This window comes from Cyprinus carpio, chromosome B8 (genome assembly GCF_018340385.1).
Source record: "Cyprinus carpio isolate SPL01 chromosome B8, ASM1834038v1, whole genome shotgun sequence".
In the NCBI taxonomy this organism is placed as follows: domain Eukaryota; kingdom Metazoa; phylum Chordata; class Actinopteri; order Cypriniformes; family Cyprinidae; genus Cyprinus; species Cyprinus carpio.
Window position 1 is genome coordinate 21936328 of NC_056604.1, and position 140000 is coordinate 22076327.

General features: G+C 35.1%; 11 protein-coding genes and 1 long non-coding RNA gene across 21 annotated transcripts in view; 4 read left to right on the plus strand and 8 right to left on the minus strand.

The window, feature by feature from the left end:
- The window catches only part of LOC109053914 (disintegrin and metalloproteinase domain-containing protein 9), a 1168157-nt gene extending 1149350 nt beyond the window's left edge, over positions 1-18807 (minus strand). The window contains exons 1-5 of one of the 2 annotated variants that reach the window (XM_042730097.1): positions 18415-18807; positions 14384-14481; positions 11154-11212; positions 6943-7021; positions 13-89 (exon numbers count right to left, since the gene is read on the minus strand). In XM_042730097.1, coding sequence (XP_042586031.1) covers positions 13-89; positions 6943-7021; positions 11154-11212; positions 14384-14481; positions 18415-18496 — 395 coding nt within the window. In that variant the 5' untranslated portion in view covers positions 18497-18807. The remainder of the gene's footprint in view (positions 1-12; positions 90-6942; positions 7022-11153; positions 11213-14383; positions 14482-18414) is intronic. The other variant, XM_042730095.1, reaches the window with a different exon arrangement.
- Positions 7130-8548, minus strand: LOC122138264. Its single transcript, XR_006155459.1, has 2 exons — positions 8167-8548; positions 7130-8011 (listed from the first exon to the last, which is right to left on the minus strand). It is a non-coding gene; the product is annotated as an uncharacterized LOC122138264 (long non-coding RNA).
- A 282-nt stretch (positions 18808-19089) lies between the features above and the next one.
- LOC109053917 (8-oxo-dGDP phosphatase NUDT18-like) lies at positions 19090-22827 on the plus strand. 2 transcript variants are annotated; one of them, XM_019071213.2, is made up of 4 exons: positions 19090-19336; positions 19832-20014; positions 20541-20754; positions 21673-22827. In XM_019071213.2, the coding sequence occupies exons 2-4, from the start codon at positions 19853-19855 to the stop codon at positions 22302-22304; spliced, it is 1008 nt and encodes a 335-aa protein (XP_018926758.1). In that variant the 5' UTR covers positions 19090-19336; positions 19832-19852; the 3' UTR covers positions 22305-22827. The 2 variants fall into 2 exon arrangements, with proteins under 2 accessions (XP_018926758.1, XP_042586049.1); XM_042730115.1 differs by having other exon boundaries at positions 19090-19301.
- Positions 22828-25041: 2214 nt separating this feature from the next.
- LOC122138262 (8-oxo-dGDP phosphatase NUDT18-like) lies at positions 25042-27541 on the plus strand. 2 transcript variants are annotated; one of them, XM_042730116.1, is made up of 3 exons: positions 25042-25185; positions 26200-26413; positions 26512-27137. In XM_042730116.1, exons 1-3 carry the CDS (start codon positions 25042-25044, stop codon positions 27135-27137), a joined length of 984 nt encoding a protein of 327 aa, XP_042586050.1. The 2 variants fall into 2 exon arrangements, with proteins under 2 accessions (XP_042586050.1, XP_042586051.1); XM_042730117.1 differs by having other exon boundaries at positions 25060-25185; positions 26264-26413; positions 26512-27541.
- Positions 27542-27687: 146 nt separating this feature from the next.
- Positions 27688-36158, minus strand: LOC109053916 (FHF complex subunit HOOK interacting protein 2B-like). The gene is made up of 17 exons (XM_019071211.2): positions 35938-36158; positions 35054-35132; positions 34721-34887; positions 34537-34641; positions 33654-33773; positions 33321-33539; positions 31925-32121; positions 31695-31812; positions 31013-31089; positions 30737-30929; positions 30486-30655; positions 30265-30405; positions 29837-29927; positions 29522-29662; positions 29143-29283; positions 28916-29016; positions 27688-28608 (listed from the first exon to the last, which is right to left on the minus strand). The coding sequence occupies exons 1-17, from the start codon at positions 35986-35988 to the stop codon at positions 28506-28508; spliced, it is 2214 nt and encodes a 737-aa protein (XP_018926756.2). The 5' UTR covers positions 35989-36158; the 3' UTR covers positions 27688-28505.
- Positions 36159-47616: 11458 nt separating this feature from the next.
- Positions 47617-78682, minus strand: si:dkey-220o5.5 (actin filament-associated protein 1-like 2). Of its 2 annotated transcripts, none has more exons than XM_042730127.1 (12): positions 78418-78682; positions 67554-67691; positions 66063-66193; positions 55900-55996; positions 55496-55713; positions 54121-54297; positions 53639-53731; positions 53252-53345; positions 50128-50342; positions 49256-49358; positions 48966-49089; positions 47617-47634 (listed from the first exon to the last, which is right to left on the minus strand). In XM_042730127.1, the coding sequence occupies exons 1-10, from the start codon at positions 78431-78433 to the stop codon at positions 49257-49259; spliced, it is 1281 nt and encodes a 426-aa protein (XP_042586061.1). In that variant the 5' UTR covers positions 78434-78682; the 3' UTR covers positions 47617-47634; positions 48966-49089; position 49256. The 2 variants fall into 2 exon arrangements, with proteins under 2 accessions (XP_042586061.1, XP_042586060.1); XM_042730126.1 differs by having other exon boundaries at positions 66063-66196; positions 78418-78681.
- Positions 78683-83860: 5178 nt separating this feature from the next.
- Positions 83861-107282, minus strand: LOC109103774 (dematin-like). 5 transcript variants are annotated; one of them, XM_019117128.2, is made up of 17 exons: positions 107084-107282; positions 93846-93905; positions 91547-91594; positions 91365-91442; positions 91030-91158; positions 90202-90246; positions 89242-89386; positions 89102-89146; positions 88861-89010; positions 88490-88617; positions 87422-87527; positions 86862-86911; positions 86721-86769; positions 85407-85414; positions 85044-85109; positions 84821-84901; positions 83861-84739 (listed from the first exon to the last, which is right to left on the minus strand). In XM_019117128.2, the coding sequence occupies exons 3-17, from the start codon at positions 91559-91561 to the stop codon at positions 84626-84628; spliced, it is 1209 nt and encodes a 402-aa protein (XP_018972673.1). In that variant the 5' UTR covers positions 91562-91594; positions 93846-93905; positions 107084-107282; the 3' UTR covers positions 83861-84625. The 5 variants fall into 5 exon arrangements, with proteins under 5 accessions (XP_018972673.1, XP_018972681.1, XP_018972667.1 ...); XM_019117136.2 differs by having other exon boundaries at positions 88861-88998; positions 91365-91445; XM_019117122.2 differs by having other exon boundaries at positions 91365-91445.
- Positions 107283-107427: 145 nt separating this feature from the next.
- On the minus strand, positions 107428-111521 carry rsph14 (radial spoke head 14 homolog). The gene is made up of 7 exons (XM_019101191.2): positions 111441-111521; positions 111030-111244; positions 110476-110578; positions 109716-109834; positions 109410-109635; positions 109168-109304; positions 107428-107930 (listed from the first exon to the last, which is right to left on the minus strand). Exons 2-7 carry the CDS (start codon positions 111226-111228, stop codon positions 107692-107694), a joined length of 1023 nt encoding a protein of 340 aa, XP_018956736.1. The 5' UTR covers positions 111229-111244; positions 111441-111521; the 3' UTR covers positions 107428-107691.
- Positions 111522-112271: 750 nt separating this feature from the next.
- On the minus strand, positions 112272-112836 carry LOC122138179 (dual specificity protein phosphatase 26-like; the record flags this gene model as incomplete). Its single annotated transcript, XM_042729123.1, has 2 exons — positions 112272-112552; positions 112614-112836. Coding segments are annotated over 2 exons (402 nt in total), but the record flags the coding sequence as incomplete, so codon positions are not given.
- Positions 112837-116593: 3757 nt separating this feature from the next.
- Positions 116594-127271, minus strand: bag4 (BCL2 associated athanogene 4). The gene is given in 6 exon segments (XM_042730133.1): positions 116594-117444; positions 120612-120866; positions 122063-122254; positions 122346-122453; positions 124301-124307; positions 126823-127271. Coding segments are annotated over 6 exon segments (1200 nt in total). The 5' UTR covers positions 126972-127271; the 3' UTR covers positions 116594-116955.
- Positions 127272-127855: 584 nt separating this feature from the next.
- On the plus strand, positions 127856-130213 carry lsm1 (LSM1, U6 small nuclear RNA associated). Its single transcript, XM_019117289.2, has 4 exons — positions 127856-128104; positions 128412-128480; positions 129373-129488; positions 129626-130213. The coding sequence occupies exons 1-4, from the start codon at positions 128059-128061 to the stop codon at positions 129794-129796; spliced, it is 402 nt and encodes a 133-aa protein (XP_018972834.1). The 5' UTR covers positions 127856-128058; the 3' UTR covers positions 129797-130213.
- A 947-nt stretch (positions 130214-131160) lies between these two features.
- The window catches only part of grk5l (G protein-coupled receptor kinase 5 like), a 55237-nt gene continuing 46397 nt past the window's right edge, over positions 131161-140000 (plus strand). For both annotated transcript variants that reach the window (XM_042730132.1, XM_042730131.1), the window contains exon 1: positions 131161-131890. In XM_042730132.1, the coding sequence (XP_042586066.1) occupies positions 131839-131890 (52 nt within the window). In that variant the 5' untranslated portion in view covers positions 131161-131838. The remainder of the gene's footprint in view (positions 131891-140000) is intronic.

Sequence of the window (140000 nt, forward strand, 5' to 3'; positions counted from 1 at the left end):
CTGTGATCTCACCTTAACCCAGAGCACAGGCTGAGTGCTGCAGAAGAGCCCTCCACATCCTCTATGTAACCACTGTAATGACAATGACCCTGAGAGAGAGAAAGAGACTTGAAAAGAAGCCACAGTAAATTCCACCAAGACAAAAGAAGTCATTTCAAAGCCTTGACTAACAACCATCAAAATTCTCATCATTAAAACCTGAAAGATGTCTGCTTATCAGGGACCAGAGCTCTGGCAGCTTTACTGTAGAGAAGTGGTTCTCAAACAGGGGTTCATGGCCCACAAGGAACCTCAGATTGATTTAAAACAAAACATAATATGCATTAAAAATAAAACAACCAAGCTCTAAAATATTTTATCAGGCAGAAATGCAAGTAAAACTATTTTAGAAAACCTTATCCTTAATCCTTATCCATTAAATCACTAACACCTGGAAAAGTATTTGGATTTTGTTGTGGACAAGGCTGAGAACCACTGCTGTAGTGCATATGTGAAAGAGCAACATTCACTGTCCCACCTGCAACCAATCAGATTATATAAGCATGTGAACTGTACGTTAGACATTGTCCTGCGCCGAGGGGCTCTGTTAATACTGTGTCAAGCTGATTTACAGGGGCTTTAAACACTTAAATTTAGTCAGTTTTAGCTCTCACAGCCACTTTGTCATCATTTTCTGAAAGCATAAATTAGCATGCATACATATGCATACAATGTGTGACAGTTGTTTTTGTGTGTGTGTGTGTGGCCACACATCAGACACTGAGCTGCTCTAATGAATCACTATTTCAGAAAAAACAAGAGCAGAAAGGCTTGATGAAACCATCTGCTGACAAAAACGTAGTATCACAGTTCTCTGGAGCAGTTTAACCTCTGGATAAACCCTTAGAAGGCAAACTAGTAATCACTAGTAATATTGCACTTACTCAAGATTAGTAAACAAACTCCTAATCCTAAATATTACTGTATGTCTGCATGAAACTCATTCATCACTGTTTGTACTAAGCTCATGAATGATACCTCAAATCATGAGCAGCATACCAGTGTAGCTTTTGCTACAAACTATAGTTTGTTAGTCGATTCGGAAATTTTGCGAGAGAAAGGTACCACTCACATTTTCTTCAGCAAAATCTAGTTTTGGTAATGATAATGCTTAACCTTCTGGAGTTACTGGAATCTCATAGCATCTGTAGTCATGCAATGTAACTGGGATGGGATGTCAATGGCTTTCATTCAGTGGGATTGTGGATATTTACATCATTAAGTCTCATTGCTTTGTTTCCAAGCCTAATGCCATGTGAGTGATTTGAGTTAAACAGCAGAGGCATCTGTTCTCTTGTACAGTATATGTGTTGATTTGAGAAAAAAGGCCACCTTATATAGCTCAATAATTCTCAGGAACGTATCATTTGATCTAGGATGGAGGCTTTTAAGCAGCATGTTTTATTGGCTGATGATGTGTGTCTGATGTAATGGGAATCAGAAAACACATCCTGTAGAAATCCCACCGGACATCATACATGAGCGAGGGTCAGCTGACCCGCTGATTCCCAGCCACTGCTTTCTGAACGGATGTATCTTCTCTTTAACTCTATATCTCCTTGTGAAAAAGAACTACACTTGAAATGTTTCACATCTTAAAAGTATATATATATATATTTTTAAACTGTACTTGCAGATAATATAATATAAATGAAATAAAAGGCCACTCACATGTTCTTAAGAGTAGACTTTCATGACTGTTTCTTAACACACTTAAGTAGACTTGTAATAATGTCAAATTAAATTTCTACTTTAAGTACATTTGTCAAATCATTGTTTTAATAATCTTAAAGTCGTGCTTTAAAGAAGTTACTTGCTTTTAATGTGCTGACTAACATACTAAAGCACATGTAAAGTCATTGATTATAATTTTAGCTTTAGTGTGTTATGTGACATTAAAGTTAATATATTCTAAAAAAGTACTAAACTGCAGCTTCATCATTAAATTTAAATACATGACATAAGTTTCAAAAGAAATTACATTTAAGTATATTTTAGTTTATTATAAATATTTGTTGTTTCAGCAGTACACTTTAACCATATTTCAAAGACAATGTAATTATGAAATTACACATAAAGATATGTATTTAACTGGGTCAAAAATCACTCTAAATTCCAGCTGCATTTATTATAAATTTGAACTATAATACATTTTCCTTTAATTGCAATTACATTACATTTAGTTAAGTATATTCTTAATAGTTAAGTTTATTATATTAAAGGATATTATTTCCATAATACACACTCTTTTTGAAAGTATGCTTAAGTGTATTTCTTTATCACAGGAGTCTCCGGTCTGAGGCAGCAGCACAATTCTTCAAAATAAGCTTACAAATCCACTCTCACGCTCTTTCCTCATAAACTGAATTTTGGCAGTGGGTCTCTCCAGACTATTGCATAAAAATGCCTAGCTGTTAGAATAGAAAACAGATGAAACTGACCACTGCACTTGAGCTGGATGTTTACAATTAAACATGATTTCAAGATACGAGAGAACAAATCACAATCACATTTAAACCTTCCTACTTCATTTAAAGTGATGCGTTTAATTTTTTTAATCTTATGCTTTGTTTAATATGCAGAGACATCTATAAATAAATCATTCTATGGTTAATTTCTCAGAAATGTTTAAACATTGTGTCTCTGTGGTGTAATCAAACCATGGACCCATTTGTTTGAACACTGAGTCATTATTTCTGTAATTCAGTTTGGTGGCACAGAAATTACACACTTCACTTAAAGCACTTTTTTATATTGACCAAAAAAAAGAGATAGCATAAACTATTTAGTTTGAAGCACCTGACTTCCACATGGGGAGGAAAGCTGTAAAGTGCATGACAAGGCAATAATCACTGTGCAGCTGTTTCCTGTTCCGTAACAAAGAACTGTGTCATCAGACTTTCACATCACTACAGTCTCAGATCAGCACCACACCCAAAAACTTTTACGCAAATCCCAAGTGGCTAAAATAAGATAAATCAGTTTTATATGGAATTACAACTGGGCATGTTCATTGAATACAAATACAAATGAAACTGAAATGAAGACAAAGAAGTAGATGAAATGAAGTCTGACTGAATGTAGACTTTCCCTAAAACTTGATTAAAACACTTGTATATTAACCAAATGTTAACTGCATTGATATCCACAGACATGACAGTAGCTGCGTTTCCATCCAAAGTTGCAAATTTAACTTATGCAAAAATGGAATTTGCAAATAAGCACTTTTTCCATCCAACAAGTCGAAGTGAACAAAATTGTCACTTCCTGTTAAACTGGCACTAAATGTCACAAAAAAGTAGGAGAAGCCACATGACTTTACTTGATGCGCATGAAGGAATTTATTCGGCAGATGTGTTTCCATCTCCCATTATTTGCATTAACACTTTTTCGCACTAATCAAAAACCACCTCAAGTGGGCGTAAAAACTTTTTTGCAAATTAAGTTTTTTTCCCCCAAAAAAATTTGACATTTCCATCACTCGTTTTTGATACGATACTTCAAAATGCGCATAAAAACAATGGTCATGGAAACATAGCTAGTGAACTGTACTGAATACAATAACAATGGATTTTTTTGTTTTTACAAAAATGTGTACATTTCACTATTATGCTTCAAAATTAAAAGCAATATCAAGTCTTCAAAAGAGATACAATTTTGTCAATTATTAACTGTTATTGTTTTAATAAACAAGTTATATAAGGAACAGCATTATTCAAAAGGGCTATCAGCAGAATTAAAGGTGAAACGTGCCATTTCAAATACATATAGATATAATATAGTGTTGTACATCAGTATAGCAAGTTGATATTGAAATTGTAAACATGAAATGACACTTAATTTGGTACCTGCCATGTGTGATTTATGTTTGTGCTCTAAAGAGAGCCAAATGATTCTATTTACAATGCGTTTTTGCAGCAGTGAGTAATGTTGCCATTCACAGACACACTGAAAAAACAACTGGCATAGAAACAATTAAAATAATCAGATTTTTTTTTTTTTTTCAAAAAAAAAGAGCAACACACTTAATTAAATGTGAAATTTTGAAAGACTGAAATACTATTTTCTTATAAAATTAAAATTTTGTTTTCTTTAGAATTTCAAAAAATCTTTGCAATGCCAAATGCAATGGCCAATCATTGGTGTTTAAGGTCTATCAAAGCCAAAATTCACTCCACAGCATTCAAAACAGTTTTTGTACAGCGCAAACCTCATGCTTGCAAATCTATTGATAATAAGCAACAATGTAAATAAGAGATTCATCGTGCAGTGCACAGTGAACTGAAGTGATTTGCAGCTTTAGTGATTATAAAGGCACTGCTCTTTTTGTTTACAACTCATTCATTTTTGAATAAACACAGGTTTCTCACGTGACAACAGCATTAACTTGTGGAAGAGAATCGACAAAATTAATGAGTCATCTCTGCATATTAAACTAAGATAGCTGAAAGTATTTTAACTTTCAAAAATTGTAGTAGGCCTATAATAATTTATTTAAAAAATGCATTCACCTATGTGGCATCATAAATGAGAAATAAGACACAAGCTCACCAAACACTATTTGGCTTTTTGTTCTGTTCAGACGTGCTGTCTTAGTGCATGAGTGCACACTAGTGTTTTGTCTCTTACACAGAGAGGGTACAATAGCTGAAATAAAAAGCAGAGCTATTTTTAGGCCAGTGCGATGACAATAATTTGCTGAACAATTTCCCATCATGCATACGGCAACCACACAGCCCAGCGTTTTCTCCCTGATAAAACCTACCCTGTCACCAGAAAGCCATCCATTTGCTATTGTGCACACTGCATCAGTTCACAAAAGATAATAATTTGCTTGCATTGACAATCTATTTTTACAGATCCTAGAATATTCCATTTAAATTATGCCCTGATCTAAGACAATTTAATCTAAAACAATGTTAATAAGTCTTTTATTTTGTAATAGAGCTCTCAAAGTAATAACAGCAAGTCATAACTGATAAAAATACAGATAAACCCTTTCAATCTGAGATTTACAAGATAGATACTTTTGACATAAAGAGAAAAAAAGAGACATACACAGTGGCTCTGAACTATATTTGACCAGTTAAGCAACAGTTTGCATGAACTTGCATTTTCTCTGCATTCAATATTAAAATCAAAATAATTTCGCATTTATTTTATATGAACTAGTGGACTTTTCAATTTATTTTTAAATTTATCGTTATTGGTCAGTATTGGATATTTTATTGTGCATGCTCATTTCTATATATTCATATATTTCTATAGATATTATTCATATTAATATTCATTTATATCTATATAAATTATCTATATAAATTAATTTAATATTATATAGATATGTATATATATATATATATATATATATATATATATATAGTAATCATTAATTTAATATATAATAATTTTGTAATGCCCAAATTCACTTTTAGCATTTATTTATACATTTTTTTAATTGGCCATTCATTGGTTATATGCCACAATTAGAAAATAATTATTAGTTTATCAGCCAGAATTAAAAAAAATAAGTACATTTCTTATCTCAACATTCAATCAAAGAAACTCGTTAAAATAAATACTGTTCATTTTACATTATAAAACAATGTATTTACAGTTGAAAATGACAAAAAGTGTTTTGATACCTTATGGTTGTGAATCATCAGTGGCTCGTGTTCATAGCTAATGTGATAAACTAGTTTATAATTCATAATGTAATAAACTGAACTAAAGAAAATTTAGTTTTGAGAAAATATCTTACATCTTTTACTTTTCAGATGTCACATGGTTTATTATCCTGATATCTATTGTGATGATATTCAGGTAATTTTATGTGTTGTTTAAAAGTAAATTTACTTTTAGGGGGCCACTGTACAGTATATGACGTGTTTCTGTCTGTGTTTAATACCCTGTGCAAAAAAAAGCATTTACATCAAGTCTAGTAAGAATGGTACCACAAGTTGCTGTGCATACATAAAGCAGAACAGACTGCAGGATGGGCCGCTGCCATCTCACACACTCTTACTCAATCCATATAGTACATGAACTGAGAGAACGAGGCAGTGCATGAGACATCTCAACGGCATGTAGCAATCAGCAACTGACTTCATTCAGGTCAGGGCCGATGACTCAGATTACAACTCTCAGCAGACATTCATCTCTATATGCCAAGAACTTCACTAGAAACATACTTCTAACTAACTTTTCACTGTTTTCACACACTTCTTTCTACATTCTTTTTCTATCAAGTTTTGTGCCTCTATCACTCCATTCTTACACTCGTGTAAAATTGGATTCCAGTTAGTGTGAGTAATGCAGCTCTTCCCAGAAACTGCTCCACTGCTCTTGGCACCAGACGCTGTGTGAGTATTTGTGTGAGTATTGGTCGGGGCCCTGAGGAAATCGCATCAACAACTACAACAGCAGACAACGCTACATGATGATACACGGCAGCTGTTCTCACTTCACCCGTGCCGTTCTGTGCATAGAAACACCGCTAACAAGGTGGAAATAATGTATATCATTCAAGCCAAAAGCAGTTTTTAAAGCAGCAGCTGGTTAACGTAAAAAATAAGTGGTTTGTGTGTTCTCTGTCTAAACGACAGTATTTGTGTACCTGCAGTCACATCCTGTGTGTCTGAGCTCTGAAGTAAGCCAAATATAAATTAACCAATCCTCAAGCTCTCAGAACAGGCTGAAGGCGATGCTGGGTCGACATTTAATCAAAAAATAATTGCAAAAACATCTGACAGACAAGTGACATGGCTTGTTAAAGATTAGAAAAGATGTGCTAAAACTGCCGGATTTACACTCTTTCCCTTGTTTTATAGAAACCAGTTGCTGGTGTGACTTTTCTGTCAACTGGGAAAAACGTGAGCAGTTTTTGTAAGCGTTTTGTGGACTTACCATCATGTTTGGTCTCTCGGTGACCAGCGAGCCATCTTTGGCATAAGAGTACACAGTGAAATCCTCTGGAAGAAGCAATCTGAGGGGAAAAAACACAACTATGTAAAGATTCGTTGTTGTAGGTATTTAACCCTTTAACTGTCACCCCCACTTTTGAACACGTTTAAAACTCTTACATACCTCAAACTTTGATCAAATAAATGCAGTCTGGAGAGACTCTTACAGACCTCAAACTTTTAAACAGTAGTTTATACACAAGCTTGTATTTCTTGCATATAAGAAATTCCTTATGCTTTATAATGTCTTTCGAAGATCAGACAAATATTTAGTAGGTTCATGTAAAACACCATGTGTCAGGAAAAATCAGGTTTGAGCATGAGCGAATGCGGAAAACTTGACAACACCATGACCCTGTGACGTTTAGTCACAAGCAGCAGCAGGAAAGAGAGCTGAGAGGAAGTGCTGAGTGAAGTAGTGTGTGGAGCTCTGATAAAGAGAAAGATTATCATAAAACTTTCTGCAAAATATTTCAGTACAAAAACCTGCATCACATTCACTAACCTCCTACAATGTGTGTGAATGTTTAAATTAAGTGATATTCTTTTCAGCCCAAACATATCTCGTGTTTTTGGTAAATTAGACAGGTTATCATTTGTGCTTCTGCGTTATATGCCTGGTGGATTGTACATTATGCTTTCAGCGCCCACAGAATGCAGGCTGCAAACAAATGTTAATAAAAAGGGATGTGTTCAGGTGCCTTGATTGCAATGGCAGAGCGATGCTGTTTTGCATAATTCCTTCAGTGAATCATGCACTAAATGCAGACGGCATATCTGTGTAGAAATCGGTAGAAATCGAAGGCAGGGTGGGTGGGGTGTTGTTTTTGCTGTAATGCAGATGTGGGGAATTGCAGCCACAGACAGAAAATCTTACTTATGTTTACATAATTTGAAACCATGTTTCCCTTCTGGAAGAATAATTTCATGTCTGATCTAAATTGATGTGCTAGTTTCTTGCAAATTAAAGTGAAAAAGTGAAAGTGGAAAAAGTGAAAGTGACGTGACCAATACTCAGCATTTGTGCTCTGCATTTAACCCATCCAAAGTGCACACACACAGCAGTGAACACACACACACCGTGAACACACACCCGGAGCAGTGGGCAGCCATTTATGCTGCGGCGCCCGGGGAGCAGTTGGGGGTTCGGTGCCTTGCTCAAGGGCACCTCAGTCGTGGTATTGCCGACCCAAGACTCAAACCCACAACCTTAGGGTAAGGAGTCAAACTCTCTAACCAGTAGGCCACGACTTCCCCGACTTCCACACAACTTCAACAGAATTACTTAAAAAGTAACTGTGAAATTATCGTAATTATTCAGTGATATTTTTGTTTTATTTATATACTAGTAGTAATTATTTAGTTTCATTCAATTCCATTTTATTCCAGTTTGGTGATTTTGTTATGTGCTCTTGGCATTAAGTTTTAACTAGTTTTTGTTGTTTTTTATATTTCTATTTGTCTTTCATTTATTTTTCTTTTAGTTTTAGTTTTAACTTTTTTCAGTGCCGTTTTGTAAGTTTTTCATCTCATATTTATATTTTCATTTATTTTGGCTTTATATAAATGAACAAAAAATATTTTTAAAAGTTTTAGTCTTAGTTAACAATAACAACGCTGGAAATGTTAAGGCAAAGTCAGCATGAAATACATAATAAATGTACCTCGTCTTCATACCTGGTCTTCCGCGCCACAAGGATGCGCTGTTTCTACATGTATTTTTTTTTAAAGAAAACAGCGCATCTTGTGGCGCGGATGATACAGAAGAGCATACACAGCATGCGGTGATATGGAGAGACACAGAGGAGACAGTTGACAAAGGAATTGTTGAATAAAGTCATTATTTTTGTTTTCTTCGCTTACAAAAAGTGTTCCCCGTCGCTTCATATAACCCAGATTACACGTCTGATGGCAGATGGAGTATTCTGACGACGACTTTCATACCTTTTATGGACCTTGACACTGTTATTTATTTGGCAGTCTATGGAACAGTCACAGGGGTTTTCATCCAAAATATCTTAAATTGGGTTCCGAAGACAAACAAACTTTTACAGGTTTGGAACGACATGGGGGTAAGTGATTAATGACAAAATTTTCATTTTGGGTTGGAGTATCCCTTTAATAGCAATGTTTTTGTTCAAATGTCAAAGTTAATAATATCATATACTAAATTTCCAAGAATATAAACAAAATCCCATCGCACATTATTTCCACATTTCAGAAATTAAATGTGTTGCAAATATAGTTTTTTTTTAAAAATTTCTTCAGAAATGATGATTTCAAAGTTCCTTTTTTTGTTTCCTCATTTTTTCCTACGAATACTGACAGAGAAGATGCAATCATACAGATATCACAAAGGTCAGGGGTTCGAGTTTACTGCTTGTTCTCAGATCATGATCTGAGGAGGCCACACACTGTGTAAAACTTAATCTCTGGTGATGAGCTGACCTTTACTTCACATCTCCTCTGCAACAGACGGTGAGCATAGCTGGAAATCGTCAACTTCTCTGAAAGAATTAACACTCCTGCCACAACACATTTAGCACTGACTGTCAAACTCAGTGTGCTTTGTGGTCATACACTGTGTGTTATTTATATCCTACATCAAAAAGTGAAGCAATTCATCTTTGTTAATGATGCAAAACATTTCTTTTTCACTCTGAAGGCACATTTCCAAAACATCTCCCAGCTTCAAAAAAGCAACAAACTGTAGCGCTAAAGAAAAATAATGTTTTTGCTGCTTGAGTATCTAAAGAGTGAAGAGCACAGAATATTCTGGATATGCATTAGGGGAGTATTGGCGGGTTTCATCCGGCATTTATCTCAGTGCATTATGTGAGATAACATTCTCAAACAGGAGAAGTGAAATGTCCACCCCTCAGCTTTGTTCAGCTGCATGACGAATCTGATATTATCAAGGAACTTCATCTGTTTGGCAATGAGGTAGTGGTCATTTAACAATGTCTGCCTACGTGTTGCAATATTTCGAAATAAAGACCAGACGTTTTTTGCATTCTGAGAGCTTTTGCAGCTTTGGTGTAAGGCACACTGTGCAATACAACAGTGAACAAGTACAAAGTCTAAAACCTTTAGTTTCTTTTAGGAAAGGATGACATCAGGAAAAATAAGCTTCATTAATGCCAAGCATTAACTTGAATAAGGCTCAAATGCTAAAAGGTGAAAAGACAAACGGAATTAAAACACTGCAGCATTCTGTACTGGCTTCTAGTTCACAACAAACACAGAAATATTACAACTAAACAATCTATTTTGTTTTTAATTAAGGAAGGTGTTGGTAATTAATTAAGGTATAGATATTAGAAATTAGGATTTAGTTGTGTTATTTGCCAAGTATAATATTTTTTAGGATTATTTGTTAAATAGAAATTTAAATGTATTTGCTGTCACTTCAATTAGCAATTCAGTGCATCCTTGCTAAATAGAAGTATTAATTTCTTTCAAAGTCAAGTCCATGCTTAGTCAAGTTCAAAGTTTTAAACTCATTTTTTTTTTACATAACAATATAATAATAATAACAAAAACATGTTTTATTGTTGTAGTCTAATGATGATTTATTTATTATTGTGACAAAACTGATAAAACAGCAATAAAGAATCAGTCTTAAGGCTTACTGGACAAAACAATGATCAGTACTGTATCTGTCATGTAAATAAATTCTACTGATGTAAATCTAGTTATCGAGCCATGCTTCAGAGAGCCTTGATTCCTGCTAAATGCATTGTTAATTACAAATCAAGTGGGAAAAACTGAACTTAGGCTTATGTTACCCAGTGCTTCCCAACCCTGCTTCTGGAGGCACACCAACAAGTGCAACTTTCAAACTCTTTTTAATGAAACACACCAGGCCACCAGTAGAGACTCCAAGAGCTCGAGTGGATGAGTCAGATCTGTAGTGTTTGGTGTGCATCCAGGATCACTGATGGGAAGCACTGAGTTAGCTCAATGTAGAACTTTGGCTTCATCATTTCTGTTGTGAAAAGCACAATTCTGGCCACGAGATTAAACATTGTAAACACAGTCTACATTTGTTCTCGGTTTACCCCATCTGTACAGATCAAACATAAACAGTTTTTGGCCAAGTGTATGAACTGACTTTAGGGGAGAAAGTGAGAGAAGAAGAAGGAAAATACTCACTCATTTCTCTCCAGGATGACGACATGTTCTTTTCCTTGAGCTTGGATTATGTATGACACCTTAAAAAAACGAAAAATGAGAAACCATCAAATCACTCTTTTACAGGTTAAGAAAACAAGCAGCACAAAGAGGATATAAAAGAAGTCAAAAATCTTTTTTTCTTCTTTTTTTATGAACAAATCTAATAAGTGAAGGGCATTTTTGTAAGCATAGTACTGACCTAATTTACTAATAAACCTCCAACCCCGCTTCCCTTGCTAAAGTATACGTGGTCTCTTTCCCATCAAAGCTGACTCATTTCAAACTTAGTACGTTTCTGATGAAAGCAAACAATAAGGTAAGTTTCCTTTAGTCTGTATTTCTAAGAAAACCCCGTGTTAAATTCTAGGTAAAAATACACATGTGGGAAAGGAATCAGATCAGAGAGAGACGACAACAGACATGCTGGACTGAACTAGGACCTCACTGCCTTTTACTGTACAGTTAAGACAACATTTCTTCAAATGCAGCAACATTTTTATAATGTTGGTCCAATGCCAAATTTGAGAAGTGTAAGTTACATAACAGTAAACGCACACATAAGATCATTACAAACTAAGGGTTTGGCATGCCTGATCTGAATGTGACTTATATACTAGCTTCAAAACAAAATAAACACACAAGACCACACGTACAAAACCTAGTGATTTGAAGGAAAATTTGGCAAAGAATTAAAATAATGATAAATAAGTATTTGGGGACTGAACTGAGATCCTTAAAGAGCCTTTTAATGTTATTTAATGATTTTTGTTCTAAATATGCCTGACAAGAATTTTTTGCCTATGAAAAATGGACACAAATAAGCTTAGTCAAGTTGATTTAACTTTAAAAATTCTATAAAATGAGAAAAGTCAAATCGTAACTCAAGAATATTGAGTAATACAGAAAAAATGGAATGTTCATGTTTAGTGTATTTAATTAATCTGGGTTCAAATAATATCAGGGTAAACAGATTGCTTTCAGGATGTGGTGGCTATAGTGTGTGGGTGTGCCAGATTTTTCTTTGAACTCAATTTTGCACCTGCCCAAAAACACGCACATGTTCTCTGACATTTACCACAGCGTTCAACTCTTGGTCTTTGTCTCTCCTTAAACTAAATAAGATTATGAAATGGGATATTGTGAGAAAACAGGATTCTCCATACTCTTTTAAAAATTCAAGAGTTACAAGAGTCACTTCATGGAAAAACCAAAACTAAAACTAAAAACTGATAAATAATAATAAATACAACTAAATAACAACTAAAAATGGCAAAAGCATATAGCAAAATTGCTAAAAAGAAAATAACTGAAAATATAAAAATAACCGGCAATTAAAATACATAGAAATCAAAGTTAAAAAGCATTATGGAATGAATAAAAACTTAAATTTGTCTGTTTGCATGAAGCTATCATATTACTTCAAAAATATTCAGAAAATGACTTATTTTGTGCTTTTCTTTAACTCCTTTTTGGTTATTTCTGGAAAAGTGGTTGGACATTCTGCCTAAGATGTCCTTTTGAGTTTCACCGAATAATAATAAAAATGAAAACAATGACTTAAATACCTTAACTTAAGGGGAATTCAAGATAAAGTAACAAAAGTGGCCTTTTTAAATGTTCTGTTACAAACAAATGTCTTTCATGAAAAATGTCATCAAACGGACAGTGTTGATTAATTTTTTTAATCAACGAAAATTCTGTGTGACTGTTGCTTCTTTATAAACGGGTTTATTGAGGGTTTCAAGGCTATGCCAGCAAAACTGGGTTTTCTCAAACACTCTGTCATCTAGCAAACTCTGAGCAGCCCACTGTTTCTCAATGACAGAGAGGTGAGAGGAGCGTTGTGTGTTTGTTTGTGCCATGCGTCTCTCAGTGAGCTCCTGGCAGAAGAAGGCTTTTAATAACTGCGCCCATGCTGATGGGCATGTGTGCCGGCCAGATGGTTCCTGTGGCATTATCTTTGAATCACCGCTGGTGTAGATATAAGCAGATACACAATCATTGATAGCTCACAATTAATGGAAAAGAGGACAATGAGAGGGATATGCTAAAGATCCTATCCACAGAGCTAATGGCAAGTGAGTGGAGCTCATGAAAAGATACCATTAAAAATGTATTTGACAATTTTTTTATGTAATTCTGCAGTTCTGAACACAGTTCTCTTTAGTTCTCTTTTACTGGAGTATTACATGTAAAAGAGTTGTAATACAGCTGCACCTTCCTTACAGCATACTGTATTTGCACAACTTATTTACAGTTATCTTAAAGAAAAAATATAACTGGGTAAATGAAAAATAAGTGTGTTTAAGATGAAGAAAAGGTCAGTTCTTTTAGAAATCTAATTTGAAATGCATGCGCCAAGTTCTTAGAAATGTTTTATTTGAAAAAATGTTGGTTTTAAAAAACCACATTCACCATATTCTTTTATATGCTTTCAAGAAGAGTGAATTGTCTCAAACAAATGTAACTTGAACATACTTTCCTTACACTTTAAATCTTGATAATTATTATTTTAATATATTTAAGGTAAAATATTTTTTTTTTATTATTAATAATAATTAATAAAACAATTAATATAATTAATATAATATAATGGTTCTGGTGAGTCAACCCACAAAAAAATGTACATATTGAACTAACCTCGTCATAAAATTATCTGATATTTTAAGAGACTTATTAATCTTGGCATCTTGACCTTTTTTGTCAATTTGGTTGTACCACATGACATTGATTTGAAAGACAAATTTTTGAAATATTTATTTCACAGTTTTTCTCTAAAAATAATATTGCAAGATAATGCTAAAGATAAAGGTGTTCTTTCCAAGAATTTCATCCTTTTAATAAGGATTTTATTTTTTATTTTTTTTATTTTTACATTGTGTTATCAGGAAAGTTGTACCACTTTGACATTCTTGGCTTTATGCAGCCAAAAATCAGTAAGTAAATAAATTTTTAACTCAGAGATCATAAACATATTAATTTTTTTTAATCTATTTTTCAATAATTTGCTAGAACTAAATAATAAAATGAAAGTCATATCAATGAGCCAATAACCAAATACTTTCTCTTCTTTTAAAAGCCCACACTTCTGCTCAGAAAGGTCTAGTTACTTGATTTAACTTGTTTTTACTTTTAATGCAATTGATTTTCCAAACGCTGAACGCGTGTGATTAAAAAGAAAATGTGTGTATGAGAGGGAGTTTGTTTACCTTATCTGCACTGTCCTGGTTTCTCCTCTGTCTGCTGATGCGTCTCGGTACCGTTACCTCATACGAGGAGAGCTGGGACGTCTGCTGGCTTACTGAGCCTATGAACAGAGACCGTCCCGTCAGAATACACACACAATGAATTATACAAGCTATGCAGGAAAACAGTGAGACTTCAATATGTTGCACTGGATCCACAGGCAATGCCATTCATTTCTCCATCTGTTCCCCTCTATTATTCCTCGCACTGCAACAAAACATGTTTATGTATCTCTGCTATTGTGATCATCACGGGTAATTAGATTGAGTGCAATTGACTGGTTGGCAATCAAGTGCCAAGTGTTTCCTGTAGGTGGAAATAGTGCTGAGCTGCCACGGGTATCATGACATGGAGAGAGAGAGAAAGACCTCAGGAAGGAGAGGCATCCCACCCGTTCCTGAGTCATCACACAGTAAGCTGGATGAGACTTCCTGTGCTGTTTTCCCGAAAAGAATGAAGGGCAGACCAGACAGAACAATTCATAGAGCTTACTTGCTTGGTCTCTTTACTGAACATTCACACAAAACTCTCAGATTTATCTTGATGTCCTTCAAACTTTCACATCATTCTCAGATCAAAACACACCCTCAGAGAGAGCCTCTCCGTTTCTATACCTTAAATACTAAAATAAGTGTATATAAGTAAGCAGTCATTTAGGAGACACTTTAAACTTGACTTACAGTACACGTATTACACAGAGCTTAATGTAGCCAGTGTGGACAGAACTGTCACATGCTCCAACTTCATTTATCATGTATGTGTGCCATGAAAACTTACAAATAATGTTCTGAATTTTAGAGAATATTATATTTATATCTGCCATGAATTTACATTTATTATAGGTGTATAATTGCCAGTTATTAGCTACAGCAAATTAACACACACATGCACACACACAAATTTAAATAAACTAAAAAAAGGTATAAATGAACTGGTTTTATTCTAAAATATTATTTAACATCACTGAATCAACCTAAATATATTATTACATACTAAAAATGTTTTTATGGGTTAAATCAGGTAGAAATAGCTCTTTATGGTAATGACTGCAGGCTATGATTTTTTTTAAATAGGTTTTTTTTTTTGGAAAAATTTAACACAACGAAAATATACATATTTTTCAACACAGATGTTGCTATGAATAATCATTTTAATATTTATTTATTTATTTATTGGTTGGTTGGTAGGTAGCACTTATTCACTATTAACTAAGAGTTTTCCTTCAAATAAACTGCTAATTTGCTGCTTATTCATAATTAATAAGTTAGTTGCTAAGTTTAGGTATTGGGTAATTTTTAAGGGATCTAGAATATGGTCATGCAGAATGAGGCATTAATATAATAAGCCAATATGCTAGTAATATGCATGCTAATAAGTAACTAGTTAATAGTAAAAACTGGTCCTTAAAATAAAGCGTTACCATTTTTTTTCTTTTACTACATTTTCCTGCTGTACTAGATACATGACACTCAAGACTTGTTTTGGTAACCCTTTACTAAATTTTTTCATTTGTTCTTAACTACATTAGTTAACATAAACTATGAGCAATAATTTAATTAATTTTTTTAAACTTACTTCTACATTACTTATTTCTATATTATTTATTTATCTTAGTTAATGTAGATTTCTACATTTACTAATACATTAATTAGTTGTTTCTGTAACGTGTTAATGCATGGTGAACTGGCATTATTAACCAACATTAACAAAGGTTAATAAATTCTGTAAAAATATATTGCTCATGTTATCTAATGCATTCACGAATGTTAACAAATTGTAGAGTGTTACCCTTATTTTTACATTAAGAGACACATTTTTTTGACAGTTTAAAAAGTTTGACAGTTTAGAGAGTTCACTTAACCAAGACGATCTCCTTGTCCTAATTCAAATTATGGGAGACTTAAATGCAGTCAAATAATCAGTGAGATAAGTTAAGTTAAGAGTGGCAGAAATGACTTGTATGCATTTCATACCGATCTTTAAATGAGAGCCTGTAAGACTCAAGGGCGAGGAGACGCCCATGAATTCGGAATTAGCCCAAATACGCTATTATTGAACAGCATAAGCTTCTTAAACATTCACACAGCCAGGCGAGGCAGAGGTGAAGGTATATATACCAGACATGATATTGTTTCCTATCAAAATAAAATCTCTCTATAGGACAGACAAGCACACAGCACTGCTCTGAAAACAATAACTGAGTTGTCCTTCAAACAGGTAATAGTGTATCACAGTGTGAAACTACAATGTTGTAATATGTGCATGATTTTGGGTTTACACTACATATAAAACAAATGTAAACGTAAACCAATAAAGAGCATAAGGTCTATGGCAAGCTTTTTTAACATTTATTCTTTAAAAATGAATTGCACTTATTTTTATGCTACTAGTGCAAAATTTTTAATCACAAATAATCCAACAGTGACTAGCACGTTTTTCAACATTTAACGAAAGTATACAACTGATACTAATATTTATTACAAAAGTAAAGAGTATCCATTAAATTAGTTACAAGAATTTATTCATCACATATGAGTAATTTGTTCATATACTGTTTTATTGTTACTAGTAACTAACTGCAAATTTTTGCCATCAACTTCTGTGGATCTGCATTTGTTGCTAACACTGCATTTAGTCTTGCCAAGTGTGCCAGTAACTATTCATTAAACACCAGTAATCAGTTGTTAATAAGCTGTTAAAAAATTAGTGGTTTTTATTCCAGTTTTACCAGTATTTCAGATACAATGATAACATCAAAGTAATTAGTAAGAGATGACTGTGGCAATAAGTTTCAACAGTTTCTAGTAATTTTTTTCTCACTAGTTACAGTTACTTTTTACCTGTCATATATATAGGGCCAGATCAGTTTTTTGTTCCCCAAATTCTGCTTTTTTTCTGCTTTTTTTTCTGGAATCTGTTATTTTGCTGTTTACAACAAATTATTAAAAGCTTAACTTCAATTGTTTACAATAACAAGGTCCTGGGAAATGTATTATTAAATGTTTTTTTGTACTATTTTATTTTCTTTCTTTTTTTTAGATTTTTCATTCAATACAAATTTATAAAATCATATTTCTGTCACAATTTCTTAAATGTTAAATTTTGACAGGTTGTCGTGAAGCTCTTTGAGTTTGTGTGTGTGCATGATATGACAAAAACTTTTTATCAAATGAAATGCTGAAATGCTTGTGAAGCGAACCTCAGCGCAGCTCTGAAAATAAAGTTAAAATTTCAATAGCAGTCTTTTTGCACTTTAATATTCATAAACACTGGTCCATATGCAATTGATGATGAGTACAGCCCTAGTTATTCATTCAGAATTTGCCAAATTCAGTGATATTCTGCACTTTACAGTAAATTCCATTTTTATGACTGGATTCTGTCCATGTTTTCTGCATCATATCACCAAAATCATATTCATCTACATGCAATAGCTACTCAGAATTATTACTTTACAGTTAAACAACAACAACAGCAAAAAAGATTGTGCTAGTAAAATAAAAAAAATAAATGTTCCTAGCAAAAACTGGAACACACAACAAGTATAGTTCCTAGTGGGAAACTGAAACTTATACTAGTAGCCAAATAAACAGTTGACAGTAAATCTAAAACAGCTTCCAGTAACATCTGAAACAATACCAGTTGGAAGTGAACCGCTGACTACAGATTCTACAAATAATAGAATTCAATAGCAGCTTGTTACCAGGTTTCCAGCAAAGATATTTTGTTATGAATGCATATTAAATACTAAGTATCTAATGAACAGTTGGTAATGAAACAAACAAAAAAAAGACTACTTGCTACTACTACTTATAACGTGCTAGTAACATAATAACTACTATTTCGTTTTAAGGAAGATGTTAATACCGCTTGCCATACTGGTGCCTATATCCTAGTGTTATTTTAAGCGAACAAGCATGGCTTATATCAAAGAGCCAGCCCTGTGAAGTGCTGTGGACATCAGGGTGCCTCGCAATGGTGTCTGTTCTCTCACCTCCACTGCAGTCGATGAGCGCGTGCAGCATCAGCCACATAAAGGCGCCTTTAGCGAGGCGACAGCTAACTGTCTTCACCATGTTTGTAGAGTATCCCTAACAAACTGCCGTCCCAAAGTAACGTCAAATGTTGTCCTCTCTTCCTTATCCAGGCGTTGTCCTCCGGGCAATGGCAATAAGCCCTCTCTCCACATAACGTTCCCGTGGAGAAAAAAAAATTAAAATATTCCGCACATTTTCAGCTACCTAGTTATTCTGCTACACTTTATCCTTGTGTAATAAGTTTGTTATGGAGTTATCCGGATGTGTCTGTATGGCAGAAAATGGTGCTGTGTCAGTTCTCTGTCGGAAATCTTTGGATTAGGCGGCTGGCTCGGACTCGCGTCGCCAGTGAGCCCCGTCTGTAGAGGACGAAACCGAGCATGCGCCGACAAACAGTTTGCCTTTTAACCCTTTCCTTTGGTCTGCTGTGACAATACAAACCACCAGAACACCAATTTACAGGTGCTTTTTAATTACTGTCGGCCGCTAGCAAAAGCAGGTACAAACGGAAGAAAAAACAAAAATCGCCTTTTAACGTAGTACACTAGAACCTTTTTATTGCTTTTCAGTTAGGGATAGTCTAAAAACTACACATACATTTAACTCTTGTACGAATCAAACATAACTGCGACGTTTCCCCCTTTTGAAACAACTGTTGTTTACTTACAGTTAAGTCAAAGTAATCTATTAATTGTCACCAAGGAAGCAAAGAAATAATGAGTGTGAACTATAAACGAAACTACAAGTAATGTAGTTTGTCTCGGCCCCTCAAATGAGTGTCACGTGTTATCGCGAGAGTTCCAACATCTGATGCTTTGTATCACATCTATGCTTTGCTTTCAGTGTATGTATCTTTTCTTTTATGACGGGAGGTGTTAGGTCAGTATAAATATAGTTGTTTTTAAATAATAATAATAATAATAATAATAAAATATTGGACATGTATGAATTAGATTTTAATAGCAGTGCGTAATTATCTTGGGTGACTTTACGTGTTTCACGGTTTGTTTATGCTGCTTCGCTGACTTTTACGTGTAAACACCAGTTATTTTCATTTCTTCATGGATAATTATGATAGCATAGACAAGCCAGTTTGTTATAATGGACGTGTTTTGTAAGCTTATAATGTTCTGCTTATAAATCACAAACAAATACACTGATGTTCTGCAAATCAGTGTATTTGTTTGTGATTTCTTTCCTTAGATTAATAAATAAATAAAAAAAGAGCATTGTTTTGTGGAACTTTAAAAGGTTCTCCAGTGGCGCCAGGCTTTAGTTCTGAAGTGTGATGGTGTCTAAACATGCTGTCTCTGTAGGCAGTCACTGCATCTAATACAGCCAGTATTTGATAATCATATTCATTATGTTGTATAGTGGAATCAAGGCAGCTCCAGCATGGACTCAACGGTGGAAATACTGGAGGACAACCTAGAGAAGATTTTGAAGGGTGAGGGACTGGAGGTGAGAGAGTTTGATTCAGTTCCTGAACAAGTGAAGCCCGTCACACTGAGGAAAAGTGTGTGTTACATTGTCGGCGCAGTTATCTTCAACTCAAAGGTAAAGATGGTGATATTCTTTCCATGTCTTTTAGAGTCCGTCCAGTGTCAGTTTATTACAGACAGCCCTCAGCTAAATGTATCTTAATTAGTTCCACTAATGAGCTGTAGAATTTGACTGGGAGCATGACAGTCTCTCTTTTACAATTAAAGCGGTTTTATCTTACGCTTCACAAAAGCCAGTTTAAATTACAATAACTCTCCAAACATTCAGGACATTTTATTCGACAGACACCCTCTTGGTCATCTTTGACATGATCCAGATATTGAAAGATCTGTCTTTTTTTAGGATTTCCAGGATAGATTTGAAAATATGAACATTTGTGTATACAAAAAAAAAAAAAGGAAAAATCCTACCAGCTGACACGTCTTACCCCTTATATGTATGTGTTCAATACACAACAGATGTTAAAATACATACCTCAACAACATATTCAGAAATATTTCTGAATTTTTTACTACCTGTGGTTATTGCCAACTTGTGTAGACACAAAAGTTGTGCATGTGTGTTGGTTTGCGTCATGCAGGATGAGGTGTTAATGGTTCAGGAGGCAAAGAGAGAGTGTTATGGCAGATGGTATCTCCCTGCGGGACGCATGGAGGAGCGGGAAAGCATTCTAGAGGCGCTGCAGAGGGAGGTCAAGGAGGAGGCTGGAATAGACTGCCAGCCAATCACACTGCTGATGGTTCAAGAACAAGGACCAAAGTGGGTTCGCTTCGTCTTCCTTGCTGAGGAAACAGGTTTGAATCAGAAACTTATTTTAGGGCAAAGCAATATTTAAAAAAAAAAAAGTATTATAATATGGCATAGTGCGACTACATTTCGCAGCCTGTGATTTAATTATAGGCTAGTGCTTTCAGAGTGAAGTGTGACACTGATACAGTGTTTTAGTGTCTCAGAAAGACTCTGTCCTTTAACTGTGAATGAAGCCCCTCTGAGGTGCTATTTACAGGCAACCCATCAAACCACAAGCTCAATGGTATACCATTTGAAAATGAAGAAAAATAAGACTTATTATTAGTATTGTAATCTTACAGTAAAATAAAATTATTTTTAGTACTTGTTTTTATTTTACAGTACAGTAGCATTATTACAATATTTATTTTGTTTAATTTATTTAACAATATTCACAATAAAATCATAATTATTCATATTTTATAGTCATATTAAATTGTGGGAAAATGGCCTATGAAAACTTGAGTGGAAAGATTTTTTTGTTTTTTATAAAACTCTGATTATGAAAAAAAAAAAATTGTTTACATTCAATACAAAACCAACCAAAAAAAAAAAAAAAAATGTCCAAAAAAAATCATCACTAAAATTATTTTCAAAACAAAAGTTTTAGTTTTTTTTTTTTTTTTTTTTTTTTTTGCAGATACACTCCCTAATAAAATCATTTTAATCATTCCAGAATTATTAATTGTTTCCAAATAGAGCTATTTAATCTTTTTTTTTCAATATCATGCAACCCCGATTTGATCTCTACTTTTAAGTTTCTAATAAGCCAACACAATTTTTTATTAACATTTTTTTTACTTCTGTTATTTATTTTTTTTTTTCCTAAAAGGTCAAATGTTCAGTAGTTATCTAGTTAAGTAATTTATAAAGCAAGTACTTTTCAACAAGGAAAAAAATCTTTTATGTCATTGTGCCACCAGGAGGCTCTCTGAAGACAACGGCAGAAGCAGATTCTGAATCTCTTCAAGCTCAGTGGTGGGACCGCGAGTCCCCACTTCCTCTTCGCGCACCTGACATACTGCCCCTCATTGATGCTGGGATAAAATATCGCAGAAATCCCTGGTTCCCTATGTTACAACCTGTTGACTTCCCTTGTCAGGTTATCTGCCAAAGACTTTTCCTCACATTCATCTCCAGCTACGGTAACACAGACAGCAGCGATGAGCACCGCCTGTGGCTGCTGCTGAGGAGCAACGATGCCACTTCTCAGCCCAGTCTTCCTCTAGCAGTGTCAGTTAATGCATTCGACACAATCCCACGAGCTGCACACAGACTGGTCAAGGAGTGTGTGCCTTCTTCATCCATGCAAGTTCACACATGTGGCATTTTGGGAGTGCAGCACAATGGGAGAATTCCAGGAAAAACAGACGGGATCTGCTTTAACACGCTTGTGTTGTTGGAAAATTCAGAGGACGGGCCTGAAATCAGCAGCCCACCATCATTGGAGGGTGATGCTTACAGATGGCATGAGGTGACCAATCAGAGCCTGAGGGCAAAGATAATACAGAGGATTAAAGAAGAGTCTGTTCTGCCTGTTCATAGTCTATACTGATGCTCTGCCACACTAGTAGAGGATCAGGACCAGAACTGAACCTGTATCTTCCACATGAGCACCAAGGCTCAACGTGTCTAAAGCATGTTCAGTGGCCATACACACTTTCAGCTGTGTGCTTCACTCGTCTTTCCCTCTTTGGTGTCTGCAGTTCAAGTTCTAAATAACCCTTTGTGAAAAGGAAGTGCACTTAATTATTGATTGCACAATTGTAGTGTACTTCAAAACTTATAAAAATTAGAAAAAAAGGTATTACTTATATTACATTATTATAAAAAATAAATACTTTATTTCAGAAACAATATAATTGTGAAGTTACATATAAATAGTTTATTTGTTTATTTAAACTATAATACAGTTAAATTAAAATGTAGATAACATGCAATAAAGTCCAAAACATTGTTTAGTTCACACTTAAGTATATTATTATAAAGTATATTATTTCTGTAATAGGTACTCTTTTTAAAAGTATGCTGAAGGGTTTTTTGTTAAGTTTTTTTCACAAGGGGATCTTTTCTGTATCATCCGCACCACAAGGATGCTCTCTTTTCTTTCATATCAAAGCTAAATACACGTAGAAACAGCGCATCCTTGTTGCACGGATGATACAGAAGAGCATATGGTGATATGGAGAGACACAGAGGAGACCGTTGACAAAGGAATTGTTGAATAAAGTTGTTATTTTTGTTTTCTTCGCTTACAAAAAGTGTTCCCGTTGCTTCATATAACCCAGATCACACGTCTGATGGCAGATGGAGTATTCTGACGACGACTTTCATACCTTTTATGGACCTTGACACTGTTATTTATTTGGCAGTCTATGGGACAGTCACAGGCCTCCCTGTTTTCATCCGAAATATCTTAAATTGTGTTCCGAAGAGGAACAAAGCTTTTGCGGGTTTGGAACGACATGGGGGTGAGGGATTAATGACAAAATTTCCATTTTGAGGTGGAGTAACCCTTTAAGGGTACATATTACTACTCTAAGGTACTAATATGTACCTGTTAGGGGTACTGCTCTGGGGACAAGCTGTTGTACCCCAAAAGGTACAATATTTGAACAAACACATAGCACTGTCAAAGCACTTCACCTCAGTCATTTATATGAATACTTTAATAGAAATGGATGCTGTTAGGAAAAAGTGAAGAGTTTGTTTGCAAAAACAGATAACTCTGTTTTATTAATTTTCATAAATCATGTTTTTTTATTGCATTATGTTTTTGTTGTGTTAGCATTATTTTTTAGTTATTGTTATTTAATCAAAACAACCCAATTGCAGTTTGATTGATATTAATTGAAATGCAGGATAAAAAAAAAGAAAAAAAAAAAAACATGATTTTTGAACATTTTTAAAAAAGGAGTCTGTTTTTGTAAATGAAGTTTTGATACATGGGTGTATGTTTGATGATGATAAATTATTATATTTAATATGAGATATGAGTCAAGCAAACCTTTATATATTAAGTCCATCTTTGTTGGGTATTGCAGCATCAAAGTATCTTTGTTTATTTTTATATTTGCATATTACATAATTAACTCGTACTGTAAATATATTACAGTTTTAAGGAGCAATATGGATGTATCGTTACCTCTGAGAAAAGAGCTCTACCTCCACGTCAGCCAGTTTGGTTACTGTTTTATCAAATCAATTATATAAGCAGTTCTAAGTTACATTATCAATTTCGAAAAACAATCATTTCTCATAATGTGCATGAGGAAAGGATCTTACATGGTTTGTTTGCCTGCTGCTTGGAAAGTGTTTGAGCTACTTGAATCACTTTCATGCATTTTAGTTTTTTATTTAAAGTGTATATATATATATATCTTAAAACAGTTTTCCAAAACATCTAAGTGTCTAAACCACTATTTCAGGAAAAATAACTATTCAAATCTTTGCTTTATACTATATATGACCTATATCCTGCTGTATGTTTTGTAATAAATAGCCTATTATTGCAGTAACGTTCATGGGAGTTTTAATTCTTTTAGTTAAATCAGTTTGTTAAAAGAGAACATTTTGAGTGAAAGAATTTTCACAGCCTGCAACTGTGTTTTCCAAGATTATCCAAATAGATTTGGCAAGAAATCCTAGCGGCTTTCGTTTGATGAAAGTCATTATTGTCGTTCATGTGTTGGAAAACACGGAAACAGGAATCAGGTGAAGTCGAAAGAGAAAGTCATCTCATCCTCATTATGGTGATGTCGGAGTTGTCGATGCGCGCGAGAACCTGAAACTACATATATACATATATCTATAATTCTAGTAAACGCGGATGAAAACAATCGATTTCTGCTTATATCAATCATCAGGCAAGTCTTTTATAAACTTTGTTATGTTTTTCTACAGAACGAAATTATATAAAAATAAAAGTCGCGTTTGTTTACATTCTGAATGAACTCGTTTGCTTCTCACGGTTGACATGCCACCGCACTTGGTTTATTCATCGAAATGAAATAATTCTATTAAATGCGGATGAAAACAATCGATTTTTGCTTATCAAACCCTCTAAACATAATTTTCTCGGTTTTGACTTTTATTCAAACATTATATGTGCGAGAAGAATCATATGAACAGGTCTGACAAGTTTTTTGACGTTTGTACAGACGCTATCCAATAAAAAAAAAAGAAACACCAATATCATGGATTTCATTAATGTACAGTAGTTAACGATACACATTATTAACAGACATTATTTCTACATACGTTTAAAGAGGCTGTGTTAGGGTGGTTTCATCATGTCCCTGGAGGAGAAGGTGGAGACGCTTTTGAAGGGAGAGGGACTGGAAGTGACCGAGCTTCACTTCGCTCCTGAAGAGAAGAAGCCAGTCACGCGCAAAAACGCATGCTTTGCTGTCTGCGCGGTCATCTTCAACTCGAAGGTAAGGTCAAAATCGATACATAGTGCATACTTGGCTTGGAAAACGTCTTATGAAATCATCATACCAAAAAAAAAATTCGGTTTTCCTAGCTAACAGGGAACGTTCTGGCACGGTTTTAAACGTTCTTCCAGTAACATCAATAGAACGTTGATTCAAAGTTATCTGGTTTTTAGATGTTTAAAGTTTGCAAAATGATAAAATAGAATCCTCTTGCATAACAAAGAACAACAATATAAGATATGAAAAACAGTTTTCATAACGAGAACGTTAGTAAAACCTTTTTTATAACATATTTCTGTAAGTTGGTTTAGAGCTGATTATAATTTAGGCTCTGTCATTAGATTAAATAAAGTATGCGCAAGCTTATTTAATAATGTGACAAATACAAAGTGAATTAAAAAAAATAGCCTAAGTAAAGATAACTGTCCTTCCTAATTAACTGTCTTGCTGTAAATTAGCCAAATGCTACATTTTTAAAACCTTTATTTGCAATTATCACATACATTATAGTAATTAATAAACCTGGTTATTCCAAAAGGTTTAGGTACAGAATAATATTCCAGAATAAAGTTCATATTTGTGGCTAGGAGCTCATAAGAGTTACAAATTAAGTCAAAATACACGTACAATGTTTTTACATCCATGCAAACTAGATGTTTTCTCAATAATGTAAAATGCCTGTCTTTAAAGCAACACCATGTAACTAAGCCACGTCTTACACTTTAATAAACTTATAATAATCATTTATATTGTAGAGCTGTCAGTCAGGCCAGATTTTACAGAAAATTACGTGTTACATCAGAGAAAAGTAGCTCTGGCTTTGTAATGTGAAGTTTAATGTTAGTGTCACAACAAACTAGAAAAATGGATCATTGATCATTAAAAACAACAAAAATTATGATGTTATTTGTCTATCCACTCTGATTGATATTGCAGGTTTATTTTTTAACCACTTTAACCATTTATGTATTTTATTAGTTAGCTTAAAGTTGTGCATGTGTCTTTGTTTGACAGAACGAGGTGTTGATGATTCAGGAGGCAAAGGCAGTGTGTCTTGCTTCATGGTATCTCCCTGCAGGTCGTATGGAAGATGGTGAAAGTATTGAAGAAGCCCTAAAGAGAGAGGTGCAAGAGGAGGCGGGAATAGACTGTCAGCCAATCACATTGCTGCAGATTCAAGAAAAAGGGCCAAGCTGGATCCGCTTTGCTTTTCTAGCAGAGAAAACAGGTAAGATATGTAAACATTTTATAACTTGCTTGTTAATGTAATTATATAATTGTCACACAGTTGCTCAGTGGTTCTCTCACTGTTCTTCTATCCACCAGGGGGCTCTCTGAAGACGCCAGAAGAAGCAAACGCCGACTCGCTACAAGCTCAGTGGTACGATCGCGAATCTCTGCCTAAGAATATCCGTAAACGTGACATTTTCACCCTCATTGATGCTGGGATAAGATATCGCCAAAGTCCCTGGTTCTGTGAGTTACAGCCTGTCGACTTTCCCTGTGACATCGTCTGCCAAAGGCTTCTTCTCGCATTCACCTCCAGCGACGCTAACCCTGAAAACGCTGATGAAGAACACATGTGGCTGTTGCTGAGTAAAGACTCCCAACTTCCTGTTGCGGCCTCCGTTGAAGCACAAACCCTCGCATTCACAGCAAAAAAGCTGGTTAAGTATTGCATGCCGTCCATTTATGAGCAGCTAAGTGTGAACACCTGTGGGATTCTGGGAGTGCAGCACAACGGGAGAGCCCCCGGCCAAACTGATGGAGTCTGTTTAAACACTCTTGTGCTGCTGGAGTATAATGAGGAAGAGGAGGAAATCAGTCTCAGCAGTCCACCCAAACTAGAGGATGCTGGTTTCAGATGGCATGAAGTGACCAATCAGAGCCTGAGGACTGAGATACTGCAGAAGATTCAGGAAGGCTCTGTCCTGCCTGTTCAGAGCATATGAATGGGAACAGAATAGCTTCTCCTGGATTCTTTACTGAAGACGTTTAACACTCATGGTGCTCTGAAGTGTATTTTTGCTCTAGCTATGGTTTTATTCCAGCAACTTTACCTCAACTATATCACTTTCAGGATTAATGCTGCTGGCTTACACCAAGTACGATAATTATAACAGTAATGATATAGTTTTAAAAATTAGATTAATTTTAAATCTAAAAGAATAAATGCTATAACAATGGCATAATGGCATATGGAATCACATAACTTTTTTCCAGCTGATTAATGATAATTTTCCAAATTAATATCCAGTCTCACTCAAAAAGTTCTCACATTATTAATTACATAAAAATAAGAAAAATGTTGCATAATCAGTATCACGTTGAGCCTCATATTGATGGTTTTGTCTTAGTAAACAGTACATGGAAAAACACTCATAATAATATATATTTTTTTTCACAAACAAAAAAAAAACTACCTGCAGCAAAACTTTTCATGAAGCTATATTTAGTTTCTGTATCACGACTGCATTTAAAAGAGTTGAAACCACAGAGAAATTTGATGCAATGAGATCTGCATGTATATTTTAATTTTTTGCTAAGACAACAGAATTAAGCATGTATTGCGTACAGTTGCCAGACTTCTATAGAAAATAAAGATTTGTTGTGAGTACCGGTCAATGGCAAATCACAACCACACAGACCGAACAAATCTGTGTACCTCTCTGGCCCTGTGATTCAGCCATATAACATACAGAATTATAAAACAACACTGATTATTCACAGGCTTTAGAAAGTAGATTAAAGATAAATAACATTACTGTACACACCATTATGATATACTTAACTCCAGTTTGTATTTCAAAAAGAAAAGCTGAAGAAGAGATGTGGAATTGCCTAAAATTGATAGTGTACGAATTCTGATCTGAAATCAGGTTTTCAATAGCATATCTGAAGGCAAAAAAAACATTAACAGAGGGAACTGACTGATTGGGCCTAAAACTTCTATAAAATATAGAATATAGTAAAAAACTTAAATAGTGTGCAAGAGACAATTTTTTTTCTATTGCTTCCACTTTAAGTGAAATGTAATCATACAGAAAGATGTGCAGCTGTGGAGAAAAAGCGACTTCGTACATCACACAGTCATTATGAATTCCTGTAGCACCAGTTTGGATTTTTAAAATATTTTATCTTGGGCAAAACTACCATTAGACACGTTGACTCCTCCCTGACAACATTAATCAAAAGTGACTTGTATATCTATAAATATTGCCACTTAACTCAGTTCTGTGCAAATCCACTTTCTCCCAGTGATGGAGTCCTCCAGCAGGATGCTGATCCGTTGTATTGTCTCTGGTTTCAGCATCATGAGTTCACTGCTCTTCTATGGGGAGTTTGACAAATGCTATAGCAGCCAGTTCCTTGCAGAACTCCTCCAGAACTATCACACCCTTCAACAGGGTCACATGATCCACCCTGACAGAGAGAACAGACCCAAGTATAAAAAAAATGTCAAAACCTGACATTTCCACATTAAATATTGTCATCACAATGTTGTTGTATTTAAGGCTGGAATAAACCACACAATTTTAACCCAGATTTTTGCCCTAATTGGCAAATGGACAAGTCAATGCTAGTTGCCAAAAGTCAGAGCCAGTCTGCAGATTTGAGTTGACAGATTTATATATAGAATATCAAACCTGTTTAAAAATTTGAGCTGATTTTAGAACACATTGTTTACATTTTTCACAAGTGTCTCCTAGCATCAAGAGGCATGTCTTACATTGTCTCCTCTTCCAGTCCCATCAGCTGTCTCCTGATCATCATCAGTTTGTCTGTCACATTCTGGATGTGTTGGATCCTCTGCATTAAATCCCCGATCACCTGATAAATGAGGCAGACAGGGCTGCTGTTCACAAAGTCTGCAGCCAAACATCGGCCAACCAACTTTCATTCCCAACAACATGAGTATTTCTCTCACATACTGGCAGCTTTATACACGGTTCTCACCCTGACTAGAGTGGAGAAGAGCGATCGCGCTCCAGGGCTCAGGCTGATGTACGGGTCCAGCAGGTACTCGTGCAGGTGAGCGTGAGGAAACACGGCTAACTTGGACAGGACTGATGTCACCTGTAGATTCAGCTCATACGGCTGGCAGAGGGAAACAAATTGAGAAATACAGTAAAAAAAAGTTTCTTATTTATTGACTATACATTTAATTCCCAGGTCCTATGAAGTATTAAGATAAGCTATCAAACTTTCTGAATGCATTTCAGCCATCTATCCTGACAAAAATCATAATTTTGCACGTTTTACTATTCTGCATGCAATACTGCAAGCAAAATTAAGACAAGATAAAATGAAAATCTGTTTTGTTCTACTACTCTACCTGTTCTAGTATGCGTGCAATCCGGTCAAACAGGATTTGCAGGAAGTGCCCTTCATAGAAGTCTGTAGCTGGGTTGGTTTCAGTGGTTTTGGCAGAATCTGGCCAGTTCCAGTCCCGTGAAAGAGCGATACATTCTTTTAACTAGTGAGAGAAAGAGAGGACAGTCTCGGTGTCAGAATATTTGAGTTTTTGCTCACAGCTGACAGTTGCTGTGCATTTGGCTTGACTGATTGCATGAGGTAAAACTACATCGGAGTATGTAACATAAAAACACTGGCTTTTATTTAGTTTTTTGTTTTCAGTGTGTCAACCCACCAGTTTGTGTGCATCCTGAACATACGTGTCATATCCTGCTCCCTGCACCAGATGGGATGTTTTTGCTTCTTGGGGCACTAGACACAAGAAGCTAATAAAATTAAAAACAAATTAGAATCAACGTATAGACTAGTAATAGACCAACATCACACATATAATCAAGATCAAATAACTATATGATATTTGACCACTCTGAAAATGTTTTGCAATATTACAAATTTCTTTTAATCAATACAATGCATACAAAAGTATTAATTAATAAAAATGCACAGGTTTTGGTTAAAGATCTGCTAAAAATTTAGTGTAACAATACGGAAAAATTATACGGGCACAAACACTTTTTCACAGTACTGTAAGTGCAGTACAGTAATGATGCAACTATGAACTTCAAAAAATTTAGTTTTTGTATTACAAACCAAAAAAGATACCTATTGACGATGTCAGCAACTTGTGTGTGTGCACTGGGATTATGTCTCTCTCTGACACTGGGCAGAGTCAGAAGAGGCTCCTGGCCTCCGAGCTCACTGTCTTCATACATGTCTGTGAAGAAGGGATCCTCTTCCAGCTCCCTGATGGAGAAACACAATGAGAGATCAACGATAAGCCACCATGAGAAGAAAGAGAATCTGTGTTCAGTCTCTCTGCTCACTCAGACTCTTCCAGGACATCACTCTCGACTCCATGTCTCTCGTCCGTGACCCCTGACCCGGGCAGCCTGTAGCTGCGCTTCTCAAGGTTACGCAGCACCAGATTGGTTAAGATGCTCTTGCTGGGCTTCTGTAGAAGCTCCTCAAAGAGACGTAACGTTGTGATACTGATCTGATAAAAGGCAAAAGAAACATTGTAACAAACAGTGATGCTCTCAACAGTGAAAATGTATTAATCATTTAGCCCAGTTACCTCGTCTGAGATGTGATTGCAGTGTTCAATAAGGCGGTAACGTAGAATGTGTGTATGCGTGTCCTGTGGCTGTTCACAATGTGTGTCGCTGCCCAGCAGAAACTGAACCAGTTCCTCCAGGAGTGCAGGAGAACGTATGTGACGTACAGAACAGGACAGCAGAGCGGTGTGTACCAGGATACCAACCTCTGACCTGGACGACCAGAGTTTAAAAATGAGCATTACTCTTCCTTTCATGCTGCAAGCTCACAATTCTGTTTAATGATTTCTACTCACATCTGAAGCAGATGAGGCTGAATGACTCCTTCAAGCCACTGAAGGTGAATTGCTCTGGCTATTTTAACACCAAGAACCTACAGGAAAAAAAAACATGTAGGCATAATTATGTGCAATATGTTTATAATCCTTATGACACAATTTTTATACCATAAATCTTAATTATTAAAAAGTACTTAAAAAAAACAAATACAACTTAAAAAACCATCTTCAAACATCACATAAACAAAACTAAGCAAAAACAAAATAACAAAACAAAAAAAAAATTTATTTTTAAGCTATTTTTTTTTAATATAGAAGTCAAAAACAAATAAAAAAATTTAAAACAAAAAATACAACTTCTTCAAAAGCAGAAAAAAAAACAACAAAAAATTAAAAAAAGCACAAAAAAAAAATAAATAAATAAATAAATAAGAGAAGATAATGAGCTACAATGTGGACCAGATTTTATGGGGAGAGTTAAATTTGTCTATTTGGAAGTATCGTCAAGGTTTTTAATAGCTTGTAATTCTCAATTAATGTTATTTTGAGGTTGTTTAAAGCTAGTGTACTTACTATTAGTTATTTTTGGAAACTGGAAAAAGTGTCTTACACTCAGCAAAGTCAACTTTATTCAGGACATTTTTCAAACTAAAACAAATGCGCACAGGTGATCAACACAGAAATAATGATTTTGTCAAACCCTTGGTGCTTCCTTGGTGAGCTGACTGCAGTAGTCCAAAAAGCAGAAGAACCTGTGGACGGTCTCACTGCCAGGAAACGACTGGCTCTCCTCTGGACTGTCCTGTGTGAACTGATCCCTGCAAAACCAACAACACATCTTCAGGATGAATATTTGCAATAGGCAGATAAGAAACATGTCCTCAAATAAAGTGAGTGTAAACACTTCATCGCTTTACAGCAAACACACACCTCCACTGTGCGCCGGAGTAGCTGTGAATGTCTGCAGGGTCGAGTGATGAGGGTATGAGGCAGTAAAGTTCAGTCAGTCTCTGAGCGAGTAGATGACACAGTGGTGTTCCCTCAGCCAGCAGATGTCCAGTGTCTTCTTGTGGCAAACTGACCAGCAGCAGCAAACTCTCCATGGATCTGAGCACAACACGACTTTTCTAAGAGCGAGAGGGACAGAGAGTCTCATTAAAACTATGATTATGAACTCATAATACAGTTGGGTACAGTTGTCTAAAGATGTGTTAAGCTAATAAATGTCACAAAAGTACATTTTATGCAAAAACCATCTACAACAAGTTGAATATTTGCCATTTTATACTTGATTATGAGAGTGAAATTCATTGGCTTTAATGCACAACACATCACTGAAGTATAGATTGTATTTTTACAAATACATAGAAAGATTCGTAATGGTTATTGTATTCGGTGACTCTAAATTGAAATATACATAAAATTAAATGCTCCAGATTCAAAGAGCAGGCAACTTCACCAGATAAATAAACAAAAAATAAAATGCTAAATATACAAACAAAAACAAAATAACTGTTAGAGGAGACTCAATTCTAAAAAAATAAAAAACAAAAAAATTGCAAAAAGTAAAACTTCTAGATCTTCACCAGATAAAATTAATATTTACTAATTAAGTAATTCAATTTAACAAACAAAATGTATATTAATTAATAAAAATAAATCAAATACTTTTTGATAAAGCAAGGGGCCAACTTTTAAGCCTTCACCAGACAAAGTTAATGTATATTAATAAATAAAAATAAATTAAATACTTTATACTTTACTTTTATTCTTTATTATTTTTTGATAAACCAAGGGACCAAGAGCTTGAGGGTCTAAAAAAGAATTGAAAGAAAAATATTTTACCAAATGTTTTTAGGCCTGTCAAAGTTAACATGTTAACCTAATACATTAACTAAGTAAGTTGAATGAAATCATTTTAATTTATAACTTAATTATCATTAAATAATTATTTTATTTTAATCCCAGAGCTTGTTTATGTTTTAATAAAAATTAAACACCAAATGTGCATATAGTTTTTTGAAAACTATTACTAAAATAACTCTCCTTTATTGTGGTGTACATACATTCAGGATTTTTTTTTTTTTTTATCTACTACATATATACAAGTCTTGAACAATATAAGCTGCAAATTTTTCCCCCATATGAATAACAGTATTCATTCATATACAATGCCTAAATCACAATAAATCGGCTCATTTGGGATGCATTGTGTAAATTTAAATTAACTTTAAAACTTCAACGGTCAGACTTGATGTGAATACGTCTTAACAGCTCTGTTTAGTTGCACCTCCAACCCATCCTACATCTCTTCACAATGACTCACCTGACTTTTCCCCAGGTGCATGAGTACAGGGATAATGCCTGTGGCTGTCTGAGGTGAGCTGGAGGGATGAGCGCCGCTCCGGGCCGAGCAGGAGGAGGCAGTGCTGGAAGAGGGAGACGCTGGAGAGGGAGCCCTCTCAGGACTGGAGGCTCCACTGCAGCCCTCCTCCACAGCCTCGTCTGAGGCAGAGCTGCACCTCTTCTGAGAGTCTTTGGTAATCTTTGTGATGGAGATGTGGGTGTGTTTGTTATTCACTTATCACAGCTTCACATTCTAAATGAGTTTAAATGACAGTCAGTGCAGTAGTGAAAGAAGAAATGATGAAGAAAGTACCTCAAGGATATAGTTGAGGACATAAGGATCTTTTTTGACACGAGTGCAAACAGCAAATAGAAACTGAGACTCTTCTGTTTCAGTCATTGAATCAGGGAGTCCACAAAGATGGATTAATTTCTATAATAGAAAGTGACAAAAACATTTTATTTTGAAGGTACAATTCATAGGAATGCAACCTAAATTTTTCATGCAAACGGATGGAAAATGGATGCTTCATGACATAAAAATTATGATCCTACTGCTTATGCTATCCAAATGTTAAAAATCTACATTGCAATAAAAATAAAAATACATCTGTTATTACTTATACAACTGTTCAAAGGTTTGTTTTTCAGCAAGATTGTTTTTATGAAAAACATCGGAATGCTATAAATTGGTCAAAAGTGACAGGTAAACATATTTAAATATATATTTCAGATAAACACTGTTTATTTGAACTTTATATTAATCAGAAAGACTCAAAAAATATATCACAATTTCTACAAAAATATTAACTGTGACTGTTAAGAAATGTTTCTTGAAAACAAATCAGCACATTAGAATGATTTCTGAAGGATCATGTGACACTGAAGACTGGAGTAATGATGCTGAAAATTCAGCTTTGATCACACGAATAAATGACATTTTAAAATATATTACAACAGAAAAGAGTTGTTTCACAGTATTCCTGTTTTATTGTATTGTAAAAATCTAAAACAATATTATCAACCCCAAACGTTTGAATGGATTTGTACTTTACTTACATCAGTGATTATATCAGTTTAAAACACTTATTATTCAAAACCCATATATAACTTGTTTTTGTCTTTTCAAAGCAACAAGAAATTTTCATGCAGCCCTTTTTCATTCGATAACAGTCATCCTGCTGATAATGTCATACCTGTACGGGCCGATAGACGTTGATTAAATGCAGCACAGGTTTCTGAATCTGGCTCAGGACTTTAGAGAAGAACAGCATCACTTGTTGACTCATGCCAGGAGGATACTGTACAAAGAAACAATATTTCAGTTCAGTTACAACTTTAAATATTTTCAATCTCTGTCTTGAGGCCGTGTTCTCGTACCTGTGCTTTTCCCAGCGTGCAAAGCGTCTCTAGTATTTTGTGCTGGAGCAGGTACTCCATGCAGGGGCCCGTCTCCTCTCCTTGCTGCGTCTCCTCATACACCAGGATGTCCAGCATCTGTCTGAGCCGCCATGGGATGTCTGTCTGCTTCACCGGACGAGACTCATCTTTGTGCATTAAATAAACATTAATTGAAACTTTTTTGTTTACCCCCCTTCCTCGTTTTTTCCCTAATGCATGGCATAATTCAAAGTTTAACACAGTTTGTGTGTTATAAACACTCAAATGCATAATAAATTACTGCTTAGCTTGAAGTTACACATATAGTTTCACCTGTAGTTTCGATGTAATAGTTGGTTATTGCTTTCCAGTGATCCACGAATGAGTCCAGCAGGTTTATCGACGGCTCCCTCTGAAAGAATCAGAACAGAATCGACTGTATTTTACTGAAATTACACGTTATTGATTCTACACGATCATTAAACACGGAATTCCTGTAAATGCTAAATCCTTCACTGTAAAACATAAAAGTGGTTTTGAGTACTAAGCATAAAAAAGAGGTTCAAAACATAGATAAGCAGTTAGATGACTTTTCATTTTATATACACACTACTTTTCAAAAGATTGAGAAAAATACTTTTTTTTTTGCCACCTGGTTTGCATTTTGTTATAAAGGCAAGATATTTTAGGTGTGATGTGAATGTATGTTTATGAATGTGAGTGAGTGTGTGTGTGTGTGTGTGTGTGTGTGTGTGTGTGTGTGTATTTTTCTCTCTTCCTGTCAGAAACTTGTCCAGACCTGCGCATTATTGATGTGAACATACTCTCAAATGATAAACCCAACAGTGTGTGATCAATAAAACTCTCACATACATCGTTTACTATTTGGAAATACCACATCTATGAACTTAATAAACAATAAAAGATAGTAAATCACCCCAGGTCTAGTGTTTATTGTATTGTGTTCAACTACTGTAGCACAAAAGCTAAACCTAAGACCATGTATAAAGTACTGAACGTCGTGACAACACACTGACAATCTATGTAACTGCATATTTCGTTTATATGGAGCACTTAAATAAGCCTATAACACTTTTATAAAGTTTTACAGAATTGTGCAACAGGTAACGTACGTTAAATGTCTCGAGAGTTGCTCTACATTAGCTAGGCTAAGCTAACAAGCTAGTTTAAAGATATTAAAGTCAGTGTTTACTTACTGTTTCCAAGGCCTGCTGCAGAAAAGACGTCACTTTATTAAACATGTCCATGGCTGGATCCCAGCAGAGCTTATCAAATTCTATATGAAGTTTGAGACATCTTTATATCGTTATACAGCGCTAGTGTAGAGTGTAAACATTGTTTCTGTGTCTGCTTAGCTCGCGCGATACGATCTGCCTGCAGCAGAACTCGTGAAGCAAACACTGGCACGACAGCGCACACTACAGAGAAGACTGGGAAATATCACGGAAATTAAACATTTAGCTTTCTCTTTATGTTGCATTTATCTCAGAATTATTAAGTGCACCGCGGAAAATGTTCTAAAATAGGCTATTAATTTGATAAACACCATAACACTAATAACATTTGAAAAGGTTCCTTAATTTAGATTTTAATGAAATTTCCTGTGGACCATCACCCTGGTTACTCTTGTAGAAAATTAGTGTACTTAATTGTGTTGAGTGTATATTTGTAGTGTAGTTTGAATTTTAAAAATTTATTAGTAAAGACTACTAGCAGATAATATAATCTTGAAAGAAAAGACCACTTAAGTGCACTTAGAATACACCTTCATTATGAACACTTTTAAAAAGCGCACATAATGTCAAATGTAGAGTTTTACTGTAATACAGTACATTAAACATGATTATAATCGTTTGTCGTGCTTTAATGAAGCACATGTGTTGACTAACATGTTAAAGCATGTGGAAAGTACTTGATTATAATTTTAACTGTAGTTTGTTATTACATACAGTACAGGTCAAAAGTTTGGAAACATTACTATTTTTGATGTTTTTGAAAGAAGTTTCTACTGCTCATCAAGCCTGCATTTATTTGATCAAAAATACAAAAAAAAAAAAAAAATTTAATATTGTGATATATTATTACAATTTAAAATAATTGTTTTTAAATTTATTATACTTTAAATTATCATTTATTTCTGTGATGCAAAGCTGAATTTTTAGGATCATTATCACATGATCCTTTAGAAATCAGTTCTGCTGCTTTAATATTTTTTCAGAACATGTGATACTTTAGGATACTTTGATGAATAAAAAGTAAAAAAAAAAAAAAAAAAAAAAAAAAAGCTGTGTTTTTAAAATATAAATATTTTGTAATAACAATATACACTACTGGTCAGTAATCTTTTTTTTTTTAAATAAAATCAATAATTATTTATTAATTAAAATCAATACTTTTATTCAGCAAGGATGTGTTAAATTGATAAAAAGTGATAGTAAAGAAAATATATTATTAGAAAATATATTATTATAATTTTTATTTTTATTTTGAATAAATGCAGTTCTTTTTAACCTTTTATTCATCAAATATATTAGACAGCAGAACTGTTTCCAACACTCATAATAAATCAGAATATTAGAATGATTTCTAAATGATCATGTGATAGACTGGATGTTACATGTGACACTGAAGGCTGGAGTAATGATGCTGAAAATTCAGCTTTGCATCACAGGAATAAATTATTTTTTTTAAAGTATATTCAAATAGAAAACTATTATTTTAAGTTGTAATAATATTTCAAAATATTACTGTTTTTTCTGTATTTTTGATCAAATAAATGCAGGCTTGATGAGCAGAAGAGACTTCTTTCAAAAACATTAAAAATAGTAATGTTTCCAAACTTTTGACCTGTACTGTACATATATTAATAAATTAAACATTGCATCCAGTTCACACTTTTAAAGTATATTCTTTTGATCTCAGAAAATGTAAATGTGGTTTTTCACTACAGACATCATCAGAATGATCTACAGAAAACAAGCAGAAAAGAAGAACAAGATTCACAGACACAGAAATGATGCTTTATCCAGCATTACTTTATTTATTGTAGAAATATGTTCATCGGTGGTGTTTTGGTTCTCCACAGTTATCTTTTGTACAGCAATATTAGGCCATCCTTGTCTTAACCAAGCTACCAAACTATACAGAAAAAAACCTTCCCTGAAGTGGGATCAATACCAGCAAAATCTCTTCAGCTGTAAAGCTGTAAAAAACATGGATAAAAAACATGGTTAAGGCACATTATTAGAAAAGCTCGACACATTATATACTGTATGTGCATTGGAATAAAAGGTACAAATGTTGATAAATTACCACAGGTTTGTGAGTCTTGTGAAAATAAAAATAAGAAAGAGGTAATTACTCTTCAATAATCAGTTAGCAATACGCATATCCTGTCTGATCTTCACACTGACGATTCCTGATTTTGACCATGACAATGCCTTCCTGACAAACTGCAAACACAGTTTAGATCGGGTTCAAAACAGTGCAAAGTGATTAACGTAAGGATAAATACTGTGCTATAATGATCAACATAAAACGCTGCTTTATTTAAATGTGCCGAGTTATTCAATACCTGAAATGTTGGTGTCAAAGTTATCTTAAATTTCTGAAGAAATGTACATCAGCATCATCTCAAAAGACATTTACTCCAATTGTAAAATGTTTTGTGGTTGCTCCCTAACAATGTTGCAACTCGATGAAAGTTTGCATACTGAGAGAATATGCTGATAAAGAGTTTGCTTGGTCAGTTATTTTCTTAAAAGTAGGGATGGGCGATATGGGCTTAAAAATGTATCACGATAATTTCTGATATTTACTGCGATAACGATATCAATGACGATAATTTAGGGAATCCTGTTTTTTTTTAGAGAAAAGTATTATCTTTCCTAGTATAGTAGAAGTAACCCAAAATAGGGTGTTGTGAGCAGTACACACGACTATTTATTTCATACTAGAAGCCGGAGGACACCCTCGCGCAGAAACTCCACATATGCATAGTAGAAGTAATGCTCCAGGAAATCACTGATATGGACAGAGGTATCCAGTGATCGCTGTAGCTGAATAAAACGCAGATAGAGAAATCTTTACCGAGGAAACCTGAAGACAATAAACATGCAATTGCAAAAAATATATGGTCTGTGTTCTTCAAGCAATCTTGGGTATTTTCATAAGAATAAAGTATATTTATAATGCAATGGTAATCGACATAGCCTTTATCACTGTATATAATGCTATAAAATAGTATGTATAATAGTATTCTGCCTTATTCTGTGATACGAAACCACATCTGATCTCAAAAATAAGTTATTTGAAACCTGTTATGAAGTTAATATCAGGGCTCCAAACAAAAAAAAAAAATCGAGTAAGGAGCCATTTGCTCCTATAAGAAAAAAAATTAGGAGCCAAATAATTTTTTTAGGTTCCAAAGAATAAAACGTGTTTTTATTTATTTTACGATTATTATTATTTATTTATTTACATTTCAATCATACTGTCATGTGTTTATGTCTCATCTTTTCTTGACTTTATCAGCATTTTAATCCATCTTGTAGATGACCTGGAAACTAAAGTGGGAACTAAATGTCTTTTCCAGCTTGAGATCTACAGTCACAAAGAATTGTTCATTACACAGAATCTGTATCAGTATCATGGAGCATAAGCATCACTTGGTCACTGAGTGTAGCTTGGGCTCCTCCTACATGAGACATTTCAGTAAGTTGTACTGTAGGATCTCTTATAAAATAGCCTACCTTTTGATGTTAATTCATGTTCATTATGTACTATATTAGTAAAGAGAAAGATTAAATGGGTTCACTTGCCCTTGAACTGAGGCGCTAAAGCGACCGCGCCTGCCGCATTAAGAAGCGCCAAAACTGTATTGTTTGAATTTCGTTATGAATTCTGAATAATTTTAAAGCTGGTACTTTTTATTAAAAAGTTACAAAGCACAGAGCTTTTTGCGATTACTGGACGGCAGTTGCACTTCAAATAATGAGGTTCACGCATTAAAAGAACACAGACCAGATCTTGTTTAGAAGAAGCCATATTAGTAACTATTATAAACGAGAATTGTTAACGATATTGCCAATATTCACACAGCTGACAGCTTTACCTGTTCTAGTTTGTTCAAGTTGTGCTGTATTTTCTGCACTTTCCCTTCTTGCGTCTCCGTCATTTCTCTCTCGCTGCACAGCGGAGCTGCGTTTATCAGACTGTGTGCGTCAGCTCTGATGTGCGGCAGAGATGAGGACTGTCTGAAACTCTCTTTTTCCACTAAAACTTTGATGCGCATCGTCTCAGTTTAATACTTGAACATAACAAAAGATTTGATCGCAAAACAATTAGGAAAAAAGGCATTATATTCAACGTTCTCATATTCACGTCTTATAACATGTAAATATATACCCAGATAGCAATAACCCTCGGGCTGATTCTGGCTGAAATGCGTCTCTGTCGGTTCAGTCTCGGCATCGGTGAGAAGATAATGGGCCAGAGCCGCGCCGACTCTACAAAACACTTCTGGCTGAAAGACGGCTTTTTCCCTATGGGCCGATCTCGGCTGAAAGCTGTTGTACACGCGGCAGGTCCACACTCGGTGTAGTTGTGTGTATTAACATTCGGCCCAAGTTCGTTTTATCACAGACGGGGTGCTGCTAGAATGAAGCAAATCATCCGCCCGAGAAAACTTTTTTAGCGGTTAAATCCTGAGGCGCTTTCGGCGGGTAATCGCCAGTGGCGACCTCAGCAGAAACATCACTCGCACATTAATATTTATGGTCGCAGTTTGGAGCCCTGTAATATGGAGAAAAAGCACGTCAATAAATAATATCTTTGTTGGACAACAGGTTAGTAAACGACTCATAAACATGTAAAACTGTATTGCACACGTGCTATTGTAGTACATTTATTCAAGGCTCTGACCGATTTTTGTCGCACTGTACAGCGTTATCCAAACCTGTTCCAGATTGTAGGAGGAGCTGCTCAATTTCACGTCCGCATTCCTTCACATCACTCCACACAGTCGCACATAGAAATGTGTCATCAACTAGACTTTATCGTTATTATCGTGGGAAGACTAATTTTTATCGTGGGGAGAATTTTTACCGGTATATCGCAAACGATAAGATATCGCCCATCCCTACTTAAAAGTACCACGTACCCCAAAAAAAGAACACAAACTTTACAAATCCAAACCACTGCATGATCCACATGCTTGGAAAGATTATTATTTTCAGTGCAATATTATATTGACAATATGAGGGGGATGTGAGAGAGTCTTCTCTTGATGTCAACCTGAAGCTTTGGTTTCCCACTCCTACAAACACAAACAGAAAGTGGTTAAGGGTCAATGCAGGTTTAGTTAACTATTATATAGTATGATCATTTTTATAAATATTTTATACATTTATAAATATACAATTGTTTTTACACTCTTGCACTCTTGATTTTAGTTCTTCAACTTGCCAATATTTTTTGCCAATTCGTTAAAAAGCACATTTTTTAATAATGTCAAATGAAAAGTTTTACTTTAATACAGTACATTTTAAATGATTATGTTTTAATAATCTTTAGTCATGCTTTAATGAAGTACATGTGTTGACTAAGATATTAAAGCATATGGAAAGTACTTGATTATAATTTTAACTGTAGTTTATTACAGTTCATATATTTTACATTTGCTACACTTCTTCATTACAAATGTGTAATTATAAATATATTTAAATATATGACACATATGTTTCAATAGAAATGACATTAAAGTATATTTTGGTTTACCATAAACTTAAATATTTTTACAGGGTTTCTGCAAGTTTCATGAGGGTAAATTTAAAGATATTAAATTAAATTACAGATTAATGAAAATTAAAGGAATAAAGGGTACAAAATGTATCATGTTCTCTAAATGTAAATGTCTAAAGAAAACACAATATATGTCAATTTAAAAGTATGTTGATTTAAGAATTTTAAAAAAATTTATTGGTAAACAAGTTAAAAATACTGACAGTGATATTCATTTAGTTGCATTGCATGCAACATTTAATAACTTTATGAATTTAATACTTTCTGCAATTTAAGACCTTTTAGTGGGTGAATTAAGGCTTATTAAGGCCTTTTTAAGACCTGCAATTTTATTATTTTACTTCACCTTTATTTCAGTTGACAAAAATGTTTTAATAATTTATTTAACAATAATGACAGTTACTGAGGAGAATGAAGTGTTGGTCTTGATCATATCATTTGTGATTGTTAATTAATCATTAGTTTAGTTTCTTCTGTGCAACATGGAAAAAGATATTTTGCAGAGAGATTTAATCATTTGTCCATTTAGTCCACAAGTCAAAATAAGCAAAAAAAGTCACACAAGTCAGAGTTTGAAGTTGTACTTGTAGCTTCATTAGGAATTCATCTACCGAGTCATCTAGAAATCCAATGCAATCATAAACTTGTGAGGTAGTCTGTGCATTGTGCTCATGCTGAAGGAATCTTACCTTCTTCCTCTGGAAGACCCTGCCGTGATCCATAAACAGGGCAGACGGGGCTTTCTTCAGGGTGCTTTTTGCTGAGGCAGTTCTTCTCAAGAGTGGGGTCAGAAAGCCACCCTTTTTAGAGACAAAGACAGAGGTGAGTGTTCAAGAGTGTGTGTGTGTTATGCACATTTCCTTTTATGGGATGAAATGGTGAAATATCCTGAATGACTCAAACAAGAGTCACTTCTAAAAACATTTCCAAAGTCATCAGACTGCTCCAGTGAGTCCACTCATCTTTGCTTGATGAAGTAGGATGTAATGGTGGGTTAAAACAGCTCTTATCTGAGTGCTATTCTCTGCTCCTCTGGGAGGAAGTGACTCCAACCCACTGTAATTACTGAACTCACAACGGCATCAACAACTGACAAACAAAGCACCAAACAGTAGCCAAAAATCTTTCAGTTTAGAACAAAAATCTGAAATATGACACCAAACAACACTTGATAGTAATCCAAAATGAGATCCCATCTTTGTCTCATGTAATTGATCTTGCAAATCAATATTAGCTTGTTGCAGTTACACAATCCAAACAACAGGTGGCAGTGTAATAAAAGTTCAGAGGTTCAGTCTTAACTGACACCCAGCTGCCACTTTAAACTGCTCCTATCAGCCCTTTCAAAAAATGCTGTTATTATCATGTTTTTTTTTTTTCATTTCTTTTTTTTTCTTTTTTTTTTTTGACCATGTGCCAAGGAAAGATACCGTGGTTTTTGGACATTACCTTGGTACTGTGGAAGAGGCATGATACAGTGATGGTAATGCCATCATATCAGGGTTATTAGTTAAACTTAAATTATTTCAGCTAGTTGCTAAGGCAAAACATTTTTGTTTAACTACTAAAACTAAAATAAAAAAGTAATAAAAACTACATAGATACACTCTGTTTGGTTATTTTTTTTGTACCCAACTGTTGAGTTGAGCCTGTCTCCGACCAAACAACCCAGCTGCTGAGTTCTAGTCAGAGCATGGGCTTTTTGTGTCCTCTACAGGAGAGAGCTGTTCTCGGGTACACTTCTTCAGTGAAATAATGGTTTGTATACGTTTTAATTCATTTAGAAAGTATTTACTGTGCTGTAAATTACATTATTTTACACAACGCAACATAAGTACGATACAGTATGTCAGTCAGCTGCGTCAGCAGCGGTCGCTTCACGTGATTGACCAGTGGTTTGAGACTTACGTCTCAGATAGGTCCTTCAAGGTATTTTGGAGAAGTGAGGTGTCAAAGTTGGACTTGGACACCTCTTCTCTCCATAATACTGGGGTGCCTCAGGGCTCTGTTTTTGGACCACTTCCCTTCTCTGTCTACATGTCATCATTAGGTTCTGTCATTCAGAAACATGGCTTTTCATACCACTGCTATGCTGATGACACTCAACTCTACCTCTCATTCCATCCTGATGATCCGACGGTAGCTGCTCGCATCTCAGCTTGTCTAACAGACATTTCTTGCTGGATGAAGGACCATCACCAGCTCAGTCTTGCCAAAACAGAACTGCTTGTTGTTCCATCAAACCCATCGTTTCATCACAAATTCACCATCCAGTTAGGCACATCAACCATAACTCAAACTTCAAAAACAGCCAGAAACCTTTTAGGTATGATTCATAAGCTGAATATCGCAGACCACATTTTTAAAACTACCCAGTCCTGCAGATTTGCTTTATTCAACATCAAGAAAATCAGGCCCTTTCTTTCGAAACAAGCTTTACAACTCCTTGTTCAAGCTCTTGTTCTGTCCAGGCTGGACTATTAATCCAGAATGCAGCAGCAAGATTAAGTTTTAATGAGCCAAAAAGAATGCACGTCACACCTCTGTTTATCAATTTGCACTGGCTACCAGTAGCTGTTCGCATAAAATTCAAGGCATTAATGTTTGCCTACAAAACCATTACTGGCTCTGCACCCCTTTACCTAAATTCATTACTTCAGACTTATGTGCCCTCAAGAAGCCTGCGTTCTGCAAGTGAACGTCACTTTACTGGGCCATCCCAAAGAAGCACAAAATCACTTTCACAGACTTTAACATTAAATATTCCCTCCTGATGGAATGACCTGCCCAACTCAATCTGAGAGTCCTTAGCCATCTGAAAGAGTCGGCCCAAAAAAAAACCCTTCTCTTCCATCTTTATTTGACCCTCTTACTCTAGCACTCTCTATTCTAATTCTATTCTTAAAAAAAAACTTGTCCCTTTTAAACTTGCACTCTATTCATTTACTGCTTGTTTTCTTAAAAAAACAATAATACTAGCTTTTCAAAATCACCTAGCATGTATTCTGTCCAATACATTTACCCAGTGCTGGGTTGCCAAGTAACCCAAGCTGGGTTGTTTTTAACCCAGCTTTTTGTAGAGTGTATATTTAAAAACTAAGAAAAATTGACAAAAGCACACACAATTACTATAACTAAACTTAAAATGGAAAATATACCAGTTAAAAACTAAATCAAAACATAAAAACTAAAAGTATTTACTAAATTTTCCATGAATTTACTCAGTATTCCAAGAAGATTCCAAGGTACTACAATGGTATATGTCCAAACAAAAAAACATGGGAGTACAGTGGTTCTGTTTGGTACTTTTTTGTAAGTGTGGAACCACCATGGTATTTTTGAAGTGCCTTGGAGTACCAAATACCATGATGCATGAATATGGTAATAATAATTCAGTACCTTGATACAATATCAGAATACCATGGTATTAGAACCATTGTACCATGGCACTGGCACAGTGCTTTCTTGTAGGGGAAGTATGAGTCGGAGGTTGTTACCTGTGCTCGTTCAGTGCAGAAAGCGAGGGAGCGTCTGAAGGAGTTCCGTTTAGCTGGCTTTGTCCCCACGCTCACGAGGTTGACCTCTGACCCTGCTCGCAACTGCACACGTCTCTTTCCCGTCAGATCCAGCTTCTGCACACCCCTCTCAATCTCAAACACTTTTGTACCTAAAAACATAAACACACTCACATGATATACACTACCATTCACCTAAGATGAATGTTTTTGAAAGAAGTCTCTTATATTTTCACCAATGCTGCATTTATTTAATCTAAAATAGAGTAAAAACAGTAATATTGTGAAGATTTTTTTCATATTTGAATTTTTTTTTTTTTTGTATAGAAACCAACCACTAATATAATAAACAATATGAACAGTGTCAGTAAAGAGCTTGTGAGTGGCATATTTTTATTGTGTGTAGTTTCTAATTAAGCTGTAATTTTGTGTTATTCCACCACAGAATGCTTTGATTCACTATACATCATTTGAGATGTGGTGGAAATGACTTCAAGACTTTCAGAAAAATAAACAGAATTCCCCTCTGATGCATGTGTGTCCACTGTTGCACATTGTTAATAGGCAAATTCAACTAATTTGAGCGTGATAAGAGTGTATTTTCTAAAAGATAGTGTATTATTTTTCAGAGTTTTGTGGATGTTTATTCATTTCCTACTTTTCGCCCTCTTTTAATCTCTTCCTCGAGTAGAGCATGTTCTGGAAAGTTGGGTTTAAAAAGAAAACATGATATTCTCATGGTTTTGACTGAAGAATCTTAGAGGATATATGTGTGTGAGTGTTTGTGCGTGTGTACACCACAATGCTACATCCCTGCACTGCGACCAAAACCACACGGGAGAAAAAAGCGCCAGCCGCCGCTGATCCCTACCAAAATGGGAGCACTGGAGAGTCTGAGACAGTCCAGAAACACAAAGAGTCCAAACCTCACCTCACATGCCCTGTAGTACACAAGACTATAAAACTCACTGACGCTTTCTAAACACCGCTCATACACTAGCATTCAAAGGTTTAGGGTCAGTAAACTTAGTGTTTTTTACAGAAATTATCACAGCGTGGATACATTAAATCAACAGTATAGACATTTATAAAGTTTATAAACTTTCTATACATCACAATATCCTGAAAAATGTATCAGTTTCATCAAAAATATAACCAGCACAACAGTATTCAATATCGATAGTAATAATAAATGTTTCTTGAGAAGCAAATCATCATATTAGAATGATTTCTGAAGGATCGGGTGACACTGAAGACGTGTGATGATGCTGAAAATTCAGCATTGCATCACAGGAATAAATCACATTTCAATATATATGAAAATAGAGAACAGATACATCAGATTGCAATAATATTTCACAATATTACTGTATTTTGACCAAATAAATATAGCCTTGATGAGCATAAGATACTTCTTTCATTAAAATATCTTACCGACCCCAAACTTTTAAATAGTAGAGTATGTCGACTGCATTGGATTTCCCTCCTAAACTCATTTCCGCAGTTCAAATGCATTTCTTTAAATGCTCCACTGACAGTACCTGGCAACTTTGAGGTAAATGTTTCCATGATACATACAATCAAATATCTCCACTGACCATCATCACACACGCTTGGCACAGATGGTATTTCCTGCTAAATTGTATTTGACAAACCTGACGAGAAAAACAGCATCATAAATAGGTCCGTAATCATAATCAAATACATCAAAGTCAATAGAAACACCACATCGTGTCGATTTGTGTAAGAAACTATGATGTAATGTTTAGATGCTCTAATATTATAACGTATTATTTAGGTCACGCTGACCTTATTTAGCAAATAAAACATGCGAAAAGGCACGTCGGCACAAAATGATGCTCTGGGATGTTATGCAAATCCATAAACCAAGAGCATGGAAAGTTTACTTTGAGCTCCGGCACTAGCCACTATATAATTATTTAGCACTGTTCAAATTAAAAGCAGATGCCTCTGAATTGTCAAGTATTTGCCGTGGATGAGGGAGCGATGGTTAGGAAAGCTGTATGTATGTCTTAATCATATGTTTTGTGCTCAAGAGGGAAATAGGCTTATGTTCGGTCACAGGACCAGCCTGTCCTATGGGCCATCTAGGTGGTCGCCCAAGGCCTGTGAGACGGTCTATAAATGTAGATTACAACTTCCAGCAACCATTTGCATCTCTTATTTTATTGACCAAGTGCATTACTGTATTCCCAAAGATTTTATGAGAGAATAAGCTGGAAAGACTGATGATGCTAATCAGCTTAAAGCATTGAGGTTAGACGGATAAAAAAATGCCCATGAAAGTAAAAGTGACTTTTACAACCAAACTGGTGACAGAGTGAGTGGGATCAGGCAATGAGGGCAGAAAATGGAATAAAATGAGAGAGAACTATAAATGTACAGTATATTTTGATCTTAATGCGTTTCCTTTCTTTAAAAAGTACAACTCAGGATTAGCGACTGGGGTAAAGTGACTGACTCACTGTGGTTGCTGAAGATTTCATTACTGCTGTAGTTGGCGGAATCCTTGGATGACACTGATTCTCCGTTTCCACCAGTGTAGGGTTTCTCAAACTGAAAAATGGATGGAACAGATGTATAAGATATAAGTAATGCTAGTTTGTTAGAGTAGCAGTGAATGATGAGTGTCCATGAATTCAAAACAAATAACTAAAAACAGTACTATCATTGTACTATATCCCTACTGTGAACAATTCATCCGTGAGTGTAATTAAAAAATGTTTGCCTTTGTAATCTTTCACCAAAATGTGATAACTTTCTCTGAAACCTTTTTTATTTTTGGCTGATGTCACTAAGCTCTTTTATTTTTTAAACCCTCCACCCACCTTCAGTCTCAGATATTGTCATGTTATGGCTGATAACCACCAAAAGGCAGGTTTTAAAATTCTATACTGTTTTGTTGAAATAAATAGTAATAAAAAAGTAAAAACTAATATTAATTGCATTATTACTTTTGAGATTTGCTAAGATTACATTTAACAGTGTTATATTTTGTTAGTTTTTTAATATTTACTGAATTAGATGATAGTAAATGTAATCTAAATGTAAAAATATGGAGAATTGTGCATCATAATTAAATATAGAGTATCAGCTAATACAAATCTAATATTGACTGATGCTGCTAATTGAAAAAGTGTAATATTTACTATGTAACTGATATGCTGTTTCAAAAGTTTAAGATCAGTATGATTTTTTATTTATACATATACACTATATATATATATATATATATATATACTAAAATAGTAATTTTTACAATTTAAAATAACTGTTGACTGTTACTGTTTTCTATTTGAATAAATTTTAAAATGTAATTCATTCCTGTGATTTAAATCAGAATTTTCAGCATCATAACTTCAGTCTTCAGTGTCACATGATATTTCAGGAATCATTATAATATGCTGAATTGCTGCTCAAGAAACATTTCTGATTATCATGCTGAAAACAGTTGTGCTGTTTAATATTTTTGTGGAAAATGAATAGATATTAATGAATAGAAAGATTAATAATATAAAAACTTCCAAAAAACAAGATTTATTTTAAAAAGCAATTTTTGTTCATTTTAATATCTTTACTGTCACTTCTAATCAAAATGTTCAAAATAATGCATCCTTCCTGAATAAAAGTATTATTATTATTATTATTATTATTTTTTATTTTTTTTTTTTAATCTTTCTGACCCTCTAATGAACAACCAAATTTACTGTGCTGATTTAAAGAAAAATGCCCCAAAGCATTGCAATATGGCCTAAGTAAGTAAATAATTACTAGAGATATATCATCCCTAAATTGCAAACAGAGCAGCTTGCTTAAATCATAGAATAATATTGTTTTCAATCTGGTTACATGGGTGAAATGCACTTTATGCCCCCGCTGGGCCGTACCATATGCTCCAGTATGGATGTGTTTGAATAGATGGGCTGCGGATGGACTGATGGACCACACAGCTGCTGAAAGGGGTCGTCCATGTACATGTTTGAGGTGGGAAACCTGCGGCTTTTCAGACCACTGAGGAACAGAGGAAACAGAAGAATGGAAAGAGGATGCGAAAGAATGTGAGTATTTCTGTGAGTGAGTGTGTGTGTAGTTCACTGATTCATGGTCGGTTCATATGGAATGCTGTCAGCAGACAGACAGCATGTGAATGTGAGGGTGTGTGTGTGTGTGTGTGTACCTCAGTGACTCGTGGCTGGTGTGTTGATATGGAGAACCAGCTGCAGCTGAACTCCCATCCTGCAGGAGCTGAACCCACTGCTCTTTATCATCTGCACACTTGCCTGCACATCCACACACAAAAAATAACATCTACAGTCACTGAAATTATAGTGACAACAGGTCAACATGATAATAAATCAAGATAAACTACATTTACTTCACTTTTTTCTATAAGGGCAAAGATATTTATTAGCGCTGCTGCAGTACTACAGTACAGCAATTGTTTCAGATGATGATACTGTGTCATTTTCAGATATAATGCACAAATGGACATACTGTAGTACCACCAGGGTTAAAACTAAAACTGAGGTAAAAATGAATAAAACTACAGAAACTACGCACAACAATTACTAAATCTCTAAATAAATTAAAATGAAAACATATGAAAATAAACAAAAAAAATAATAAAAAAATCTCCAATAGTATCTCAATGGTATTTAAATAACACTGGAACTAAAATTAAAATAAAAACTGAAAATATAAAATAAAAGCCCATTCAAAATATTAATAAATATAATAATAATAATATATAAATAAACATATTAATAAAAATTAACAATCGTATAAAATAATACTTTTTAGTATATAATAAATAGCATTAATATTAAAATTACACTGTTCCTACTGTACACTGCAAAAATAGTAACGTGATTAATTCTTATCATCTAAACATCCCTGAGCCAACCTATATACATTAATTTACAGACAAAACTATTTTATAGCTTAAATCGGGCAGAAATAACTCTTTAAGGTAATAATTGCAGGGTAACTTGTTTTAAAACAGTGTAGCTTCTCTAAATCTCATCTAAGGTAAGCAGATCATTACCGTACCTCTAGCACAGCCACCTGGTCCCCGTGCTGTGTGATGATAATGCGGTACGCGTGTGCTGTATCCGGGCCGGGTCGCACCTCGCTCCCTCTGAGCTGAACCGTGTACTGAGGGGTCTCTTCTGACGCCTCGTCCCGATACATCTTCAGGACCCCGTCCTCCACCCGACACCACAGACTCTGCCACTGACAGTTCATCAGCACGTTCAGGAAGCCCGCTGAGGACAGAGAGACAATAGTCTCATGTATATTTTTGTGTAGCTTATTACATTTCATATTGCAACCTTGTTTAGATGGTGTGTTTAAAGTTGCATTTTCATTTTTATTTTGTTCAAATACTTTCTACTATTTCAGCAAAAATCAGAGACAACTATAAGTAACTAAGAAGAATACTAAGAAGTTTGTTAGTGTGTTATTAGTATACTTCTTTTACACTTATGTATACTTGGCTTACACATTGCACTTAACCCACACAGAAACACTTTTATATTTTATTGATAATTCTTTCACAGTGTTAGCGTATTGTATATTCATACTGGCTTCTCTTAAAAGCTATTACAAGTATCAATCAATTTTAAATCTCATCACAAAACATCACGTCAAACAGCAAATGTAGCAAATAATGTAAAATCATAGGTATAAATCCACTGGTAGTGTAAACTGCAAGTCTAGTTGAAATACAGTTAATGGTATATTTAATGTATAAAAATGAATACCTAAATAGTAACTTAAAAATTAAGTTACTTGTAAGTTACTTAAAGTGCATAAATAATAAAATTAATACATAAAGTATACTTAAAAAAATATACTTGAACTTTAGTTTACATAATAAAATGAAATTGAAGTATGCATATTTTTTGTAAGGGTTTGTATATTGTGCATAGTGTATATGCAGCTTGTCTCTGTGGCACTAACACTTGTTTGAGCATCCTGACTAGCAAAACACATTGGCTTAACTATGACGTGTTTAGGGTGGTGCTATCTGCTCATCGACCAATTGCAAACAATGTTTTCAAACCTTTTAAACTATCTACCCAAACCATTTTAAACTGTCTACTTTCATAATTCAGTTAAGTGAAGATAGTGCTGCAGAAATTCCACATTTCATCTTAAAGCAACGTTCGGTGAGTCAGTAATCAAAGTACGCTTGTGCAAACATAAATAAACAAATAAACTTGTTTGAAGGATTCCCTTTCAAGTTGTTTGTGGAAACACATAAAGTAGACATCTACACATGTCTCTAATCAGCGAGCGCACGTTTTCAATAACAAAACATTAAAACATTACTCAGCCAGTGGTAAGATGTAGCCACTTCTAAGTCTCAACTAAACTTTTGATCTCCTCCAAAATCTCATTCAATTACTTCTTTCATAAAATAAATGGTTTTCCTGTTTTATAAACAAATACATGCTCTTCTTCCATAAATGGTGAGCCGCTATCAAAAAGTTCACCCATGTATTTACAAACCAAACTTCTGAGGTCATTGCTGTGGTTGTCACCCCGGTGTCAAAGGTGACAATCAAATCTCACAGGAATCCGTCCACAGACAATGGCACAGTGTGGAAAACACCCAGCCTGTGTCCTGTGCGGCACGCAGTGAATTTAGCCCCTGATGAATAACACCAAAACACTAGCGAGTGAACAATGCCACAGTTGTGCTAATAGCAGCTCTAGCAAAGACGCAATGTATGCACATATGGGGTATAAAGCATACACTGTTAGTACAAGTCTTTAATTAGAAACAGCATTAAGGTTACGGAATAACAAAAAAGAACTGTGGGAAATACAGACATTAAACAGTCAAGGAAATCAAAACTGACCCTATTCACATTCTTAAAATTTGTTTCTGGTTTTATGGTGAATGATTCATCCCTGCAATTTATTCAAAACTAAAAGAAAATATTGCCTTCATAATTTATTATCAAAATGCAATCAATTTCATATCTTTGGTTAGCTGGTGTGCTTAATGGAAATGGTAGTTTTTGTTTACATAATATATGTGTGTGTACTGTTTATATTTATTATGTACATTCACATGCATGTATATATTTATCAGAAAAATGTTATGCTTATGTAATATAAAAATAATATAAATATACACATTAATACAAATATTTTCAAAATATATACTGTATGTGTGTATGTTTATATATACATAATAAATATACACAGTACACACAAATATGTAAAAAAAACACCCTTTTATTTGGGATGCAATTAATCACGATTAATTGTTTGACAGCACTATTTCATTTATATCAAGATGGTCCACACGCATTATTATGAAGGTGAGAAACTGCGACGTGCAATATGGCAGAATAGGTCCCACCTTCTACATAAAAGAGCCAATCAGCAAGAGTTAAAATCACTGCATCACTGCAGCTGCCATCAGAAGCTCTGACTGCTACAGACAGGGTTGCCAAGTCTGCGTTTTTACCTCAGAATTGGGCTACTTTTACACTGTTGATGCGGTTTGCTTTTGAAGTCAGCTGGTTATCGCCACAGAATGCAATTTTGATGGAGAGGACCCCCAACGGAGGGAAAAAACACAGAAAAAACATGACTGGACTAGTTTTAATTAGCAGTTGGACTGGTTTTGTTTAAGTATTATTGCATAATATTTACTAAAATAATTAGAAACATTTTTAAATTTATAAAAATTTACTTGATAAAAAAAAATCTGTAAAAATAAACAAAGTTATACTTTAGATGGCAACTTAAAATGCAAAAAAGTAATCCTATTATGCCATTTTTTTTAAATAAATAAAGAATTTAAACATAAAAAGGGAAGTTAAAACAGTAACCAGCAGGGAACTTGAAATGTGCTCTGCTGCTGCATTTTTACAGTTTGGGGAGGTTTGTATACGTTTAAAGACTTATTTAAATGATATAAATGCTTTTCACCATCCAATCTGTTCCTGATGGATAAAAGTCATACCATGTGTTTACTTTAACTTTCATTTTTTAGCTTTCATTGAAAGGACAGTGGAAAGAAGACAGGATATAATATGGAAAAAAGCAGGGACTGGGATCTAGAAACGACATCTGCAAGACTCAAACCCACATTTACGGCATGAGCACTACAACTCAATGCCTAACCGCTACAAACTCCAGGGTGTCTGCTCACCTAGGTCTTTATCTTTGATTTCCACACTGCTAACTGCAGACGGAAGACTTGAGATTTTCTCTTCATCCGAGTCCGTATGGAGGACAGTACTTGACTACAGGGAGAAAGAGAGACGTTCTTACTAAACGACATTAGCAAGCACAGAATGTTCTCCTGCACAGGTAAGTCGGTCCTTTTTCTACAAATTGGCTTAAGACAGAACACAAAAGATTCATGAAAGAGACTCTGTGGAGTGGAATAGACGTGAGGGAAAGGTCTAGATGATTAAGCACCAAGCCAGTTCAGAGAAATGAAGTTATGCTGTTACTCTCTTGCTGTGTCCATCACATTGATAATGTTGTTAACATAGATAGCAGAATCTGGCATGGTGTCAGTAGCGTGATTTACCCTGCAAGAGTCCAGCCTCTCGCTCCTCAGGATGGATGAGGAGCTTTGGGATTCAGGCTCGTAATAAGAGGAGCCGCTCACTTCTTCTATAATCTACAAATGAGACATACAAAAAAAAAAAAAAAAAAAACATGTCAGGTTAGTTATGTGTTAAAGTCTGCATGATATGAAAATTCACCCATCTATTTTCGAAATGCATATTATGCGTGCTATGCATGTTATTGCAAACAATAACACATCTGTGCATATGTTTAAATTTTTTTTATACGTTTGAGCTCACATTCAGCCTCCGTTTTTGAATACAATGCCCACATCTCAACATCCAATCAACAATCAATGCACAGAACCAAGTCCTGTCCTACATTTAGTATTTTTCGTGAATTCATTACACTAATGTACATCACAATAAGTAAAAAAGTCACTACTTGTATTTCATTGCAACCTGAAGTTAAATGTAATTCTGTGTTTAGACTTGTCCAGACCTTCCTCCACTCTTCGGCCTGCGTGCTGCTCTGGAAGCCCAAGATAACCGTTTCGGCACCGGCCACCACCTTCAGCTCGTGCTGCATCTTCTTACTGTGCCTGGATTTGTAGACCACGTAACAACCCGTGAGGTTTAGCTCCAGCAGAGGGTGCAGGTCTTTAGCGCACTTAAAACACTACCAGGGAAGAGTGAGGCATATATTATACACAGTTACTTAAAAGAGTATTTATTAGGGAAACAATATACTTTAAAAGAATACATAAATGTGAAGTGAATGTAATGTTTTCAGACACTTAACTGCGAATTAAATGAAAATGTATTATAGTTCAATATTCATGTTTAATTTTCATTAGTACTTTTTTGCCGACTTAAGACTTGTACATGCAATTTCATAATTATGTCTATTGTCTGCTGAAATATGGTTAAAGTGTACTTCTGAATGTACCGATAAGCATTTATGGTAATATACTTCAGTGTCATTTCTACTGAAATTTGTACGTCATGTATTTAAATATATTTGAGATTACACATTTGTAAGGATGAAGTTGCATATATGTTAACTTTAATAACTCTACAGTTAAAATTATAATCAAGTATTTTACCTGTGCTTTATTAGTCAACATCAAAACAAGTGTACTTTAAAGCATGACAAAGATTATTAAAACAATGATTTAAAATGTGCTTCAAAGTTTAACATTTAATTTTACATCATTACAAAGTGTACTTTTAAAACTGTACTTGTGTGTGTTAAGAAACACACATGAAAGTGTATAAGTACACTTAAGTGGCCTTTTCATTCATTAAAATTATATTATCTGCAAGAACAGTTTTTTAAAAACATACTTTTAATTTTTAAATACACATTCAGCACAATTGACTACACCTGTGGACTGTAACAAGCACAGAAAATAAAATCCAAGAAGGTGAATTTAGTCTTCAATTTTGATTAGAATTGTCGAATGTCTTTCATCTAAATATTGTAAATATACTACAGTTAGTGGAAGCTAGAGTTTACGGTTCATAAAATTGTAAATATGGATATTTTTCTTACACAAACACATTAATTCACTTTAAAAGGCCTTTATTAACCCTCCGGAGCCATGTGGAGGACTTTTTATGATGGATGGATGCACTTTTTTGGGCTTCAAAATCTCTGATGAACTATTCCTTTAAATCCTTCAAATATTTAATTTGTCTCATGCATACTTGTACAGACAGATGAAGACTGTAGCTCATAAAAATATAAGAAAAAAAAAATTGTAGCTTGATTTTAACTGGACATATAAACATATTATCTAAGAGCACATGAATGTGTAGACAAAAAGTAAGGCAGTTTGGAATAGAGCCATATGAAACCAAATTGAGGCTCTTACCAATAATGAGTTGTGCTTAATAATGAAGAGCTGGCGGGTCCACTGACCCAACCACTTCTTCTTCCAGAGGTATCCACAGATGCGTGACTCTGGCACGGGTCTTAAACACGGTTGAGAGGAGCTCCACTGGATGTAGTGAGCTCTGTCTTTTACAAACTCCTCATCATCCTCCTCTTCACCATACGACTCGTAGTGACTGCTGTCTGAGTCCACTTTATCTGAGGCAAAGATCGGTATTTTAGCATTACATGTGGATGTCAGTTGTTTCATTAAACTGCTGAATTGTCTCACGTCCCATAAAAGAAAGTGAGTTACGCAGGTTTAGAATGACATGAGGTAAGTAAATGACAGAATTTTTTTTTTTTGGGTAAGGTATCCCTTTAAAAATGAGCTGTTACACTGACCTGTAGACTGACTGGCCGGGACAAATGGTTCTGCCTCCTCATAACAGTCCTCGTCCTCTAAACACGGGGGATTTGGGGGAACAGCAGGATTCATAGACTGAAAACACACACACAAAGAGCAGCACATTAGATGTATTTTATGTGAGGACTCTTTTGCTCATCAAGGCTGTAAGATACTGTAAGATATTATTTAATTTAATATAATTGTTGTCTATTTGAATATATTTTAAAATGTAATTTATTCCTGTGATGTAAAGCTGAATTTTCAGCATCAATACTCCAGTCTTCACTGTCACATGATCCTTCAGAAATCATTCAAAACAGTTATGTTGCATCATATTTTGGTGTAAACCATGATACTTTTTCAGGCTCCTTTGATGAATAGAAAGTTCTGTAGAAAGAACAGCATTTCTTTGAAATAGAAATCTTTCGTAATATTATACATGTCTTTACTGTGATTTTCTGATCAATTTAATGCTTCTTTGATTAATAAAAGTAAAAAAATTATATCTATCTATATATATATATATACAAATATTATTAATCTTCATGTCAAATAATATATATAAGAGCCTTAAAAAAGTTTACTTAAACATGCCTTTTTTACTTAAGACCAAAAAGTTGATTAGTTGTCGAGGGACCATCTGGGTAACTGATTTTGAACATACATTAAGCACAACCCTGCAATAAAGTGCCATATGCTGCCCATACAAAGCTCTAACTCATTAAGCCACAGTGAAGACCACACAACCAAAATCTGGACCCTGATCAATCGTGACACTTTCACATGAGCTGCTCATGGCAACCAAACAACAAGAAATGACGACAGCACAGCTGGCCAGAGCGATCACCTGAATGTGCACATGAGAGGCATCATATCTGAGGAAAACAAAACCGAGATGATATCTTTCTCATATGGAGCTCAAAACCCAGAGTGTAAGTGCAACTCTGCAGTTACAGGAAGAGAGAGAGAGTGTGTTTTTAGTTTAGGGTCAGTCAGTCCACAGTGTTTATGAGAGTCTGGTGCATACTGTTCTAGAGGATCACAGCTGAAGGACAATGGTTGTGGTCGGCACTGGGGTCAGTAATTTGTAGTTGGACATTGAGGGCAAATCAGTGGCACTGAAACATAACCTTCTGGGAGTTGAAAACAAAAAGGCAAAAGCAGAATTTTTTTAGGGCTCAACTCCTGTACCTTTCAAGCTGACGTAATTCTCATGTGTCTTAACTTTACATTATCCTATCTTCTCAAGATTCAAAATAAGGGTTTTCCTTGGGAAATGCATTGGCATCAGTTTTAAGAACTTGAATGTAATGAATGCAATTTCAATATACCATTTAATATACAATTAAAGGACAATAATGAAATAGTCATCCTTTGAAGTCAAATCCTGTTTTGTTAACATTTTAGGGAAAGTGTTTAAGATCAAACACTTGATTTAGTTACAGTTAAGTTACTTGTTGCCACTTACTGGAACATAACCTGCAAGAAAATTCACTGAATGAATTTTTTTAGTGAACCGATTCAGAACATTTGAGTCACTGAGATCGTCACCATAATAAACCATGAACTGCAAGAAAAATCACTGTTTTCAAACAGGTTTCCCAAACCAAATAAACTCAGTGTGAATTTAAATTTAATTAGCCACACCTCACACCAGTTTTGTTATTAACTTAAGCTAAAATGATTGAAATAGTTTTCACTGTCTGAAATAAAGCGCAAATAAAATATAAAAAATAAATCTAAAATTTAAACAACTTGAATGGAAATGAGAAATAACACCTTGTGGTTTAAGTTGAAGTACTAAAATTACAAACACTAAAACTAAAACAAAATTAGTGAAAAATATATATAAAAAATTATAATAAAATAACAAAGCACATAAAAAATTACTACAACTTAAAATAAAATAACAGAAAATTTTAAAACAAAAGCTAATTCAAAATATTAAAGATGTGGTTGATTGTGAAACAATGATTTTTGTTTTCTTCGTTTACAAAAAAGTGTTCCTGTCGCTTCATATAACCCAGATTGCACGTCTGATGGCAGATGGAGTATTCTGACGATGACTTTCATACCTTTTACGGACCTTGACACTGTTATTTATTTGGCAGTCTATGGGACAGTCACAGGCCTCCCTGTTTTCATCCAAAATATCTTAAATTATGTTCAGAAGACAAACAAAGCTTTTACGGGTTTTGAACGACATGGGGGTGAGTGATTAATGACAACATTTTCATTCTGGGTTGAAGTATCCCTTTAATAAAGATAAAGCTGTATATTAAAAGCTAACAGAAGTAGTAGCATTTACAAATTTAAAAGTATGAGACAACAAACAAAGAAACATACTATTCTGAAATGTCCTGTGATCCTCTTCACTAAAATACTCTGGGTCTCAATCGGGCTCAAACTGATAAGCAATACTGACAATGCCATTGTTTACAATACAACCAGAGTGCATTCTGAGGTGAGGGGCGTGACATTTAGACACGCACTAGAGGCGGTTTAGCCAATCACAACACACTGAGCTAGCTAACCAATCTGAGCCCATTGCCTATTTCTGTGGGAGGAGCTTCATAAAAACAGGAAATCATCAGGGCATTTATCAGGGGGGAAGGAAGTCGACCGGAAGTTGAAGTCGGCCGCGTGCCGCCATCTTGTAGCAGAACTTCACTTGCGTTAGCATCCCATTGACTCCCATTCATTTTGGCGTCACTTTGACAGCGAATAACTTTACATCTGAGGCGTTTAAAGACTCCATGTGTCCATTATTTATTTCTAAAGATACACAACAATGTATAAAGGGCTCCATTACCTTCTATGTTACATTATGGCCCTGTAGAAACAGTTTTTTGTAAAAATAGGCTAACGATTGCGTCATAACCACTCGACTCTCTGTCGCACAGTAGAGAAATTACCGTACAGACAGGAGGAGAAGCTCGCAGGCAATCGGGGAGACTTCAAGAGATATGGCGTACTGGCGTTACATTTTAAAATACTATACAAAATAATTAATCAGAATACTTACTCCTGCTCACTCAGGCCAAAGAACTCCCCCCCGCTCAAGCTCGCCGTCTCTGCAAGATTAACATGGCAGTTTGCACGCACAGCTACTAGAATGTTTACATCTGTCAGACAGGTTGCTGACGTCATCAAGCTTAGTTTGAGTCTGCGCGTCAGAAACGGAAGTGCTAAAAATCGCTAAAAACGGGCTTCACTTGTCTCAATTGAGTTCCAATGGGGTCGCTGTGTCCATTTCTTTTACTGTCTATGGCATTTATAGGAGAAGGGACAGAGCAGTGTAGAATAAAGGTAAATTATGAGAAAAATATATATATATATATTTTTTTTTAACTAAGCATTAACACGTTAGACTGCACCCCATAAACACAATCAAGTCTAGAAAAAAGTAAAAATTAACAAAAAATAACCAAAATTAACCAACAAATGGTGTACTTCTATCTGAGATACAGTAAAAAGTTTTACTATAAAATGTATACACTTCACCATTAAAATCAATAATAGACTGAAACGGACTGACATGAAGTGTGTTAATGATCCCTTTAACACACTTCATGTCATATATGAAGTGGGAAGTCGTGGCCTAATATTGTGAAATGCATGTACAGTATACACCTTCAATACTTCAAGGCACCGAACCCCCAACTGCTCCCCGGGCGCCGCAGCATAAAATGGCTACTGCTCCGGGTCAATAATTCGGATGGGTTAAATGCATCCAATCTTCAGTTCAACTTAAGAATTTCAGAATCACTTTCACTTTATATCCTATCTTCAGTTCAGTGTCTGTATGTTGGAAGGTGGGTGTTTGACTGAAGAATTTCAGAATGTTAATTACATCTTTTCTGAGTGTTTCTTCTCTTTTATCTGTTTCCCTCTCTGGCTGTTGGGGGAGGCGTGGTTGTGTTTGAGAGCACAGTCTGTACAGCTCTGGGGATCAGATACATATCTGTGAATGAAAGATGAAAGGAGTTTTTGTGTGCTCACGAGTACGTGAGGGAACAAGGGATAGAGACCGAGAAAGGCATATAGATGCAGGAATGGAACACATTTGTAAGGGATGCCAAAAGCTAAAAGGATCAAAAATGATAAGAACCAAGAATGTATGAAGCTAGAAATGAAAAACTCAGAAATGAGTCAATGTGAATTGCAGTCTGGAGACCATATTGACTTCAAAGAGGGAGCAAACCACCATTCCTTGGAAATGCATCATTGCAGATTATGTGCCAGTGTTTGGAGAAGCAAAAATCATGACAAAATAGAAAGTAAAAAGGTTTGTGGTACTGTTATGATGGTTGGCAGAGACAGGAGGGGTCTTGAATGCTCACTAAGCCTGTAAAACATTCACTGCACATTCCACAACTCTGTCTCACATGAACCATTATAAAACTGAATGAAGAGAGCTTATGCCGTCATCACACAGGCAAACACACATACTTAAACATGCAGGTCATTTTAATCGTGCCAAACTGAGCTTGTTACATTACCTCATGAAGCACAGGAGGAACTAATCTAAGCCTGTAAACCCCCACCTCTTACTGACCCCCCCCCACACACACAAACCCACCCGACATAAGGACTACTGAAAGAATGCTTTACACAGGACCCATATCTCAGAGCTACAGGTGTGCACAGCGAACTACGACCATTAGGGATGCACAAAATATCGGTAAAATATTGGTTAACTCTCTGGGGTCTGAGGAGGCTTTGGACCCTGGACATGCCCTCATTTTTGTGCTTTTTCCAGTTGCTAATAGACAAATCAATGGCTAAAGTGATTACACTGTATTCAGCACAAACTGAGCATATATATATATATATATATATATATATATATATATATATATATATATATATATATATATATATATATATATATATATATATATATATATATATATATATATATATATATATATATATATATGTATATATATATATATGTATATATATATATATATATATATATATGTATGTATGTATGTATGTATGTATAAAACTTTAAGTTTAATAACACTATAATAATTTAATAACACCGTTAAAAGTAATCTTTATCAAATCTCCAAATGTACATTTTAAAACTTTTATACTGTACATTATAATATTGAGATACCTAAACATTTAAATTGACTGATTTTAGATATTAGTGTTTTATTTTGTTTTATTCAGGACAAAAAAGTGATGAAAATATTGAAAATAATGATATAAATCCCTTATATATGTTTTTATATAATATACACCACCGTCCACAAGTTTAGGGTCGATAATATTTTTAAATGTTTTTGGGAGAAGTGGCTTATGCTCATCAAGGCTGAATTTATCAGTGAAAACAGTAATATTGTAAAATATTATCATTTAAAATAACAGTTTTATAATTAGTCTTCAGTGTCACATGATCGTTCAGAAATATTTTTGTGAATTTGTGAAAACTGTGATAAATTTCTTTCAGGATTCTTTGATGAACAGAAAGTTCAAAAGAACAGAATCTCTCTGAAATGGAACTATTTACAATTATTTGTAACTTTATAAATGTCTTTACTGTCACTTTTGATCAATGCATCCTTGCTGAATAAAAGTATCAATTTCTTTATACTCCTTCAAATTCCTCTGACCCAAAATTTTTGAACAGTAGTGTATATTACTTATAGATACTATAAATGTTATATATCTAGGAAGATCGCAGAAACATGTTTTTTAAGAATAAATAAATAAAAAGTAGATCGTTCGTCTGGATGGCATGAAACCCCAGGATTCCCGCCCACACCTCCCAGGAGATCCTCCTCGCACCATCCGACTTCTCTCTGTGTGGTAGTTCTATCAGTTTATCTCTCTATCACTCCATCACTGTCCTCTCTCACGTAGACAGCAATAATTATCCTCCCAAAGTCCTCTTCCTCCCCTCCGCTTCCCTTCCAGCCAATCACAAAGCAGCGCTGGGTCGCCGAACTGGGCCTCTCGCTTAAACATGGCATTTCCTGTTAAAGATAGGGCCCCTCCCCCTCACTTCCTCCCCCTCAGTCTTTTTCAAACAAGTTTTTGATTTCACTCAGGGTCCTGGAATTAGGTGAACTTCCTGTTGCACTTAATTGCTGTGATCCAGAAATGTCCATGCTGGGTTGTTAGAAGAAAATAGAGCAGAGGAAATACAGTGACATCATTAGAGGAACATTTCATCTAAAAATGTCATTATTTACTGATGTGCTGTTATTTGTCAGTGAAATGAAAACTAGAAACTATGAAGACATTATGCAGCACATATGTAGATTCCATATCACAGTCATCATGGTTGCCAAGAAATAAAATAAATAAATAGTAAAACATAACAAATATAGTCTACATAACGAATTATTTATTATTATTTCTGCCCAAATTTTACTTTCATTTTTTTTTATTTATGCCAAATGTATTTTAAATTTTCATTTTTCTGGATTTTGTTTTAATGGTCTAATTACATTTTAATAATCAAGTGATGAAATGTGTTTTATAAAAAAAATTAAACAGAAAAAAAATGAGATGTGTAAATGTAAAATTATTTCAGCTCATTTTCATTTAGTTTAACTTGAAGTGCTAAAATAACTAAAAACTAAAACTATACAGACAGAAAACTTGACAAAATTACAAAAATACAACAAAATCACTTAAACTAAAGTGAAAATTAAAATTAAAGTGCAACAAAAAATTAAAGTGAAAATAGAAAATCTAATTCAAATCTAAAGTACAAACAAAAACTAAAATTACACATTACACATTACACAAACAAACAATGTCAACAAACTCCCAAATATTCTTGCTGTTCTAACCACAATTTAACAAAGATAACTCTAAAGTCACATTTAGCATTATTTGGCACATTTTCACAGGCGAAAATCTAGTCATTTCAACAGGAATCTATACTCGATTGGGAATTTTGCGTGAGAGCGAAATATTTCCCAACGCAGATTTCGCAACAGGTTCGAATTTGCGCACTTTCACAGATTTCTCTTTCAGGTACTGCTCTGTCTTATTACGAGTTTCTTCCTCCAGCGATGCTCTTCCCTTTCAGTTCTTCCTGTCCCTGTTGTTTATATGTGGTTGCCCACTTGGGTTACGAGGCAGGATTTGACCTCTGACCCCGTGCCCTGCTCAACCCTTGGGTGAGATGAGGGGGCAAGACCGCAGTGAGGCTGCGCTGAAGCTGGGAGATACTCATCAGGTGGCCACAACACAAGCTCTGCTCCAACCCAGCGCTCTGGGCCTCATAACCGCTAGTGTGCAGCCGGCCCATCTGCCCTGTTATTATGGCCATAGAGCTAGTGTCTCTTAAAATACACATCACAGCGTAAGTACACACTGTAGTATACATTACAACACCATCAAACACTAGTGTACTCACGGCGCATGATGTTTTTAGGGTATTCATTACATTATACATCTATATCCCTTACAAATGTCAAATATATAGAGGCACATCACAGTCAGTAGTTGGGACTGTCCCGGGCCCTGTCACTGCAGGGGCCCACTAAGGTACTCAAATATACAGGGTAATTATTGGGCCCGGGGAAAGCATTACAATTTAGTTCCAGGCACCATTAATTTTAACAGCCCCTAAAAATACTTCACAGCAGATGCATTAGAGATCTTTAGAGTGTATATATTTATGTCATGTATGGTTATGTATATGCATAATACATTTTTTGGACATATATGTCATGTACATGTATATACAACCAAAAATGAATATGTCGATACATATTGATATAAAAGACAGATATGTATTTATTGTTCTTTTTAGATTTAGGCCAATATGTGTAATATATTACATTTCTATATGGGGAGGCCAAACGTTCAGATCACATGACCAGCCAAAATCCAAGACAACTGTCATATTGGCCAAAGCAACAAACAAAAAAGAACACAATGCACCCTACAGAGTGCAAGTAAAAGTTGTTAGAAGATATCAGATGTGACACAAATACTAATTAACTTTTTTTTTTTTTTTTTTTACTATGTATTTCACTGCAATTCCTGATAAAGCTAAGGTTGGCACACAATTCGGTTCACTCATAATTTGGATTGTGTCCTTGAAGCAAATGCTGCTGTCGTTTTTCACCATGTTTTTTCACCATGAATCACTCAAGGGGGAACCACTGGAATGTTATTTTTGATATCTTGTTGTCGTCACACGACCCATTCATACACTGAGACCTTGACACCATGTTGTTTGCACTGTTACTGGGCTGAATTTCATTATAATGCATTTCTGGAATTCTCCGCTGTGATTCAAACACCCACATGCACATAAAACAGCCTTTAATGCCGGAGAATGGCAGCAGGTGGCTGGCATATGCCACAACGTTGTTTTGCGAAGCTACATATGCACAGAAAAGTATCTGTTAACTATAGCTACCTCAGGCTGATAAAAGACACAAGCATATGACTTAAGCTACTAATACCACTTCCCCAGTTAAACAATAACTCTTTCATTCATCAAGGCCTCTGGTCAGATCTGGCCTGCCTGTAAGCAAGAGTTCAGAGTTACAATGAAACTACATTAACATAGATTTTGCTTTATAAATGAATATATCCAGCCCTGGATGCTGATTGGTCCGTAAGTGTTATATTAAATGGTATAGAAGCAGGTTAAACTCCTTAGCATTAAATGCTAGAATGAGACAATCTAGTAAGCCCTCATGGCTAAATGTTTCCACCCCTGTGGTCACGGCATGAAAATGTTATTAAAATAGTTTTAGGAAAAATACTTTATATAAAAATTTTTATATAAACTGACTTTCTATTTGTGCAATACAGTGAATGTGGTCTGATTTACATTAAGGACAGTTAAGTATGTGATTAATGTACAACACAAAAAACATAATGCTTTCGTTTCTTTCTTTTTTTCACTGAATAATGAAATCAGATGAGCTCAGTTTCAATTAATTTTATTCACTATACTAACTGGAGAATGTGAAAAAAGTGCTTGGTGAATCCTTCAAAATAAGCTGAAAGAAAAACACGTAGCAAACAGCTGCGTTCCAAGGATCCTTCAATTTGTGACCAAAACTTCACATAAAATCCAATTAAGAATTAAACAGCATTATTATTTTGAACAAAAACTAATAAAAGTAGTATAATAATAGTAAAATTGTTTACATTAATTGAAATAAAGTGGAAACACTTGAACTACTAGAATTACTAAAACTAAAATAAAAAAATATTTAAAAGCTAAATAGAAAATATAACTAAACTAAACTAATAAAGATGACAACAGCTCAAAATTACCAAAACTTAAACCAAAAATGAAAAAGTTGAAGTACTAGAATTACTAAGACTGAAATAAAAAATAAACGAAAGCTGAACAGAAATATTTAATAGAAATATATAATAGCAAATAAAAAATGACAAAAGCACAAAATTACTAAAACTTAAACTAAAAATTAAATGAAGTACTAGACTTACTAATATTACTAAGAAAAAAAAAATGAAAGCTGAAGAGAAACATATAATATAAATATATAATACAAAATAAAAAAATAATAAAATGACAAACACTTAAACAAAAAATTAAAACTGAAAATTTTAAAATAAAATTAAAGCTAATTCAAATGTTAATAAATACTGTAACAGTATATAAATAATATTAAAATAACACTGAAAGTAAAAAAAATGAACATAAAATAACATGAAATGTCATAGTATATAATATTAAAATGACACTGAAATGAAAAAGTTAAATATAAATCAGCATTCCAAGCCCACTACACGAATGTAACATGATGCATTTTTGAGTAAAACTAAATATTCAGTGAGTTAAATATGCTGGGCTATGTGACGTGATCGGAGGGGCAGGTGACGTGATGTGACAGTTATTACACTCTGATGGAGGATTAAAAAGACAAACATTTTTTCTTTAGAAAACTGACTATGAACAGATGAATGTTGCATGATAAGACTAGGAATGTGTATTATGTAAACAGGGTCCATACCAACTCAAATAATATTCACTTGTATGTAAATGGGCTTTCATACAAAACAAAAATCTCTCTTCTTTGACAAGCCAAATACTTAAAAGCTGTAATATTCTATTTAAAGCTGATAACATGTCAATAAAGCCTTCATTGAGTGTTATTACATCATGTAGTCGTGATGGCAGGAGGGCCGGACTCACCCCGGGCTGCAGGCGGTCAGAAGAGGCGACTGAAAGAGCTTCCTCCGTCGAATGAGCCTCAGCAGTGGTGCTTTCCCTGAGATCACTGGGGCCTCCAGAGGGACAGTTCATAATCATGTACTCCGCATCCTCTACTAAATAGAAAACACTCACAATCATCATTTATTTAAACAGAAACTAACCCAAACCCCAAAGTGAAGCAATAAACTGTGGTATGAAGAGGTTAGCCATTCATAACAGGGGCATTTACATATAAAAGTCTTTTCAGTAATGTAGACGTTAAAGATGATGTTTTTTATATGTAAGGGTTATATGAGAAGAGCGGTCTTTGAACACATCTGTCTCTCTCAAGCTCTCCGTGACCCTGCACTGATTCTCTGTGTGCTATAAACACTCTCAGTTCAGCTCAGTCTCTACAGCCGCAGGTGGATCTCCGACAGTTATGAAAAAGCATATAAAACATGACAGCTGTGTCAGAGTTGTGCTGCAGCGCTTGTGCACAGAAGGGATGTTTAACAAAAGTGCACTCTTTGTATGGTGGAGTTTAAATACAAAAAAAGATCAACAAGTACACTGTAAAATACCACCTAAAAATGAAACAAGCTGCCTAAAAAGGAGCTAAAAAACAAGTGCAGTAGCAATGCATCATTTTAATTAATAAATATCTTAACATTACTTTTTTTTGCATTTATCTTATATACAGTACATATATATTTGTATATACTGAACTTTGAATACTTTTTCCACACTTGGTCACACTTCATTTTAAGGTCCAGTTCTCACTATTAACAAACCATTAACTATGACTTTTGCCTTAATAAACTTCTAATTTGCTGCTTATTAATAGTTAACAAGGTAGTTGTTAAGTTTAGGTATTGGGTTGTATAATATAGTCATCCAGAATATGTGCTTTAAGTACTAATAAACAGCCAATATGTGAGTTAATAGAGTTAATAGTGAGAACTGGTCTCTATACTAAAGTGATACCAAACACTTTTACTCAGTGAAGACTAAATTGATTTAAACTGAGATTAAATTGAATAAACAGGAAATTAAAGACATTTATGTGGTGGATTCTTATTTCAAATAAATGCTGTTCTTTTGAACATTCTATTCATCAAAGAATCCCGAAAAAATGAATCACAGTTTCCACAAAAATAATAAGCAGCACAACTGTTTTCAGCATTGATAATAAATGTTTCTTGAGCAGCAAATCAGCATATTAGAATGATTTCTGAAGGATCATGTGACACTGAAGTCTGGAGTAATGATGCTGAAAATACAGCTTTGCATCACAGGAATAAATTATATTTCAGTATATATGAAAATAGAAAACAAGTTATTTTACATTGTAATAATATTTTATAATACTATGGTTTTACTGGATCTTTGATCTAATAAATGGTGAGCAAACTTCAAAAAATCTCACCAACAGTAGTGCATATTTGCATATACAATTTACAAATTTAGTTTATATAATAAAGCGGTCACCTGGTGCTTCCTTGTTGTCCTGTAGTTTATATAGCAGCTCTGAGATGGATTTCTTCTGGACCTGAGCGATATAACTGAGATTCTCACTGTCCAGAACCAGCAAGAAGGCCTGCAGGTCCGAAACCAGCCGAGCCAGCACTGCAAAATCACAGAAAACAGACATATGTCTAAAATCATTTTCACATTTATACTCCTTGATTTGTCTTCCTTTTCTTTACACATCCCATATTTTCTCTCAAGCTCTTCACTCAGACTGTTTATAATTACTTAATGTTTATTTAGAATGTGATTATTTGAAATTGTAAGTAATATTTTTATAAATATATGACGGGTTTTCATTTTTTAAAGTCTCTGCCTGCAACTTTAGAAATTCAACAAGCAAAAACAGATGATGAGGGCATGATGAAAAGTTTCCAAAACCAATTTCAATTTATTTAAAAAAAAAAAAAAAAGCAGAAAGTTGAAATCTATATATATTATATCCAGAATGAACTTGAACATGAATGCAGTCAGAAACTATGAATGCAGCCCGACTAACCTGTAATAGCTACCGCTAAGTGTTTCCAGGAGCGATCTGTGTTCGATTTATTAAACCACAAAAGTAAATAGCTGTCCTTATTGAATTAGGTGAGTTTTTCAATCATTTCTTCAGGACACTGATATTATGACAGAAGCAGAGGACTCCTAAACTGCTGATTTATTTACTCTCTCAGCTGAATAAGTGCTGCTCCATGCAGCTCTGCATTATTTATATTAAGTGACTTTATAACAAGGTAAGAGTGCATTCCTGCAGCCCAAGCCATTCATCACATTAGACTCGTTTCCACACAAACATCAACACATGTGCCTCTGACACACACGCTGAGGCTGTACCTTTACTGCGTGCTTCAAGAGTCATTTTAATATTGAATCAACACATTTCTACCATTGTAGCAAATGCCTGCAGATTTTCAATCCTGCTGTGGAGGATAAGTGGCCTCTACCTGTTTTATAATGGTTTAAAGTGAGGCCTGCTCTCTGTCTTGCCCTTTATTATGTTGGCTATAGACAAACAGGCCACTGTTCAAGCCCTTACCACAGTAAACATAGAGAGACTCCACACACTGTGTATATTACACACACACACACATCAGTGGGCCTTTGTGCTGCAGTCAATCCTCTCTCACTCTTTCTCACACATCATTTGACACTCTCACTTCCAGCCGGTTTCTCAAAGTCCTTGCTGTTTGCTCAGACAAGCATCACTATTATTATTGCTCATACGCAAGTTTAGTGATGTGAACAAATACACAACTTACTCTGCGCTATAGAGACCTGAGCCATATCTAGAGACCAGACAATCAAACACTAAAAAAGTTGGTATGGAAATCATTTTCACTCAGAATTTGCCAGTAAACTTGACAAATAATTACAAAGAAATGGCAAGTCACACATTGAATTAAAAGTTACATTTTGGAGTAGGACAGTATGAAATAATATTTTCTTGTACAACACTCTCAAATCTTCTTTATAACCACTCAAAACAGTAACAACCTTTTGCACAGGTAAGCGCCAATCATGTTTTCTACAAAAAAAGTACTTCTAGTAGGTAGTAAAACCTACTTTTTGAGTCTTGCATACGCCATCATTTTCTTTTATATTCCATGTGAAAAAGAAGTGTGCTTTCACACAACTGCACTTAAAGAGAGATGCTTTCATGACTATAACACTCTTAAGTACACTTTTAAAAAGTACACTTTGTAATAATTTCAAATTAAAAGTGCTGTCACTTTAAATTGGATTTTTCAAATTGTGTTGTCAAACACATATAAAGTGCTTGATCATAATTATGATTAGATATGATTATAAATATATTTAAATCTATAACTTAAATATAAGTTTCAATAGAACCAAATGCTTGTTGGTACATTTAGCAGTTACATAATTCAAAGTAATTAAAAGTAATTATGAAATGACATACAGAAAAGATGCATAAAGTAAAAGTACATAAAGTAGACAAATAGTAAAGAAGCTCTAATTAAGTTAGTCCAAAAAGCAAGTTCAACTTATTGCATATATTAAAACAAGTACTCTTGTAAAATATGCTAAAGTGTACTTTTTTTTTTTTTACAAGGGTATCTTGAGATTAATCAATTTTTTAAATCATAATGTCAGACATTACTAGTCTGTCATAATATGTCAGATCTCTCTTTGATGACCTCTACACAGGCCAGCTGTTGTTATAGATCTGAATGGACCTTTGAGAGATCTCTGTAGGGAAGCACATAAAGATCTGCATGACACGTCTGAAACACACGGGTACTGTTATTTCACTACTCATTTAAAAATGGGTTTGAGTCCTGATCTGTCAGCGCTGAGGCCATCTACTGCACACGCTACCATACTAAATGTTTAAACAGCAAACTTATTTACCCTTTAACACTTCTTTCTTGTAGGAAAAAGTCTGAACACAAAATGTTGATAATTCACAAATTGTAAAAAATCATATTAGCGATTCCTTCTATGAGATAATCGGATTTGTAGCAAAGCTCATTAAGATAGCTTGCTAGCAGTGTGATACCCCTGCTGAAAAAAACAAACAATAGAAACCATCACAGAAATTCACTAAAAATACCATTACAAACATTACAAACCATCAACTTATAACCATTAAAACCACTAAAAAATGGTGTGTTTTGGGACATATTCCAATAGGATTAAGTGATTTTAACAAGCCAAAAAAAGAAGGCAAACAATTACCAGTAGAGACCAACAGGCACCATTGCAGTTTCCATTAAAACCAGTACAATTCCCATTATAACCAAACAAATATAGAACTTCTGTGATGGTTTCTATTGTTTTGTTTTTTCAGCAGGGACTATAGTAGGCTAATTGGCTAATAATTTGCTAGTCAAACTAATCAGATGATGTTATGCTAATGTAGCAAGTTAATCGGCTAACAGTAAAGCAAGTCAGTCAAAATTTTTAAAGGGCCAGAGAGAGAAGAAAACTGTAAACGTGGCTCCTTATCCGAGGCCGAGCTTTTATCATCTGCCAGAGAAAGGATCACAGGATCCAAGTGGAGCTGTTTCAAAGGATGTGTCTCTCTGACTCTTCTTTACAATCAAATCTCACTGAAACCTGCAGTCAATAGAAAATCAGCAGCTTCGACAACTAAAAGATAAGTTTAGAAATAAATAATAATTAGTGAATGACATACACTTTTATTTATAGAAATATAAATAAACCTGTAACATATTCACTAATATTTATGTGGATTATCTCATATTTTCACACACATGAGAACTTCTCATAAAGAATTTACCTTTGAGGCCCATTGTTACCCTTCAGAACAAGGTTAGTTATTTAAAACACCAATGCACTGCAATACTATAAACTTCTGAGCTTGAACAGAAACTCAAGTTCTGGTCTGTGCAAACCACTGCTCTCGGTTCACACTGTCTGTTTTCCCAAATAGGGTACCAGAGCTGAGCATCTCAGTTGTGTCTATTCTGAACTCAGTCCCATGTCTGCAGGGTGCAGTGGTGGTTTAGGGCTCCAGCTGTGGCTTCATCTCCTGGGAGTAAACATCTGAATTCCCATGGGTTCATACGGGGTCATGGGTGAGTACTAGTAGACATCTAACAATGCCTCAGCTGCGCTGCTCAAACAAACATTTCAAGAACTGTAAAAAGAGCCATGAGAATACAGTAAATCCCACCACGACTCATGTAATTTTCTCACATCAGGAAAAACAGAGGTATGTATAATATATCTTATAGATACAGTATCTATATCCATTGCCTCCAGAATCACTGATATATTACTATATGCAGACCCACATTGAAAACTTTGTACATAATGGTCATTTCCATTCTGTGAACGGGTCAAAGACTTTACAAAATAAAGAAAAAATATTTTTGACTTGACATGAAATGTCATGAGATAACCATCATGTAAGAAATTACGTTTTCCACATTCATCTTAATTTTTATTTATTTAAAAAAAATGCAAGGTAAGGTGTTTTACAAATATCTTTAATTATTAATTCAGAAATGTAAAAGTTTTTGTTTGTATATATATATATATATATATATATATATATATATATATATATATATATATATATATATATATATATATATAAATTTTAAAATAAATCTTTAAATGAGGCTTTTTTCCCCTCATTATATTCCATCATAAATAAATAAGTAAATAAATAAATAAATAAATAAATTTAATGTAGAAATTAAAGAAAGCTCATCACTGAAGTGGTGTATATAATTTTATGTGTATTCAATTTTTATTTATTTTATTTTATTTATTTATTTACAGTGCATTCAGTTTTTTCTTTTTAATAAATTTACACACATTTCTAAAATTCTGTTTTCACCTTGTCATTATGAGGTACAGACATAAAATTGAAAAAGAGAAGGGGGTCTGAATATTTTCAGAATGCACTGTAACTTTTTCACATTATTTATTTATTTGAATAAATGAATACATCCAGAAAAATGTTAAATCTGGCAGCTCTACTAGTGAATTTACAATACAGCTGAATGTATATTATCCAGTAACTTTGGGTTTTGCAAACAAAAAAGAACATAAACAACAAAGAAATTCAAATAAAAGATGTGTGTGAAGCTTCAGCTCAAAGTTAAACATTATACATAATAGCAAAAGGCTGTTCTTCTCCAGGAAACTGGGCTGTAAAGGAGATGACAAATATCACTTACGTACAGTAGCACTTATTCCAGAAAGCTTCCTGTAAAAAGGAGAATTCTTTTTTCATTTATCGAACACACTGACCTTCAGATGTGACAGAGCTGGCGATGGAGTGCTAACAGTAAAGTCATTAAGCAAACAGAGCTCCAGCCAGATGTCAATGGCTGACTGTGACGGAGGCTCTCTGCCCTTCAGATTGTCATTCTCAAGGTCTCAGTCTTCACACTACCCTCTATTCTTCTCCAAACGCCACCATGTCTCACTGCTACACTGTATTGGCAACTTAAGATCATTTTCTTGAGCAGATGTTCAAAGCAAGCTTTCATCATGCTTTTACGTATTTGAGGATCTATAAAAGAAACTTTCACGTGTTACTGTGATATTTTCACATTTTGGTTAAATAACATTTGATTCCTTTGACATTCCACTGTTTCTCGTAGACTTAAGCCAATAACATCTGTCTGCTAAGAAGTCGCCCCACCCGTTCTCGCTTGGTGCAGGAACTGTAAAATGTGTGGAGGAGAAATATTGAGCATTGTCATAACAACGTCTCAAAGGTCAAAGAATCCAGCTTCTGGTTTCTGGCAAAATCAAACACACACAAACCCTCATCCTTTATCGCTTTGAGGTTCTCCTGAATCTTCCCTTCTGATGTCTACACTCTTAAAAATAAAGGTACTTTATTGGCATCAATAAAGAACTTTTAACATCCATGGAACCTTTCCATTGCACAAAAAGTTTTTTACAGTGGAAAAAGGGTTTTCAGATATTTTAAAATGGTTCTTTTCAGAACTGCTCACTAAAAGGTTCTTTGAGGAACCAAAAATAGTTATTCTATGGCATCAGAGCAAAACCCCCTTTTAAGAACCTTTATTTTTAAAAGTGTACACTTATTTTACCCTAATTAACACGTGACTGTACTTTTCTATTACTGTGCACAACCTGAAGAGGAAACCCTTGGCTCGATGGTGTGTCTCACCGTACATTCAATTCTTCTAATACAGCCTTGGTATCTCAAACACTAATACTGGATAATAAACTGTACTAATTATGTGCAATATATTTCCAACTGATTAGTTACCAATCATTGTCTAGAACAAAACTTTCATCTTTCAGTAATGATATTAAAGGAATATTCCATGCAATACTACTTTATCTGTGCTGTACATTGCCACAATCATTTATAATTTATAAATAATTTTAAATCCTTCAGAAATCATTCTAATATGATCTGATGCTCAAAACTAATGTCTTATCATGATCAATGTTGAAAACAGTTGTGCTGCTTAATATTTTGGTGGAAACTGAAGAAAGCAAGAAAGAAATGGCTTATACTGCCACTTAGACTTCCATTGTGAATGCAAAATTGTCAACTGATTTTCCCAGCAGGTTTTCACAAACCTTAGGACAAGGATACATTATTTTTTATGGTGATCTGCTGTCTGAGCACACTAAAAAGTCAAAGTCATACTTTACATTATAGAAAGTGCGACTGAACATTTTGTACCCATAAAAACCATCCATGAACTCTTTTGATGAGGTAAATTACTATACACTTTGTACAAGTTGTAGTCTGTAATTTCATTATCTCTATATTTAACCTTTCCTTTCCATGACCGAACCCTAAAGAAAAACAGTTTCGTCCTTTGAGTGCATTTGCTTGTAAATCACTTTACATTCACTCTACAGCATACATTAATTTTGGACTGCATCTTTACATTACCAGAAAGGTTTTGCAAGCATAGTAATAATTTGTTTTTTTTCATTAATCGATATAAGCTCTTCATCTTATTTTTTCTCATACAACAGTAGCTCCACACACAAACATGAAAACAACACAAGCACTCAATGCACATATTACATATTCCATGATCTGTGAGGGGGTGAGACCACCCTCTGCATTTGATTCATTAGCAAAACGAATGCCCCAAGGCGCATGGGCGTCGTCAACATTTCGGAAATGCCTCGAACACCCACTCTGTATGTTTGTGTTGGTGAGGACACAGAGAGACATTTTGCATTACTGTTCAAAAAGCTTCAGAAGGGTATATAACCTCTGGTCAACTGATCTGACCCCTTGTTGACAGCTGACTCTTTTGTCTGACACAATAGAAACTCTGTCTGAAAAGAAAAATGAATGAAATCTCAAGCAGAGGTACATGGTAACACACTAGTTCTCAGCACGCTCAACACAGATACACTAAACTGCCAAAAACAAGGGAAATGCTATTTTATGCTTTCTCCAATATTACACAAATATTGATTAAACTTAATTGAACTTTTTGCGCTCTAAACAAAATTGCATGCATCTTGAGGAAGAACATTCTAGCAAGATATGTTATGAAAGTTTCTCAGTCTGGTTTTCTTCCAATTCTTAGTTGAAGGACAACAGAGAGTCTTTAGAAATGCTCTTTCTGAGCCTTGGTGCTCAAGTGGGAAACACAGGTTCAAATCTGACTTGCAACCTATATACATATATATACATACATACAATTCAAAATGTGTCTGTAATTTTTTTTTTATTTTATTTTTTTAAAGAGGTTTTAAAAGGTTTGTTTTTATCATTAAAGCTGCATTAATTTCATGAAAATGCAGTAAAAACAGTAATTTACATTTTAAAATGTAATTTATTCATGTGATGCAAAGCAGAATTTTCAGCATCATTACTCCAGTCTTCAGTCTCACATGATCTCTCGGAAATCATCATAATTTGCTGATTTGCTGATCAACAAACATTTATTATTATTATTATCAATGTTGGGAAAAAAGTTGTGCTGCCTAATATTTTTGTGGAAACCATTATACATTTTTTCAGAATTCTCTGATTCTGAAAGTTCAAAATAACTGCATTTATTTGAAATGGAAATCTTTTGCAACATTCTAAATGTTCTAAAAATCGCTAAATAAAATTCTACAATTTTCCTTGTAACAGTAGTGTATACTGAATACTGACATGAAACTGAACTTGAATAAAAATGATCATTCTAGAAGAAGAACTGTGGGTCATAAATATTTACACAGATCGGAGCAAGGTGACAAAAAACGTCATTTGTGACCTTCAGCAGTTGTTCGTTTCACCAATTCCATCCTAATCACTTCTGAACATGATGCATTATACCAGAAATACAAAATCTGCACTTGAATCAACCAAAGTAAAGAAGGGTGCTGCAGAGTCAACCTGAATAACCCAGAGACGCTGACAGTTTGATTTAAGAAACGCTGTTTTCTCATCATCACCATATCCTGTGCCCGCAACTTGACGGCCACCAAAGCCTTTCAAGTGACACTGTGTTTAGAAGATGAGTAAACACAGAAACACACACATACACTTGCATCTAAATATGTTTAAACAGCAGTTGATGCCACTATGGGGTGTAACCACATGATAACCAAACAGACTCACAATCTGATCTCAAATCTGTGTCAGTCCCATTACAGGACAGTGTGTGAGTGACAGACAACTCCACGACTCCAAGCTGTGGGAAATACAAAAACAAAACCCAACCAAACCTAATCTTTATCATGAAAACACAAAAACTTCACTGCATGGTCTAGGCACAGATCCTTAACAAACAAACATGAGACAATGTGTGAATGAGATATGACAAATGAATCCGTTCTGGAGTGGATGTTATGCAAATTATATAATGGAGGAAAAAGAAAGGGAGAGAATGTGTGTGTGTGTGTGTGTGTGTGTGTGTGTGTGTGTGTGTGTGTGTGTGTGTGTGTGTGTGTGTGTGTGTGTGTGTGAGAGAGAAAGTGTGTGTGTGTGTATGTGTGTGTGTGTGTGTGTGTGTGTGTGTGTGTGTGTGTGTGTGTGTGTGGGAGGTCACATTCTTGTTTTGACCGATAGTGACAGAACAGGGAAGAGGAAAAATGTTTGTTGAAACAAAAATGGATGACCAGGCTGAATGATGTAGTTAAAAATTATATCTAAACATATTTTACAATTGTTGACAGTATTCAAGATATTCATTATATATTTATGCATTTATTCTGAAACATCATACAAAAGAATTGCTTTTTTTTCCAAAAAATCAGAGCATATTTTCCACACTGTTTTCACCAGATAAAAATAAAGTGTGTAATTGTTTTTTATGTACCAAAAAAAAAACACACACACTATTTTTAAACAACAATATTTACATACAGTACATACAGTACTGTTCAAAATTTTGAGGTCAATTTTCTTTCTTTCTTTCTTTCTTTTTTTTTTTTGCTTTGTCAGCTTAGTCATCAAATAAATACATTAAATTTTTAAATGACAGTAGAAAATTGTTATTTTAAATTGTAATATTTCATGATATAACCCTTTAACTTTAATTTTGATCAAATAAATACAGCCTTGGTGAGCACAAGAGACATTTTCCAAAAACAAAACAAAAACCTTATCAAACCCAAAATTTGAATAGCAGTGTGTGCGTGTGTATATATATATATATATATAAACAACAGCTGTGACACTTACATAAAATTGAAAAATTGATAACTGCAAGGATTCATTTCATCTTGCAGGCCCTGGATTACAGTAACTGCCGGATCACATGACCTCCGCTCTCTTCACTCCCGTTGGTAGTTCAGTTCATTTGCATAAAGGTAAACTTTTCTCAACTATGTTGAGTCACCAGACTGGCCACATGCAACTGTCAATAGTTTTTATAATGATTACTTAAAAAAACACAGATTGAACTTAAAATTATTTTAAATGATTCTTATCAAATCAATAACTGTTCTACTTGCACTCTCATAAAATTATTGAATTTTTAGCAAATGTTGGATAACTCCCAACTCTAGCTTAAATACAAAAACGTGATTATGGAAAAAGTGCATAGTAGCCGAACAGTAATATTATCCATGATGTCAGTTTTGTTTCCCAACATGGTTTGGAAGGCAGTAAAGCAGCTCATTTGCTCCTGTCAGACTTCACACTACACCGCCGCTGGAGAAATTAGCACTGCTCTATGACCTTTACCTAAACAAACCGAGAAACTCGCGCCTCTCATGAGATTTGGGTCGTGGCGGCGCGGCTGATGGGGAAAACTGGAGGACTATTACTGACATTCCAGAACAATGATCAAATCTACACGGCTACAACAACAATAACGGCAATCATGAGACATCAGCACTGTTATGAACGAGTTGCTAAGATGTGTGGATGGATGATAAATGGATGATCTGTTACAATGCTGGTGTAGTTTAGTGGAAGGTTGTAGGTTTGAATCCCAGCGGGATTAATTAAAGACGTTTGTGACCCTGGAGCACAAAACCAGTCTTAAGTCACTGGGGTATATTTGTAGCATTAGCCAACAATACATTGTATGGGTCAAAATTATACATTTTTCTTTTATGCTAAAAATCAATAGGAATATTAAGTACAGATCATGCTCCATTTAGACATTTTGTAAATTTCCTACTGTATATATCCAAACCTATTGTTTGATTAGTAATATGCATTGCAAAGGACTTAATTTGGACAACTTTAAAGGTGGTTTTCTCAATATTTAGATTTTTTTGCACCCTCAGATTCCTGATTTTCAACTAGTTGTATCTCGGCCAAATATTGTCCTTTCCTAACAAACCATACATCAATGGAAAGATTATTTTTTTCAGCTGATGATGTATAAATCTCCATTTCAAAATATTAACCCTTTTGACTGGTTTTGTGGTCCAAGATCACATTTAGTCACTGTAAGTCACTTTGAATAAAACACTAAACTGCATTAATAAAAGTTAATGAAACTCGAGACTTATGACTTCTGCTGAAGACTTATGACTAAATGAGACAAAACTTACATAAAAGGTCTCATACTGAAACTATTCAATATGATTACTTGTCCAGTCAGAGTACTAACTAGAGGCTTTATCCAAGTGACTCACAGGGACAGTCAGAAACTTAGAGTTAGAGAGGATAGAGTTTGTTGCTCAATGGCTCGAAATGACAGTTTGTAAATCAGCCTTTCTGAGAATCAAACCAAGCACCTCAAGAGTTTTAACCACTTCGTCACAACACTCCAGCTGAGTAAACAACAACAAAACAGTTGTTTCTCATGGAAAATGTCTGTGTAGATGATATGAAGTAGATCTAATGTGGCTCATATGAGGTTTTAACTGAGCACTGCACTCACACACACTACAGACCGATGTGAAAACACTGAAATACCTTTCTGCTTGTCCATCGCTGGAAATGCTCAAAGCGTCCAAGTGAGCTGTTCTCGTCCGCTTCCAGAGGTCATCGCTGAGTCTGTTCCTGGATGTGTTCACGAATTTAAAGTGGCTTTATGTGAAATACGAAGTGAATTAAGTGAGGGTTGCGGGTCAGACAAACGAAGATAACAGCGAAACTGTCCAAACAAGCGCCTACTTTGTCAACATCCACACCACATCTGAGTATCACTGGACTCTCCGCCTCCAGCTGCGCTTCTGAAAGCCGCCTCTGTACAGCAGCTCCACAGCGCCACCACGCGCCCACAATAACTATTACAAACAAAACACTCGCCACCAGTGATTTATCTGGGCGGTTTATTTACCCGAGTGAGGTGTGCATTTCATTTCAAGGAAAATTACACACTCACACACACACACACACACACTCACACACACACACACAAAAACAATTCTTTATATGATTGATACCATGACACAATATTTTACCTTAAGTGCTGTCGAATGATTAATCGCGATTAATCGCATCCAAAATAAGTGTTTGTTTACATAATAAATGTATGTGTACTGTCTAGATTTATTATGTTTATATAAATATACATACATGCATGTATATATTTAAGAAAAAATATGTTGTTTATATATTAAATATATACTGTCAAATGATTAATCGCAATTAATCGCATCCAAATAAGTGTTTGTTTACATAATAAATGTATGTGTACTGTCTATATTTATTATGTTTATATAAATATACACACATGCATGTATACATTTAATAAAAATATGTTGTTTATATATTAAATATATACTGTCAAATGATTAATCGCAATTAATCGCATCCAAATAAGTGTTTGTTTACATAATAAATGTATGTGTACTGTCTATATTTATTATGTTGATATAAATATACATACATGCATGTATATATTTAAGAAAAAATATGTTGTTTATATATTAAATATATACTGTCAAATTATTAATCGCGATTAATCGCATCCAAAATAAGTGTTTGTTTACATAATAAATGTATGTGTACTGTCTATATTTATTATGTTGATATAAATATACATACATGCATGTATATATTTAAGAAAAAATATGTTGTTTATATATTAAATATATACTGTCAAATGATTAATCGCGATTAATCGCATCCAAAATACGTGTTTGTTTAGATAATAAATGTATGTGTGTTGTCTATATTTATTATGTTTATATAAATATACATGCATGCATGTATATATTTAAGAAAAAAATATGTTGTTTATATATTAAATATATTTATACATAATATAAATTATATTAATATAAATATAAACATGTAAATATTCTTTAAATATATACTGAATGTGTTTGTATTTATATATACATAATAAATGTGCACAGTACACACACATATATTATGTAAACAAAAACTTTTATTTTGGATGTGGTTAATCGCGATTCATCGTTTGACTGCAATAATTACCATAAGACACAGACCTTGGGGACACAGTGATGGACAAATATAAGTTGGAGGAACATTTACATTTCAGCAGTGTTGGTGGTAATGCATTACAAGTAACCAGTGTTGGGCTAGATACTCAAAAAATGTAATAGCATTACTACTCCTTTCAAAAGTAATAGGCCTATTATTACTTTACTTATTACTTTCATAGCAACAATAATTAGTTACACTACTAGTTACATTACTTTTCTTTTATGCCCCACATAAATTGCATATCTTCCCAATAAAATTCTTCCAAAATGTTACTAACAATATATTTCTGCCTTCTCATTTGACCAAAATCTACACTGAATCGCAGTCAGACGTTATTACAAACCACTCAGTGGTAATTATAATAGAAAAGTTTAAACATAAGTATTGTATGAATCTCATTAATTGTCATGTGAAGCATGATTATATGATTATATATGATTATATTCCATGATGTATTTTATCAAAAGAAATCATATAAGTTCATAAGAAAATTTTTCATTCTCTAAAAAGATTTTATACAATTTATATCAGGATCAGAGGGATGGGAAAACCATGTAATGCCGGAATAAAGTAATTTCCATAATGCCACAACTTGGAAGTGTTCAGATCATCTTTTCTCCTGAGAAAATCAATGTAATGCCAATATTTCCATTCGCTGAATGTAAGCTTTTTCATATTCCATATGCCTGCTGCACTGGTGACTTCATGTGCCTGTGTGAGCTGTGAAAATTAATAAAAAAAATATAAAAATTATTCAATTTAAGTAAATAAAACCAGTAGCATCAAAGTAATCAAAATTAAATAAATAACAACCTTATATATTAATACTAATTGTAATATTATTACTGAAATCTTATTAGTAATTACTGCAAAAAGTAATATTTTTACTGTAACTATATACTAGGATCTATGCCCAACACTGCAAGTAACGCAAATTATGCAATTAGATTACTTTTAAACTTACAATAAAATTTGAGATACTTTTACATTATCATTAATTTTTAATAATTGCAAGTTACTTTCTTTTTCCATTTATTTACTGATGCCTCTCCTGTCCCTCTGTCATGAGAAATTGAGAGTAAATGCAGAGGCATTTCCTTCAGCCTTCACTTTTGGGATGAAAGGATATTTACAGTTGCCAAAAGGTGACAAAAAACACAATGCATTACTTTCCATAAAAAGGAACTAAGTAATCCAATTAGTTATTTTTGGGTTAAATCACTTTCACTCGCAAATAATGCAAAAGTTTCTGCTTTTGTATCTCCATGTTACTTTAGGGGCTAATAAATAATTAAATACTTTACATACATTAAACACTTACATTATATTCATTTTTAACTGAATATAAATAGACGCAGGGCCCATTCAGTAGTTTCTTCAGTTTATACAGCCAAACAAATCTACAGCTATATTGAGATGACTGTCAGAAGTGACCCAACATAACTAAATTCATCTTGTGAAAGATGAATGAAAGATGTGAAAGGCTTAATCACACTTTCAATCAGTAAAAAGCAGACACAAAATGCTGTTAAAATCATAAATTTTATTGAACTGAATATTCATTCAAATCCTCAAAATCTGTTAAATTAGAGAACACTACCAAATCAAACATAACAAAACAACAATACCACTGCTATTAATAATAAAATCATAACAATAAACTCACTTTAATAAATCCATTTTATTTTTCCCCATTCATCACACTTTCACATTAAAAAAAGAAGAAAAGCACTATTCATGAAGTAGTGAAAAATTAATTATGTTCATATTTGGGACATTTTTCACATGAAAATTGTCAGATGCATGTACATGTGGGTTAAAAGAGCATATTTTCTTATTGTGAAAACATTCATTCTTTTAGGTGTGTAAGAGTGAATTGAGTGCTTTAGGATGAAGCAGTGAGTGCCTCACTGCAAAATATTCCTATAGCAAAATGTATTTCATAAAGAAGGTCTGACTTCTGAAGCCACAAATATTTTCAGACCAGAAAAACACTTTAAGCTGCCACTGAAAAAAAAAAGACATGATTGATAAGCAGCCTAATTTTATGAATATTGTGTATTTTACTGATCATTTGATCATTGTGATAGTTTGTGCCACTTCGGTCACACAAGAAAAGATTTCAAATGGCAGAAGTATAAATCAGGTGTCAGATTGCGTTCACATAAAATATGTTCTGTTGAAAGAACAGCCATTAAAACAACAAATAATACTATGGGTTTGTTAATATGCATATAGCCACATATTTCCTTTTGAACAGTGCTTCTACAAAAATGAATGTGGAATGTCTATATTTGTACTTCTACTGTACATTCTCAAGTTGATTTATGTGTTGCTTTTTAGTGATTGTTTTGCTCTTATAACATTTTTGTTTTGTTTTATTAGGTACAAACTCTAAGCATGCACTCTATCCAAGCACTTCATTTGGTCAATGGAGCAATAAAAGCATAGAAATTAATATTTAATTTTGACGAGGGCAAGAAGAATATATGAACTGCTGGGTTGTGTGCCATTCGGAACAGAACTGAGTATGCCTTTCAAATTCCAAATTTTTGAATTTTAAAACATAGAATTAAAATGAAATAAAATAAAACATGCGACTGCTGGTTTTTATACATTCTATCTTACCACTGCATAATAATATTGATTTAATTCATTATAATTCTTTTATTATGTAAATTTACATATATATTTAATATAACATTTTGTTATATATATTATAAATACAAAATGTTACACAATATATAGAAATATAAATGATATATTGTTATTATTTTAAATATGAATACTAATTAGTCAATATGAATGTTAATTATTTTTTCATATAATTATAACTAATATAGTTAATTAATAAAATTGTGTTTTCTTTGTTGCAAAATGTGGACCTAATGAAATATCACTGCTGTGTGAATGTGTCCATTTTTTTTTATTATTGCAGTTCAGTAAATTCATCTTCCTCTAATTCAGTTTAACATCCTGTAGGTCTTGACCAATGCAATTCGAATTCACATTCATGCACTGAAAAGCTGTTTAACTCTGTTTAACTACAAAATCAATCCTTCAGACTAACAGCAACCATCAGGTGCTAACGTCTGAAATCCCTTTATATCCTAACCTACCCTTATCCTATAAAACAGGAACACTATAAAAACATTTCCACCCATCAAGAACAAAAGAAGATAGAACCAAAACAGTAAAGGCAGTAGCAGCAAAACGGGGAGGAGGGAGAGAAAAAGACGATAGGATAGAGGGAGCGAGAGAAACTGTTCGATCTATACATCCTGCAGAAGAGGAGTATTAGGAGAAGTATTGATCACACCCACAATTCACAATCCATCATCACTGAAGAAAAGCAGGATACATTTGCCATGCAGGATTCATACGTCTCATATCCAATATTCAGTAAACTCTCACTAATGTACAGTAGCTCTCTTTGGAACAGCAAACTCTCACTCAGAATCATCAGCTGTTGCTATACCTGTATATTGTACCGCTGGTATTTACGTGGTAATATTGGTGTTAAGGTGCGAGGAATAAGGGTGTGCAACACGTGTGTCTTGAGACTCTATTATAAATTGTACTTAATTTTAAACTATCAGCATTATTTGATTTGCTTAATTGAAATACTTAGCTGCTTTTACAGATATGGGTCAATGACAATCAGACTGTCCACCATAAAGATTTTTAAAAAATTTAATAAAAAAATCATGCCAATTTGTATTGATTTGTGCTGGTTTTATATGGCTTTTAAAAATGTTTATACCTTATTTTTTTTTATTTCAATTAATTAAGGAAATTGCATGAATTGTTATTCATAATTATAATAAAAGAAAATAAAATAATTTTCAGTTGCACCACATGACATTTTACAAACCTGAACTAACCTTGCTGTGTCATAAAGATATCTAATAATTTATTATATTAACCTAATGATGAATTTCCTGTTTTTTTATTTTTACTGCATGTCGGTTGAACCACATGATTTAGATTTAGCAACAAAAGTTTTTTTTATTTATTTTACATTTATAAGCAGTGAAGCAGTTTTGTTAAAATATTACACTTTTTGAAAAGAATAAAAATAAAAGATTATGCCAAACCACTTAATAAGATTTTCTTTTCAAGAACTTCTTTATATTAGGACAATTCTGTCCTTTTTATGAATTTTATTCTTCATTTTAATTCATAAAATAAAATCATGCTCATCAAAGAAGAGGTTTATTCAACTCCTTCTATATATAAATTGCATTTTAAATCTATTTTTTAACAAATGAATAAATAAAAAAGTAATTGACCCATATTCTGAAAGTTTGTTAATTCATAATTCACATAAAGGCTGTGGCAGTGACTTAAACGCACAGATTCCTGCTGGTCCATCTGAAATGTTCTGCAGGGATTTGGTCTACTCAGATAACTGGTGTGATTCATATCTGTTTCATGTGTATTTGTAGCATTATTATCTGTGTATATCATTACAGAAGAGGACTTGGTAACCTCAGTGAAGCCCTGACATAGTAGCTGCATCTAGAAAAAGAGAGACTCAGATATGATTGTTAGCTGCGATCAGATATGGGGCTTATCAAACGATAAGGATAACTGATTTTTTTTTGCTGGCTCCATAATCACATTCCTTATTCCACATTCCTCATCGTTCCTTAACTTGTATCGCCTGTGCAGAAGTGCAGACGTGTGACAGTGTTAGTAAAAGAGCGTATTTCTCTGACTACTAGAAGAGAGAGACTTTCTTCTTCAGGTCGTTCCGCTTCCAAAAGGAGAGCCGGTCGAATTCATCTAAAGACATTCCAAAGACATTCTGGAATTCCCCAGGTGACAGGTGCCTCTGGAGAGAGAGGTTAAGTGGTCAACGTTTCCCAGCAGAACAGTGCAACAGGGTAAAACAATGAGCAAAAGCAATATCTACCTCCAGTCTTGTCCTGTCTACACCAGGAGGGAGTTTGTTTCTGCCTCTGTGTGTCACGATGAGCATCTCATATGGGTAAATCTGCCAAACCAACACGTTCATCACAATATTAATGAACCAGGATCAAACTGTCACTTTAAGTAACAATATATACAAGAGCTCCTATATACAAGCATTAAACACAATAATTTTAATTAGTTGGCAGATGATATGGTTACATCACCTTTTGTTCCAGCATACTAGGGAGTGAATTCCCTCTGTCTATTCTTCTGCTTTGGGCATCTCCATTCTATAAAAGAGAGGAGACCACCATAAGACCACATACCACCACTGTGATTTGTGCAGTTATTACACAAATCTGATTGTAAATGTTGTAAAACTAATGAGATTGAAGGTTGCAGAGCTCAACTTAATAAGCTATTTGATTATTTCTGAAATGCTAATACTGAAACTGTCAACATATGAATGGCTTGTATTGTATTCATTACTTAAAGGGGTTTGAATAAAGTTGGTTTCAAATAAAATTGATAAATTCATCTGTTCATCTGTTTAAAAAACCTGTATGTTAATGTAAACTATTACATACCTGGAAATCTGTGTAAAAAAAAAAGAGAGAGAGAGAGAAACAAATGATAATACAATGAGCATTGGGTATAAAACATTTAATTCAATTTGATTTATAAAAAGGTGAGAATCAAACACAACAAAACACAATACAATAGAATAGAATAATGACTCTGCACTCTAAATAAAATGTGAATAAACATACTACTTTCTAAATACTCTACTATTTAGAATTTAACATAATTATGACTCTTAAATGACTGATATATTTTATAATAAAATATATTAAAATCAGTAAAGAATTATGACTTATAATACTGGCACTCTGAAGTGTAACAAATGTTACAAAGACAAAAATGAATAGAATAGAATAGAATAGAAATCAGTGCTCGTAATACTGTAACTTACTCTGATTAAATTTTAAATAAATATGGCAAAAACTAACCTGCTGTTTAGATAAATATAAAAACAGAATAGTACAATAGAACAGAATAGAATTACAGCATGACAATGCTGGCACTCTACATTACTATTTAGAATAGAATAGAATTATGACTCTTAAAACTGGCACTCTGATTGAAGTGTAAATAAGTATGACAAAATGACTACTATTAATAAAATAGAATAGAATAGAATGGAATAGAGATAAGTTTTTTAATACTGGAACTTGCTCTGATAAAATAAACATGGCAAAAAACTGATCTACTATTTAGAAAAGAATAGAATAGAATAGAATAGAATAGAATAGAATAGAATAGAATAGAATTCCATCATGACAATACTTGTACACTTAATTACTATTTTGAATAGAATAGAATACAACAGAATTATGACTCTTAAAACTGGGACTCTGTTATTAAAATGTGAATATGACTTATAATGCTGTAACTTTGAATACATTTCAAACAAACATGGCAAAAAATTGCTGTACCCTTTAGAACAGAATAAAATGGAATAAAATTATGACTCTTGATAATGACACTGATTGAAGTGTAACAAATGAAAAAAAAAAAATAATAGAATTATGCCTTAATATTGGTGCTCTAATTGAAGTAAAAATAAACTTGACAAAATTGCTCCACTATTAGGATAGAATAGAATAGAATAGAATAGAATAGAATAGAATAGAATAGAATAGAATAGAATAGAATAGAATAGAATAGAGATCAGTGCTCTTAATTCTGGAGCTTTGATTAAATTCCAAATACACAGAATAAAATAGAATACAATTATGAGTCTTAATACCGCCACTCTGACTGAAGTGTAACAATTGCAAAAAACAGTACAGAACAAAACAGAATAGAAATAGAATAGAAATGTCATAATCCAAAATTACTTTGACTCCCTTTATCACTGTTTGAAGAGGAGAACTCTGCAGACTGGAGCTGTAACACACAAACACCAGATTCATTAAATCAGTGTAATTAAGGATGGATCTCACAAAGCTGACATATCAAAACAGATTTCATTTTCTCACCCGAGTCAGGCCAGTCTTAGTGTAGGAAGGAAATGAGGGGGATTTAGAGGCTGCAAGAGAAAAGAAGAAACATTTTAATGTAGAGACACAAATAGCATTCAAATAATCATCTTAACCAAGCAATGTTGCTGAAGCCAACACGTTTTCTATTAGGGACATGTGTCGTGTGTATGCAGTGCATCTCATCAACCAGAAGGGGTCACTGTAAGTACAAGGTCAACTGGCTTTTGTGCTTTAATCCAATCACATCCATTTTCAGTGCCACCCGATATAAAGTTCAACTCAATAATCAAAATGGTTCAAATTGAGTTCTCTAGACTCTGACCTTTCCCCTAGAGACCTATAAACTCTCATCTGATTCAGATTATTAGTCTGCTGTGCATAAGCTCTGACTGCAGGTGGAAAGACTGACTCAGATGTCCAGTACACAACAGCTGCTGTCAGTAATGCTGCTTATCTCTGAAGATCTTTCTGTTCTGTGATTCCTTATGAGACAGTTTTGTGAAAATCACGTCCACACAGTGACAACCACACACACACACAAACACATTAAAATATACCCAGATGCACGTGTGTCCTGTCGGGAAGAGACCGCGTTTTCCTTCGGACAGGGGCTGAGCTTTCGATCTCCTCCTTTAGTATCAATTTTCCTAGATTGGATTGAATCTGTGAAGAGAGAGAGAGAATGAGAGGTGAGGTGGACACTGAAACATTATACCCAGACTGAGAGACTGAATTGATCAGCTTGGCCCTGTTTCGACAAGGAATGCAAGAATCCCTACAGATTTGTCCTTCATTTGAAACCAACTGTGGCCTTCACTTGAAGGTCAGTGAGACAGAACATCTCACAAATAAAAGCCAACCCAATACACCTTTAGCCTCGGTTTCTTAAAAAAATAAGGTTTAAGAAAAACAGCACAGGAGAACAGTAAAAATTTATAATATAAAAATACATAAATAAATATACAAAAGTAGCTGGACATAAAACTGCATGTACACTACTGTTTAAACTTCTGGGGTTCAAAAGATTTTTTATGTTGTTGAAATAAATCGCTTATGCTCACCAAGGCTGCATTTATATGATCAAAAACACAGTACAAATAGTTTTAATATATCTTAAAATAATTATAATGAGAAGTTAATTCCTATGATGGTTTCAAAGCTGTATTTTCAGCATCATTACTCCAGTCTTCAGTGTCACATGATCCTTCAGAAATCATTCTAATATACTGATTTGCCACTCAAAAAAAATTATTATCAAATGTATTATTATTTATTATCATGATCATCATTAAAGTATATTATCAATGTCAGAAACAGTTGTTTTTATTTATTTTTATTTTATTTTTTGGTGAAAAATGTGACATTTTTACAGGATTCTTAAATGAATGGAAAGTAAAAAAACAACATTTATTTGAAATCTGTTTTCTTGTAACTAAAAATGTCTTAATGGTCACTTTTTCTTTATTTAATGCAGCCTTGCAGAGTAAAATGATTAATTTATTTATATAATAGTAATAATGAATAATAACACGAGAATGAAAAAATGCAATTTAGAATAGTTTAGCTTGACACATCACAGTTACCCACTGTAAGTTCACAGATAAGATCATTTTAGGGACAAACACCTTGTTGAGCTCTTGTTTCTGCATTTGCCGAAGTCTCCACATGTCTTCACTGTCATCATACTTATCATCCTCCTCACCCTCCTCTCCCTCAGCCACCCTGGACACCACACTCTTCCTCCGCTCTTTCTCTGTAATACAAACACATGATCGTGAGATAAAGAGTGTAAACACCTACCACATCAACAAACTGGGCCTTGATACTGTGCTGCTAGCATTTAAATCTTGCTAAATTCATTACTACCCAGAGGGAAATTTTATTTCCGTGTATGCACGTACACTGTACACTTGTACACTGAGTTATTTCCATGAAGGCATGTAGCAGATTGTGTACAGCAGGTTGTGATCATGTTGATAGCATGTGAGTGTATTACCGATAACAGCTAGTGAGGGAGGGCAGGGCCAGTAGTCCGTCTCTATCTTAGACGGCTGGTTGGGGTCTGGAGGCTGTGCGGCGGGAAACTTTGAAGACTCGATGATTAAATCCTCCATGTGTTTACTGTGTGGAACGGCTGCGGAGACATCTACATCCATTCAAACACACAGACACGTCTGAATGCTCCAGAATTACACTGAGTTTGATATGAACTCAAGAGCAGTGTTGATGTTTCATACCTTGTTTATATATTGGTGGCTTCTTGTATATGTTGGTTCCATTGTCTAGGAGGACAAGTGAGGTTGTTTTGTTTAGTTTTAAGAGTCTGATGTTGATTGAGGTGTGTTGGCTGTGTTTGTGAGGTGCTGTAGTACCTAACCTGGCCTGTGGAAGTGCTGTTGCTGGTGTGGGACCTTTGTGCTGACGGTGATGCTTTTACTCAGCTGTGTGGACGCTGGAGACGAGCTGCCTGACGACTTGGGATCTGACCAATCCCTCTGATAGACATCCTTTGATAGACTGGTCTGGAATTACATGTAGAAGGACTGTGTGATTGAGAATCATGCAGAGAGACTCTAAAGCAGATTATAAAATAGATAGCTTGGTCCTTGAACCTGGTGAAATAGCTGAAGACCTATGATTTCAATGCTGATCTGATGTTAAAAAGGGTTTTAGAGCTTAGAAAGGGGGAATTCCAAACTTTCCTTCATATAGTTTGTTTGATTTATATATCTGAGCTGTATGTATTTAAGAAAACTTCACAAAAATATCACTTTTATTATGACTATTTTTAAAGCTGTTTTAAATAACATTTGTCTTATTAATTATTTGTCTTAAATACAACTGTATTTTTAGGACTATTTTAGTAATTTAGACTATTTAAGTTTTACATTTCATACAACCATTCAAACATCTGTGGTCAGAGAGTTTTTAAATATAAATCAGACTCTTTATTCAGCAAGGACACATTAAATTGATCAAAAGTCATATGACTTTTTGTTTTGCAATTAATGTTTAGCTTTACATCACAGGAATAAATGACATTTTAAAATATTTAAAAATAGAAAAGAGTTATTTTAAATAATTTAATAAAAAAATGTATTCAAATAAATGCATCCTCGTGCATTAGAGACTTTGTTCAAAAACATTAAAAAATCTTACTGACAACAAAGTATAAAATAACGTACATAATTTGTAACCTAAATGTCTATGTTATTTGCAAACTACCTTCTTTCCATTAAACAAACTTTTACTTCTGGTCCTCTAATCTGGCAAAAACTCATGTCATGGCATATATTAAAATGTATATGACATAGTTGTGATTTTCATGGCAACTTACCTCTGGAGATGGAGGAGGGGAGATTGAACGAGGAGATAATGACCTCTAGAGAAAGAAAAAGAGAGATAGAGACAGAAAGAGTGAAAGGGAGGTCAGTTGTTGGCAGTAACTGAGATATCCAGACATTTCCACAGACAGGTTTACAGACTTAATGAAGCGTAAAGCTTCCATTACAGCGAAACAAAAAAGGAAATTACAGTGGGAGAGCCGAGCTAACATGACGTGTGTGTGTGTGTGTGTGTGTGTGTGCTGATCTCTGTCCAGGCGCTCTGATGGCGAGACATCACACCCAGCAGGAAACTAACCAGTGAACACATCACACACGCTGACAGACAGAGTGTATTACAGAATGAAAATCTGTCAAATCAACAGCTTTGAGTCTATGAGACAATGACCAAAATAAACTGTTAGACCTCATCACCAAATAACAGCACAAAGTCTGGGGTAAGTAAGATACACTACAATGCTCACCAGGCCTGCATTTATTTATAACTATCTCCTATTTGAATATATTGTAAACTGTAATTTATTCTTGTGATCAAAGCTGAATTTTCAGCATCATTACTCCAGTCTTCAGAGTCACATGATCCTTCAGAAATCATTCTAATATGCTGATTTGCTGTTCAGGAAACATTTCTGATTATTATCAATGTTGAAAACAGTTGTGCTGCTTAATATTTTGTGGAAACAATCATATAGTTTTTCAGGGTTCTTTGATTAATAGAAAGTTCAAAAGAAAAAAAAACTGAACCAATTTAATGCATCCGTTCTCTAAAAAAATCTTACTGTCCCTTAACTTTTGAACAGCAGATTTGCTGTATATATTACCTCCATCGGTGAATAGCTGAAGTGGGGCTCATACATCATCAGGTCAGGCCTCTCTATATCCAGAATGGCCTTGTCTTTAGGTATAGCTGCTAGATCCTTATATCCAATCACTTGATTGTCCATTTTGGCCTGTATTAATCCAAAATATGAAAGAATTACATTTGTGCTACAATTTTGAGACACATTTATTATTACAGTTAGTTCTGGCCCTTGAATGTAATTGGATTGACTGCATTCTCTATTGCAATCAAGATGTTGGTCCACTGTGTGTGGGCCTAGTTAAGTGTAATCTGATGTGGTAATCATATCCCAGCAGGCCCTGCTGCTATACACACCACTATAGTGACCGCCGGGGATCCAGGAACACCTCCTCCACGCAGAGAACAAACACTGCCCGGGGAGGTACGGGCCGACTGCTGTTCACAAACACACACAGGTCAAAGGTCAAACATCACATGAACCTTTCCAGTGTTTAATGATTAAGATATTTTTTATGAACAAAAAAGCTTTTAATTACCTTATGCATCATCATTTTGAATGAGAATGTGCTCCCTTTATGAGGTCACTGTGAAAAAGAAGAAACTGTAAATGAGAACGAGGCTTTGATGTCAGATGGCTGGGCGATCATATAGTTACATTTTGCATATGTGATTATATGATATAATGCAGTTGAAATTTGCAGTATAGTACAGTATGTATCTGGGTGTACTGTATGTATGTGGATAAAGTGGATATAATATATATCCAACTGGCTAGAATATTTATCTCTATATATCCATAATAAATATCCAACTTCATAACTGTGCAATAACAGATTACTGTGCAATCATGCAGCTGTGATTTGTGTGACCAGGAATGATTTGCAGATGATTTTTTAACCTCACATGTTCAACATTTGACAACTTAAGTCAAAAGACGGCAGCAGACTGCATGAATTTGCTAATACACACAGTACAGAGAAGTTAAAAGTGCAAGGACCTTAAAACCTCTGCTATAAGCTAAAAGCACAATGGGTTTCTCTGGGCTTTTCCGATGGACTTCCATACAAAAGCTTCATTCTAGCATTGTGTGAGTTTTTGTATTCAACTGAAAAGGACACATCTCCCACTCCTTTGAAAAATAACCCTACATCACATTTACTTGTAATTATTTATTTGCCTCAAAAGCATTTTTGAATTTCTTTAAAATATCAGAAATACAGATAAAAATGCTCAAAGAGATCTTGTCAAGCCATCTTAATGGTTCCCATATGCTCCAGATATTTTGTGCATTAAACAAACACACATGTACACATACATACACCCACAAACAATCCCCTTGATCTGGGCCAGATTATCCTCTGTATAGACTCAGACTGACATGTCATTTACTTGTAACTATCTGCCTCAAACCCATTTCTGAATATCTTTAATAGACATGATTTTCGGGGCAGACCAGTATTTCCCTCAGCAAAGAAGGGCTGATATCAAACTATTAATAGTACTAAAAAGTATTTATGAATGTCATAAACTAACCAATCATATAATTCTTAATAAATACAGTTTCCATTTCCACTCGTAATGCCAAATTAAACCAATAGAAGTAAGGAAACCTGAGACAAAATGACAAGTAAAACATTTTGTGAGGATGCATGACATCTCCTATAAAAGAGCAAACCATGTTTACTTTGGGAAGGGTGTGAGAAAAGAAGGAGATACAGACTCTGATGTAAACACAGTGAAAGAAAAGATAGCGGCCTGGGTGGCAGAGAAGGGGGGAGGGCAGATAAATGGATAGAGAGAGACGGATGGATGGAGAAAGTGAAGGATGGGGGAGGGATGTGATGGAGATGGAGAGGGATGATAAAACACATTACATCCCTGCAGTCAGCACAGACGGATAGCATGACAGACGACTGACTCCCTTCCCCCTTTTAACAAGGAACTATGTCAAGTGCAAGTACAAATCCTGACAGTCTTCTAAAAATGAGGAAAATTAGGGTTAGTATTATGACTGAGGATTAGCATAAAAGCACAAAAATAAACTAAATCCTCAGAAAACTACAATAACAGTATATTTTCAGCTTTTATTCCATTATCCCATTACTAAAAACATTATTTTTGTTTCATTGAAATGAGTTAAAATAACACAAATAAACCTCATTTCATTGTTTACAATCAGTTTAAATTTGTAAAATGGTTTATTTATAGGTGTAGTTCACGCAAAAATCATTTGTTCACCATCATAACCTTACTTCTTCTCTGAAACACAAAAGAAGAAAAATAAAAAAATAAAAAAAAAATTAAATTCAATCATTCATAAAATTAATTAATATCTTCTTTTCTGTTCCACAGAAAAATTAAAGAAAATTATTTTGGGTAAACTGTCCCTTTAATCCATTTACATTTAGATTTAAATTTTCAACAATTTCAATAGAATTTTCATCGGCCAGATTTATTTTTTTTAATCTGCCCTCATTCATCCATTTAATTTATAGACCAATAGAAACAGGTTTTTATCTGGATTCTTTTGGAAAATATATCTAAAGCAAAAAAAACTTTATACACTCTAAAACATGCTGGGTTAAAAACAACCCGGCGCTGGGAAAAATATGGACAAACCCAGCAACTGCAGTTTTCAACCAACAGTTGGGTTAAATGTTTAACCCAACCTTCTGGGCAGTAACCCAACCACTGGGTCAAAACAACCCAATCGCTGGGTTTGTCCATATTTTACCCAACGCTGGGTTGTATTTAACCAAGCATTTTAACCCAGCAGTGCTTTCAATACAATGTAATGACAGAGTGAATAAAAAAGACAGAACAGTGAACTCTTACCTCAGGCGGTGAGAAGCTTCATGACACACATCTACAGGGCCTCCTCGCCCTACACCATTCCTGAAACATCCAGATACAGGATTTCATTACTCATCATGACATGACAGTTCAACCACAAGCAAAAACTGTTCGGTAAACTGAATTCAGTGTTGAAGGATTAATTCACCCAGAAATTAAAATTTGCTGAATTTTTTTTTCTTCAATAGACCAGATTGTGTGAAATGTAGCATTACATCACATGCCCACCAATGGGTGCCATCAGAATGAGAGTCCAAAAAGCTGATAAAAACATCATAATAATCCACAAGTAATACTCACAACATTAATGTCTTGACATGTAACAAATCCATCATAAAGGCATTTGTTTCACTTCCAGCCAAAATACCAGTCCAAAACCCACAATAATGGTTCCTCAAGTTAAAAAGTCCATTCTTTGTTGTCCTCTCACATCAAAATCCACCAACATATTTGTTCAGAACTGTTATGGACAGTTTTTGCTTTGAAACAGTGCTTGATCTGTGCATATTTCTCTCCTGATACAGAAGAGATTACTTTTCACTGGAGAAAGCAATTGTATGAATAGAGGACTCTTATTAAGCTGAAACCAACAGTCTGAATTTAAAAACATCTTAAAGGGTTACTCCACTCTTCTGTGTCATCCACTCCACAAGGATGTGCTGTTATGCGCTGTTTCTATGTGTATTTAGCTTTGATTTGAAATAAAACTGTGCATCCTTGTGGCGTGGATGACACAGAAGAGCATATGTCGTTATTTTTGTTTTCTTCACTTACAAAAAGTGTTCCCGTCGCTTCATATAATCCAGATCACACGTCTGATGGCAGATGGAGTATTCTGACGACGACTTTCATACCTTTAATGGACCTTGACACTGTTATTAAATTGTGTTCCGAAGACGAACCACATGTTGATAAATGACAAAATTTTTATTTTGGGATGGAGTATCCCTTTAATCACTTACCCCCATGTCGTTCCAAACCCGTAAAAGCTTTGTTTGTCTTCGGGACACAATTTAAGATATTTTGGATGAAAACAGGGAGGCCTGTGACTGTCCCATAGACTGCCTAGTAAGTAACACTGTCGAGGTCCATAAAAGGTATAAAAGACATCGTCAGAATTGTCCATCTGCCATCAGTAATTCAACCGTAACATTATGAAGCGTCGAGAATACTTTTTGTATGACAAGAAAACAAAAATAACAACTTCATTCAACAGTTTGTCTCCACTGTGTCTCTCCACACCACCATAGCGCCATTTTGGAGAATCTGAGCTGAACACAGGCAGCGTACGCTCTTCTGTGTCAGCTGCGACACAAGGATACGTTTTCTATGTGTATTTACGATTTGATTTGACAGAAAACAGCGCATCAGTGCAGCATGGCTGACACAGAATAGCGTACACTGCCTGCGTTCAGCTCATGTTCTCCAAAATGGCGCTACACTGATGTGGAGAGACACAGAGGAGACAAATTGTTAAATAAAGTTGTTATTTTTATTTTATTCTCGTACAAAAAGTATTCTCGTTGCTTCATAACGTTACGGTTGAATCATTGATGGCAGATGGACAATTCTGACGACGTGTTTCATACTTTCCTGGACCTTGACACTGTTATTTATTTGGCAGTCTATGGGACAGTCACAAGCCTCCCGGTTTTCATCCAAAATATCTTAAATTGTGTTCCGAAGACAAACAAAGCTTGTATGGGTTTGGAACGACATGGGGGTAAGTGAATAATGACAAAATTTTCATTTTGGGATGGAGTATCCTTTTAATGATGTATTATGATTTATTACAAACATGCAGCTTTATAAATGTTTTTATCAGCTGTTTGGACTCTCATTCTGATGGCACCCATTCACTGCAGAGGATCCACTGCTGAGCAAATAATATACTGCTAAATTTCCCCAAATCTGTTCCCATGAAAAAAAAAACTCATCTAAATCTTGGATGACCTGAGGGTGAGTACAATTTCAATTCTGAGTAAACTATTTTAAATTCAAAACAAACAATATAAAGCCTTTTATTTTAGTACTCCATAAATAAGAGGCCAAGCAAACATAATATTTTTTGGCAGCCAGAGAATGTGATGGTGCTCTCTAAAGTGCTTCTCTTCAGGCAGTGTCTCTGAGTTATTGATCCTTCTGAATTCACACAACATTTCAAAATCACTCAATTATTCATGCATCATGAACTTTGGCCTTGCACTAGAATGAGCATCTCTTAAAAAAAATTTTAGCTCCAGACTATTTGTTTTATGTCAGTTTTACATGTATTTTCTATTTATTTTTCATTTTAACTCAGCTTAAAAGAGGAGTTCATGTTTCCGAAGGGAACAAGTATTCATGGAAAAAAAATCAAGATATCAGTAGTGTGCAAAAATAATAATCAAACAGATCAAATGATCAAACAGCCCTAACTTACATTATTTTGTGAATTATCCTTTTAAGTAACTGTTTCTACTTTAGCTGACCCTCAAAATTACTGGCGTGTATCCTAATCAGGTAGATTCGGCCACATTAAATTAAATTTTCCCATGAAGCCACATTGGAAAGGAAAGTCACGTGAGTTTTTCATTACAGCACAAAGCAAACGCACCACAATCTCAGTGACTCTGCAGTTCTATCAGGGAACATCTTAGTCATCACACTCACCTTTAAAGAAGACTTATGTAAGAAACCCTAGCGTGGTGCTTTTGTATTTTAGCTAACACAGTCTGACATCTCACATCTCTGTAAAACCTCTGTGTCCTCCAGCACAGATGGATGAACAGGCCTATCACAGCTTTTGTTCAAAGAGCAGCTATTCACCCAGATTATTTATAGCTAGATTGTCCCTGTGCTCTCCTATCTAGTGGAAAATCAAGTCTGGTCTCTGGAGAGAAAACAGCAGACAAGCTCTAAGACGGATGAGAGATGCTTTCCAAGACCAATGCAGTTCAGCTGTTCATTTGACTCGTGGAGGAAAAATCCTCCAAAAGGATGAAGTTTTAAAAAACAATAAGGAACTAATATAACATGCTTACCTATGTAATATAAAGTAGTCACACAACTAGTGTTTCACTGTACGAATATAAGGCAATGCAGAGTCATTGAAGTTCAAAGGCCGTTGCATAGATGAATCATGGGCAAGATGTGCTTATCTTTGTGTTCATATGGTGTCATATTTACGACAGTAACGTACAAGTCAACAGATACTCAAAAACGGATGAATATTGTACAAACACATGCAGCTCAGTGTGTGTCCTCTACCGTCCTCATCTGCGTCCTGCTCGCATCACTTGCAATGCAAGAGAGGAGGAAGAACACGAGAATCCTAAAAATATCCTGCTGCATCTCCCACATTAAGCCAGCCAGACCTCTCGCACTCTTCCTATTCCTATTGCATTATGTAACATCAGATCCGTTGCTATGGCAAACGCGACTTTGCAGTCCACACATCTGAACAAGCCCAATCTAGTCACTCTCTACACACATACGCATGCTTTTATTGGCCTTTTTGTTACTTTATATTGAGGCGAGATAGGACAAAAAAAATGAGGAAAGAGTAGGAATGGGATGTTTGCTTTCATAAAATGTTTGTTTTCATATACTTAACTTTCTCAAGCTCAGAAATGACTTTTCTGCTGATGTAACCCAGGCCAAACAGGTGGGGCAAAATTAGCAATAATATTATAGACCACTTTTCAAAATTCAGTAAAATCCTGATGAGAGAAATCCCACCCCCTCCCCATTATTTCCCATTTAAAATTCATTTTATGCTTCATGCTGTCTTGAATAGCAATCTTACAGTCATGAACAGAGGAGCAGACGGTGATGTGGATGAGCACTGAAGATTTTGTGCAGTTAGCAGGGGGTGAGAGCTGGATGGTTTGTAAGCTGCTTTGATCCTGGTGTGACACAGATTCAAAGTCAAATTGAACTCAGCCGGAGGACAAATTGCATTTTGTAAAATTACTCAACCACAATTGTTTCACAAACGTTGCTAAAACATTCGTGTAAAAAGTTTCATAAAGTATAAAGTTTGCCAAGGCAAAACACATCTCAATAGAATGGCATATTATGTTAGGAAGATACATATTTTTGGAATTATTAAAAAAAAAAATCTGTTCTCTAATAATGCCTTGTTTGAGTTTTTTCACAGTATAATATCACCTACAGTATTGTAGTGTAATATATTTTTGATCTTGTGCTCATCAAGACTGCATTTATTTAATCAAAAGTAAAGTAAAAACAGAAATATTGGGAAATATTAAAATTGAAAATATATGTTTTCTATCATAATGTATTTTAAAATGTTTTTACTCCTCTTACTAACAATTTTTTCATTTCTATTAAAAAGATATTAATACAAAATTAGCCTTCTAAATACACTGACATTGGTTCCACATTTGCAGCTATAAAAGCTTCAATTCTTCTGGGAAGGCTTTGAACAAGACTTTGGAGTGTTTCTGTTGGAATTTTTCTCCATTCGTTCAGTAGAGCATTTGTGAGGTCAGGCAACAATGGCACTGGCCTGGGTCACAATTTCCATTCCAGTTCATCCCAATTGTGTTTGATGGGGTTGAGGGCAGGGATCTGTGTTGGCCAGTCAAGTTCCTCCACACCAAACTCATCCAATCATGTCTTTATAAGCCTTGCTTTGTGCACTGGGCCACAGTCAAGCTGGAATAAAAACAGACATTCCACAAACTGTTCCCAAAAAGTTGGAAGCATAGCATTGTCCAAAATATCTTGGTAGGCTGAAGCATTAAGATTTCCCTTCACTGGAAGTAAGAGATATAGTCCAACCCCAATCTCTGCCAAACCCAGACTCCCATCAGTTTGCCAAACAGAAAGGCGTGATTGATTTGTCGCTCCACATAACAGGTTTCAGGGCTCCAGACTGACCAAATGGTCACATATTGTGACCATTTCTTCTGCTGGTGTGGACTTTGACAACATTTTGTGAGCGGTCGCACTGGTGCAACCACCGCATTGCCCAACTCATAAGTGCTGCATATGAGAAAAATCAAAGCAAACAAAACAAATGCATTACGAAAAAGTTTTCACACAACTATTCCCAGCACTTTAAAGCTCCAAAAATTACGCAATTTAAATGGTATTTTTAATTGGATGACAAAAATATACTTTGTGATAAACAAACACTTATAAAACAAAAACAAAAAATCAAATTTTGTCAAAGTTTTGTACTTTTTTGTGTATGCAGTAAGAAAAGTTGCAAAGTGTCTTGAAAAACAAACTTTTCTTCAATTTGCAACTGAATCACACATAAAGAGGTCAGTTACATATAATACTATTGACGAATAATGGTACATTAAATAAGAGTAGACTATATTAATTTTCTTTTCTTTTATTAAATTATTTTATTAATTGTTAATAAAATAAATTTTGTATGCTTCCCAACTCAAGCTCAGTGCTTTACTTTCAAATGTGTTCTACCAAGAAATAAATGTGTAATATTATTAGTAACTGCACATATTAATGCAAAATAATAGTAATTTATGATTAAATTATCTTTATACTTAATACCCACCAAACCACCACCCAGCCCCACCAAATCTGCTCCTTGCACCACCATCTGCAGAACTTAGTGGCGTTGGTGCCACTGATCTCGAATGTTAGTCTGGAGCCCTGGGTTTCCACTGCTCCAGAGTCCAGTAGTGGCGTGTTTTACTAACTCCATCTGATGCTTAGCAAACTTGGTGATGTGAGGCTTGCATGGAGCTGCTTGGCCATGGACACCCATTCCATGCAGCTCCCGCCACACAGTTTTTGTGATGACATTAATACCAGTGGAAGTTTGGAGATCTTCAGCTATAAAATCAACAGAGCATTGGCTTTTAGTATGTGCCTCAGCCCTCAGTAACCCCATTCTGTGACTTTACGTGGTCTTCTGCTTTGTGGCTGAGTTGCTCCACTTTCCAAAAATACCATTTACAGTTGACAGTCTAATATCTAGGGATGACATTTCAGGTAGTGACTTTCTCCAAAGGTAGCATCCTATTACAGTCCCATGCCTGAATTCACTGAGCTCTTTAGAATGACTCTTTTTTTTCCACAAATGTTTGGACATGCAGGGTGCATGGCTAGGAGCTTGATTTAATACATCTGTGACAATGGGTCTCATTTAAACATGATGTGCAAAAGGGGAAAATTAATAAGAAAATACCCTATATGGATTAAAGTCAAAATAATTTGAAATAATAATTTAAAATCAAAATAATTAAGAGATCTAATACTAGTCCTAATACTTTCATCCCTATTGTGTACTTTTCCCTTTGGTAGTTCAAAAATGAGCGGTTGAGATTAAGAGAAATGATAACAGATAGCTCTTTCTAAGAATATTACACCTTCATGGACTGGAATTTATGGCAGTTATCAAGACTATGGTCTTTATGACCAGGCTTGTGCTCACAAACTACACTAAACACAAGCATAGGGAACCTTTATTTTTAACCGCCAACACATTAATGAAGTGGTGGGCTTCATTCTTGTCATATGTGAGAAGGGATGCACAAATACACTCATGCAAAGGCAGAGGTCTGTGCACAGAGTTGGAGTTGATATTTTTAAAGACAAAGCTCTAAATCAGTCATTGATAGGATATCATCACTGATAATCTGTAATAATTATTACTGTAACTGAGAAACTTTGGAGCCTATTGCTCTGCTAACTTTACAACTTGATTTTCACACGAATGGTGGCTGCCCTTAAAAAACAAGCCACAAGTGTCAAAGTGCTACTGGTGGTTGTCATGGCATTGCTATTCAGTTTCTAAGTGGTTTTTAGCACATGCAACTAGGGTTTTCTGGGTTAACTGTACATTACATTTGCATCATCTACCGCTCATTCAATCTTTATTAACACTAATTCTTTAATTTTTACTAAACCTTCAACATGTAATCTTTAATGTAATCTGCAATACTGGCAAATCTCACAATCTCAAAATCCATTATTCATACTGTACATTATATTGTTGTGATGCTTAAATTCAGTGCTGCTTTAGTATTTCATTTTTTTTATTTATTTAGACAAAATAATATAGAATTTTAATATTAACCATGGTCATAAAATAATTTACAATAATTAGCTATATACTTTAATTATTCCTATTATTTAATCATTTAATTATTACTAAAAATGGAATTACTGACATAATTAAATAATTTATAATGTTGTGATGCTTAACTTCAACTGTTTTAGGTGAAATACAGAATTTTAATATCAACCATTTATCCTTTATTGGCAATCAAATAATTAAAAATCATTATGGGTATCAAGCAGAATTTTTAATTCATGCATCCCTTCACAAACTAATTATTACGCTAATTTTTACAGTTTGTTGTTATAAATGTCTGCAGAGACTTATAAAGCAGCATGCGTTTAATTTGATAAAGGAATACAACAATAAGCAATGCTCTTGTTCCAGCAGTAGGTAGATGACCAGGCTTTGAATGCCCTCATAACAATTAATGTTATTGCAGACAGCAGGCTGGTGCATGTGTGTGGGCCTGGTTTTGTGAAGCGCAAGCCATCTCTCTCTGGCACACACGCACACACATACAAACACACACACACACACACACACACACACACACACATAATGTGAGGGATTAAGTGTTTTGAGCCCAGCCATTGTGCTGTTGCTCATGGGCGGCACTCTGCATAGATTTATTAGATGATGCCTGGGTGTTTGAATTCATGTGTTTATAAGTGTGTTGTTATTGTGTGTGTATATGTGTGAAAACCTATTTAGATATTATATTCATTTCAAGTACAGCTGCTTTGTTGTCAGCAATGTTGGTATGTGGGTGTTTTTTTCTGGTGAATTTGTATGAGACAAAACTGAAACATGAGTGCAGATTTGAAGGCTAATGGCCCCACTGATGGATGTTTATGGAAGCATCCATTTTGGCTTTATTGTGTTAGGACACTGTACTGGCAGCAGGACGGGGCATAAAACACTGAAACACATTACAGACCTCGGGCCAACAGCACCACGGGATACCAAGGATATAAATACCGTATAGAAAGAAAGAGCCTTATTTAAGAGCATATCTGTGGTTAAGATGGTTTATATATGCTGTGTACAGTCCTGCGTGCGCAGCTACTTTCTTTAGGGTCATTTACACAGAATGTGTTGAAAAACATTAGACAAAGTCAGTGAAATGACAAAGTCATTTTTAAAAGTTGAAAAGTTTTTACTTGAGCACTGCATGTTAAGAACAGGTGTCGTGCACGAAAAACATGAGGAAAAGTGTCAAAAAATGTCTGACTACAACGAAAAAGCAATGGAAAATCAGCACAGTGAAGTACAAAAATGCATTCTGTGTGAACAGCCCCTTTTTTATTTTTGTAAAATGAAAGCTGCAAGGTAGAGGAATTAAAAAAAAAAAAATGAATAAATAATGAATTTTTGAATGAATTAGTTGAGTGACTAATTCAATGACCCATACATAAAGACAGTACCTTGTCGCCACCTACTGGTTTAACAACATTAACTGCAGAAAGATTAATTGAAAATCTCCATCTCTAATACCAGACAGTCTGGAACCAGCAAGCTACAAAATTTAAGTTACATTAATAAAATAAAACTAACTAAATAACAGTATTATTTCTGCTACTCTGTGAATACTGACATCAAGCATCACTTATTTAAAAAATTCAGTCAGTTTCCCAACAATTCCAAGTTAACAACCAATCACAGGAATTACTATGAACCAAGACAATAATCATGAATCTTTTAATCCCAAAATCAGGCTAGCTACACTAGTGGAGCTAGCTGTATATGAAAACTTTATGGAAGTTATACAGTAAATCCTGCTTTCACATGAAGTTTCATAACGTGTTTGTCTCTATTTGCTGTCTGTCATAGTCAGTCCATCCCCCAAAACAGATCCTTGTGTCTCGTCTCAGAGGGAAACATACTTATCTCAGTTCTGCAAAAACATATGACTGGCAAGCTGCTGTGAGAGATAAGTGAGGGTACAGTGTGACCTGCTCTCTCTCTCACACACACACTCAGGAGGCATGCTTCAAGCCAGTTTCATAGAACGAAATGCCACATATGTTTACCTTGATCTTAATTTTATATGAAAACTCATGACCTTTTGCTTGGCTTTTATTTGAATATCACAGTCTTGTTGGACCACTGGTCAACAAATCCTCTAAACAGAGCATGTTATGTTTACAGGCACAGAGGTGTAGCTTTAATCTATTCGTGGTGAGTGCTGTCCTGTGACCTTTCACCCGTATGACACAGGCCTATGTATTTTCTCACCTACATGTTTTTAGAGACAAAAAAAAAACATGTATTCTCAACAACAAATCCATCACTTTCCCAAAAACCTGTTTGTAACTACACACTGTATAGCATATACACTGTCTGTAAGCGTAAACAGTGTATAGTCTCATGATTCATCATAATATTTGCAGTCTGAGGTTGTGCAAAGTGAACTCACAATGGCTGCTCAAATCACTATGGAGAGTCAAAGATTTGCAAAAAAAAAAAAAATTGATGTAGAATTTTGAAACAATCAGGATGTAACTTTACAGTAAAATACTGTTTCATGCACATTGACATTCCCTCTGGCACTTCACATTTGATGGTTTTTCTCAGTATAGGGTATCTTATCTTATTTTTATTAAATTAATGTTTATTGCTGTTGTTGTTCCCTCAATGTAATAAAAAGAGAAATATATCACATAATCACATTTTCTGTAGGGTGCTTTAAAGGGAGCTCACCCCAAAATTAAAATACTGTCATCATTTACTCACCCTCATGTCATTCCAAACGTGTATGAGTTTCTTTCTTCTTTGGAGCAGAAGGTATTTTGAGGAATGACTTTTGTTTTTTGTTGATACAATGAAATAATCTTTTTGTGTTCCACAAGTTTTGAAATTATATGAGAGTGAGGAAATGATGACAGAATTTTCATTTCTGGGTGAACCTGAAAAACATTTATTAGTGTCTATCATGTCATCATATTTTTGATCATTCAGTGAGTCAACAGAGGCCAAAAAAAAAAACAGAATCCACTAAATTTCACTTAAATTATAGTTCTCACATAATAATTCCACATAAGACAGTCATACAGGTTTTTAGTGCTGAAGGAATAATCTAACTTAACTCCTTTTTGCTTTGGTCTGGTTTTTCTTCCTCTGAAACATTGCAGGGTTCACTTTTCTAGACACACTCTTTCCCTGCACTCTGGGTTTTCTCTCTTTAGCCCCCATTCCCATCCCATCTTCCATCCCTAAAACTCAGGCGTTTGCCATCAGCCCTTTGTTTTCTACAAGCAGGAACCATCTTCACCCTGTTCAGAGATCAATCTCAAGCCATTACACCAGGCTAAAGCTTGACACTCCTTACAAATGCTCAATCAAAACTGAATCAAGCAGCCAATGATTTAGTCAATACAAGCTCAAATCAATTCTTGTAAATACAGTGACTGAAAACTAATATGAATGGAAAAATCAACTATGCAATATTTTGCCTTCTCATATCCATCAACTTACCCTTGTTCCCCCTCTCCTATTCCTAACCATTCATCCCTGCACAGGTCTATCAGATTGCAAAGGGGTCGGTCACATTTTAATTAAAAATCCTATAGAAGGGTCCTATGTAATCCCTCCCCAGTTAAGAAGCTTGAAGCGAGAGTACAAAGGACTCAAACATAAATCTTTGCTTTATTCTGTCCTAAGGCTGTAATCGAATCCATCCAGTGAATGAACTTGTCAAGCAGGCTCATGCTCTTCAAACAAATCTCAGACTTCATCCAAACGCTGTTTTCACTAAACACACATCCATGCAACATCCTGATCCCAGATCACAGAGGTTATGTTTATGCATAATGTTTGTTGATGAGTATAAAGTTGGTCCTACTGTCACGACAACCTGTTGCCATGCACTGGTGGTCCTTGTTTTAATGAGAGATGACAAAAAACGTGTCCATGCAGAGTATAATTGTGTTGCATATGCACTCCAATCACTGATTTTTATATTAAAACAGCCTATTTTTCAACACCTACCGAATCAGCCTCATAGTGCGTAAAGGGCTTATTGTCAGTGATTGATAGTGGGTTTCAGAGACGTCTTTAATAAGCAGTAAGACGCTGGATGATGAGTCATCACAGCAGATGGCTGCTTTTGAGCAGGCAGATGGCCTGCTACATGTGGTCAATTGATCCACAGATCTCAATTATATCGGCCACATACCTTCATCCTCTCAAAGGTACTGTATGTGGATGTCAGGTGCATTAAATAATCTGGAAATGTGGGTATTTGGTTTAAGTTACATATAAATAGATAACTGATTGAATTGCTCAAGCAGATGTCTGCTCATGAGCTCAGGCAGACTTTGAGTAGTTGTTAGAATTAACGACCATCGGTTAATTGGATTCAGAAACCTGTCGTACAAAGAGAGTTTATTGCATATCAGCTACTGATAATTAAGATCTCTTATGATCAGGGGACTGATGGTCTCAGTAATTAACACACTGTATATTCCTCTGAGATTTCAGAAGGAACACTTAAAATAAAGCTACAACTTAGAATATAAGATATAGCCTGTAGGATCTGCCTCAAAATTGTTTGCGTTATATAGTATGACGCAACTAAAGAATACACCGTATACAAACATATTCACTGTTTTCAAACAGCAGGATGTAAAATGGTTGAGAATATTCTTTTTACATTTCAAACAATTTTTTTTCTCCATCAGTGTCACACATCTATGGCAATCCATTTTTATCATTTATTGCTTTGCTGTTATGTTTCTACTAGTGATTATTTTTTTAATTAACAGTAAAAAATCCAACAGTGACTATATATATTTTTTAACTTAATTGGCAGCTATTTATTAGACACTTACTTATTTCAGTGGTAACTAATACCTATTAAATTAGCTATTAAGCCATATACTTTGCTTTCCCAATAGTGACAAGTAACTATTGTTTTGCAATCAGTTTTTCAGACACCAAATATTCACTTTCAAATATTTGTTTATAGTGTTTACTGGTACTAGTTTTGCTAATAATTATTCATTAGGTACTAGTCTTTTTTGTTTACAACTATTCAGAGTATCTATTCCAGTATTTCTAGGAGTAATTGAACAGGCATATATATTTTTTTAGACACTAATGTGTACTTCTATTGTTACTAATAATATTTTTAATCTAGGTAGGGGTTTTTAAAGAAGCGATTTTGACTAGCAATTACATATGTCAAGTACAGAAAGCAGTTGCAAATAGTGAGATAAACTGTTACTATTAATATTTGGGATAGATACTTCTATCTCATATAGGCTGCATTTACGCTGGCACAAAAAAAACTACTTTTTTTACTCGCATGTGACAGTTTGGATATTGTTGCACACATGCAAACACAAAAATCTGCACGAGATCGATTTTTTGCATCCTTCTGAGCCACTTCTGTGTGGTTTTGAATCACATACATATTCGATATCTGGGCATCTGACCTATGTTTAAACACATAAATCTGATTCCCATTGCCAAGCCATCAGAGGCCAGGCCAGGGAGACTAGTATCTGATAGGTATCTAGTGCTAATAAAGTAAAGCTAGAAGAGACACTTGCAACCATTGATATAGTTAGCATCTAATGAATAAAACTTAAATAGGCACCAGCATATTTGTGCTAGTCATTTCTGTCTTTGCCAAAATGCATATGTACAATTTGTCACCGGTTAAAATGAAATAGTTCCATGGCACTATAAAGGGATGATGAATAGCAGAAAATCAAGTTTTAGTCCACAGCTAGTCAAACTGAAATAGATTCTAGTTGCTTTATTGTTATTTACTAGTAAAATGCAATTACTAGTCACATATGAAAAGGATACTATTAAGTGTTGAAATGGCTTGCCATATGCACCTGTTCTCCGGTTCTGTCGCCTTGTGTTATGTAAAAGCATCGCATCATCCAGTGCCATAATCTAGCAGACTACATAAATCCTGTGGCGATTTGTGATTTTAGCATTATGAAGAACAAATCACATCTTCTTATGCCATAACGTGCACTTGGTTTGATTACTTTAATATTACCATTAGACTTAAATAATTAGGTTAACCTATATGTTACAGATGTTTGAGTAACAGACCAGGCACTCGCTGCGGTCGAATCCTGGAGCATTTCTTGCGCTGGCTCAAATAATTTCACCTGAATTTATTCAAACAGATACTGTATGTGAAGTATAAACTTACCTATCCAGCAAATATGATCCCAAAATACACAGCCTCCACCCGCACTCCTCCCTGCGATATAATCCTCGCGCTTAATTCCACAAAAACAAATATGACTTATAGAATGGAGCAGGCAAACCAAACTCAGCGCGTGTCCTGAATTCGCTCGGACTGTTTGCCAAATACCAGCCACAAATATTTATCAGTCGTGACTCCGCATGTCGTGTGACAGATAGCGAGAACGTGCTCGCTGCAGTTGACCGCTGGTTCAATCCATTCGCCGCACCGAGGGGTTTTCCGAAAACATGACACTGCACATTTACACCACACCGGGATTAAACCACACTAAAAGAAAACGACATAGGTTGTCTTGCAATATACGTTTATCACGTTTATACTATATTGATTAACATTTATGAAACGTTTCAGTCACGTACACAAGTTGGAATAGTTGCTACGCAGCTTATCTATAACAGATTTTGCATTCTAAACAAACAACGTCACATCCATCAGTATTCTTAGTATTATTCTGTTCTTTTAACTTTATTTTTCTTTAAAAAATAAGTGTGGCTAATTCTTTCTTTTATATCACACCACCAGGTCTTCTATCAGGAGAACTCTTGTTTCTCTCATGGTTTCCAGGAGATGACTTCAATGGCAGTGGATGCAGCTCTCTGGATGATGGTGTTGGGGTGTGTTAGTCTGGTATTCAGCAGAGGCACATGCTCCAGCAGCTGTGCCCGGGCCCTAGGAACCTCTGCCAGGACTGTAAGGGCACGGAGGGCATTGGCACACACCGCTGTATTCTCACTCACCACCAGCTGCAGCAGAGGGGCGATGGCACCTGCGTTCAGAGCCTCGGTCTTACCTGGAAACAGACAGACAATGAGATCTTGCCTAGTCTAATCTAATATAGGAGTTTTCAAAGTTGGGTCCAGGACCCCCAAAGGGCCACAAGAGAGTGCTAAGGGATGAGAAGGAAAGTTCAGACAAAATAATAGTGTAAAAAAAATATTTGAAAAATACATAAGAATAATAATTAATTGATAACTTATAAGATTCTGATATATCAAATTCTGATATAATGCTGCCTGTTGTAAAGGTTCTTTTAAAACACCTAAGAAACACTTCAATGATGTTCTTGATGCTGGTCAAAATATCATTGTTTTAAAGAAATTAAGCAGACCAGGGTTAATATAGTTTTAAAAATTTACTTTAATATAAACTTAATTTTAACTAAAATAAAATTAAATATTAAAAAAATGCTACATTCTTTTTTATTTCAACTAATTGCCAAGGCAACATGTTATTTTCATTTAGTTCAACTTAATGTTGTAAAATAATTCAAACTGAAAAAAAGAATAAAAACTATACAGACATAATTAAAATAAATTAAAAACATGAAAAAACTCAAAACATATTAAAACTTTACAAAAAAATTAAAATTAAAAATAAAATAAAAATGTATTCAGATTATTAATAAAAACTATAATAGTATCTCATGATACTAAAATAACACTGTTTGAGCATGGCCCGTTTTTCTACATTTTCTGAGTTGAATCTCCTCTGCTGTTCTGGATGAGCACCTCATTTTCAATTTCAATTTTTCATTTTTGTCTATACTTGAAAATATCTAACTGCCTTTAGGGGGTCCCTTGCAAGGTAACCAATCATATTTGTAGGTCAATGACATCAAAAAGTCTGAAAACCCCTGATCTTATGTATGTGCATATAACTCCACCTAGAGGTTTTAAAGGGGTATTCACTCCTAAATTAAAACTCTCTCATCATTTATTCACCCTCATGACTCTGTATGACTTTCTTCTTTATAACAAAAAACAAAACAAACAAAAAATAAACATATTTTGAGGAATGTAGGCAACAATTGCTCATGAAAACATCTACATTTATGTTCCACAAAATAAAAAATGTCATACAGGTTTGGAGCAACATGAGAGCCAAAAAATGACTAAATTATCATTTTTGGGTGAACTGTCCCTTTAATGTTTACATAAAGCACTATAATAGATAATGGTTCCTGCAGCATTAGACCATCGACTCATAAATTACAAAAATGCACGGCTGAAACTTGATTTTGTGCTGACCCTTAGTGATAACGGCCGTGTTCATAATGGTTCCTGCAGCATTAGCGACAACTCCTTGCTCATCATCCGACAGCAGCTTGACTAATATGGGCAGAAGATGCTCCTCACACACCTTCATCTTCCCATCTGCAGGCACACTAAGAGAGAAAAAATACATGTTTTTTATTTTAAAAGAATATCTGCTCTGATCTCTCACCCTATAGTGAACGTAACCTGAACTAGACTGTTGTGTGCCATGTTACCTGATTCCCACTAAAGCAGAGGTGGCTGCCTGGCGGATGGCAGGGGAGGGGTGAGAGAGCTGATCTCTCAGGACAGGAACCGCATCACTCTCCAGCGCAGGAAGGGCGTTCACACTCACACAGCAGCTCAGTGTGGAGAGAATTAAAGCACGGATGCTCTCTTCTTCATCTGAGACCTTAAGCACTAGTTTGGGCACCAGCCCCATGGACACCATGAAGACCGCTCCTGTAGGGACATGACAGAGAACTCATCAAAGAAAAGCTTCTGAAACACATTTTCTTTGTAAGAAGTATAAGATTAGACACCTGAAGGAAATTCAGCGATCCTGTTGAGTGCTTGGTGCACGTTTTTACGGCAGGCATTCACAGGGTCCTCAATCAGGTTTGCAAGGCGACCCACAATGTCAAATTTCAAAAAGCCATCTCTGTGTGAACAAACATATCTATATACTGAATATTTTTGGAAACCAAATGGCAAAATGGCTTGTTTGCAGGTATTTTAGTGTTGTTCAAAAATATCCCCTCAAATTTTAAATATTAAATTTTCAAAGTATCTAAAATGCTCTTAAATATTATTTGGGCAAAAAAGACTATTTTTCTTACTGGAAATAACAAACTTTTACTTTACATTTTTGAAAGCATCAAGAGAGTGTTTTCACATTATACAATATAATTTTAATGCATCCTTGTTGTATAAAAGTATCTTTAAAAAAATTTAAACTTTAGTCTAATTATATTTTCAGCTTGCATATTTTCTTTTTATATAAAAAATTATAAAATATAAATATTACAAATATATACATTCAAATATTGCAAGTGTATTTTTTAAATACATTTTTATATTTATAAAACAAACGTGAAAAATATAAATATACCTAAACAAAATATATACCTTTTTGTTAAGCATTGTTAACTCCATATACTGCCAATATACTCAGTATGTGAAGTATATTGACATAATTTGACATAAATAACACATAGCCTACTATGTGGGGCCAAGCACATTCACATGCCAAAAGCTTACACAAACTAAAACCGTCAGCCCTTGATTTCTTACACGACTCACCTTCCCAAGCTGTGTGAAGCAAGCACATAAAGCACTTCAGTGGTTTTGACCCTGACTAAGTCATCTTCATCTTGCAGCAAAACTTTAAGTCTTTCCATACACCCTTTGAACAACAGAAAGAAACAGTTTGACTGTAAAAACAAAGAATGTAAAAAATCCAGCTTTTATTTATTTTCTTAGGATGGACAATATGGTTTCTTAAAGGGACAGTTCAACCAAAAATGAAAATTCTGTCATTAATTACTCACCCTCATGTCGTTCCAAACCCGTAAGACCTTCTTCAGGACACAAAGTAAGATATTTATCAACACACATGCATTTGCTTCCAGTTCATGTAAACAACGCATTGTTTACAGGAACCGGAAGCAAGCGCATGCGGTTTTGAAACTCTCTCCACAATGGTGGCGCATCGCAGATTTCATCAGAAATATCTTAAATTATTTTCTGAAGATGAACAAAGGTCTCACAGGTTTGAAACGACATGAGGGTGAGTACAGTACTTCATGACAGAATTTCTATTTTTTGGTGAGCTGTCCCTTTAAGGATGTGTTTACCGCTGAGAATGGCTTCATAGGCCCGCTCATGGTCGTGGACGAGGTCGCAGAGTGCAGCGAGCGCCCTCTGCCGGGGAAACAGCTCCGCGTCCTGCAGCTCCAGCATCAGCTTCGGGATCGCCCAGCTACCGAAAGCCACCGGCGCCTGTGTGGGGTCAATATGCGGCGGGGGCTGCTCAGATGTTTGCGGACTTGCCATCTTCTTCGTTGGGGTGCTTCAAATGTGATTCCATAACGTATTTACATAGTGAAAAGTTAGTTATTTTACTGACCGAGTCTCAAGTTTGTAGGATTTTTGAGGGTTCAACACATCATTTTACATTTTAAATGTGAATGAGTATCCCTAATACATTTACACGATCATTCAAAATCAGATTTTGCAGACCTTCAAATTGTTTAAGACAATAATACCTTATTCGCTGGTTTGTATCTTCTGCTGCTTGTAATTATTTCCGTATATAGTTCTGTTGTTATGGTAACTACGGAACTAACGCAGTGACGTAAACTCCGTAATTCCTTTGACGGCAGGACAGAATACAGAAATGAATCAATGAAAATCTTCAGTGTATCTCTCACTTATATGGGAAAAACACCTTTTGGCTTCATTTAACATTCTAAAGAGGATGCAGGTTGCTTTTAAGTAATGTACTTAATTTGATATTTCACATTCCTAAATGCAAATTTACTAATAAATTAAATTAAATTAAAAATTACATTTAAAAATTACATTTAAATTTATGCATTTAGCAGACACTTTTATCCAAAGCGACTTACAGTGCATCATAAAGCCACCATTTTTCTTTTTTTTCTTTTTTTGGACTGAAGTAAGGCTGTACATAGACAGTATTAGAATATATATATATATATATATATATATATATATATATATATATATATATATATATTATATATATATATATATATATATATAAAGTTATAGGCAATTTAAAATAGCTGTAAAAGCTATATAATGAAGGTTTTAAATATTTATTTATTTATTCTCCTCTCCTATTTCCCTCCCCCATTTTTCTGTTTTATTTTTATATGCAATTGTATATTGGTGAACGTTTGCATTTGAATGAAAGGCCATGTACGTTAATGTTTACTCAATTAATAAAAGCAAGAGAGATAATACTTCATCAGGTATATTCATTTTAATGTTCATTTAAAATTCATTTGAATTGAATAAAACCATACAAATCAGTAAGATGGATCAAATACATTTCAAATGAACAAGCTGCATAAAGTTTCTGCTCCAATAAAACCCACATTAATCCATATTTCTCCTGTCTGCTTAATTTTCATTGTCTCTCATGGCTGTTGTGTGTTTAGTGTCTAGCCGTATCATTTAACATTAAGGTCAATGAGTTGTCTGAGGTAGCTTCGGTTGGGAAAGACGCCTCTTCCCTCTTTTATTTTCTGGATTGCCTCCACCAGCATCATGTTCTGTTTCAGCATCAGATATGCCAAAACTATAGTTGCTGATCGACTCACTCCAACATGACAATGTACCAGGATTTTGCCTTCAATTAGAAGATAAAGTTTAATGACTCTTAGACTCTTAGTTTTTGGACACATGCTTACCTCCATCTTTCAGCGCTGTATGTATAAATTCAGCAGCTTTGTTAAAGTTGACACTCATGTCATATGTGGGTGAATCGTGTGCGTCCATGCCCATGTATGTGATGCCCATGCCATCATAGATCTCACCGCCACGTCTGGAGCTGTGGGCGCAGTTCAGGACATGAGTGAAGCGATGCTTTCTTATCTCTGCACAGTGTACAACTATATCCCTAAACAAAGAGAAAATGCATCACACAGCAGTATTATTGAACATACAGGTTATAAAATGTCAGCAGAACACTTGTTTTGCAGGCATTCCAGGTACTTATTAGTTGACCATGTTGGGAAGGTTAGAATTTCCAACGAATGTTTTCAACTGATAATCATTTTCAAACTTTTAAACCAGGCAGGGCTAACCTTTATTTCAATTAAGATTTTAATCATGTATTTTTAAAGCACAGCCACCACAAAATCAGACATTAACACCTCTTTTCACTTTGAGATTATTCTGAGGTTAAATACAGATTTAAAATCATAACAAGAAATAGTTTAATAGCTATAAAACGGTTTTTAAAACAATCAGTTCTTTGCATAGGAAACACTGGCATCTAACAGTTAATTAAAAAACAAACAAACAAAAAAAGCATAGACATAATCCCAGATAGGAAATGAAACAATTAATGAATAAACGTGCCCTTTTCTGTGTCCTAAACTCCTGAAACATTGGTGTCTCATAGTTTAAAGCAGTCAATGCAATTTTTAGGAAATAAATCAATTAAATCTGTATGTGGGTGAAAATATTCAGATGTAACCCCCTTTGTAATCTTTAAAAATTTTATAGGTAACTGTAATTTAATTACACATTTTTTCTCAGTAACTGTAACTGATAACAGTTTATGTTTACATTTATTTTTTTAATTAAATTATGTAATTCCGTTAACGTTTCATAGTTAACGTTAACGTTTCATAGTTACTCCCCAGATGCTCTGTTCTTGTTAGCAGAACATATCATATAACTGTTGTTTACATATCACAATTTTGAAGTGTTTGTTAATCTGAAATATTATCAATATTTGAGTGGAAAAGACTTGTTAGTTACTAGCTATAACCTTTCAATATAATATTTCTATAGTCTTTGGTATTAGTCATTTATAGAGAAACAGTTCCCTCTTGTGTTCAACAACATGCACTACATTAGGAACAGCAGCACCTCGTGCAGAGCACCACCAGAGCTGAACGTGAGCTACTGTCTGAATACTTCGACCTGCAAGACCTCTTAAAGTGTAGATGGGCGTTTGGTGTGCGCTGCTTTTGTTAATATTGCACTAAAGATACGTTGTTTCGATTGATTTAAGCGCACGGCACTATACCAGATCCGTCTGTTAAAGTTATTCAAACTGTCAATGCATAGTGTGCGTGAATAAAATCCGTGTTTTGTATGCCAGGTCAGGGGTTATGTTAGGAACAGGGAGTCTCGTGGCTCTGCGCGTTCACAGCAGATCATTTACACATGCAGTGTTATATATACTGTGATCTGCTCGATGATTTACAGACAGTTTGCTGTAATCTACAGGTCAGTGCTCACCGGCCTTTGCTTTTGTTGATAATACAGTAAAAATAACACCTTTTAAGGCGATGGAGAACAGATATAACTGTAAATTTAACATAAATTGACATGGATTAGTGAATTATGATTGTTTCTAGGTTGTCAATTAGGTAGCCTATTGGCCACTGTAAAAAAAAAAAAAAAATAAAAAAAAAAAAAAAGAAGAAGAAAGAGTAATATAAAGTAAAATTGTGAAAATTCTCATTGACTTAAATTTTTAAAATGTTCACCTTTTAAATTTATGGCGTTATTGTCTAGTAGGGGTAGGCAGCCTAATATTTGAATCTACACAACTTATCAGTTATGTATACTGGATTGTTATTGGTGCTCTTACATACATTTGTTTAAATACTGAATTGTGATTGGACTTCTTACTTACATTATTTACATACTGCTTGTGATTGGCTTTCCAGTTCCGCGCGCACTGTAACCGTATTTAACGGCTCTGGTACTTACACACACATAAGCAGGCAATCAGCATCAGTGTTGCCAAGTTTCCGCGGAATTGGGCGACTTTAACACTGTTGCGGCAGGTTGTTTTTCATGTCCGCGGGTTTAAGCGACACCAATAACGTAATATTTAGCTCCCAAAATGCTAATTTTCCAGGTGAACGCCATCAAAAACGTGTATTTTACCTCAACGGATTGTGATTTTTAACGGGGGATCCACCTTGAAATGTAATTGAGTTTTGAGTAGCGATTTGGCGGGTTTTGTTGTGAAAACCTGGCAACTCTGATCAGCAAGTCGGACTCGGTGAAACGTAAAGATTGCAAGTATAATCGTTTATGTTTTCAGCATATTAGGATTCTAAATGAAAACTTAATTGATAAATTATATATTTTGTCAATAAGAAACTACATCTTTTTTCTGTTCTCTATGGGAAAGGACTGAGTATGTTATGGTTTGCAAACGGGCTATTACAGTGAAGTTACTAATAAATGTAAATAAAGGCATATGTTGTCTACAGAAATATTAGAGCCGATGACACACAGTCTGTTGAATTGAATGTCTGAATTTTTAATATGAGACCCTACAGTCCGTTGACCTTTATTCAGTCCTACAACATGACAGAAACAGTCCCGCTTGTGTTCAAAAACATGCATTACATGGGGACTTCAGCAGGCAGGTTTTTGGTCCTTGCTTGGGATTTGTGTTTTCAATATATTCGTTATACAAATATACTTTTCTTTTTTTCTGTAAAGATTAATCTAATAAACAATTTCAGGTATACATAAGAGAGAGAAAACATACAGTAACGATAAACATGGAAACCGAGACTTCATGCAGAGCTCAGTTGATTTGCAGTTTTTTGTGTCTGAGATACTTCTCTGTTGTGGTATGAAAAAGCACCTGCTGATATTATGGCACTGTTTTTCCTGGTTACAAATCAGACATAAAATCCGTGTTGTAGGAGGAAGACCTGTTGTACGGTCCATGATGTCAGTGACTTTGGTGCAAAGTATTAAATGTATTGAAGTTAAAGGGAACTTTAATTCCATGGAGAAGTGCTGATGTTCTGTCCATAATCCGCATTCCTGCTCCAGTCCTTCAGATATAAACTGTACATTATTTCTGTCTTTTTTTAAAAAAGGCCTCCTGTTGGACTGTATACAGGCCCGCAGATGGCTACCGCCACTTGAACACTGACACAGATACACTGAAAAAAACATGATTTGCTACTCACTATTGCCTGTTAGAGGCAAGTGGTACTGAAGGTTTGTCAACTTTTAATAGTATACTAGCATGAAGATGGTCTCAAAAGCTAACAAATATGGTCTAAAATCCACAAAATGCCATTTTTTAATTTAAGGGGTCTTTAAAATCCAGATGAGGTCTGGAAAAAGAGTAACGAGACATGAACTACGGATCCAATTGCAGCATGAAGAGTTGGTCTGAGATCCGTCCAAGATGTGGGTTTGTAACACTCAGTTTGGACGAGACAGAACCATGATCTGAATCAAAAACTGGCATATGTAATCAGTTGAGGTCCAGTCACATTTACTGTTATGAAATTTAAGCGAAAATTTAGCGAAATCCAATAATTTCAATAGGAATCTCCAAGATTGGGAATTTAAACATTAATCAACAGAAATTATGCATTGCATGCATTGGAGAATGGACCTTCTTGATGCTGAAATTTGGCAAATTTCCACAAGGAAAGTGACTGAATGAAACTGGTGATAAAACTAATACATACAACAGAAAATGGGTGAATTTAAATGGAGTGACTTACAAAAAAACTGACCTTCTTTTATTTATAAATCAAGATATTTTACAATAAATGTAAGAATGTATTGGTGTAATAGCAGTGCTAAACAACATTCCAAGAACAGAATCCTATCATCAAAGAAAGTTCTACAAAAAAAAAACCCAAGTAATAAAAAAAATTTGAATTAACTATCTTTTTATCATCCTTTCAGTCTGCCTAGACTCAATAAAAAAAAGAAAGTCTTAAGATGGTGTTATGCAATGAGACTTATGTTTAATTCTGAGCAGATGTCAGACTGCCATTGCTCTTTGCTGGATGGCAGAAGGCTGGTTTGAGTATGGCACTGCAATGATTAGGACATTTTGCGTCTGTATTTCAACTAATGAATTACCATCAGTAGGGTACATGACCCCAAAACACCACAACGTTAATGCTGGCAAACTAACTGGCAATCCTAATCCTAATCTGTTATCATGAGAAGATATCATTCAAAAGAAAAAAAAAAAGAAAAAACAACCAGAACCTTCATAATCAATCCACTCTGTTATTAGAAAGCCTTTTTCTCAAGGCGGTCCAAGATAGCCTGGATCCTCTGGACGGCTTCTTTGCGAGCCTGACGAACGACGTCCTGCCCGTTGGTCTCCACCGAGTCCAATTCCAGCAGCTCTTTTGTCAAAAGTTCTTCCAGGCAACGGTAGCTCTTGTCAGTCTTTTTCCCCACAAACTCATCCACGTCCTCTAGGAGGAGCTGAACTCTGGCCAGAACCTGCTGAACTCGAGCCAGGCTGGGATTATCGCTTAATGGGGCTGGAGTGGGCGACCCTTGGCGGGAAGACATTGGAAGTTGTTCATTCTGGGCTGGTTTGGGCTCGGGTCCTCCACATCCAGAGGGAGCCTTGTTGTAGATTTGAGGTGGAGCGCTGAACTGGGCGGCTTTGGGTGGAGGTGGAGTTGGGTTTGGAGTGCTGGCTCGTGGTTTGGAGCCTGGAGGCTGGTTTCGAGGGTGCATATGAGGCTGACTCTGATATGGTGGATCCTAAGAGAGAGATATTCATTTAGATAATAAAAATTACACAATTTACCAATTCCAGTTTTGCATGTTTTAAATCCAAAGTATACTTGGTTTTTACAAGTAAGCTAAAGTATATGTATAGTGCATGTGATAATTTTCATTATGCGCAAACTATAGGCCTATGCGTGTAACCCAATTTTTCTAGCCGTGCATACTTTATATGCTATTGATGAGAGAAACAAAGCTTTTCAAAACTCTGAATCAACTGATTCGTAAAATTATTTGTTGCTTTAAAGAACTTGAAACATTTTTTTTTTTTTTACAAATCTTTTACAAACCAATTGCAAATGTTTTCATGAAAGTGTAATGTATTAAATGGGGCCCCGTCCACACGGCTGTGCGTTTAGCTATATATACTGTATAAAAATTTTGTATCGTATTGGCGTTTCGTCCAGATGGATCTGGCATTTTGGGAGCGTGAAACCGCTATTTTTTGAAACAGGGTCCCAGAGTGGATAAATCTAAAAATGACACCTTTGCGTTTTCGTGTACAGCCAATCCGTACCGAAATGATGAAGTTATTACCCCAAGTCTCACCCCTAGTTAGACACCTCTACGTCATGTAACAGCAACAACAACATGAACAAACACTGAACGATTGTCTTTTTATTAACTAACATGAACACAGATTAATAAATGTATTGTTCCATGTTCGTTCGTATCCAGCGCGCAAGGTTTATGTGCATGCTCCAAGTCTTCTCTGTTTTTAGTGTATCTCTGTGGCAGAATTACAGCGCCACATACTGGACTGGCATGTACACTATATCGTTTTATGTCGCTTTTGTGGTTTCGTGTGTACCCAGAGAATTCTTGAGACGAGGAAAAAAAAAGATTGGATAGAGAAAGCTCTCGCTTCATGTAGATGTGGCTAATATATGAAGGTTCTGTAAAATTGGTGATTTATTAATTTGTAGTTTTTTGTGTGTGTTAAGCAGAGCTTGGCAATTGTTTTCCTTTTTTGGATTATACAAGCATAAATATTAAAATTCATTAATTAAAAATGTATAAAACTGACCCGAATATACTCATTCATGGGTTCACCAAATCAATTGCATCTGGCAGCAAATCCTCTGATTTTTGAAACCAAGGTTCAAGTATGATGTAACAATGCCTCATTAAATGAGCCGAAAAATTTTTTTTAATCACTCATGACTAGGGATATGTCGGTATCAAATTTTCATTTTTCATGTCTGCTTTTATCAGATCTCATTAGTTAACCTTAGTTAATGCATTAACATTCACAATGAGCAATAGCTACATTTGCTACAGAAGTTATTAATCTGTTAAAAAAAATAGCTCATGTTAGCTCATTAAAAAACACAGCTGCAACTTTCGATTTTAACAACGTGTTATATATTGGAATACCTAAGATTAATGAATGTTCAGAAGAATTTTTCATTGGCAGTTTGCTAAAAAAAAAAAAAAAACTAACTATAACAAAATGAAGCCCTAATGTAAAGTGTGAACGAACAATAAAGAATCAAAACACTTTTAAACAATATCTAGGCCATGTCGTAGTCCAGATTAAAATGTAAAAAAAAGTTTGAAAATAAAAAGCCTATTAAGTCTAAATATTTAAGTATTTGGCGCTGTAATGAACACCATAGCAAATCCACTAATCTGAATGGCTATTTAAAACTATTTAAATACGTTTTAGAAAGTATAGCAGCTGCTTTATTTATGTGGTTTCCAGGGTAACGGCTGCATTTTCTGCAGTTTAGCGCCATCTGCTGTCAGAGAGTGAATTCGCTTTCATTCACCGCGTCTCTCACGTGTTCCCCCATGTGCTTCTCATCCGTGCTTGTTTACATCAGAGCACACACAAGTCTTTCAAGCAGCAAACAGCGGTGTTGTGCATTTTGACCAGTTGATGGGAAAAGTATTCTTAAAATGCATTCCAAATTCGGAATAACTGAAAACAGGAAATCCGAGCATTGTGATGTACAGTAACTTGTTCTGATAGTGGGAGAGTTGAGCTGTGGGAGGGTTACATGAGGTGAACCCAGCAGACTCTTAACTGTTAAATAAGCCTTCCCACTGCGTTTTTGCCAAAGTGCCAGTCAGAACGTTTACTTTTTGCCAAAGTGCCAGTCAGAACGTTTACTTGCACTTTAGAAGTTCAATATCTGGCGGACTGATGCAATAATTTGTCTTCATAAAATGTCAAGTAAATGTTTTACTCTAAAATTGAAGAAACAAATCCATATTTATTTTGGCCTCACCATGGCCTCGGTGTTGTACACTTGCTCTGAAATACATGGGTGACACGCAACGTGTATTAATCCGTCAGTATTCAAATACACTGTCATGTACACTAGGACAGATAGATCAAGATGGCAACTCGACAACACAAAAACTCAATTTAGCTTGAATATAAAACATTTCAATCTAAAACTGAAACTTATTATGATAATTTCTATGACCTGCCATAATCTTTAAAGTAATAGTTAATCAAAAAGTATTAACCATTATAAATTATCAGGCATTATTTACATAAAGAAGGCATATTTACATAGAAGTCCAGTATGGTGATAAATTAAGACTTCGCTCAAAATCAGGTCTCCATTAGGACCCCAATTCACCACATTGGCTTAAATTACTTTTAAGGGTTACTCTCTTTAGTGCCTGATTCCAGCTCCTACCACATCATGTTATGAAAATCAATTATGTTTAACCTCTTATAACAGCCATTAATTTTTGTTTTAGTTTGCTTATGAACTAGCAAAGCATACAGAAACCTGATTAGCTTGATAGCTTAGTTTATATATCACGTTCACAATAATCTATAATGTAATCATACATGCTAAATTAAGTTTCAAATATCCAAATATTACAGTTGCAAATAAGAACTATGTAATGATGTTTGATCATTCGCTTGCTATTAATTAACAGTTTATCAGATTATGTTATGAAATTACATTATTTCCAATTTGCTTTGTTATGTGCTATATAGTAACAGTATACAGTTCCTTAGAAACAACAAAGCAAAGATTTTCTCCAAAGGTCAGAAAATGATTCTCTATTTTATTTTACTTATTTGTATTTTCCCAATCCCAATCAACTTAAAGAAAAAGCTTTAAAAACTTAACTTTTATACCACTTTATACAAGCTTGTAAAACATCACAAATACCTTGTGCTCATATGGAGGTGGTGCGGGTCCTTGCCACGGTGGGGGGTGAGGTGGTCGTACATGGTTATAGTGGCCATGGGGTGTCTGGGTATTGGACGGCCATTGCTGTTGGGGCGGTGTGTGGCCGTATCCTCCAGAGTGGGACCAGGTCTCGTGCTGGGGTCTCGAGAGCATGGGCTGCTGGTTGGGGTAGGGAGCATTCGGAGGGCATCCTTCTCCATAATGTGGGTATGATCCTCCTGGGTAGCCAGGGGCCTAACAGGAGAAAGAAGGAAGTGATAAAAAAGAAGAATCCTGTGGAAGTTAATAAGTCTCTTAAAATATCAGATAATATGACAATGTTGGTCCAGATGTTGTGATGATCATGTGTAGCAACTCCCAAAAACTTTTGTTAAAAATATAACTTAACTAAAAATCTATATTTTAAAACACCAATCACAATGTGGATACCCCAATTATATATATGTGACCCTGGACCACAAAACCAGATATAAGGGTCAATTTTTAGAAATTGAGATTTATACATCATCTGAAAGGTGAATGTGTAATTTTTCCATTGATGTATGGTTTGTAAGGATCGGACAATATTTGGCCGAGATACAACTAGTTGAAAATCTGGAATCTGAGGGTGTAAAAAAATCTAAATATTGAGTAAACCAACTTTAAAGTGGTTAAAATGAAGTTCTTAGCAATGCATATTATTATTTAAAAATTAAGTTTGATATATTTACGTTAGAAAAAAACATGGAACATGATATTTTTTTAATATCCTAATGATTTTTGGCATAAAAGAAAAATCTATAATTTTGTCCCATACAGTGTATTGTTGGCTATTGCTACAAATATAGCCCAGCGACTTGGCGACTGGTTTTGTGCTCCAGGGTCACATATACACACAAACAAACACTGAATTAGTTTTTATTTTTATATTTTCTGGTTTCATTTTGCCAATTTTGTTGTGCTTTCATTTTTATTACTTTTTAATATTCCTATTTATCGTTCATTTATTTCTATTTTAGTTTCAATAATTTTATAACTTCACCTTATTTAAATTACAGTATTTAAAAAGGCAATTAATGTTTGTTGGTTCAAGAGTTTTTCCATTTCGTTTTTATATTTTATTTTATTTTTTTGAGCTTCATTTTAATTATGAAAAATATTTTAGTTAACAATAGCAAAGTTGTTACACATGAATTCAAGGTTTAAGAAAAATATGTTACTACTTTCTACTTGATTGATAATCCACATAACAGTTATCATTACATTGACTTTTTATTTTTTTTTTAAATAGTTTTTTTTATAGAAGCGCATGAAACCAACATGAATACATTACTAAGTGTTTTAAAGTAGAGTTTTAATAGATTTTTCCTTTACTTTATTATGAACACTTTTATTTACTATTGACCCAAAAAATTTACATTCTTGTATTGTTTACATGTAACTGAATTTACCCCTTGGCAGTGAGGTACAGGGTAGGGGGGAGGAGCTGAACCCCCCGCATTCTGCTCAGGACAGGTCTGGCTATGATACTGAGGCTGTCTTGAAGGAACTTGGTCACTGCAGTAGAAGGGGTTGGAGGGATGTAGCATACTCGTGGAGTACTGTCCTGGATTGTACACCCCATTGGGATAGGCTGACATTGCCTGAAAAGGGCACAGCAGAATGAAGCGGGGTGAGTCTGCTGTGTATTTGATTGAAAGAGGGCGTTACATAAGCCTGAAATGTTGGCAGTACCTGGGGATTGTATGACGCCTGTCCGTTGACCTCAGCTCCAGGGGGGTACGTAAATAAAAAAGTTCCTCCATGCAGAGACGGTTACAATCTATAAATATAGATACAGAACTATACTATATTATATTATATTATATAATGGGTACCATGCAGATAAGATATTATATTATATTATAGCGGTTACAATCTAGTATAATACTATATTCTATTATACAGAACTATATTATATTATATTATATTATATTATATTATATTATATTATATTATATATATATAGGCCGATAGATAGATAGAAAACAACAGATTTTTTTCCCCTTTTTTGTGTTTTGCAAAATTTGCAGTGTCAGCTGTTGTGGTGTTCATTCACATTGTTTCTAGATTATTGTGTAGAGTGATCAGATGCATTTTAAATAATTGCTAAAAGATTCTTTGGCCAAAAAATGAACTTTTCACACAAAAAAAACAAAACAAATTTCACTGTTTTTTGTTCCTGACACAAAATGACCAGATAACATTAATTGACTAATCATATCAGCAGCACTTGTGAAAGTGTGAATGAGTACTAGTCAGGTGAAATCACTATCATACTAATTAGAGCATAAGAGCAGACTGATTGCTATAAAAGGAGGGAAGAAGCACTTCCAATCATTGTGTTCTTGTTAGCAATGGTTAACTAGGGTGACCATGCATCCTCTTTTTTGCAGACATGTCCTCTTTTCAGACATAAAAAATTGCGTCCGGCTGGGATTTCTAAATCTCCCAAGATGTCCGGGATTCGGCTTTTCCTTTCCACAGTCACCATTCATTGTGTGCATTTTTGATTTAGAGCCCTGCGAGCAACTGTTTTATTAATCCTGCTCCTGCTGAATTTCTGACCATCACAGCCTGCTCCCATGGACTTTTGTGTCCAGTGCTCCTGCAAGCATTCTAATATTGCATAGAATTTTCCCGCATCAGGGAGCCGCTATCAATATGCATAGTATTTAAATCTCTTTTGAATGAGCGCTTGCTGTTCACTTTTACTTTAGCAATCACGTGCGCTCTGTGTAAAGGAAGATCAGATATTTGTCAATGAGCTCAGGGTCTGTTGAACAGCTAATCTTCCAGCATGATTTTGTCAGCCATCTCTCCTCTCAACCCGTGATCAGTCAAATCTGACTCCTCCAGCTCGTGTTGGATGCACGGTTGTCAAGTCCACTTTTTATTTATTTATTTTTTCAGATGGAATTGGGCTACTTTTAAACTGTTACCATGGGATGATTTCCCCACATGAAATGTTGCATAAATTAGATTTGACTGAAATGTCTGTATTGAAACATTTTGCATTCTGTGATAAAACTGCTAGATGTTTAGTTTTGTGAAGGATGGCCACTGGTGGTAAGCTTTTTAGCTGTTTATGATCAATATGCATAATAGTGAATGTTAATGTAAAATATGTGTTTTAGGTATGGAAATTACATTTTGAGTTTTGATATTTGGGATATGGTCATTGCGCTACTTTAGGCATTACTTTAACCACCAACCAACCACGCCCAGCCCCCCACACCCACTGTCCTCTTTTTGGAAAATGAAAATATGGTCACCCTAGGTTATCTCCAAAGAAACACATGCAGGCATCATTGCTTTGCATCAAAATCATAATCAAAGGCAATTCATCTGCGATTATGAATGCAGTATTGCTTATTGCGTCAGTGATCTACAGCTCTGTGTATTAAATGACACTTCACCTGAAAGCACGTGAAGGAGATTTACTACTAATCACAGAACCGGCTTTACTGACAAGATGCACATGATAATGGCATGTGATTTACCGTGCAACCCGTGCATCATATGCAAGAAAATTGCTACAAAGAATATTGCACCTGAAAGAACCATTTACCGGATTATCAAGAACTTCAAGGAGAGAGGTTTGACTGCAGTGAAGAAGTCTTCAGGACGTGCCAGAGTGTCCAGGAAGCACCAGGGCTGTCTCCTCCTGAGGAGTCAGCTACAGACTCATGTCTCCTGCAGTGCAGAGCTTGCTCAGGAATGGCAGCAGGTTGGTGTGAGAGCATCTGCATCACAGTAAGGCCAAGACTTTTGGACAACGGCCTGATGTCAAGAAGGGCAGCAAAGAAGCCACTTCTCTCCAAGAAAAACGTCAAGGAAAAACTGAAATTCAGCAGGAAGTACAAGGATTGGACAGCAGAAGACTGCTGCAAAGTTATTTTCTCTGATGAAGCTCTTTGGGACATCTTTAAAATCAACTGTTCAGAAAAGAAAAGGTGAACGCTACCATGAGTCCTGTGTTGTGCCAACAGTAAAGCATCCTGAGACAATCCATGTGTGGAGGTGCTTTTCAACCGATGGAGTGGGCTCTCTCATAATTCTGCCCAAAAACACTGCCATGAATAAAGAATGGTATCAAATTGTCCTGCAAGACCTTCTTCCAATGATCCATGAGCAATTTGGTGATGATTCCTGCATTTTCCAGCATGACGGAGCACCATGTCACAAAGCAAGAGTGATAAAGAAGTGGCTCGAAGATCATTACACTGAAGTTTTAAGCGATGCACCAAAATGAAAATTATTGGCCCCAAGCTGAAGCCAAACAAAATGAATACTGAACATGGTTTTCCACATTTTTCCCCCACGTAGGCCTGTTTTACCTTTTTTGTTTCACCATTGCATTAATTAAATTTCCAAAATGTGCTTTTTACAGTTTTGTCCTGCTTTTCAAATAAAAAAATCAATTTCAAAACAACAATTTAAAAATATTTACTTAACACTGATTTTTTTTAACATTCTTCTAGCAGACATTAAACAAAAAAAAAAAACAACAACATTTAACTTAAAATTAATAATAAGTTAGTAAAATAATATTTTTTGGCCATTTTTTGAGACTTGAATCAGGCATGTATTTTTTACTGTACAAATAAAGGCAGCCATGCTGAGCAGAAGAGACTTCTTTTAAAACATTAATATATTTAAAATTTGAACACTATGTGTGAATGTTATAATAAATGTATTAATAGATCTGATGTAGAGTAATTATTATCATCATTGTCTTTTTTATTTTATTTTACAGAAAGACAGTAAAATTACAATACTATCATTTATGAATGTCGATGGAGTTGTTGCTTTTTCTCTGCTTTTATTTGGCAGAAACCCGCAGGAAGATCTCAGTGCTTCTTTTTGTTAACAACAGCATGCAGATTTTAAATGATTCTCATTACAAATTTGAGAAGATGTTTGTCCCATGTATCACATTGTCACATGCCTTTAAAAAATTTACAAAAATTGTACTGAGCAACTATCCAGTAACAAGTTCAGTGCTGATTTTCCTCGTATTTTGGACTTTGACCCTGGTACATATTATTCGGCCAAACACCGAAAGAGATTTTTTTGCTGTTTTCTGGCAATTATTACGGTTGCCGAATATTTGGTGCATCCCAAGACATGGCCAGGAAACTCCCCGGATCTCAATCCCATAGAGAACCTGTGGTCAGTCCTCAAAAGACGAGTGGACAAGAAGAAGCCCAAAAATTGTGTTCAACTCGGAGAACTAATAAGGCAAGAATGGATCGCCATCAGTCAGGATTTGGCCCAGAAGCTAATATCCAGCATGCCAGAGCCAATTGCAAAGGTTATGAAGAACAAGGGTCAACATTGTAAAATAAATATTGACTTTTTTTTTTTTTTTTTTGCCAATAAAAAGATATGATGATAAGCTTATCATTGTTTTTCAGTATACCAACAAAATGTACAAAAATAACAAAAAAAAATGAAGAAGCAAACAACTCAAAAAAAAAAAAAAACCACAAAAATGGCAAAATAAAATATAACGTTAGCCTAAACATGATCACTCATTCCCCTTAAAACCATGTTCCCAAATCACAACCCAATACTGCACATTGATATAAATATATATATATTAGATTCACCTAAAATTTAAGTAAATGGTTAATTACAGACATATTTAAATATTATCTTTATCATGGGTCCTTCTTGTTGTCAGATATTTATTAAAATATTAATAATATCAGGTAATTCCAAGCATATTATTCCATATTTCTTCCGCTACGAGTTCAATCACAACCATTTTTTTTTAGAAATTATATGGGATTTTTTCGATAATTTGCCTCATTATAAGTAGGCCCTATTATTAGTAACTATGGCAACACCAGAAAACAAACGGCAAGCGCGATGTGAATTTTTCTGACAGAAATTAGAATTGAAAATGAACTCCACACGAGTCATAAGTGACGCGTTGCGTTGTTTTTACGTTAAATTATACTTAATCGTACTTAATTGCGCTAGTAAACAATACTGTCCATGCAAACACGAGCGCGCTAGACAGAAAGTATGTGGTTTTGCCTGATTTAACAAACCCTGCGGGCCACACTGTGGAGTCAGCGGCGTACAGCTCGTTGTTTTGCCGTGTGAGAAAGCATTAAATCTGCCGTTACCGCGTCCATGCTAATTTTTCCTATCATTTGACAAAAGCCTCACCATGCCGTTGTTCCAGTTATTGTTGTCTGAGTTGTAGCTGGAAGGCCAGGATGACTTGGGATCGGACTGCATCTGCTGATGCATGATCCACGCAGCCTCACCTCCGCCTCTGTCGCTGCCAACTGAGTCGAAAGCCATTCGTGACTAAACCACGAACTCTTTCCGTCCTAAGTTCACCTCTGTCCGTCACAGCTTGGGTTAGAATGAAAGAGGACTTCTCAAAACCGGTCTTCAATGGTCTGGCGCCACGTTTCAGAAAAAAAAAACTGTAGCTACAGTGCGTCAACTGGATATATTTCCCATTTTGTCTTGTATATACACTGCTGATGCACGGCGCTGTCATTCAGCTCAACTCGCCAGCCGACGCCACTTGACTGACAGCTTAACCGACCAATAGGAGACGAGAACTGCGGTGACGCCACTCTCACGTGACAACGGTAACGCTTCTTGTAATGGGAAGTACATTGCCGCTTTTCAAGAGATTCGCGTCAGTGATTCTTTCACATTAAAACGTAATCGTCATGGACGTAATTAATTTGATATTTTATAACAGATTTATTATTTATTTTTTTTAATTTTTATTGTAAATTCGCGTGCCAACGTTGATCGCATTCCTAAGGACATAAATAATTTATACCGTTAATATAATATAATTTTAGTTGCTTCAAATAATACTACATTGTAAGAAAAATCTGTATTAAAAACGGATTATGTCCTGATAGAAAAGTATTAGTACAATTCCTGTTAAGTTTACGGACATTTCCTTAAACACAAAACTATGCAAGGCATAATTCAAAATACGGGTAACACCTGTAAAAAATCAACATGGTACATTATGCTGTATTTTTTACGGATTTTTCTTACAGAGTAAAATCCAATTACATATCTTGTCTGAAAAAGACAGGTTTCAGTGAGGGCGGGTTTTGTGAACCAGTTCAACCGGTTCATTGAGAAGATCCGACTCAAATGATCCGCATTATATAATCTAACCACTGATTATCAGTGAATCTAACTAAAACACAGAGAAATGGCGCCGTTTAGCCGTCAGTCACAGTTTAAAAATAATTTAAAGTTAAACTTAGAACAAGCAAGCGAGAGTTTAAAGGGTTAAAATGAACCGGAAGCACTTTCACACTGTCACATCCTGTGGAATAAGGATACACATTTGAAATGGTCAATGGCTTGATACTTTACGTTTAAAAAAAATCTCCCAAATGTCAGCAAAATGAATTACATGCCAGGGACTGCGAGCCTCATCGAGGACATTGATAGTAAGTTAACTGCGAAAGAATGAAAAGTATTTGAGTGAATTCACGCGGAGACACAGCTGGCCTTGTGTAATGATGTTCGTCTCTGAGCGTTTATAAAAGTCACGATGGTGGTAACGTTACATGTTTTTGATAAAAAATAGAAATCCTGTCCTGTTGGCTTTTGTTCTGCAAGATGAAGTAGCTCGCATGAATAATAATCGCCTCAGTGCAGACGTTAATATGATCATATGTAATAAATTCATGTGAAAATATTCGAGTTCAACAGTATTGATGTGACTGACGATGCTTTGATTTCTCCTCTTGTTAGAGAAACACCTTGTTCTGCTTCGCGATGGAAGAACATTGATTGGGATTCTTAGAAGCATAGATCAGTTTGGTATGTATGGAGGCCTGACGTTGTTAATTTGCAAGGAAATATTTTCATTTTATTGCAAGACATTCAACTGTTTGGTGTTGGGGTGAAGGTCTCAAATTAAATATAAGTTGTTGTGTAATAATAATGTGATGTGTAATTTACTCAGACTCATGTCAGTTCATACCAAACAGTGAAAAATTATTTATTTATTTTGCCTGTTCAGTAAAAGTCAATGGGGTCCAATGATGTCTTCAAAATCTCTTTTGTGTTTTGCGAAAAGAAAGTCGTACACATTTGTAACCACATGAGGGAGAGTAAATGTGACCCTGGAGCACAAAACCAGTCATAAGTTGCACAGATATATTTGTAGCAATAGCCAAAAATACATTATATGAGACAAAATGATTGATTTTTCTTTCATGTCAAAAATCATTAGGATATTAAGTAAAGATCATGTTCCATAAAGATCTTTTGTAAATTTCCTGTCGTTAATATAGCAAAACTTAATTTTTTATATGTAATATATGCATTGCTGAGGACTTCATTTGGGGGAGATTTAAAGGCGATTGTCTCAGTATTTAAATTTTTTTGCACGCTCAGATCCCAGATTTTCTAATAGTTGTATCTCTGCCAAATATTGTCCTCTCCTAATAAACCATATATCAATGGAAAGATTATGTATTCAACTTTCAGATGATGTATAAATCCCAATTCTGAAAAAAATGTACCCTTATGATTGGTTTTGTGGTCTAGGGTCACAAATGATAAAAAGAAATGTCATTTTTGGGTGAATAAATAATCCTTATAACAACAAAAAAAATACAAAAAAAAAATACAAAATACACACCCCTAAAAATTACAACAATATTTCAAAACAGAAAACATTACACAATATTTTTTTTTCCACACACAACTAATTTAGTTTTGCATCAAACTGTTGAACGTATTCACGTTGGTAAGAAATTTGGTGACATACCTCGTGGGATATTTGTTGTCAGAGGAGAAAATGTCGTCTTGCTTGGAGAAGTAGTAAGTACATGTTCATTCTGCCCTTGGAAGGATGTTATGACTTTGTGTATGAAGAAGCAACATTTCATGAAGGTAACCAATCATAAATCTCGCCACTACTCACTGAAATTTCACCCTGTGCTATTTTTTCCTTCCAGGATCTGGATAAAGAGTGTGATCAGATCCTCCAGCGAGTTTCCATTGAGGAGATCCTGGAGGAACAGCGGACAGAACAGCAAGCCAAGCAAGAGTCGGAGAGACTGAAGCTACAGGCGGTGAAAGAGCGAGGCTTATCGATCCCTAAAGCTGACACATTAGATGATTTCTGAAACCACTTTGTTTAGTTCTTTTTGGATGATTTAATTGTTTTATTGGATGGTTTTGTTTGATTTGAGAAGACATTCTGTCCTGAAATCATTCTGTCGAATGATAGAGGAGTGAGTCTCACGAGATTGTGACTTCTAAATTAGTTGCTGTAAAGTCATGTTTTGAGAATTGCCCACCATCTTTGTTTCTTTTATGGCAGATGCCATAGTGAAATGAAGGATGGAGCACCAAACAGAAGCACTTGGCCTGTTGACTTTGTTTAAACCACAATAATGGTATACAAGAAAAGAAGTTTATTTCGGTGTTCACTATGTTTTGGATATGACGCTATGGTTATTAAGTTGGTATATTATGTAAAATACATGAAACAACACTGAAAATATTTTTGTTCTATTAAACCTATTTTATACCAATGAAAATCTACTTTTCATTAATTGTTTCACTCTACTTGCCTCTGAGAAACCACATTTAATTTTGACGCAAAATGATTTTTAATGATTAATCTCCAAAAGTGTTTTTAGAAGCCAATAAACAAGGTTTTAACACGTTAGAGTGTATTTACATTACATGTTTGAATAGTACATAATATTATTAAAAAATATTATTTGCTTAATCTTCCCTATGGGTTTAGGATATGTTTGAACAGTGGCCCAATTAGGATTTTCATGTGAAGCATGTCCTTGCATTAATCGGTAGCTAGGGGGTGATTTTGCCTTTGTTCTGTTTTCAGACAATAGGTCTCGGAAGGACATCACAGAGTAAAGCTTCTGTTAGACACAAGCTAAAATGGCACAGCAGTGTTTTCACATAGGCCATATCTACATTGAATATATTGCACTAAGCTGCAGATTTATTACAGTAAGTGCCTACACAAAATTTGGTATGTGTAATAGTTTTCACTTAGAAATTGCTAGTAAAATATACATTCTCAACTTAGAAAAATCATGTCTGTAATGCAGATCATACAGTTTCTTGAGTACATGTAGAAAATGTGTAGCATTGTTAAGGGGTAAATTCTCTAAATGTCACTTTATTGGATTTAAAAGTGCATTTTAATTTATATACTTATCCTGTTTGTAGTTTCTGCGCGGGAATGGATCTGTAGGCTACATTCAAAGTCCTAGTCAAAAGTTGCTCAATTAGCCTAAGTACACAAAACTTATAATCGCCATGTAAATGTAATGTTGAGTAAAAATGGCCACCTTTTAACTCAAAACGGGGTGTGATTGTTCTCCTTTGCTATTTATTGGCCTTGACGTTTAATCTCGGGCTATCCCAATTTGTTTTATTGCGCCCAGCGCCGACTGAATGAGCGGCAGCGACATGAATGCGCTGCTATCAAATATCCTTTGACAGCCATGCATGCTTGTTCTCGGTCCCGTGCGTCACAGCTGCATTTGAGCACGCCCCTTCCAGACGCTTGTTGAATAGGAATGACAAGGAAACATGACAAGCGTTAAAGATGAATCTCATATACTGTTATAACCGCACGCGCGCTCGCGTCCCTTTACATCTCCACGCCATCTGACTGCCGCTATACCGCTGCAAATCTGAACAGAGCCACGGGGAAAGCCGCTTGGGACCCAGCCAAAAATTACAAATGAAAGCAGAAACCCAGCCCTGCTTCGATTACGCACCGAGAGAGGGAGCACGCTGATAGTGACAGCGGCACTTCAACAGCTCATCTGCGATCGACAGTACGATTCTTGATCCGTTTTCTGCCGTGCAGCCTCGAAGGATGTAGATGTAGACCTCGGCCTGCTGTCTTTGGCATGTTCGGTTTAACGGGACTTGACGCATGTGGCTCGTTTGAACAGGCAATGCCTTCCTTAGGCGTTTTGTGGCGCAAACTACAACAACCGCACGCGTGTGCCAGCGATTCGTTGTTTTGCTTGTCTATACGTGTGTTGATAGTTTAAAATGCCTAGGGTTTTGATTTAAATACTTTTGTACGGACGGGAAATAGCGTATTTGGCTGGGAGGAGTAATAAGGAGCTCTATCTACTCTTCGGCTTCCACGGCAATATCACGGAGGGTTATTTTGATGGAGCTGGAGAATATTGTTGCAAACACGGTACTCCTGAAGGCAAGAGAGGGTGAGTACGGAAAACTATCGCGGAAATGTGATTTAACGTGCTTGAATCTCACATACTTTGCCAGGTTTTCCCACCGCGATACCGTTGCTCGTGCACCTATCGTGATGATGTAATCTCGAGCCGACGCTGTGTGGATTTATCCTGTAACATTGTTTCAAACACCTCCAGCGGCGCTTTCATCTGTAACCGACGTCAGAACGCCAGCGTCATAATGCTGTTACATTGTATCGTTTGACAGTCGGTATGTGTTCCCGGCTCCAACGAAGGAAAACATCAGCCTCCTACATCCGTTTCTTATAAATACAAAAAACCACAAGCTACATTCGCAGTATGCTACGTTTTCACTGAGGTGGGCTACAAAACGTGAGCTGTGTGTGTGAGGAAATGGTAGATATGTTACAGCTGCCACCTTTTTAACACGCGCTGCTAGTTAACACAAGCGCGGTAGGAACCAGGTCAAACTGTCTACACGGCGATGTGAACGACGCTTGTCTCCGTTACCACTGATACCACAATAACCGCGACTTCCTTTGCTGGTGTTTTGAAACATAAGGCCTCGTCAGACGACCATTATTCCGCTATCCTGAAGTGTCGTCTGAAGCTTGATTGATTTAGATTCAGATTGAGCTACTGTAGATATAAACCAGAACCACAGTACTAGGGTAGATAGATTGTAGTTCGTGCTTTCTTATTGTCAGACATTTAATGGCTTTATCACAGGACAGAGATGATACTGCATACAATAAAGCAAAGGTTTTAATTAATAATTTTCTCGACTGTGACATAATCTGTGTGAAGCTGTAAAAACGCTGTAAGTGTAGAGCTGCTCTCTTACATCATGGAAAATTATAATGGAGCCCTGATGGGTTTTAAAAGGGAAGGAAATATTATATTTTTCGTATGAAGGTTAGTTAACTACAGTCCTGTTGTTTTGATTTCAGCAAACCTGTTTTAGAGATATTGTGTGTGTACATTTCAAAAGTAACAATATTCTATTCACAATTCACACTTGATTAGAAAGTGAATCTGAAGTGAATCACTTATTGAATCTCTTTTGTTTTGCAATTACAATTCAGTTACAATACAAGTCATTCAGATTTTAATTCTTTGCAGTTTGCCATGATCTTGATCTCCAGCTACATCTCAATGCGTCATTCAGCTTGTTCTCAGTGATCTTTCAGAGTTCAGTCTTGACATTGTTCAATGATTGCAAAATATGGAGCCGGCGAACCTGATTAGCCATACCTTCCACTAACGGTTTGCACCGTTGTGTCCGTTAATTGCCCAAATTCTCCGTTGGCCTGGAGGCACACGCTCATGTAATCAGTTCCTGTGCTCTTTGTTGCCCTTAGCCTGGAGTTTACCAAAAATGACCAGGTTTTGACAAGTGTAAGATTACAGTCTACCTCGCTATGTTGTTGAACAGAGAGTGCCAGGCTAGGCCAGTAACATTAGCTGCCTTCCTGGTCGCTGATGTAACTGAATAATGTAGAGAATTTTTAAAATGAGAATTCATCAAAGAAGCTTGGTTTATTTTTATTTTCCACACTTCCAATAGAGTTTCTCTCAAAGGACAAGTGTGCATAGTTGTTGAAGGGACGTTTCACAATGCTTTGTACAAATATTGGAAAAAGCCTTTTTACAAACATTTCAATATTTGATTGGACCGTGCTGCTCTTCTTCTTTCTTTATTCAATAAGCTCTCTTATGCACTTAGGTTTAGTAAGGTTTTACCAGAAAAAGTTTTCAGATTTTTGTTTGGTTTTATTTTTACCTACCTCAGTTCTTGCTTTGAAAATAGCCTCAGTTGCTGACATGTCATTAAAAACTAGACTACTACTAGTACTGCTACTACAAACATGTTTCTTGTCATGCTTCTGCTTTTCAAGTTTTGCACATCAGGAAATCAGTTTTTTTTTTTTAAAGTGGTCTTGTGTTTATTGATGTGTGCAGGCAGACCTATGTGTGTGAGAGAGCACTTGTTCAGTGAGGGTCTGCTTTGTTTGTTCTTCGTCCATGTGTGTGTGTGTGACTGTCCCCCCATTTGTTTAATCGCGCTGTGTTTGGAGCAAAAAATGAGGCGCAAGGCACGCAGACTCTTGTCCAAATGTTCGACTAGCAGCAGATAACAGGAAAAGCAGAGTTTGCAGGCCACACAGTCTGTTTACATGGCTGAAGCCAGGCTTCCGAAATCATTAGAGAGTCCGGCCAGAGACAGGCAGGCCCAAACTAAACAGAAAACCCATCTACGTCTGTTATGATGGTCTGCTCGGAGATTGAACATATTCAGGCATAGACATCACGTTGGCATTGAGAAGGTAGGCCCTTGAGTGTAGTCTTAATGCATACTGATTTGAATTTTGATTTCTTTGAGTATTTTCAGTTATTCATGTAGCCTGCTATAAAAGTAGTTTTGAGAGTTTACCAAAAGAAGTAGTCGCAAATGTGGCATAAAAAGTCACAAGTATGAGAGATAAAGATCTGAGTTTCTTGCAAATGCAACTTTTTCTGGTAACTCTGAAAAATATACAAATTCATTCTATAATACGGAAGGCCGTTCCACCTCAGAGTAGAATATTAAATGGGTAATTGTGATGAAGTTTACTACTTTGACATAGTTGCAATTTTGAGATTTAAAGATCTGAGGTTCTTGCAAATGTAACTTTATTTGAAAGTGAAAAAAGTGAAATTATTTATTTCCTGTTATCATGAGAAATACACTAATGCAAACTATATTATGGAAGGCCGTTCCATCTCAGAGTAAAAAATAAAATATGTAACTGGGAGAAAGTTAGAAATAAATTAGCAAATGTGAGATTCCAATTATGAGATAAAAAAATCTTTAAATGGGAAATTGTGAGAAAGTTTTTAAACAGAAGTAGTCACAACTGTGAGATACAACATTGCAATTATGAGATTTAAAGATCTGTTACTTGCAAATGGAACTTTGTTTCCTGTTACTGTGAGAATACAGTAATGCATACTACAATATTGAAGCCTGCTATGAGATACAAAGTCGCAATTGTGAGATGTATAGTTCTTGCAAATGCAACTCTCTGTTAGTGCAATAAATACACTCACAATTGCAAGATGTAAAGTTGTAAATGTGGGAGGTTTCTGTATTGTAGCCTGAGCGCCTGAGATTGCAGCACATTCTTGCTCTCTGACACACATTGAAATGCACTGGCACACAAACTGAGCAAGCGTTGCTACAATTACTTGCATGGAGTATGTTTCAAGCATGCTCACCCTTTCCTCCCACCGCTAGTGACATCATTTCCTACTGTAAGCTGCTGCATCAGGTGAAGTGATCCAATGTTACAGTAAGTCTCAATGCACATACATTATGCAGTTCTGCAAGACTAGTAAATTTCCATAAGAATGAGCTGTGAGAATTGTTTCGATTTATGAGGGAAGTTCATTCATGAGAGGAGAAATATGAAGATGGCATAAGGCAAAAATATCAGTCCAGTTCAGGACCTCAGATATCTGGTGTCATTTTCACAGATAGACAATACAGGCAGATAGAAAAAAAAATAAAAAATTGCCTCACTGTCTTCAGTCCAGGGTCATCTCAGAGTAGGATGTAGAGTCAATATGAAATCAAATCCAACCACCTTAAGTTTCCTGAATGGTTTATCGGTGATTGTTATTCCAAATTAATATTTTTCTTTATAATCTTTTTATTAAAATGTATTAACTTCCTCTGAAACAACATTCCATTTCAACAGATGTTACTGAGGCTGGATATGATTTAGACATTATTTTTGCAAACTTTCATTCAATTTCATTCTGTTATGGATCTTTTCACCATCCAACCTATTCCTTCCATACGTTTTTCTCGTGAACATCTTATTTCACTTGGAATAATTATAGTTTGGTGGTGAAATAAACAGCATGTTTTTGTAAATGACTTGGACAGTTGATTGTCAGTGCATTTTCTTGACAACTAGTCACTCTTGAGAAATTATTTATAATAATTTTTTTATACATCCAGTACACTCCAATCACACGCATTTCTTATTGAATATAATTATTTAAAAGTTGAACTTTATGTGCCATTTGAAAAACTGAGATTCAAATAGTTGGAAAAAAAAATCTTCAGAAACTAGTTGATTGTTGGATAACTATTCAATCATTTTGACCCATCCTGAGTTTTTAGATTGTTGCATTATTAAGTCGACAGCATGAAATGTACCATGGAACAATAACAGAGCAGGCCTATTAACCAGGACCTTAGGTCATTTTTTTTCTTTGGCAACCTCTCATGGAAGTAGCATTGTGTTGGTGTCTTTTCAAAGAATGAGTGACTGACTATGTCTAAGAAATGGTGAGGAGTGAATTCCTAAGCAAGCCTGTTATCCAACCTTGGCCTCCTCTGACAACTTGGGTGATGTGGAGTGCATGTCGTAACCCATGACGACGACGGACGAGGGGCTCTCCTTCCCATTCAAGAAGTCTGGAGCTGGCAGACAGCTCCGCTTCGCTGAAAACTGTGCCATGTGAAATCCTGAAGAATAAACATCATCCTGACCCATCTAAATGAAGACAGAAGCAAAGGAGGAGGCTAAAGTACAGAGAGCAAAAAAAGACTGATAGTGAATGCAAGCCAGTGAAAGCAGGGAGAAAGAATTGAGAGAAAAAGAAATAATGTGTCACATATAAAACAAGGAAATTTTGAGCTGCTGCTTCAGCCAGACGCTAAAAAGTTACGTCAGTGCATTGAGGTATTGCATACTTGTGCTGGTTATATACAGTTTTTATTGCCTGTTTTCCTAACATTGGTGTTCTAATGTTAAAACCGATAATATAATAGTATTTATAATAGATATTTTTAAAAGAAATTCCTGTATCTGAAACAGTAGAGCATAGTGCTAGCAACACCAAGGTCATGGGTTTGATTCTTAAGGAATGCCTTGTTCATTGCTTTGGACAAAGCTGTCTGTCAAATGAGGCTGCAAATCTCTAAATTAAACTTTATTACTAGCGTTAAGAGTTGGGATGGTTGATTCTTTCTGTGAATCCGTTATTCATTTGAATTTATCGGTTTTAAAGACTGACTCAAACACTCATTTGCATTATCACTCAGAACATTCACAGAACACTCAGAATGCCAATTTTTTATATGTTTTAGTTAAAAGCTAAGTATGCTTTGATTATTTTAAATGAAACTAGATTTCTAGATTTATTCTACTATTTGATCAAACAATGGCTGCTTAACTTATTCCAATGATTTTGGCAAGGAGAGGATTTTCTTTTTCCCTAAATTGCAAGTTACATTGGACTAAAACTGATTCTGTTGACTGATTTTAGTGATTTTCCCCCCCGCTTTGTTACACAGTGGTGGTGTTCCCAATGAAAGATTGCTTATAAATGTTTCACTATGCTGTAGTATTGTTCTGAGCTCATGCACCTTTTTTGAGAGAACATTGCCAAAATTATCCCCAAATAATATTTTTTCACTCAAACTGAGGTGAATGAGCTCAGATCAATGACATACAACTGATCAGTTAAAAAATGAAATGCTAAACCTGTGCTAATTAAAAAGAAACAAGCTAAAAAAAAAAGGGATTGAATCCAAGATTTGGTGATAACATAGCATAACGACAGATTTGCAAGTGTTTATTTTTAAAGCCTGGGAATAGCAAATTAAGTTAAAAAAAAATCAGCACTGCGTAAATGTTAATAATAAAATGATGTAATAATAATAAAATGAATAATAGAATTCTCTTATTTTAAAAAAAAAGTTTTAAATTGGTTAAATGCAATATCATACAGTATAAACATTGTCTTTTAAAGCCTAAACATTTTTGATGTCGCCCAGCAAAATCATTGTTATTGCTCCAATAGGCCGGGCATACATATTTCTCAAATGATATTTTGTTAAACCATTGTTTTTACACACCCAGTCTAGCAGTGACTGTCACATTGGATGGATGTGCTGTGGCACCAGCAACACAAATATGTAGCAGAAGTGCTGAAGCTTGTGTTGGGCCGAGACTGATAGGCGTGAAAATTGAATTTGACTCATTGTAAATGGCCAGTTGGCTTGTGAGTGGACGTCTGTTGCCTTAGCTGATGTCATTTCTGTCTGATCTAATTCCACAGGGTGAATATCCATACTAACGTGTTGACAGACTTGTGACGTTGGGTACATTTAGAAGTGGTCGAGGGAAAGTTGTGTCTGGGTTGTGTCTGAAGTCAGAATTTAATGCTTTTCAGTCAAATGCGCATGTATTTAGAGAAGATGGCAAGGTGTTTGGAAATTGTATGTGCATCTTAAAATCTGGAAACAAATTTAGTCGCTGAGATGTAAAGAGTGAGCTGTCGTTTTTTTACACGACCTCTGCTGTTTAGGACGTGTCCTCCTCCAATAATCAGATATTGTCTTAATTGTCCATCCATATTGTTTAATATTCTTAATGCTGCTCTTTTATGCACCACTTTATGTGTTTTTAGGATGACAAAAAGTACTTTTTTTGTCTACGTCAAAGGTCTAACAGCGTTCATCAGTGTCAAAATGTTTGAAGGGAAGCCTTACTGTTTACAGAAACCAAACATGAATTTCAGCATGATGCAAGCAGCTAAACATTTCATTTTTATGTTTGGTTAGGGTTATTTTTTATTTAATGTTAATTGCCTTTTTTAAATGATTAATTATGCCATTTTGAATCTAAAATGTAGTCTATCTTTAAAATGATTCATGTAATTTATAATTGAATGTGATGTGACGACAAGAAACATTAACAGGCATTTTTGACGTATTAAGAGTGAATGTGGGCTAATTATAAAAGAAAAATATCAAATTGCAAACAGTTCTAATGAATTACTTCACAATAAACTCTAGTAATTTTACAGTTTTTCTTTACTCCCTCGAGTCCCTTTAAAGTATTTTCTAAGTAGTATGAATGTGTGTCGTATGAATATAATCCAGATGTACTACATTCGTCATGTTGTCAGTGTCATGTGACCTAAAGTACCAGCCAGTTGCATCGCTTCGCTGCCAATCAGGAATCCTTTCCCATGGCCTAATGGCATAGTAAAGTGTCCATTGGATGAATCTTGCCAGAAATAGTGATCCAGAGACTTGTTGACTACTGTTTTATAAATACTGTGAATTTGGACAATGACAAAGACATGGCTCTGGCTTTGCGCAAAGCTAACATATGGCTTCAAAAGAGTCATAATATAGAGCTTTTAATGGTGCATTTTGGATATTGATTGCCAGTTTTTATTAGAAACTTTCATTGTAAAAAAATAAGCAATGTCAATGCGAGTAAATAAAGATAGAATCTTTATTTTTGCATTAACTGTTTCTTTAAGAGTTGCTCACTGATATTGTAAGTGGTGAAGAGGTGCTAGAACAGAATTCCAGCATAAGGAAAAGGAGAGGTCAAGATAGTGTGACCTTCAGCTGTCCTGGTACTCTTAGAATACATGGCTGGATGATGAGATAATTGCTGGCCAGAGCTGGATTTTGACAGCCCTAGAAATACTGGACTGAAGTGCCATCTTAAAGGGAAAATAATCTGATATCAAACTGTTATTTATTATGTTAATGAACATACATCAAGTATGCATTTTTATTAGATATAACACAATACATATTTGAGGATCACCTGTTATTTGCCTAATTTTGTACAGGCTTTATTGCCCATCCTCAAGTGCAGTCTCTTGCTTTTTTTGTGTGATGTAATGCAGTAAAGTTTTAAAAGCTCTTCTGAGTGGAGAGACTCTAATGGAAGGGAAGGTCCATCGTCGTGAAGTCTGAACCTTGCCTTCAGCCCACTCAATCTCCATGAGAGCCTGCTTGTGTTTATGTGAGTGTGAGAGAAGAGCAAACTGTGAAATATTTAGTCTCGATTTGGACTGGCTGTAAAAAAAATACCATGCATCACCCTGTGTGTGTTCATCAGCAGCTTTTTTTATTTTTTGCCATTTGACTTATGGAGGTAAAAGTGGGAACGTTATGATATCCTCCATTAGTTGTGCACCATGCGGTCATTTTAGGCCAGAGGACTGGTAGAATATATCATTATTTGTCTGAAATTCTGCTTTGCATGCTACAAGCCATCAGTGCATGCCATGCTTTGCATATTGCATTGTGTAA

Coding starts and splice junctions, on each gene's coding strand:
- lsm1 (XM_019117289.2), top strand. CDS start 128,059: ATGAATTACATGCCAGGGACTGCGAGCCTCATCGAGGACATTGATA. Junction 128,105..128,411: donor CCTCATCGAGGACATTGATA/GTAAGTTAACTG, acceptor TCCTCTTGTTAG/AGAAACACCTTGTTCTGCTT. Junction 129,489..129,625: donor TCGTCTTGCTTGGAGAAGTA/GTAAGTACATGT, acceptor TTTTCCTTCCAG/GATCTGGATAAAGAGTGTGA.
- LOC109053917 (XM_019071213.2), top strand. CDS start 19,853: ATGGACTCAACGGTGGAAATACTGGAGGACAACCTAGAGAAGATTTTG. Junction 20,015..20,540: donor CAGTTATCTTCAACTCAAAG/GTAAAGATGGTG, acceptor TGCGTCATGCAG/GATGAGGTGTTAATGGTTCA. Junction 20,755..21,672: donor CTTCCTTGCTGAGGAAACAG/GTTTGAATCAGA, acceptor TTGTGCCACCAG/GAGGCTCTCTGAAGACAACG.
- LOC109053916 (XM_019071211.2), bottom strand. CDS start 35,988: ATGGACATGTTTAATAAAGTGACGTCTTTTCTGCAGCAGGCCTTGGAA. Junction 31,090..31,694: donor TCACCAAGGAAGCACCAAGG/GTTTGACAAAAT, acceptor TTTTTCCTGTAG/GTTCTTGGTGTTAAAATAGC. Junction 29,663..29,836: donor TTCAGGATGCACACAAACTG/GTGGGTTGACAC, acceptor TTCTCTCACTAG/TTAAAAGAATGTATCGCTCT.
- si:dkey-220o5.5 (XM_042730126.1), bottom strand. Junction 54,298..55,495: donor TTAAGCACAACTCATTATTG/GTAAGAGCCTCA, acceptor CTTCCCTGGTAG/TGTTTTAAGTGCGCTAAAGA. Junction 49,359..50,127: donor ACCAGGTGGCTGTGCTAGAG/GTACGGTAATGA, acceptor GTGGATGTGCAG/GCAAGTGTGCAGATGATAAA.
- LOC122138262 (XM_042730116.1), top strand. CDS start 25,042: ATGTCCCTGGAGGAGAAGGTGGAGACGCTTTTGAAGGGAGAGGGACTG. Junction 25,186..26,199: donor CGGTCATCTTCAACTCGAAG/GTAAGGTCAAAA, acceptor TTTGTTTGACAG/AACGAGGTGTTGATGATTCA. Junction 26,414..26,511: donor TTTTCTAGCAGAGAAAACAG/GTAAGATATGTA, acceptor TCTATCCACCAG/GGGGCTCTCTGAAGACGCCA.
- rsph14 (XM_019101191.2), bottom strand. CDS start 111,228: ATGGCAAGTCCGCAAACATCTGAGCAGCCCCCGCCGCATATTGACCCC. Junction 110,579..111,029: donor CTATGAAGCCATTCTCAGCG/GTAAACACATCC, acceptor TGTTGTTCAAAG/GGTGTATGGAAAGACTTAAA. Junction 109,305..109,409: donor TCTGCTTTAGTGGGAATCAG/GTAACATGGCAC, acceptor TTTCTCTCTTAG/TGTGCCTGCAGATGGGAAGA.
- LOC109103774 (XM_019117122.2), bottom strand. Junction 86,912..87,421: donor CAGGACACACGTGCATCTGG/GTATATTTTAAT, acceptor TTTCTCTTGCAG/CCTCTAAATCCCCCTCATTT. Junction 84,902..85,043: donor CTAGTATGCTGGAACAAAAG/GTGATGTAACCA, acceptor TTGGTTTGGCAG/ATTTACCCATATGAGATGCT.